The sequence below is a fragment of the Lycium barbarum genome, chromosome 5 (assembly GCF_019175385.1).
Source record: "Lycium barbarum isolate Lr01 chromosome 5, ASM1917538v2, whole genome shotgun sequence".
In the NCBI taxonomy this organism is placed as follows: Eukaryota; Viridiplantae; Streptophyta; class Magnoliopsida; order Solanales; family Solanaceae; genus Lycium; species Lycium barbarum.
In genome coordinates, this window is record NC_083341.1 from 142,153,648 (window position 1) to 142,297,826 (window position 144,179).

Sequence of the window (144,179 nt, forward strand, 5' to 3'; positions counted from 1 at the left end):
ATGTATATTCTTAAAACTTAAAAATCAATTAAACACTTCATGGCTTGGTTCGTTTAAATGTTTATTAAACATTACAATAAATTCGCATCTTCTTTATTTATATGTTCAATTATCCTATTTTATAAATCTCATTTTATTATTCTACTTCCTTTTAAAGTTGTCAACAATTATCATAAATTTTATTTCAAATAGTATTCTAAGATTTTCTTTTATATAAAGTATTGGTCTTATTTTAAATAGTCTTCTTATCCAGAGCATTAACAACATTTATAAGTATTACTTAATTAGCATTATTATATTTTTTTCAAAAAAAAAAAACCCTTAAGCAACATTTATAAGTTTACTTTCAAATAGCATTTTGAAATTTCCTTTTATGTAAATTACCGGTCTCATTTTAAAAGCATCCCCTTTGTGCAAATTACTCTATTTTTTGCAAGTTAGGTCAAATAAGCATTATTATATTTTCCTTTGAAACCTCAGTAATATATGTGAGCTATTTTTTCTTAAATTCAAACACAATGTTCAATCTGGATTAATTAACCTAAGTTTGGTCGGATAACCGTAAGTTAACGGATTCTAAAGGATGCCTAACCCCTTCCCTTTATGATAATATAGAGCTCTTACCTAGAATCACACTGGTTAAGCAGACTATTAATTGAGGTTTAGTTTTAACTCTGCCTTAGTTAAACTCTAGGTGTCCTAATTCACCGTTAAATTAATTAGGTGGCGATTCCTTAAAACAAAATAAACAGGAATCACCAATATGTTGTATCCGGTCAAAATGGGGTGTGACAGCTTGGCGACTCTGCTGGGGACTTTAGGTTCTAACCATAACAAACTTAGGTTAATAAATAATTTGTGGGATATTTTGTTTGTTTTATTTTATTTTGCCTATATTGTTGCTTTATGTGCTTTTAAATGTTTGTATTTCATTCCTTATGTGCATTTTTTCTATGTAACATGTATATTACTGCTTTTCTTAAATTTGGCATTCCGCTCATATCTCCTCCATTTCTGGAAATTCACACTATCACACGTACACGCGAGGTGTGTTTTGCGCACCCACAATTTTCTTCGTAGAATCCAAATTTTAGGAGAGTTGGCGTATGCGCGGGGTGCCCGAGTAACGGGGACCGCGTAGCCTTCTCACTCGAGTAGTCCGCTCGGGAACCTTGCGTCTAGTAAACCCACTCTTAGTCTACCTAAGGTAGAGCGAAAACCAAAACCTTGTAAGGACATGCATCATTTTAAACTTAGGAGGCTTAATACCCTTGGTGTATTAAGTTCATTAGTTAACCTTACCAAATGTTCAAATGAGTCTACGACTCTAAGTGACACTATTCACTATCTATGTGCATTATTTGAAGGACAAATATGTGGAATATGTGGACCTAGTACTCTATAGATAAATATTTCAAGGAAGTTGACATTTTGTTGCAGGTTGCCGTGGAGCATCCAAATTAATGCCGGAGGTTGAAGACAACCAAAGATAATTAGTGAAGATGAAGTGTTAGATATCTTAGGTCAATTTTGAGATGTATTATTGATTGGCATGTAATAATTTTTTATTATTCTTGTAAATTACTTTTAGGAGGAGTTATGGAATGATGCATAAAAACATGTTTGTCCTTCAAATATTCGTTAGGCCTACCTCTGGCATAAAGAGGTTCCTTGCATTAAAACGCGACTTATGTGTGCAATAATGTGTTTATATGCAATAATATGTTCTTACCATATACTGACTCATTTTCTTTTTCTTTTTCTTGTTTTATCTTTTTTTTTTCTTTTTAAACTCATTTTCAAAACCAAACGGTTGACTTGTGCTAAAAGGGAACTGGCGGAACATTCATATTTCACACAAATCTAAAACCAATAAATTAAACTCTGGCTCATCGCTAATCACCTGATTAACCAAAAGATTCGTTCTAAAAATGGAGCAAATTTTGATCAATGCAACCACTTCATCTGAGCCATCTCTTAGTTTACCGATCACAAGTAATCCCACATCCTCTAATAAACCAGAAACACATTTGGAGATAATTGCTCGTCTGAAGCGACGAGTTGCTGGATTAAGCCACATGATACTTCAAAACCGGTCATTTTCTCAAAATCCGCCACATATAACTCCATCTCATGGGGTTCGTTAGACTTTGCCTATGCCAGATTCTCAAACCAAGCAAGCTATTTTACCTCTTCTCGACCAGCTCATTCCGAATCAGGCACCCACCTCATAATGCGGGTATTTTAAAATTCAATTTAGGCAACCCACATCGGGATTTTGATCACGAACTACGTCTGGCCTGATTCCTTTGGGATACGTAGGCAACCCGAGGCGGGTTCGGCCCTTCTATATTAATTTTTTTTTATTTTCAGTTTGTCCAAACATTTTGGTTCCTATAAAATACATAAGGATTTTTATACAAGACTTGGTCTTCCCACCGATTAAATTCATGTATCTTAGTATCTTGAAACTGGGACAAATTTTTGAAATCGTCAAATCACTTTCAAAATTTTTTTCATTACAACTTTCTCACTTTTCGATTGTTTAGAACCAAGTGTTTCCAGGACTTGAAACTGGGACGAATTTCGAAGTCGGTCAAATCACTTTCGAAAACTTTCATTATAAGTTCTTATTTTTCAATTGTCTAGAATCTAGCATCTTTAAGACTGAAACTGGGACAAATTTTTAGAAGTAGCATAAAAGTGGTCTTAAATGCTTAACCACTTTTAAATAAAATTCCATCCATATTTTTTAAGTGCGAATAAATTCAAAAATCGAGTCTTCCTAATCATTTTACAGATTAGAGCCACTAAGTATTTCCTTTCAAAGTCATCCAAATCTCGTTACTTTTATTTTCAAAATACATTTTTGTATAACTGAAACTCCCCGGCAAATCAAGATATGTGGTGAGACATCGAAGAACGTGGACGCGACCGAGACAAAAATCAATTCAAGGGCCAAGTTCCCCGACATGCACAAGTCAATCAATTTTCTTTTAAACTCACAATTTTTCTTTGCTGAGACAGGTTCAATTAACATGAATATGGTGCATATTTGACTCTTCTTAAAATTTTAATTATGGACGTGATCAAAGAGTTAGCTTTCTTCAAAAGGGCAAATATTCTTCAACATGGATGCAAAGGTATCTCGCGTTAAACGGTGGCCGTCATGCCGCTCGTCACGAAATTTCGATTGCAACAGTGGACAGAAGTTCATCTTCTCAACCAAGGACTGTGAGCATAATTCTTTCGAACCCAGTTATTTACATATTCTTATCACTAACAGTTGTTTTAGCTCGTGGCATTTCTCGATGGATCAAGTACACATAATCGTGGATTTAACTTTCTCCAAAGTGGATACAGACATTGGTCACCTGTTATTGGTTAGAATTCCTCAATCTTGTCATCACTTTGTACCTATTTATTTATTTCAAGTCGCTAACAAGTTCTTTTAGAATGTGGTATTTTAATAAGATAACGAGATTGAAATCTTGCGTCGTATATTAAATTGTGGGGATAATTATGGATTTAACTTCCCTCACAAACGGGACACGGATGTGGATATAAATGTGGATACCTTTCTACAATACTTTTTTTTAAGTGGACATGGATTTACATTTACATTGTGGATGTGGACGTGGAAGTAGAAGTAGATTTATATCGTGGAAAGAAATGTGGATCCATATTGAACATTGTAGACGTGGAAGTGGATTTATTTTTAAAGTGTGTGAAAGTGGAGGTGGATTTATTCTCTTGCACCGTGGAAGTGGATGGGGATTCAAATTTCAATTCAGGCACCCACCTCCGAATGCGGGTATCTTATATTTCAGTTCAGGCACCCACCTCCGAATGCGGGTATTTTATATTTCAGTTCAGGCGCCCACCTCCGAATGGGGGTATCTATATTTCAGTCTAGGCACCCACCTCCGAATGCGGGTATTTTATATTTCAGTTCAGGCGCCCACCTCCGAATGCGGATATTTTATATTTCAGTTCAGGCGCCCACCTCCGAATGCGGGTATTTTATATTTCAGTTCAGGCGCCCACCTCCGAATGCGGGTATCTTATATTTCAGTTCAGGCGCCCACCTCCGAATGCGGGTATTTTATATTTCAATTCAGGCACCCACCCCCGAATGCGGGTATTTTATATTTCAGTTCAGGCACCCACCTCCGAATGCGGGTATCTTATATTTCAGTTCAGGCGCCCACCTCCGAATGCGGGTATTTTATATTTCAGTTTAGGCGCCCACCTCCGAATGCGGGTATCTTATATTTCAGTTCAGGCACCCACCTCCGAATGCGGGCATTTTATATTTCAGTTCAGGCACCCACCTCCGAATGCGGGTATCTTATATTTCAGTTCAGGCGCCCACCTCCGAATGCGGGTATTTTATATTTCAGTTCAGGCGCCCACCTCCGAATGCGGGTATCTTTTATTTCAGTTCAGGCGCCCACCTCCGAATGCGGGTATCTTATATTTCAGTTTAGGCGCCCACCTCCGAATGCGGGTATTTTATATTTCAGTTCAGGCACCCACCTCCGAATGCGGGTATCTTATATTTCAGTTCAGGCACCCACCTCCGAATGCGGGTATTTTATATTTCAGTTCAGGCACCCACCTCCGAATGCGGGCATCTTATATTTTAGTTCAGGCACCCACCTCCGAATGCGGGTATTTTATATTTCAGTTCAGGCACCCACCTCCGAATGCGGGTATGTTGTGGATTCAACTTTCGAAACAGGGGTTACAAGTGCTTCTCCAATCCTGTCTTATTTACACATATATTTCTTTGTTGCTAACGATTGTTTTTAGCTGGTGGATTTCGACAATATTGAAGTTGGCATCACACATCAACTCGTGGAACTATTTCTTCGGCAGCGAACTGGGGCAATTTGTCGGGAAGGATAATCAGACTTCCCGACACGGGTCAAAGATCTACCTCGAACACTCGTCTCTAATTACAAGTATTTTCTTGCATTCCAACAATTCAATTTTTTCAAGAATTCTCAAGTTTCTATCATAATACCCAGTGTTGTCACAATTCAACACTGGGACAATATTTTGCAAGCTTCGCGCCAATCGGGGTTCAAGTGTCGTAAGTATCCCAGAACTACACTCGACCTGATTCTCGTACAGCCCGAGATATGTAGGCAACTCAGAGACCGGATTTCGGTCATAATTTTCTCAAGCTTCCTTTAGCCGGGACAAAATAGGCTATCGAGTCAACGTCTTGGCCCGACAACTCTTTTCATCATTACCGGGCAAAGAGGGACAAGTTGTTGACACCCAATTTTGTCCCGGTTCTCCTCCAAAATACCTATTTACGCTTCTAATATTTTTAGAAAATTAAAAAATATATATTTATATTTTTACTATAATTATTAGCCTCTTATCAATACCAGTGTTTCATTATTATATTACAGTTACTTATTATTATTATTATTATTATTATTATTATTATTATTACAGTTCACAATTTTTATCATTTCAGTATTTTATCAGCTTACGCACACGCATCGCATTTATCTTTGCATAATTAAATAATAATATTTATCTTACTGTGGATTTTCAAAATATTATTGCACGGCTATTACAACGCCATTTTTTATCTGAGCATTAGTGTTTGCATATTTCATGTCGAGCAATATTTTAACACAAGTTATTTAAATAGGTCTCTTATTCAAATTTAGAAGCCAAACTATTTCTTGCACTCGGTCCGTATTTTGACTTACCGGACTCCAAATCAAAGTCCGATTAATTTTTAATATCTTTTGGACTAGCCCATATCTTTTATCTTAATTTTTAGAACAGTCCGTGTTTTAATTCGCTAGTCCATTCTTTTAATACCCGGTCTAAAATTGACCCAGTCCATAAATGGACCGGGTCTGACCCATTTATTGAAAAATAAGGGAAACCCTCATTTTCCCTTCATTTTCACTCCCTCCGCCTCTTTTCCTCAACTCTCGTCGTCTCTTCCCTTTCCCTTTACCCCTAACCCTAACGCCACACACACTCCCCCCCATTTGCTCTGACATCCCACTCCGGTTCCCTCCACTTCCCTTGTCCTCGGCTCCTCTCTCTCTTCCTCAAAAAAAGGAAACCCCAACCCACAATATAAAGGAGGGGATTTTGAATCGGTAAAGGGGTCTTTTTTTTTCGTCTGGTGAAACCCCCCTAGAACCCGAATTCTTTTGTGAAACCTTCCAAGAACTACGTCTTTTTTTAGTCATAGAGATCCTCGAAATATCGAATTTCTTCAGCATCTGTTTTGGATTCGAAGTATACACGAATTCGGAGTTCTTAGTATCTCGAAGAAAATCTAAAGTGTTCGAGGTTAAATCGAAACCTTCGCCTCACTTCGCTGCACCCGAAGAAGGTAAATTTCCTTCCTTTAAGTTATTTTAGCAATTGTTCGAGTGCTTTAACTGTTTATGTGATTTTTTTTGGCTTTGGTTGTATTTTAGTTTCGTTTACAGTTATGATGGTTGAATTAAGCATATTCAGTTCCTCTTAGTTTAAATTAGTGAGTATGTTAGTCTTGTATGAGTTTAGATTCGTATGGTGCCTCAACTTCATGTGTGTTGATTAGCATGTCATCATATTGGTCTTACATCATTTGGCAAACCTTCTTACAGGTCTAGTTCCCTGCATTTAGTTAAACTCAGATTAATCCCTGATTGAATCCTTTAGAGAGGTTGAGGCTCATTAAAATGATAGTGGCATAATGAAATGATCATTTCCTATTATGTATAAACCTGTTCGTATTCACTAATGTCATTTAAGAGTGTTATGAGGATCAATTGAGTATAAGTCTCGACGTATTATTTTGTTTGAAACTGAGAATTATGATATTGTCATATTTCATTGAGATCATGCTTTACTCAGTTTTTTTTAAGTAATCATGCCAGAACAAGAAAAGTATTCAAGCATGCTTTCCTTATTCCAGAGAGTCTGATATTTCGTCTGTCTATGCCCCTGTTCCATTTGCCTCCCTCCTCCTCTGCTTATTTAGTTATGACATCGCATATCTGCTTACCTTTTAGTGTGTTTAATTTGTAACATTAGTTTGAACCTGTACGGATAATGGGGTTGTTGTATCTAGTTAATATGTTAGAATGAGAATACCCACATATGCATGATTAAATGCCATGTCTGATCACTATACTTATGCTCGCGATGCTATGGCTATTAGTTATAACACTGCCTGCCACTGTCCTCTCTGCGTGTCTGTTACGTTGAGATTGGGATCATTATATTTGGTTGTGATCGTAGCCTTATGCTCTGTTTACTCAGTTTAATGAAATGCTTGAACTGGTTGTCCCTGTTTCTTCATCACAGATTGCCTTAAAAACTAAGTAACTTTCAAAGGAACCCTGCAAATATGTGGCACGTTTGATTAAGACCTTGCCTAATATCAGTTGGTTCATCTGAGATTCAGTAGGATATACCATGCCGCACCAAATTGAATGTCTTTGTTTAGTTTTGCCTCACCTCTGTTGACTACTTTACCAGAGTATTTGTTATGCAATTGTTTGTTTTGACTACGTTATGGTGACTTTGTTTTGGCAATGCTGTCCAAGAATGAGAAATATTGATGATGGATTATTATTTTGTGTTCTTCCAATGTGATGATAGTATTAGCTGCTCATTCTAGTTACATGTTTATCAGTTACACAGAGGTATTGAGATTTCTCTGTTTTGAAATCTCAAGTTTAAAGCATTTTGTTTTCTAGAAACCTGCCTTTGTTCCTTTCTGATCTGTTTGGAATTTATATGTCACGTGTCTAATCTTATACGTTGATTAGATACTAATCCTTTTTTTTTCATTTTTGTGCATGAACACCGCATACGAGTCCCTCGGGCTCATCTTCTTCCGTTTTTGGCGTTGGGTTAAAAGCCCAACATAATTCCTCTTGTGTCCAGCTCTGTCCGTAGCAGCAATATAAAGAAAATTCATTGGCCCTAAGCCCGATAACGTGAAAAGTTCCAGCAGTCAGGCCCTAAAAAATGGGTCAGATCCATTTTACCTATTCCATCTCCCTTTCCCTTATTTTATTGTTGTGTATTCTTATTTTGTATAACTAACCTCATCTTATTAATTTAGACAAATCCTAATGAATTAGTATATTTGATTATTAGTAATGGGTAGTTAATTTAAAAGGGACTAATAACTAATTCCATAAACTCCATGTTTCTCCTTTCTATATTAAAAGTTATTTACAATATCCCTAATAGTCATTTATAGAATAATTGATAGTATAAAATTTATATTTTTATTTAAAATAGTCGCCTTCGCATCGTCTTAGTTTTAAAGCGTCGTTAATATACAAACAAATTCGGACATATTCTTAAAACTTAAAAGCATGTATATTCTTAAAACTTAAAAATCAATTAAACACTTCATGGCTTGGTTCGTTTAAATGTTTATTAAACATTACAATAAATTCGCATCTTCTTTATTTATATGTTCAATTATCCTATTTTATAAATTTCATTTTATTATGCTACTTCCTTTTAAAGTTGTCAACAATTATCATAAATTTTATTTCAAATAGTATTCTAAGATTTTCTTTTATATAAAGTATTGGTCTTATTTTAAATAGTCTTCTTATCCAGAGCATTAACAACATTTATAAGTATTACTTAATTAGCATTATTATATTTTTTTCAAAAAAAAAAAAAACCCTTAAGCAACATTTATAAGTTTATTTTCAAATAGCATTTTGAAATTTCCTTTTATGTAAATTACCGGTCTCATTTTAAAAGCATCCCCTTTGTGCAAATTACTATATTTTTTGAAAGTTAGGTCAAATAAGCATTATTATATTTTCCTTTGAAACCTCAGTAATATATGTGAGCTATTTTTTCTTAAATTCAAACACAATGTTCAATCTGGATTAATTAACCTAAGTTTGGTCGGATAACCGTAAGTTAACGGATTCTAAAGGATGTCTAACCCCTTCCCTTTAGGATAATATAGAGCCCTTACCTAGAATCACACTGGTTAAGCATACTATTAATTGAGGTTTAGTTTTAACTCTGCCTTAGTTAAACTCTAGGTGTCCTAATTCACCGTTAAATTAATTAGGTGGCGATTCCTTAAAACAAAATAAACAGGAATCACCAATATGTTGTATCCGGTCAAAATGGGGTGTGACACACACCACACGTCATCTTTAATGGCTAATAATAATTAAATACGACTTGTAATTCTTAGGTACAAGATTAAATAGGGAAGTTAAATGCGCCCGTTTGGCTAAATTTGATTGAGTCAAAATGAACTGAGTTAATAGATGGACATGTGATTTCTTGAGTTGAAATAAGCTAAAAAACGAGTCATAATCTAACTCACCCAAATTCTTCTTAAGTTTTATTTATTTTGTTTCTTTTATAATTTGTTTTATTACCTAATAAAACTTTTTCATCTGTAATACGGCTATCATCTGTAATTAGGCCACCAAAACATTCAAATATACATTGAATTAAAGTCCCAAATTAAAGAGAATCTTAATCTATTATTTCTACCATAAAGTTGAGTGGCCTATTACTACCGAAATTTATTAATATAAGACGAATAAGTCTCTTTCTTTTGCGCACACCAAAATACTGGTCAAAATATTATCAGACAAAGTTCAATTCACTTTACTCTTGAAAAAAGCCTAAAGTATGCTTTATGCTTGAATGGATTCGAAAGCGTAGACTCTAATAGATAGCACTTAAATTCACTTTTGACTCTTTCTGTTTCACAATTCATTGTAAATTCAGGTATATTATACGATGTGATGTGAGAATACATGCTCGAATAGTCAATAATTCAACATAATAGTGACATGCTCAAATAGTTTTAACTTTCTTGAAAACTTTGTAGTATTTTCTGAATGGAGGAAAAAAAGGCAGCTGTTCAAAGTAATATGTTAAAATAGGAGATAAAAATTCATAAATTTTGGTTCAAATCTTGTACATTTGTTGAGAAATTCACTACATACATACATATAATAAATTTCATAACTCATAAACTTCAAATTCTGAATCTGTATTTGCCTCAAAACACTTCTCGACCCAAAGTTTTTTTTGTATAAATTACTAATCAATTTTTTGAGAAGTAAGTTTTATGATTACAAATTATTTCCCAAACTCCCACACACCCCAAAGTCACATTATAGTAACATGTAGAAATGTAATAGCATACGTGTAAGTTTCTGTAACACATAATATCTCTATTTGATTAGACTGTAGACTAAGGTAAAAAGCAATAATCCAAAAAACCTAAACATTGATAAGTCGTGATCAACAATTAGGTATGCCTAGTTATAGCTGTCATTATTTAATGCTAATCTGCTCAATATTGATGGTCATGAGTCACGACAAATCATAGACGGATAAAAAATTTACAATTTATAAATTATCGTAATGTATTCAAGCTAATATATAATAGTGAATGAATTTCACAATTAAATATTTAATAAATTTCTTAATATAAATACAACAATCTGGATAGCAACTATTGAATTTACGTCAAATCAAAATTTACATGGTAAGCCCGCCTCTTCTGGACAGAAGCAAGTTCAAATTTAGGAGAATTTAACTTATCTCAAATTTTCAGCTATACATAAACTCTATAACTACAAAGATCAAGTATTTGTACACTTGTTTAAACTTCAATGTGCATCATACCATCCTGAGTTGCCACATATGTGGCATGTAGAGTGTCTTATTCTGTCAATTAAGGATGCACAAAAAGTATTGAAAAAAAAACAAATCGATTTCATACTTTGCTCTTAAACTTGAAAAATGATGAACAAAATTGGATTTTTTTTCACAACCTACCAAAAATTGAAAACAATGTTTTTTTTGTTCTCTCTCCATCTTTTTTCATTTTCTTGACGTACATTTCATTCTCTAAGATTGAAAGTATAACACGTTTCAAAGTGTTTCTGACCCTTTCAAACTACTACTCTCCAACGTTTTCCACATGAACGTTCTTTCCTTGATTTTTCTGTATCTTTTTTTATTTTTATAGGTGCGTGCATAACACTCCAATGTGCTCATCTGATAATGTTATTATTAGAATGGTATTAGAGATACACTCAGAGGCGGATCCAACGTTTTCCACATGAACGTTCTTTCCTTGATTTTCTTGTATCTTTTTTTATTTTTATAGGTGCGTGCATAACACTCCAATGTGCTCATCTGATAATGTTATTATCAGAATGGTATTAGAGATACATACACTTTGCACAAATATAGGGAAGCTGGTACTATATCACGGATAAAGTCTAAACGTATGATTTGGAAAATTTTGAACAATTTCTGGAGAACTTATGTACTAACCCAATTTAGAACTTTATTGCAATAAGAGCTAACACGAGCAAACAAAACTGAAGTAGTCTTTTGTTTTTTCCTCGAAATGAAGCCAAATTTGTGGAACATTGGATTTCTACTTGTTTTATGAATTTGTAATCAATAATTTGACACAATTCTACCAGTAGAGTTCTATGTACATTTGTGTACGTAAATTTTGCAAATGATGTTTGTTTTATTACAACTCGATTTGTATGTGGGTGTAGATTTGGAGCTCTAGAAGTTCCAACACTTTACTTCTCATCCTGAATTGATATTTCGGCATTATTTTCAAGAATGTTAGTCTATTTATTATATATACATTTTTTTTTTGAGAAATGTACTTATATTTCCTAACTATACTCCTGATATATGATACTTATGACAATTTGAGTCTATCCACTGACCCAACAACTTACAATAGGGTTGTGAAGGGGCATATTTGGACTCGGTTGTCTAACAAGCTTTAGGCTAAGTTGCTATTGTTAGAATATACCTAAGGCTAATACAATCACACTAATCAAATTAATATTAAGTAACAACGTCGACAACAACCAGTGTGCACAAGTTGATATTAAGTAAGTGGATAATAATACCTCTCAACGATTAAAATGGTCCAATATATACTTCTATGTGGCTTCCACCATTAGTGAAAGGGCATATTTGCACCTTTATAATTTTCGAGGGTATATTTGAAACAAAAAATAATATTAGGAGCATTTATAAACCGATAGATTAACGAATGAAAAATATGAAATCATAAGGAATTGGAAATAGATGAAGTAAGATTTTTCTTAATTAATTTTTGTTACCTTACACCACTGAACCAACCACATAACTGAACAAAGAATTTGTACTCAGCAACTCCAATGAGGACTTTTTAGGTCCCGTTTGGATATGATTTTTTTTTTTCCTTTTTCAAAATAATGTTTGGTTATATCTTAGAACGATTTTTTTGGTTAACTTTTGGAGTTTGGTTTTTCACCCGTTTTTCAAGTGAATCTTTTCTCTCACTTATAAAATTTCAATTAGTTTTAAATAAATACACGTCCAAATACAACTTTAACTTACAAATATTATTTTTAACTTCAATTTCAAATAACAACAACATATTCACTGTTATGATTAAAAATGGATCTTGGGCATAACTCAACCCCAAAAAGCTAGCTCAAATGAAGAAGGGTTGCCTAAGCCATATAAAGAGTCTAAGGACACCTCATCCCCAATCGATGTGGGAACTCAACACCTTACCCCTACCTCATGGAGATAGAGAGGTTGTTTCTAGAAAACCCTTGACCGACCAAGTTCATCAAATCAAAGTAGTTATTATGAAAAAGGAAATACAACAGTGAAGAAAACATGACAACTAACAAAAAAAAAATCAAATTATTTATAAAAAGAACAGTAACAACAATAAAATAGTGCGATGATCGAAACACAATTATAAACAACATACGGTAACAAATATTCGTTTGCCTTCCTTTTTTTTTAACTTCTTTGTTGGAGCTTCAAAAGATTACTCTCTCCGTCTCAATTTAAGTGTCTTCCTTTCTTTTTTAGCTGTCCCAAAAGAATACCTCTTTTTATTTAGTAAGTTGATAATTCAAACATCCTACATGATAAGTTTAAATCCATAAAATTCAATGGACATTTTAACACATTACGCGCATCTTTAATATAGTACCACAAGAATAAAAAATCTCTTTTTATTATTTAAACTTTGTGCCTAGTTAAACTAAAACATTAAAATTGAAATGTAGGGAGCAATAAGGTAGCAACACATGACATTCAGAAAAAATACAGTAACAATTAGGAAATAGTGCGATAACCGAAACACAATATAACAATATGTGTTAATAGATGCTAGTTCCCTTTTATAAAAAATAACTTCTTAGTAATTGTTGGAGTTCCAAAAGATATTAATTTAATCGAAAAGGGCAAAACTGTAAAAGAGTGGAGCCAGAGGATCTAAAAGGGTTAGGTTTTTCCGTACGAAAGTCTTAATTGCGGCGAAAAATTCTTTGCAAATCTCAAAGTCTTCCTTCTCACTTTCCTTTTCAAATCCCGAGGAAGATTCCTGTCCACGAATCTTGGGCTTTCCCTTACTCAATTACTAAAATGTCCTTACAAATAAATATTCTGACTGAATTGTCACATGTGGTCCCCCACCTTATAATAATGCCACGTGGTAGAGAGTATTTCTCTCTCAAATCTCATCCTTTGTGTCACAATAACCAATGTTTGCTCAGAAGTGTTAGAATTACAAGGTTTGTCTCTTTGGGTGGAAAAAACAGTATTTAAGTAAATTTTGAGTTAAAGGAGGAAATATCCTAGCCAAATAAAAAATAAATACCAGCACCTCCTCCTTCCTTTTTTTTCTTCTTTTGGTGGAATTAATTCTCTTAAACAGCAATAATAATAACTATGTCTCAGTTTCAAATAAGTTAAAATTGGTTGTATGAGTCCTCACTTTTTCATTTAAACTCATTTATATTGTTATGGCTAAATACCTAGATAGACCCTTAAACTTAGCATGATTTGAAAGATAGACACTTCAACTTACGTAGAGATCATATAGACACTTAAACTTGGCAAATATGTGACCAGGTGTGTCTTGAAAAAGTGACAAATAAGTTAATTATACTCAACTAATAGATATCACCTATATGATTTTTTTTTTCCACTGTGTCTATCGTTAGTTTAGTTAATTCTGCATTGATATTAAGGATTTGTGGGTCCTTTGACAATTGGTCTCTTTCATGCCATTTTAGGTGTACCCGTCTCTTTTTAACACATTCACTTATCATAAGTTCACACTTACGGACATGTACATTTATAGTTCGACCCGAGGCATATCAAACCATCTCAGGTGACCTCATATTTTACCTCAATACGTGTTGCTTGCATTTTTGACAAATGTAGTTACTTTATCTTATCGAATGATCTTGTATGAGCATACATTCATCTGAGTATCCGCATCTCTATAACATTCAACTTGTGGATATGTTGGCCTTTAGCCGCCCAACATTCACTATCCTATATTAATAATTTAATTACATCCACTTTGACTTAAAATATTGGGTACACCCTGTGAAGCATTTTCGCTAGTTATATTGGTAACTTGATTGACGGCAAGTACTAGGGTTTCGTATAATAAGTTACAATTGGGATCTGATATTAATAAGAGGCCTTGTGTTCAAGTCCAACAATAATAAAATGCGTCCCGCTGAATTTTGTTATTTATTTGTTGGGAAATGGACACAAATGGCCGGTGGGGTGAAACTAATCCCACCCTCTAACCCAATTTTTTCCAAATCTAAATTATACCCACTAAATTAATCCCATCCATTAGCCAAAACTTAAATAAGACAATTTTCAAATAAAAACCCAAACACAAAAATGTTTGAGGCGATTTTTATATATAATATGTGTCATTTGTGTATAAAATATGTATCAGTACCTATTTGTAATGTATAGAAACTGTATAAAATATGAATCACTAAGTTATGTATCATTTTTGTATATAATATGTATCATTTGTGTATATAATGTGTATTAGCACAGTGCAACTGCCCTGTATATAATAGAAAATTTTATCATTTTTGTATATAATATGTATCATTTTTTGTATATAAAGTGTATATATAATTCCAGCATGTGTATATAAACTGTATCAGTCTTATATAGAAAGTGTACCATACGTATAAAAAATGTATAATAGAAACCGTATCATTGTGGTATATAATATGTATCACTATTGTATATGTAAAAAAAATATCATATCATTATTGTATAATATGTGTATAATAAATGTATAATTAACATATAATTTATGTAAAATAAATGTATGATTAATTCCAGCATATGTATATAAACTGTATAATTCTTGTATATAAAGTGTATATATAATTCCAACATATGTATATATGCTGTGGCAGCCCTTTAGTGGCAACTTAAGTCGCCGCAAAAAGTCTTTTTTTTTTAAGCGCCTGGGCTGTTGGGCCGGTCAGCCTTGGCATTATTTTGGGCAACCGGTCATTTTTTGGCATTATTTTGGGCCGACCGGCCATTTTTTGGCATTATTTTGGGTCGAACGAATACCTAGTGAAATTAAGCCCAAACAGTTATTAAATGTGAGATTAATTTAGCTGAGTGGACACACACTGTCCTTTTCCCTTATTTGTTTGCAGTACGTAAATTTGCATTTCAGCTATAATGGGGTAGTAGTAATCAAGAATCTTCAAATCGCGACCCATATTGAAAAAGATATGCATAATTTGCATATAATTTATGTAATGTTTTTGGAAAATAATAATATAAGATGGGACAAACAAAAAAAGTATAAAAGCGTTAAGCGTGGTAGCCATGTCCACTTGTTGCTAGTAGATTCTGTATTCTTAAAAAGGAAATTGACTTCCTACAAGAAAAGAGAGGAGACAATAATATTCTGCCTATTCTTTGACATAATGACACATAATGACTTTAGAGTTTACAGTATTTTAAAGTGTGAATAATCAATTAAGAAAAAATGGTGCCTATTTACTTTGGGTCATTTGCACTTTTGTCCCTATTTTGTGCCGGTCTTTAATTTTTGTCCCTCATAATAAATAACTTTTCCACCGTTATAAATTTAAATTTCCGCATCATAGTATCCCACAAGTTATGACTCACGCCCTTAAGAATTTAAAGATGGTGGTCGGCGTTGTGACAGCCATAGAAAGGAAAATTAATGTGAAGTTGGTCAGGTCTGAAACTCAGGTTCATAGTTATGGTCCTTATGCCATGCCTGGTTCTAATTGGGCCTGAGAAAAAAATTAGATTTACATTTCCAAGTCCAAATGTTGTCTTCTTGGGTCATTCACACTTTTGTTCCTCAAATGGGCTGGTCTTTAATTTTTGTCCTTCAAATGGGCTGATCATTAATTTTTGTCCTTCAGAGTCGAATTTATGCCAAGAGGGACATAAGTTACACATCATAATATCCATAAGTTATGTTGGCGGCCTTAATAAACTTATGCCCCGCTAGGCATAAGTTCGATTTTGAAGGCGATAAATTAAAGATCAGTCTTCATTTCAACTTAGGCCATCCAAGCGGATTATTTGGATCGTATGGCCTTTTTTTGAAGTCACTCTTTGATGACACTAGTCACTATTATGTTAAATCATTAACTCAAAATACTTAGACAATATTAGTATTATTTGGCTTATTCTTGTCTAGTTATTCCACAAATCGCAATATTGACTTCTACTATTTCCTTCTGGTTATTCTTAAATATGAAAATCTTATATGATCTATTGTGTCTATTAATAGAATACCACACAAGAGAGACTATTACTACGTGTAAGTTTTAAATAAGGTGTAGTCGACTATCTAAATTCTCACTGATCATTTTTCTTCATTTAAATTCATCTCAAACAACACTATATAAAATAAAATTAAGAATAAAAAGTATTGTTTCTCAATATTTGGTATTTATAGGTCTTTACCTACTCGGAAAATAGTTTCATGATTATAAAGAAGACAGTTAAGGGAAAAAAGAAAAAGAAGCATATTTTCTCTTCGGAGTTTAAACTGGGGTAAATAATCCGAAACGGAAATGATTTAAATAATTATGACTTATCTATACTCAAGTGCCATGAGATAATTCGGAAGATGAACATGCTATGAAGTAGAGAATAAAAAGAAGAAAAGAAACAATAATGTTCTTATCAGTTTGTAACTAACAAACATAGAGTTTCTTTTTTGGTTTCCTACCTGTTGTTCAGGACTCTCGACTAATCAATATTTTTGTCGTGTAAGGCTCATTCAAGGAAAAAACGCTTCTTAACATAATCTTTTTTGTTTTTGTTTTGAGGACTCGAATCTGAAACCTCTGATTAAATACGTATATTATATATCTCACCACAACCCATGTTAATAACTTGAGTTATTATAAACTTGAAATGAAGAACCTTTAAATAAAAAAAACAATATAGTGACGTTGACTTGACCAATTACAACAACAATAACATACCCAGTGTAATTCACAAGTGAAGTTTGGAGAAAATAAAGTGTAAGCAGACGTTACCCCTACCTTAGGAGATAGAGAGGTTATTTCCGATAAAACGTATAGTAAATTAACCAATTAGAAGGGGAAAAAAGAGGAAAGAATAAAGATGAAAATTGATGAATGGAAATATAAGCTATGAATTATTGAAAGATGCCAAAAGTATATTTGAGCGTGATGAGCGTTGGTGAGGATGAAGTTGCACCCAATTCATTTATTTTAAGTTTTATCAACACCTTGAAAGTGATATATCCAGGTTTTCTTCCACGTTTTCCTCCATTAATTTCTCTTCCACACTAGTAGGCAGTAGCCAAAAATATATGAAAAAAGGTCTCATTTTCTTTCTACGCACCTTGTAGTGCCAAGTGGATCGGACAAGTTAACCTATTCAAGGTTTGACTATATTTTTTTTCCCAGCTTAAGTTTTATGCACTTCGTGTAAGAATTTACATAACCTGGTCACTTAAAAAGTAATAATGAATAACTTCATTTATTAATATTCATCGAAATAATACATGACTACGACTTATTATCTTCTATGACAGATTAAATTACACAATAATATAAAAATTCTTTATAGTACGTATAGCTTAGTCCTTTCTTTTGACATGTGTGACAAAAGGGTTTAACCAAGAAAACAAGAAAAATATTAAACAAATGAAGGAACCCGATTCACTCTAATTTTGGCATATATTAGACAAAAGGGTTTTACGAAGAAAAAAGAAAAGCAAGGAACACGATTCACTAAATTAATCTTATAAATTCAAAAGGTGTAAAGCACAAGTTAGAAGAAACTTCTCACCTTGTCTCTCCTCTTCTTCAAAAAAATAAACCCCTCCATTTTTCTTCCTCTTGCTAAGCTAAGTATCTTTTTTCTTTTTCAAAACTGAAAGAGCTAATAATGATGAAGATTAATGTGGCGAAGAAAAAAGCTTCAAATCCAACAATGGCGTTGATGGGACTCACACTCTTCGTCTTGATGATTATAGTGTTGGGGCAAAATCAATATTTCTTCCTCGCAAGTCTTCAATCTTTTATTACCTCAACCCCTCATACAATCAGTCATCATAGTGACCATGGAGGTATATGCTTCTCTTTCTCATTTTTCAAAGAATTCTTTTACCTGAAATTTGACATATTACATGTGCAAACTTCCTCTCAAGACTTCACTATTCGTACACTGACAATGTCAATAATATTTATTTATACAATTAGATCACCTATAATATTAACCTACCATCACTAGAAACTGCATACTGATATATGGTATAAAAGAATTTACACTTCAGGTGTATATATAACAAGTTTAAATCCTTTTTGAAATCATTCATATTTGTTGGAAAATCTAAGAGGATTGTGCAGCTAATCCCAATTTACATTATTATTCATGAGTTCCTCAGGTTTAATGTTTATTTGCAGTTTTTACGCTCGAGGTATTTTCTTGAAATTTTTTTCTTTTTAAATTTGAACTTGCATGTTAAAGACTTAAAGTGGTGCATGGTTTGCTGGAAATAATATGTTTGAATATATAGTCTTACTTATATATAAAGAGAGTAAACGTGTCCAGTTGCTCACATCCCAACTAGTCTTACTTTCCGCGATTGCTGCAATTTCCCACCGACTTTCCTTCATGAGTCGTACATCCGTTATAGAAAATTAAAATAGTCTAGTCTTGTTATCTTTTTTGTGTTTATTTTCTAAAAGGTTTTTTTTGGGAGGACACTTGTTTCTAACGATTAAGAGGAAATATTGGAGGAAGTGTACATATAGCTGGTTTTGAGACCCAAATTTAAACATTATAATTTTTTGTAAATTTAGCTGGTTCAAAATCAACTTCCAACTAGGGGTGGACATAATACGGTATTTGAAACTTCGGTACGGTAATTTCGGTTTCTAAAAATACTATACCATTACCGTACTAAATTAATTCGGTATGGTTTGGAATTTTAAAGTTTGGTTTTGTTATTTTACTGTACGGTAAATCGGTACCATAGTTTGTTCGGTTTCGACATGTATATGCTCATATCGTGGAGAATTATGACTTCCGCTGCTTAAGAAACGTCTCAATTATTATGTACTAAACATCTCACACATGTAAAAATATTCAAAAGAAAATACAAGCAATCCCCTTCGTAAATCAGTTACACAAAAAAGACATTCAAGATAGAGTAGTCAAAGTTCTAAAAGTTCTAACGTTTAAACAATTAGTTTTCTAATAATACTAGTTTATATATTTGTTAATATTATAATACTAAGATATATGAATTGTATATGTAATTATATACTTCGGTATGGTATTCGGTATTTCAGTATTTTCTTTATGAATACCGAATACTGTACCGAATACCAAACTTTTTAAAAATACACACCAAATACCGTACCAAATACCATAATACTGAAACCGCGGTATAAAAAAAATTCGATTTCGATATGGTAATTGGTATTTATCATGCCATGCCCACCCCTACTTCTAACATACACGATCAAAGTTGCCAAAAAAGGTAAAGATGGGATCTCACTCATCTTAATATCCCACTACATGAAGTTACTTATGAGTAGATTAATGGAAAGAGCAAGTAGAAGTAGTACTTAATTTGGTACTGTTATACTAGTTTTTCTTGTCCTATTTTATTATGTGATGAACTTAAAAGCTGTTGATGAAATTAAACAAGATACACTTCTCAAAGTTTAAATAAATTTCTCTCTCTCTCTCTTTTCTTTTGTTAAAAAATGTCTAGCCAACATGTTAAAGTTTTTAACAGTGTTTCATTTCTTTTGTTTTTTCAAAGGCACTTCAAAACAAAAATCTTTGAGAGCACAGGATCAACCCCTTGAACCATTTTCTAGTGCACCCAAGTCAATAATCAGATGCGACAGGTCTCATTATTTCTATGATATTTGCTCAATCAACGGGCCAACAATTTTTGACCCATTTGAGTCAACATTCTATGACATGGATTCAATCAACAAAAATGAGACAAACATCATAGTTGAAAAGATCAAGCCCTACCCAAGAAAATGGGAGAATTTTACAATGGGCCAAATCAAAGAATTCACTCTTACTACAGGCCCATTAAGCCCACCATGCTTGATCCACCACAAAGCCCAAGCACTAGTGTTTAGTTTGGGTGGGTACACAGGAAATTTTTTCCATGATATCAATGATGGATTCATTCCCCTCTTCATCACTGTTAATTCTTTGTTTCCTAATCAAGATTTCATCTTGGTAATCTCCAAATTGGAAGATTGGTGGGTCCAAAAGTACAAGGATTTATTACAAAGCTTTAGCAACTACCCAATCATAAATATTGACAAGGAAAATGTCACACATTGTTTTCCTAGTGCAACCCTTGGCCTGATGTCACACGGTTTCATGAACATAGACCCAAAATTAACACCTAGCTCAAAAAACCTAATAGATTTTCATAAATTTCTAGCTACCACATATGGCACCGGTCAGTCTCAGCTTCAGCCTCAGTCTCGGCCTCGACTCGTCCTGGCAAGTCGCGGTGGCAGTGTCGGACGTCTGATCTTGAACCAGGACGAATTAAGAGTGGTCGCAGAACAAATTGGTTTTGAGGTGATTTTATTAAAGCCAAGAAAAAACACATCATTGCATGAATCATTTGGATTGATACACTCAAGCCATGCAATGATTGGAGTGCATGGAGCAGCACTAACACATGCATTATTCCTACGTCCTAGTTCAATATTTATACAAATTATTCCAATTGGAGCTGAAGGAGTATCAGATCTTTGTTTTGGGAGATTAGCAAGGGGCATGAAGTTGGTTTATGAGGAATACAAAATTGGAGTCGAAGAAAGCAGCTTAATGGAGAAATTTGGAAAAGAAAAGAGTTTAGTGCTAAAAAATCCAAAGGCTCTTCAAAAAAATGGTTGGTCTAAGGAAATTATGGATATTTACCTTAGAGAACAAAATATAAAGTTGGACTTAAATCGCTTCAGAATATATTTGGAGAAAGCATTTAAAAAAGCACAAGTATATATGGCTATCAAGGGTTAGTAAATAGAGGGCTGGTAAATTTTGTGTTATACCGTATATAATATTTTATGCTGGATTGTATTTGGTTATCATTTCTTCCCCTTTAATTTTTTTTAGTATGTAATGTTTTATCTCTTTCCACATTTAAAATGATATATTTACCACATATTTTGTCATAATTCACCATATAACATTTGTTTTAGTGCTTACAAAGATCTGAAATTGAGGTAATCTTAGGAGATTAAACAAATTTGAGAGGAACAAATTAATAAACATCAACTTCTAATAGTTTTCCCACATGTCACGCGTATGTGGATAAACAGACAGGTCCAAAAAGGCAAATTTGGCTATTTTCTGCTTAATATATACTCGTACAGATGAATTGAGATTGAAAATTAATTCTCGTTATAAGGAATGGTGATTCATTTTCAGAGGAGGGAGTTTTATTAAACAGATACCTTTAGATCGTTTGGCTTGTGAGATCGTATATTGGGGCTAAATAATGCTATAATTGACGTTGCTGTTTAACTAGGCGTCAGTCGTAGAACATGAATTTGGATCGTGACATTCAAATAATTTAACTAATATATATCTTTTTTAGTAATTTATGTTCTTAAATTTTTATAGGGGATCAAGTCATTAGTTTAGCTTGTCCAGAAATAGAAATTGATGAGCTATTCTTGCTGTATATACGTCCGATGTAGTTAACATTTTGGGGATCCACTTGCACCAATTTGCTTTGAAAAAACTGATAGAATACATATATAGTTGGAATTAATAAATCATAGCAAGCCTAATGTGTACTGATGAGCTAGTCATGCTCTGGATTCAAGTGTAATTCAACTCTTCTGCATCAACTCGAGGATGAAGACTTTGTTTAAGTTGGGGAATGGTGGGAGTTCGTTGATGTAGAAGAGTTGAATCCAGAGCAAGAGAGGAGATTTGAAAGATTTAAACTCGGAGATTTATGCGTAATAATACAGACCTTCTTCTCTATGATCGACGTGTGCTACTACCATTAATTACCGAATAGTTTCTTACAAGATCACTAGTAGAATCTTGTAAATTGTCCACAACTACACCCTAATCTTTAAAGGATTTTTTCCAGCTCAAACTGTTGTGTTTTGAATGACCTCAAAAACTCCCTTTTATAGTAGTAGTATGTGACTTATAACTCCCACTTTATTTATGAGTTCTATAACTCTTCTCTTAATTAGAGAGTTACAAAAGAGAAGTAACTTCTTCTCTTAATTGGAGAGTTACACAATATTACATTAAACTAAGAGTAAGTTATAGATCTCACTCATCATGGATGTACGTTCCATATTCTAACAAGATTTAAAGAAGTCAGAAAGAAGGATGACAGCGCTTTATTCGCAAGTCACTCATGAGACAATTTTCTCAAGATAATTGCAACAACAACTACCTCAAGAGACGCTTGGTTAATTTTAAAAATGAAGTTTTAAGGTTCTTCAAAGGCAATTACTATGAAACTACGATCTCTTCTTCGTGACAATGAAACGATGTTCATGAAAAAAAAAATATGATGAAATTATGCAAGACTTTTTATTAAGAGCAACTGGATTGCAAGTCAAATGAAATCATACAATGCAGAGGTAAGTGATGAAACTATAGTTGCAAAACGTTTAATTTTAAAGAAGTTTACCTCCAAAGTTTAATTGATCATGTGATTGCATCTATTGAGGAATCAAAATAATTAATGTGCTTTCATTTGATGAACTAATAGACTCTTTGTAATCTCATGAGTAACAGAGATCAACAAGCCGATAGAGATATGTTACAACTGTCATAAGTTTGGCCACATAGTTCGAATTTTGTGCTTAGACACTTAAAACTAGGGGTTCAACCTATTGGACATTTCATGTCTGTCAAAATTGTTGTATCTATTGAACAGTAAGTTGACACTTCTAAACCAAGTTTATAGTGTAAAAAAAATTACGATGTATACAACTTAATATGATTATTGTTACTCTCCTCTATATCCCCTTTTTCTTTTACACATTCTTGTAAGTACACAATAACTCCACCTAAGGATTGAAATTTTACCTTATAAAGCTTGGTTTTGATTTATGCATATATAGTGAAGAGAATGTCCAAATTTGTCCTTAGCCTATTCGAAATTGCTCAATTTTGTCCTCCGTTAATTTTTTGATCAATTTATACCCTTGTTATAAGCAAATCATATGGTATTTTCTCTTGCCACTATAACAAGCTCTAGCTCGAAATGGATGGACTCCATATATCTAAATTCTTTGAGGAAAACAAAGTCCAAAAAATTTTCCTTCAATTTTTTGCTATATATGATTTAAATAGCCTAAAATTGGAGACCAATTCGAGTCAAGGGCAAAAATGAGAAATTCTTTTTCATAAAACGATGGAGGGAGGGGGAAGGGAGTAACATTAGATCAAAGGTCTAACAGATGATAAAATTGCTTAATTTCGAATATTACGAACCAATTTTGAGCATCTTTTCTTTAATGAAAGGCAAAAAGTTTTCACGTTTAAATTTTGGGAATAATGGTTGTTTCCCGTGGTGCATTAATGTATGATTTTCTATGGAACCATATTTGTATTCATTATTCTTAAAATTATGTTATATGGTGTTATAAACCCGTTGTAATTCCGTGGTTAGGAAAAAGTTCAATTTTTGTAACCACGAATTTGGTGATTTTTGCGTGGTTACGTATTTCATTTCTCCATTATACCTCCACCATCCACCCGCACGCCCACCCTACCTCTACCCACACCCCAACTACCCCACCCCTCTACCACCCACCACCCCAACCACCACCCCACCCCATGCCACAACCACTCACCCCCACCCTACCACCCACTACCCCCACCCTCATCCCACAACCACCTACCTCACACCACCCCCATTCACTACTCCTTAACACCACCCAACCTCACCCCATAACCACTCACCCCCACCCCACCACCCACTACCCCAACCTCATCCCACAACCACCCACCTCACACCACCCACCCCTCCACCACCCCCACCCCCACCCACTATGACTCACCACCACCCAACCCCCACCTCCACAACCACTCACCCCCACCCTCATCCCACAACCACCCACCTCACACCACCCACCCCTCCACCACCTCCACCCGCCACCTACTTATTTTTTAAAGTTTCTATTTTATCAATGAGTTTTATTAATATATATATAAACTAATTTCTAATTAAGAGTTAAAGATATTTTTGTAAACTTACAAGTTATTATACAGTACCGTACAGTCAAATCAAACAATACAAATATTATTAAACCACAATAAATGATACAGTCTATCTAAACATTATGTTCATTAATATAATATAATATAATACAACACCATATAGCATACCATACTATACATTAATGAACCACGGAAACAACCATCCAAGCATAGTGTAAAACTTTTACTACACTTTTAACCGATATAAGTACTTTATATCAATATTCTATTCTTAGAACACAAGATTTGACTTTTGAACCATGTTGTCCGTTGATCTGCGTTTTCAATAGAGCAAAGGACAATTTGGGCCTTGTAGGTCAGTGTCTGTTTTAAAAAGTTGGAATTAATGTAGTAGATTGGGATACTTTTGTCTAAAAGTGAACAAAGTAATTGCATACTACCATTAAATATGAAGTTATATCAATAGCTGTTCCCATGTGCGTGAACAGACGAGGCAAAAAGCAAGAAGATTCAGCTGCTTTTCACTCCCGATAAAAAAAAGTGTTTACTTAACTTTTTTTTTGGGTAAAAAAAAATATCAATTTATTAAATTAAGAAATAATTAATCTTATCTTTTCAAATTTGTCCCCATTAAGTGTTATGTGGTCAAATCCCAATGCCTATTTAATTAGGGGTAGTTTAGTCAATTTACATATTTTTTTCTTGGAGTGAATAGTTTCTTAAGGGTGTACAAATGACTAAATAGACTCTTTTTTTGATCCGGAAGAAGTAGTTTTTTTTTTCTTTTTAATTAAAGTTCTATAAGCTGTTTGTCATTTAATATTACTCCCTCCGTTTCAAAAAAAATGTCTACTTAGCCATTTGCATACCTTTTAAGAACATTTAACTTTTAGGTAAAAATATGTAATTTGCCTAAACTTTCTAATTAAATAGGTATTGAGATTTGGTCACTTAACACTTAATAAGAACAAATCTAGAAAAATAAGGTTAATTCTTTGTTGATTTGGTATATGGACACTTTTTTTTAACCAAAAAATAAATGTCAAGTGGACACTCTTTTTGAACAGGAGAGAGTAGCAAATATATTCAAATTACTATGATTAATATTTTTTTTATTAATATAGAAAGAATTGCAACTCATAGTACTTTTCGATATAGAACATTGAGTTGATCTTATCTAATTCAACTTCGAAATTAGTTAATTGACTTTTCAAAAAGAGAAAAATGAAACTTATTCTGGGACGGTGGAAGTAGTATACGGGGATCTTTGATTCATTCATAGCATAAGCAGAAGCGATTCCATAATTTCAAACCTGTAACATTAATGCAGTAATTCATATTGTTCACCATGATTATGAACTCAAGCTAAACATATAATTTTTAATTATGCTATTATATAAATCTTTATACAATAAAATAAAAAGACAATGAATATGATTACATTCACTGTCACAACTTGCATTAGTTCATTTCTATATGTAAGAAAATTATTTGAAAGATGCCTGAAGCACAGATGCCTTTGTTAGTGCGTTGCACTTTTTTTGCGGTAACTACATAATATTCCAATGTGCATCTACTCTTCTCACAATAGAAATTGAAAAGCAAATTCTTTTTTCTCTTACGTTTTATCTTAAAGTTAACATCATTCTCGTTCTTTAGAGTTGGTTTTTTGGGATTTTGCTGCCTTCAAACCATAAAGATAAAGAAGAAGGAGAAAATAGAAAGAAAACAATTTTTATTATTGTCATACTTATAGTAGGTGAGTTCTTTTTATCGGTTCAAGTATCGGTTTCAAGTATCGGTGAATTAAGTTATTCAGTATTTATATCGATGGAATACCGCATATATTTCATGAAATTAATTAGTTGAGGTGAATATAAACTAGCCCGAACACTATAATTATATTTTTCACTGGCATTCTCAAACTTTCTTGATCTCTTCTTTATTTTATTGTTTTGCCCTTGTTTTATTTTTCATTTAGATGTGGAAATCTTATTCTAGAGCCGTCTCTTTATTAGAATACTCTCTCTGTCTCAAAATAAGTGTCATCTTAGCAAAAATCGCGACTATTAAGAAATCAATGAATACAATATGAAATTTACTAAATTACTCCTATTTATTAGATGTCTTTTGAGAATTGAACAATTTTTTAAAACACTTGTCAATTTTTATCTTGAATTTCTTTTAAGATAATTTTTTTTTTTTTACAAAAGTGACACTTATTTTGGAACAAAAAATAAATGAGCAGCGCAACATTCAATAATGTTTACACATCTTAAATTTTTAAAGGACCACACACACAATGACACAAGCACACATTACCTCCTCAAGATTGGACTATGAAGTAGAATAAGAAAGGGTTAAAGTGCTAAATATTCAAACTTCAAGGGGGTTAATATGCCAAATTTAATTTATATTTTGTGTACTTTATTGGTTAATGTGAAGAGCCATTTTTCAAGTACAGCTGCAACACACCAACATTGTATTTGTCTCATTGACACACACTCTTTACTAAGCTTAGCTAGCTCTGTTGGAGTGAGCAAAAAGAACCAAGAAGAGGGTTTTGTACACAAGAAATAACAATAATGGAGAAAGCATTAACTAAAGTTGGGAGCATTAAAGTTGGAAGCTTTTGGTTAACCAAGAAAGCTAAAGCAGAATTCAATAACATCTCTGAAGACATTAATGTATGTTATGTTACCCCAATTTCTCATTTTCTTGATCAAGATTTCTCTTTTTCTTCATTTGGGGTATTGTTAATTTAGTTTTTGGCTTTTAAAATTGTATCCAGTGAACCCCTTATGCTCATTTTTCTAATTGGATATCAATTCTTGCTCCAAGATGCATAAAGTGTATTTATTAGTTGAAGAAAAATGAGACTTTGCTTGTTATTTCTTCATTTGGGGTTATTGTTAATTTAGTTCTTGGATTTTTGTAGTGTATCCAGTGAACCCCTTATTCTCATTTTCTAGTTGGACATTTAATTCTTCATCTCCTGGTTTCTTTTTCATGATGGGTAGAAATTAAGATGCATAAACAGCATAAGCATTTATTTTCTTCTTTTCCAAATTCTTTTTGTATTGGACAGTCTAGGAATCTCTACTTAAAGTTGTTTTGTTAGCATTTGTTTGGTTCTTCAGTGCTGGTTTCCTACTTGCTAAATTGGAAATTTGAGTGCATTAAGTTAGGAGCTTTGATGAGTTATCTTCTTTCTAAGATGAGATGCTTTCATCTTAGTTCTAACTTCTAACTTCAGGTCCCTTTCTGTTCTTAGATGTAGGCATTGCTTTTGAAAGAAAAATCTATGCACTTGACATGTTAAAACCAGAATCAAATTTTCTTGATTATTCCCTGGATTTCAGCTTGACAATCGGCCCTCAATTATTTATTGCTTGTATCATCAATGGAGATTGTGCTATTATCTGATTTTCCAAACAGTGAACAATAAACTTTGATCTCATTTAACTTCAACAAAGTGCACTCACTCGATTTTCAATTTATTGTTGTAGAGCATCTCAAATACTGTTGAAGAGAAGGCGAAATGGATCTTTAGCAAGCTAAAAGGTGCATATTCATTTTACAGTCTAGTAACCACATATTTGTTTGGTCAAGTACATTGTAGGTATAGTTCATGTTTAACAGCACAATGAATTCTGAGAAAAAATCTTTTTCCCTTATCAGGAACGCCTATGAAGAGTTTGACAGATCTTCTTCGAGAACATAATCTCCCACCAGGCCTTTTCCCCCAGAACATAACGAGCTTTGAATTAGACGAGTCCAAAACAAAGCTGACCGTTTACCTTCCCTCCCCATGCGAGATAACCTTCAAGGACGGCTCTGTGATTAGGTATGCTACGAGGGTGAAATGCATTTTACTAAGAGACAAGCTTATTGGCATAGAAGGAATGAAGACCAAAGTCTTAGTATGGGTGAAGGTCACAAATGTTTCCGTTGAAGGATACAGGTCGGAGAAGGTTTGGTTTACTGCTGGTGTAAAGAAATCGAGGCCAATGGAAGCTTATGAAATTCCTCGCGATGCAGTTAGAGTAAAAGATTTTTGAGAGTTGGATTTGATTATTCATACAAGAATGAGTCCTCAACAATCAAAGATTTTTGAGTAGTTGTTTTGATGGCTTTCTTGGTCTGTCACTTCTCATCCTAGCAAAATTGTTGCAAGGCACACTTCAGGAAAGAAGTATATTTCATTTACAAGTCATTCAAAATGGTGTTTAGCAATTTAGCAAACTCAGCTAGATTGTAACTGCAGTTGTATGGCTAGTCATCTAATATATTTTCTGGAATTCTGAGATGCTATTTATTATGGCTTCTATTTGAAGAAAATTATTCAGTCGCATCATGTTAGGGAGTCTTGTTGAGTTGTTGAATGTATCAATCCTAAGATGTTCTCTAACTATTGTCTTTGGTCTAATGGAGAACTTCAAATAAGGTGCTGCTAAGACAGTTTGTACTGTAATTCTTTAGCATATTTTAGACTTCAAATATGAACATTTCAGGTTAAATATTTACATGCACTCAGACTCAGTGCTGATATTTACATTTCTAGTTGAGTTTTGCACTTTAATCATTTGATGGACTAACTCCCAGAAAGTATTGCACTTGACCTTCAACGGATCTAATTGCAACATCCATCTGAAATTCTACTTTGTGATAGAAATTTTTATCAGAAAATACAAGAAAAAAGAGGCGTTGAAGTACTTTAACAAGGTAATAGAGGTGTTAAACTGTTAACTTATATGTGACTGAAGTTATTATTGAGGTACTTCTTGCAACTATATCTTTTTATGTTTTTGGGTTGTACGGTAGTTACATTCACTTTATCATATGTTTTAGGATGGTAATATCATGCTTTGTTCAAAGTGTAGAACTAATGATCATTATTAGGCCATTGAGGAAATTCTTAAATACTTTAGGAAACAGTTAAAGACCAAAGCTTAGATGAAATGTCACACTTCCTTTTCAGGTGTTCTTAATCCTTTCATATCTGATATCCCCACGAGGGCTTTGGTTCAGTGCTGAAAGCACAAGCCTGATATGTTAAATCAAGTGGACATCACGTGTTCAAACCCTGTCGCGTTACCAAAAAAATTGACAATTAAGTGGAGAGATAAGGGGCAGTTTTATCAATTGAATTGATACTCGAAGATTTCTCAGTTATCAACCAAAAAAAATCTTATATAATGTGGTTAAATATAATTTTACAACAAAAAAGAATAGATCATCACTAATTCACAATGATGTATAAAAATTAAAACTGAAATATGAATGCCCAGAAATGTGGTTTCTTTCTTTGACAACCGCTATGTTGATCCTATCATATTTCATTGTCACTCTTTATTGACTACTGAGGAATTGAATATGGTTGTGTGGTTGTTCACATTGCACCTGACTCCCTAAGAATCTCATATAGGCATACCACATTCTCTACAGCTAACAAAACGATGATGCACCACTCTAGTAGATCTGATTTTCTGTTTTGCAGAACTTCCTGAAGAAAATGAATGTTATGCTGCAACACGGAAAATTTCGTTCAGAAATAGTAGTGAAAGTGAAAGTCGCTTAAAAGAGCTCGTATAAATGCAAGTGCATAATGTTATGAAATACATAGAGCTTGCTTATAATTACATTCACATCAGCATTCAGTGAATGAGAGTTGAAACGAATAGCCGTCACAACATAGTAATGAGACAGACAGACGGATCTACTAAGTTGTATATATATAAAACAAATATAGGTCAAACAGGAGATCAGTACCTCGACAAACTTTAGTTTGAAGTTGAGGTTCCCAAAACGTTGTGAGACCTCGTATTCCTCCCGAAGGTACTCGAGTATCTGAGCATATTTTGCATCTCTCCAAGCAATTTCAGATCTTAAAAATGAGTTGCAAAACAAGGTAAGATATCTAGAAAGATCATCAATGATAACAACCCTCACTACAACAACTCAATAAAAACAAAGAAAAGAAACTACAAAGACAATCAAATTTGAAGCAATAGTTGATTTTAGAAAGAAAACAAGTGAAACACAGTTACTCTTTCACATAAGTATGTATAGTCTATGAATTATTGTCCCTAATTAACTTTCTTCTTCATTTCCTTTGGCATAAAATATATAGTTGTCAATATATATAGGAAAAAGAAACATAACTTGATACCTTTTTGTCCAATGGATCAATGCTAATGGCCAATAATTTGAAAAAACAGCTAGTTGATTATTTCACTAGCACGAAGGATATGTCTGGCACTAAACCAAACGTTTCGGAGCCAAGATACAGTTATCCTAACTGTACCTCCATCTGACTGGAACTGGTGCACACTTTTTTGATAAGGTAATAATTTTATTAACAAGGTTGGGCATGAAAAACTCTAATACAAGAGGTATACCCAAAAAATAGGAAACTATAAAGTGAAAACTATATGTGTCTGGGAGACCAAATGAAGCCGAGAAAGTTAAGAGGTTTAAAGCATTACCTCTCAAAGATACCTACTTTCAAAATTACATCAGCTATATTTGAATTAGCCTTGCCCACAAGTTGAAACAATTTCTTCCTCTTCATTGTGAAAGTGCCAGTTTTCTCCATTTCACGATTTATTCCAGCAAACTCTTCAACCATACCATCAACCTGCAAGCAGGATGGTATCCAATTTCACTGAAGTTAGATTTACCAGCCAATATCTTTTTTTACTTATCATTACAATTTTGTGCTTTCTGTTTTATTGAAGCACGCTTGTCAGCTGGTTCGAGCATAAACAATTTCTGGAATATCTACCTGTGAGACAAAGTAATCAAGGGCAATACTTTGGCCAAGCACACTGCTAATTATACGAATACTATCTGTGTCCAAATTTTTTAGAACTATGTGATCTGCACCTCCCTGCATATCCTCAACCAGCAATGGCTTCTCTTTTACAGCATAATCTGATACAAAATGAAGAGGCCTTCATAATTAGATAAATATTGTCGTCGGTAGAAAGAATGTTCAAAAGAGCAGATTACAAGTGCGCAGTAAAGATGCAGCATTTGGCATGTATATCTGTATTAAGTGAAAGTAAATGACCAGACAATATTTAAACAGCATCTTGGCTTAGGCACTGCTCGAAATACCACAAAGAAATCATTTGGCTTTCATTCTCTTCAGTCCAAGCTAGCTCCCAGTATCACATAATTGACTTTAATTAGCTGGCCAAAATTGTTTGTTGCTAAACCAACCGTGTTTATTTTACACAGAGAACGAATTAAGTTCTTCCACATGCTTAATTAGTCAACTCAAACTTATTTTGCACTTTTCCCCCACTTTTTCCTCTATATGTATATGTATTTGATTTGGAAAGGAGCATCCCTTATATATACTTTTATGTGTATCTTCAATGTTACATTTTCAAAAAAAAAAAAAACTTTTATGTGTATACCTCTATATTATGATAGTTCATCAAAAATGATATCTACTTCTCTCCGATAACAATTGCAGGACAGAAAACAAAATGATGCCATTTCACAGAAAAAAACTAACCATCTTTTTTCATCTCACGAAGCAACCCAGATGAATATCTTCTCACAATTTGCAAGTAGTACTCAGATTCATCGTCCTCCACATTGAACAGGATAACTGCACCATACTGGAATACAACCATACAACTGCAAACATTTGTATTTTCTCCAAATCTAAGGGCCTGCAAATTAAAGGTCACACTATGATAAAAGGCCCAATGCATTGATAGTCCACTCAGGCACAAGAGTTTCATATATGATTAAATAAATGGTGCCATCATGCTAATGCCACATTAGACACACCTCCAAAGAACAGAAAAAAAGCTAGAAAACATATAATCCTCTGTCATTAATTATGTGCATAGAAATGGCTACAAGAGAGAACTTAAACAAGTATTGTGCCAAAGACTACTGATGGTTTAAACATAACAAAGATAGCAAACTGTTATACTTTTTCTAAAAAGGGAAAATAAACACTGCAAACTGTTCAGTAGAAGTTAAAAAGACACTAAGCTCAACCGACTAACCAAAAGCATAAAATGGGTTAACAAAGACTAAATAGGCAAATCATTAGTCTTCAATTTTATCAATTCAAATGAATGAACAAAAGATCAACCAAAATGGATATGAATGTCGACTCTGAAATCTCAGTGCAATTTAAGGGTAGTGAATCGTTGTTATTGGTTTGTTATTGTGTGAAAACATAACCCATATTTATCGCCAAGGAAACATTTTCGGAAGGTATAAATTAGCTGAAAGAAAAAACTTGTCATTAAATATGAATGTAATCTTTGGTTGTATTTGAAGTTTAAAGAATTCCAACTGTTTCTCGGTATGCACTTAGACTGAATGGTTCTCCTCTTAATAATCATTTAGTGACATTAGTATGACGTATGGAATTTGCTTCTCAAATTCAAGACTACACAGATCTTTTCTCCAATACGAGTTGGAAGCGAATGAGAGATTCATGAATAGGATTAATCTACTCTACTATCATGTTAATCAAAATGACAACGCTATTTATCATCCATAAAAGCAATAGGACCCTACCAAAATACCTGATGATAGTAATATTATTATTTCTTGAGACAACACATGTGCACGTATAATATATAGAGACATGGATTCATTACTTCTGGCCATAACAACAAAATTGCATGGTGTATAGAAGTTCTTCTTACAGTATTTGTTGGTAGAAGATTGAAAAATCTAAGGGCAATATGGTTGGGTGAACGGGAGGATGACGGAAGAACGTCACTTGTATTTTCAGCTTGCATGCGCTTCAAATCAATACTGCCAAAATGATGAATCTGAGAAAGCATAAAATAAAGAGGAAAATGCATTGATTGAAAATAGTGAAAGAAATAGTGAATCCCAAAACATAAAATATACAGGATCAGGCCATCTTTTAGTAACCAACAATTAGCAAGGCAGCAAATTTTCAGAAATTTTTTGTAAAGGAATTTTAGCATTCAACCCAAAAATGTAAGGCAAATTGGAGTGGAACTTTTTTGGATGCTTTTATACCCTGTGGGACACTATATAGTTCTACATCCTCGCGCACTAAAAGCTAACGCTGTTAAAGTAGGCACATTTTTATATATTTCTATTAGTCCTACAAACACCCCCCCCCCCCCCCCCCCCAACACACACATCCACCCTCACCACCACTTGCAGGCTTGATGCTGTTTTTTCTTTTGAATAACCATGGTGTTCGGGCCAACTTGCACACAACTCAACTAATTCCACGGGATACCTACTACCTCTCACTAGCAACAGGTAACTCTGCCCACCAAGGCTTAGATATATGGGAAGAATCACTTGGTGTTTTTTGCTCCGCTTGGGTTTGAACCTGAGACCTCATAGTTCTCCTCCCACTTTATTGACAACTAGGACACACCCTTGGGTGTGGCTTGATAAGTACATGGATTTTTATTTTATTTTTTTCGTTTTATAGGTGACGATGAGACCCTGACCCAAGACTCATCTGCATGTTTTGATACTGTGCAAAGGATCTGAACATCTAACTCAAAATCTTAATGAAACAGATGAAGCGGTCCAAGCTCTTCCTAACCTTTTTGGATGCCTTTTTATGCCTGCTGCGAGACAATATATAATTCAGCATCTAGAAATGGAACATATATATACTCATTGTTGCAAAAGCACCAAATGTACGAAGTGCAACATGAAACTTAGACGGATAGATCGTGAGTGAGATATGCCATTTAATTTGGAGATCTATTTATGGGAAACAAAAGCTTTTAACAATTATGTACGGATTTACCTGCCTTTGAATTTTGCCCCTTCTTTTACAAGGTGAGATAATCTTATTAAAAACAAAAAGGGAGAATTAGAGTGCCTCCACTATAGCCTTAGAGAGTCCAAAAGGTGTATCATACCATCTAACATATCGAAAGAAAATGCTCTGGCTTTTTATAAGAAAAAAGGCTCTGACTTCTACCTTATCAGAAGAAGAAACAAACAGACATGCTCTGGCTTCTATAGTGGACTGGCAATAATATTTGCTCAGAGGTGAACTGATAAACCAAATAAGATCTCAATTCTTTTGCCCAATGCACGGTATTACTTCCCCGACGTGAAAAATGGTCTATGCACCCTATCGATATATGGAAAAAGCATAACATATTAACATATGCTCAAGTCACCAAGGACACTAACTACCATCAAGTGGCCTCTTGCAGTCATTTGTAAAGCAGGAAAATCAATGCAATTAAGCCAGCAAGACTAAAGCTTGAATACCCCATTCCAAGCAAAGGGGGTTCCAATATTTAAACTTTTATGGGTTTAGATTCGGAATTATAACACAACCCATCTAATCTACAAGGTTCAAAACTTATTATTTGTACTTATTCTGTTGGTACAAATATACATAGTCTAAACCAAAGCTATTGTATGCACCTAGGGCTGGCAAAATGGTTAAAAAACAAGATGGATAACTGACCATTTAAAAATGGATCAAATATCCACTAAAAAATGGATATCCATGTTATCAATACCAATATCAAAACCCCACTTGTGGGATTTTTCATGAGTTCTTGCTTTTTGAAAGTCTTTGCTTATTTTGGCTTTTAGATTCTGTTCTCACCTGACTATTCATGAAATCATGGATAATATGGATATCCGCCGGTTAATCCATTTTTTATCCGCCTCTCTATATCTATGAGGTAGGGATAAGGTCTGAGTACACTCTACCCTCCTAAGACCCAACTTGTGGCATTATACTGGGTATGTTGTTGTTGCTGCTAACCCTTTTTTCATGTTAAATATGAGCGGGTAGGATATTTTATCCGTTTTTTGTTTAATCTGTAGTTGACCTGCTCGTTTGCACTCCTATATGCACCCATAGCTTTTTCACACAATTTACATACCACTACCTAAAATCTTTACTAAGCATACCAAAATAGCAAATCACTCAGAGGTACTAAACAAAAAACGGTTTCTTGATTCATTTGCCAATAACAGACATCTAAACAAGATGTACCCTCCTCTTAAAAACCCCTCTTTTTAAGCATAATATCCATCGAAACATTAAACAAGGCCATAATTCTAGAGCTCCAAACATACAATTTACCTACCACTACCTAAAATCTTTACTTAGCATACCAAAAAAGCAAATCCTATAGGGGTATTAAACAAAAAAACGGGTTCTTGATTCATTGGCCAATAACAACCACCTGAACAACAAACACCCACCTCTCAAAAACCCATCTTTTTAAGCACAGAATAACTATAAAACGAAACAAACAAATAAAAAAGGTTTCTTGATTCATTGGCCAATAACAAACACCTCAACAACAAATGCCCTCCTCTCAAAAACCTATCTTTTTAAGCATCATATAACAAATAAAAAAGGTTTCTTGACTCATTCACCAATAACAAACACCTAAACAACAAACACCTTCCTCTCAAAAACCCATCTTTTTAAGCATAACATAACTATAAAACGAAACAAACAAATTAAAATGGTTTATTGATTCATTCGCCAATAACAAACACCTAAACAACAAACACCCTCCTCGTAAAAAACCCTCTATTTAAGTATCATATTTCTTGAGCCGAGGGTCTATTGAAAACAACCTCTCTACCTCATAGAGGTAAGGTCTGCGTAGACTCTACCTTCCCAGACCCCTCTTTGTGGGAACATACTAGGTATGTTGTCGACTAAAAAACGAAACAAACAAATAAAAATGGTTTCTTGATTCATTGGCCAATAACAAACACCTAAACAACAAACACCCTACTCTCAAAAAACCCTCTTTTTAAACATGACATAACTAATAAAACAAAACAAACAAATAAAAAAGGTTTCTTGATTCATTCTCCAATAACACACACCTAGACAACAAACACCTTCCTCTTAAAACCCCTTTTTTTAAACATTACTATAAAAAGAAAGAAATAATATAAATCATAAATCAATTACCTTGTGCAAAGGAAATAAGCTTTGATGGGAATTTTTCCAATTTCCTCATCATCTTTAGACTCCAAAGAGTATGTATTATCAAGCTTATTATGTTGGTTGTTATATTCAAAATCATCCACATATTGTGGGGCTGCAGAAAATGACCTGAAATTCAAGAATTGAATCTTAGGTACTAAAGTTGATGAAAAATTACTAGTTTTGTGAAGTGGATTTTTGTGGGTAAGTGGTATTATTGATCTTGATTTTGTGATAATAATATGAGCTACAAAGTTAGCAGCTTTCCATCTCCCCATTAACTGGGAATAGGGTGTGTTTGCTTGCTTCTTCAATGTATGTGTTTTGTGTTTGTTTCAATATAAGTCTCATTGTCCTAAAACCAATACTGATGGGCCAAAATTAGCAGATAAAATGACAAAAAATAGTCCACATATTTGAGGTGTTTTCAAAGTAGTCCCCTCAAGTATGAACTACACCTTCTCTCCCAATTTATGTGATGTAGTTTATTTGAACGCTAAGGGTAAGAAATAACGAAGGACTTTTGAATCTTGAGGTCTAAAATAAGTCAAAGATATTTGTGTGATTATAAATCATCTCGTTAAGTGTAAAAAAATAAAATTTAAAGTTAAATTATTGTCAAATAAGGAAATGTGTTATTCGTTTTAGGACTGACTAAAAAGAAAAGTGTGTCGTACAAATTGGGACGGAGGGAGTAATCAGTTTTGGACTTTTAAGTTTGTGATAAGTTAATACTGTCTCAATCAAATATTTGTCGAGCTCTGCCAGTTAGATTCAACGGGAGCTCTGAAGAAAAAAAGAAATTAGCGGGAACTCACATTTGAAGGTATAATTATTAGAGTTTTTGCTATTTTTGATTTATTTTTATAGTTTGGTGCATCTTTTTAAGGGTTAATTTCTGCTAATTTTTTTTATGGTTTTGATGTCTAGTGAAGTTTTTTATGTTCCATTATTAAAGATTTGATGAGGCTTTATTGATATTTAAGATTAAATCTTCTTTTTAAATTTCGGTCAAACTTAACGAACATAAATTGTTAAATATTAGGAGGAACAAAAGTGTTAACTAAAACCCCCATGAACTGGGTGTGGGATTGACCTGAAAATTCTAATGTGTTTGTGTTTGTTTCAATGAAGTGCCATTGGGCTAAAACCAATACTGATGGACAGAAAGTGACAAAAAGACCAAAAAGATCCCTTATTTTGTTTACTTAAGAATCAAACTCATCCTTTGTTTTTAACATGGAACATTAATAGTCCTCTATATTTGAAAATATTAGAGCATTAATAGTCCCCTGCCTAGCTTTTGTTTAATTTTTAACGCTTAGCTAAATTTTAACTTCTTTCTGATCTTTTCACCTAACTTGTTGCTCAAGATTTATTTTTACTTTTACTGTGTTATAGTTTTTAATGATTTATCGGAAACACCCTCTCTACCCTCACAAGATAGGGGTAAGGCTACGTACACACCATCCTCTTCAGATCTCACTTGTGAAATTACACTGAGTAAGTTGTTGTAAATGAACTTTAAAAATGAAAAAAGAGGCCAACTAGTAGGGGTGTTCAAATGAGACCGAAAAACCGATCCGAACCGCTAAACAGAGTCAAACCGACTTAATAAACCGAAAACCGGCTTGGTTTGGCTTTATTTGGTTTTAAATTTTAAAAAACTGATAACATTTGGTTTGGTTTGGTGTTAAACCAAAAAAACCCGAACCAAAACCGAACCAAACCGATATATATATATATATATATATATATATATATATATATATATATATATCTTCTTCAAAGTTTTGGCTCAGACCAAGTCCAATATAAATTCAAATAATTAGAAAGAAAATTGTAGCCCATTTAAGTTTAAGGTAAAATAAAATAAAAATTTGCTAAAGGTAAAATAAAAAATTTGCCCCTTATCCAGTTCTATGGTTCCCTCTTTTACATGTCATCTGAATTATTACTAATAAACTAGCATTTTATCCGTAACAAATTAAAGGGAAGAAAATGGCAATTGGAATTTAAAAAGATTTGGTAGATGACTTTCTCTTTCTGTTTATCATTTTCCATTTTAACTTCGGAAAAGGGCCAAAATTACCCCTGAACTTTGAAAAATAGTTCATCCATACCCTTCGTTATACTTTAGGGTCAATTATACCCTTACAGTTATACTATGGGGTCAATTATACCCTTCTGTCTAACTGTTGCCACGTGACATCATCCCAGCCCTTCAAAATTATTTTACCCTCAAATAATTTTTTACTCACTAAAATAACTCAATCCGAAGAGTAGATGGGCATGAAAAGTTACATATGAATAAAATTTGGGGTGTTAATAGTGGTCGGGAGAAGACTCAAATATGTCACACCCATATATAGTTTTCTTACTCATCTACACCTCATTAGTGTACTCTCTTTTATACACGCCTTTCTTTTTTCTTAAACAGGTTTATGTGTGTTTTTAAATCTTTTTTAGAGAGTCATAAAGTACGTAAAAATTACTTGTGCAATGATGTAGAATAAGATTAGATTCATAATCCAATTAATTAAGAGAGTGTAATTTTTTCATGTAAAATAATAATGTTAATGTTATTAATATAAGGGACAAACTTGTCCTTATAAGCTTGTTACATAAAATTAGAAAAGATTGAGGTTTATATAGGAATTGGGAAAAGGCTTAAATATGCCATTGAATTACGAAATGACTCATATATGCCACTCGTAAATTTAAGGGTTTAGATAATGCCACGTGGCAAAATATGGTAGTAGTAGAATCCTGTTAGTGAGTAATGGCATATATGACCCAAAATGTTAACGGCGGGGCATTTTTGAACCCAACTATTAACGAGTGGCATGAATAAACCTTTTTTATAATTCGTTGGCATATTTAAGTCTTTTCCGTTGATAGTAATTAACCAGCTTACGATAACTATATGTCATATAAAAATCTTACTTCAATGAAAATCTACTCATAATATTCAGGTCATATGACCTTCAGGCTAAAAATAAAAAATAACAAAAAATTCATTGCAGTAACACATTTGAAGTTGTAGATCTTGAACTCAGATGAATAAAAACAACTCATAGACATCGAGATAATATAAAAAATTAGTCAATATATGTCTTAATTTTCTAAAGTGATTACGAAATTAAAAAATTTGATTAAGATGACATTTATTAAGACATATATTGATTAATTTTTTCCAATTCTATCCTTAGACAATAAAGTAACATCTAAATAATGATCAAAAAGCCATATAATAACTTGGTATTATTAGATTTTTAATGTCAAAAAAATTACTTCTTCTGCCTGCTTTAATCAAAAGGTGAAAATAATTTATTTTTATTATAAAGGTAATTTGATAAACTTGATATTATTAATTTCTTAATATGCGTAATTTTTAGTTAAGGTGAAGCTTGGACGGCGGAGTTGTTTTTAGGACCCACTCCAATGTAATTAAAAAGAATTCGATACCATTTTGATGAGATAAGAGCATAAAAAAGTAGGTTACAGAATCGTGTGCAGTAAATCTTCCTAAGAACAATAGGGTTCTTGAAAACCTCAAATCTTAGACTCATAAAACCATTGATTTTGTGCAGATCTTTAAGGTATCAAATCTAGCTTTGAAGAATTTTGTTAAGTATGGGGACAACAAGAATTGACATGTTGCCTGATTGTGTCACTCATATTGTTCTGTCTCACCTTGGCTTTAAAGAAGCAGCCCGGATGAGTATTCTCTCCAAAACATGGTTACGTGCCTGGTTAACACATCCAAATTTAGAATTCAGAATTTATGATTTCAAATGTATAAAAACAATAGACGAAATCTTGGAAAGATATAGGGAACAAAATATCCCTATAGAAAAGCTTAGTTTCTATGTTACTGGTGAAGTTTTTCCCCTGATTGATAAGTGGTTTCGAATTGCTCTTCAAAATGGTGTTAAGTATCTTGAATTTGGATATACTGATTATGGTTGTCATTTCCAACATATATTATTGTACCCCTTGCCTGTTTTCACTATCTTGGCAGCAAAATCTTTAAGAAAATTGGTTCTCAAGGACTGTGATCTCATGCAACTTCCGTTATTATCTAGTGGTGTGGCCAATTATTGTGATTCTTTGAGAGAGCTTTCTTTAATAGGTGTTCGTTTAGACGACAACATGCTTCAGACTCTGTTAACTACTTGTCCTATGATTGTCAGTTTCACCATTAAGCATTGTATTGGGTTGGAAAAGGTTGAGTTGCGGAATCTCCAGAAGATAAAGATGGTTTCTGTTTATATCGATAAAAAACAGCCTGTTGAAATTCAAGCACCAACTCTTGAACACTTGTTTTGTTGTGGTCTTGCGGAAAAGAGCCTTAAGTTGGATATTGTTGCATGTCTTAATCTGAAATCTTTAAAGCTATCATGTGTGAAGATATCTGATCGATTTCTCGAGAAAGTTACTTGTGAATGTCAATTCCTTGAGAGTTTGATGTTAGATAACGTCGTTAGTAAAGGGAGTAAAAAGCTTAAAGTTTGCGGGAGTCAATCTCTTAAGAAATTGGAGATTCGTGGTTGTGATGCCATAGCGGTGATTGATGAAGCTCCAAATTTGGAATCACTCGAGTATGTTGGATGCCATATTCCTGTGCTTAAAACTGGGAAAACATTTGGCCCATTGAAGCACTCGCGTATGGAATTATATCGCCACAGCAATTTAAATGCTCTATGGTTCTGTAAATTGAGGAAATTTCTGTTTAACTCGAACTCTTTGTTTCAAATTACCCTTCACTTCCCCAAATGCATTAAAATCGACATGGGACATTGGGATCCTTATCGTGGATTATTTACTATCCCCCAAGTGGACGTGTTAAATGTGCATTTAGCTTGGTCAATGAAGTGTCCAGTTTTTATGGATGCTTTATTATGGAGCTGTCATCCTAGGAGACTCAACTTATTCTCGACTATACGAATGATTACATGTTTCAACAATCATTTAATGCGTACGAAGAGTTCAAGTCTTTCTAGTTCTCGTGGAAGCAAGCCTTGGCAATGTCAATTAGTAGATGTGCGAGTCCATAGAGAAGACTTGAGCGGGCAGCCTGTGGAACATAACAAGAGGAAGAGAATTTGTTTTTCATTAGATTGGAGGTAGTTTCTCTCTAATGCAAATTGAATGCACATATTCTTTAATAAAGCTTACTACTTTATATATTTCCAGAATAAATTCTAGCTACTCAGATTTGAGTTCCATTTGAGTTCTAGTAAATATCAATACTTTGATTAATGGAAGTTGTTCAGCACATGACTTGATACACTGTGTTTGGTGCCTTTCTATTCAACATTTCAGCTTGTGGCCTCAATTATGTGTACTGCAGTAGAGGAAAATTTATGCTGCATCTGGTTCTATTTTAAACTTCTCATTCCTGTTCTTATAGCCTATAGGAATATAAAAACTATATAGCACTTCCTTTTCCCATACGGTAACTATTTGGTTTTCAAAATTTTGCAAGTAATATCTTCTGTGGTTCTGTTGAAATAGGGAGTAGTATTTTGAAAGAAGCAGGGCAGATCCTGCTAAAGCAAAGCAAGTTCTAACAGAGGGCTAACTTCTTATCTACTCTTGTAAATTTCTAGTAAATTTTCAAATCTTATCTATATTGTTTTAGAAAGTATTTGCTCATTTGCAAAAGGTGACTTGGATTTAGGTTCGTGTTTATCTCGCGCTCAGGGAAGCAAATCCATCTCTTTTTTGCCTTTAGGCTCAATTCTCGTGAGCGTGAGTCCAAGCCCTCTTACGAGCTCTTTATTAGCACACTAGACTTTTATAAAGTGGATGAAAAAGTTTGTCTTTAACCAATGATCGACTTTCCTTGAGATACTATTCACACTCTAATAATTAACCAAGGAACTTCAGTTTTCCTTCTTTTGAGATGCTCTCAAGTGTTCCGCGTTGTGGCTGTAAATGACTAGGCTTGATCATTCCCTTGTTTTGCCTGGAGACTCAACCTATTCTCGACTATACAAATGATTACATGTTTCAACAATCATTTAATGCGTACGAAGAGTTCAAGTCTTTCTAGTTCTCATGGAAGCAAGCCTTGGCAATGTCAATTAGTAGATGTGCGAGTCCATAGAGAAGACTTGAGCGGGCAGCCTGTGGAACATAACGAGAGGAAGAGAATTTGTTTTTCATTAGATTGGAGGTAGTTTCTCTCTAATGCAAATTGAATGCACATATTCTTTAATAAAGCTTACTACTTTATATATTTCCAGAATAAATTCTAGATACTCAGATTTGAGTCCCATTTGAGTTCTAGTAAATATCAATTCTTTGATTAATGGAAGTTGTTCAGCACATGACTTGATACACTGTGTTTGGTGCTTTTCTATTCAAAATTTCAGCTTGTGGCCTCAATTATGTGTACTGCAGTAGAGGAAAATTTATGCTGCATCTGGTTCTATTTTAAACTTCTCATTCCTGTTCTTATAGCCTATAGGAATATAAAAACTATATAGCACTTCCTTTTCCCATATGGTAACTATTTGGTTTTCAAAATTTTGCAAGTAATATCTTCTGTGGTTCTGTTGAAATAGGGAGTAGTATTTTGAAAGAAGCAGGGCAGATCCTGCTAAAGCAAAGCAAGTTCTAACAGAGGGCTAACTTCTTATCTACTCTTGTAAATTTCTAGTAAATTTTCAAATCTTATCTATATTGTTTTAGAAAGTATATTCTCATTTGCAAAAGGTGACTTGGATTTAGGTTCGTGTTTATCTCGCGCTCAGGGAGGCAAATCCATCTCTTTTTTGCCTTTAGGCTCAATTCTCGTGAGCGTGAGTCCAACCCCTCTTACGAGCTCTTTATTAGCACACTAGACTTTTATAAAGTGGTGATCGACTTTCCTTGAGATACTATTCACACTCTAATAATTAACCGAGGAACTTCAGTTTTCCTTCTTTTGAGATGCTCTCAAGTGTTCCGTGTTGTGGCTGTAAATGACTAGGCTTGATCATTCCCTTGTTTTTCCTGGAGACTCAACTTATTCTCGACTATACAAATGATTACATGTTTCAACAATCATTTAATGCGTATGAAGAGTTCAAGTCTTTCTAGTTCTCATGGAAGCAAGCCTTGGCAATGTCAATTAGTAGATGTGCGAGTCCATAGAGAAGACTTGAGCGGGCAGCCTGTGGAACATAACGAGAAGAGGAGAATTTGTTTTTCATTAGATTGGAGGTAGTTTCTCTCTATTGCAAATTGAATGCACATATTCTGTAACAAGCTTACTACTTTATATATTTCCAGAATAAATTCTAGATACTCAGATTTGAGTCCCATTTGAGTTCCAGTAAATATCAATTCTTTGATTAATGGAAGTTGTTCAGCACATGACTTGATACACTGTGTTTGGTGCTTTTCTATTCAAAATTTCAGCTTGTGGCCTCAATTATGTGTACTGCAGTAGAGGAAAATTTATGCTACATCTGGTTCTGTTTTACACTTCTCATTCCGGTTCTTATAGGAATATAAAACTATTTAGCACTTCCTTTTCCCACATGGTAACTATTTGTTTTACAAATTTTGGAAGTAATATCTTCTGTGGTTCTGCTGAAATAGGGAGTAGTATTTTGAAAGAAACAGGGCCGATCCTGCTAAAGCAAAGCAAGTTCTAACAGAGGGCTAACTTCTTATCTACTCTTGTAAACTTCTAGAAAATTTTCAAATCTTATCTGCATTGTTTTAGAAAGTATATGCTTATTTGCAAAAGGTGGCTTGGACTAAGGCTCATGTTTATCTCACGCTCAGGGAAGCAAATCCATCTCTTTTTTGCCTTTAGGCTCAATTCTCGTGAGCGTGAGTCCAGCCCCTCTTACGAGCTCTTTATTAGCACACTAGACTTTTATAAAGTGGATGAAAAAGTTTGTCTTTAACCAATGATCGACTTTCCTTGAGATACTATTCACACTCTAATAATTAACCAAGGAACTTCAGTTTTCCTTCTTTTGAGATGCTCTCAAGTGTTCCGCGTTGTGGCTGTAAATGACTAGGCTTGAGCATTCCCTTGTTTTGCCTGGACAGTCCTAGATCCAATCAGACTAGTAAACTCAGCAGTTTCCGTCCTTCCTTGAGGGCATTTCAGTCCTCAATTTTTGATAATCCCATTCACAGTAGAAGTAGAAGCAAGATCAGAGGGTACTGATGGTTTCATATGAATTTGTTAATCAATTTACAAGATCATAAGATAGTGTTCATGAACATGTAATGTTTTCTAGCTCAGACATCTATGTTCTCAATATACTGCTTAAAGATGACTTCTCTTTTGGCAGCTGACCAGTTTAATGCCTAATGCCTGCAATCTCAATCGCAGCAAAGGGTGGTATGGGAGTCAGTAACCTCAGAATCTAAAATCTTGTTCGCGTCATGGTGATGCAATCACGCCATATGGGTCGGCTGAGGCACTACTCTTAGCTTGTAAAATCGCGATCATGGGCCTGAGGGCTGAGATCATGGCCTCAAAAGAGGAAGAGAACGGCCAGAAAAGAGTTCGTAAAGGGTATCCACGAGCTGAATAGAAGGATGTAAGAAAGATATATCATCCAAAATTTCTGGCGAACAAAGTGAAAAAGAGTTCTATAAGTTTCTTTGTTCATGAAAGATGGGTATACGTGTAAGGATGTTGAGTTTTCCAGCTTGCATGAAGGGTCGCGATGGGAGGAAATTGCTGGTTTGTCAAGGCTATCGGATCTGCCAAATAGAGTACTTTGGCAAACCCAAAGTATAGGCTCTTACATTACTTCCAAATCGGTCTATCTAATGGTTTGATACCCTTATTTTCCCAGTAAACATATGTATGTTGTTGCAATTATCTAAATTTCGAGCCTGTGACATTTCTACATTACTTCAGTGTTCCTCTGGTGATAGCAGCTGTAGAATATACAAATATTGGACGTTATTCTGAACTATCGTCTGTATTTCTCCACTAATAATGGTTGGCTGCAGGGCTTCGCAATTTTAGGAGCTTCTCAATGTTGAATTGCTAGTAGAACTCAATGTTCCTTTTTGGCAATAAGGTTAGCCTAATTTTATGAAGTAGGGTGTTTCGTTGTACTCGTATGATAAATTTTCTTGATCTTCCATATTTAGTGTCTAAAATATTCTCAACCCGATTTCCTTCTATGCAAGTGTGATTTGCGTCAAGGCTGCCTAGTTGGAACAAGAGCAACCCGAAACCTGTTGCAGAGTCCGATTTTCAATAAGGGGATACAAAACATAAAAAGACAAATACATGTTGAAGCTAAGCGGATTCAACATTTAATTTATATACATAAAAAGTAAATTTTACTTTGTATATACAGTGAAACTTTCCAGCAATAGGGGATTCAGATGAACCCCTTGCGCCCCTAGCTCCGCTTCCTGCCTGCTGAAACCATCAATGAGGTGAATACTTTCTTCTATGATTATTACTATGATAACTACGTTATAGTCCATGGTGATATCTAATGAAGTTAAATTTCATAGTTTGGTTATAGGTGATCTCTGTTGAAGAGTTTTCAGTTTAGCATAAGTGTTGCAGCTAATTCAAAGGTTTTAAAGCTTAAGATACATTTGTCTTTATTACTTTTGAAGACGTCGCTTATTTTCTGTCTTGGGTTGTATATTCTCTTTCGTTAATTAGTGTGATATTACAGTAGCAAATGTGCTACTTATATATATGTTTCATTATTTCTTCCATTTTATGAACAATTATTTATTTATATAACTTCTTTGTTGTTTCTTGAGCTAAGATGGAACATTATTCAAAAGAATAAAACTGAAAACGCAAACGATAAACGTGAATCATAAGTTCGCATGATTTCAAAATTGGATAATGATATCTAACCGTTTAAAGTAGATACCATAAAGAGTTGTTTAGTTATTATACTAGTCATAGATGGATTGTAATGCGGGATTGTTTATATGGTTATTAATAATGAAGATTGTTATGCTGTGAATTATTGGATATGATGATAAGTGAGAAAGTGTAGCCTTCGAGGTTTCTGCCGGAGAGCGTAAAAGAGTAAAAGAGTGATGAGAGTCTGTGATACGAGATTGTTATAGGAGCGGAATGTGTGCTCGTGATCCGAGGTCATTTACCGTAGGGAGAGAGTGCTCGATGCCTGATGTGTCTTGTCGGGATGAGGTGCACATGGACTCGCCGGTCCCCCATGGGTCATGGCTATGAGATTTGATCCTGAGCATGTGTGTACGGTACATAACGGTTGGCCAGTGCATCACATATTCATACACTCATTTGCATTGATTGATTCTGTGTCTTGACTGATATTTGTATTTCGTTTGATTCTATATTTCGACTGATCTTACTCATGTCTGACTTTATACTGAGACTGATCTTGAAGTGTGCTCCATTGCTTATGTGCTTACTCGTGGATTATTGTCTTTTATATATGTGAACTAATTGTTGTCGGTCTATGATGCTTACAAGTATTGTGGTGTACTGAAACTACCTTGTTGTACTCTTTTCTGAGTGCAGAATTCGCTACAGCTTCCATGTCACGACCTCGCGAGTGATCCCGAGACCTTCGTACCGAAGACTTCAGGGTGAGCCATGCCACATCCGCAGCCCAAAGCCTCCTTCTCTTACATATCTGTCCTTTGCTTTCTTGAGACAATTATTTCATGTTGTTACGAGACTATTCTAGTTTTCACACATTGTTATTAGGATTAGTTGCTCTTGTACCGTTTCAGACTAGATCTCTTGGGTTGTAATGTTAATGTTGCATACTCCACACTTTTATTATTATGCTTCGATTGAGACTAGAATTATCATTGCTTAAATTTCGTATTTCTTAATTATGATTGAAGTTAAGGGAAGGGTTCGCCCACTAGGGGGGTTAGCGTGGGTGCTCGCTCAACCTATCGAGTTGGGTCGTGACAAGTGGGGAATCAAACCCTCAGGCTCAGCAACAAGGTGAAAATTCAGTTAGTCAATCAACTGAGCTTCTACAGACTACGATGATCGAAAGTAATTAAAAAGAAATTAGGTATATAATGAATGAAATTAATTGTATCAAAGGATCTACTGCCACGCCTTGAAATGAGTGAGCATGTGACCAAACAATCGATACTTTAAACTCCAATTGAATGAACCATTTATCATGTTGTACTCTAAAATTATTCATAAATGTTGTACTCGAAAATTATTCATACGTACAATCTATTATGCATTTCAAATTACATTTATAAAACGTTAATAATGACTTGAGGAGTAAAAAATATTCATACAATTTAATAGTCCAAAAGATAATATGTTAAATATATTAATGAATATTACCTTCATGATCAACCTCTTTCCTCACAATTCTTGTAGGTAAAATAAAACAGGAAAAAAACTAAGAAAAGAAAAAAAAATCACATACGGTCTATGGATAAATCACAGAAGGACCTATAAGTTAGCCAACTCAAGGGTTGAACTTTACACATATCCTCAAAAATATTTCCAAAAACTATATATAAAATTATTTTTATATAAAAATGATAAGCGATAGAAATAAAGTAAGAAATGATTAAAGATATGTTTCAAGACGAGTAGTCTGGAGATTATGAAAGATATTAAAATAAATTATAAAAGATTTGGTAAGACTAAAATAGCTAAAAAAAAAAAAAGTCATCATGTGTTGGGCTGACCAACTTATGAATTATGATAATTTTGATTTAAATAAGCACTTTTGATGTTTATCAAATGCGTAAATAAGTCAAGAAGTACTTGTAAGGTAGTTTGCAAAACTTATAAGCTTAGCCAAATACTCTCTGAGTTTGTATATCTCTCCATGATAATAATTTTAAGTGTTGGAATACTTGATGAAGTTTTAAAGATCGGTCCTTAGGCTAACACCAAAAATTTGAACTACTGAAGTTGAATTGTAATCTCTTGATCTATTAGTTCGTTCAAATAAAAATGTCAAGACATTTTTATTCGTGTAACAAAAATGTAGGTGTAAATTTGAGACAAAAGTTCAAAGTCTAGTGATTGTTTGCCCAGCCAAGACAATCATTCGTGTTCTACTTTTTATTCCATCTCAATACAAAAAAAAAAAGTAATTATATTAGTGTCAGAAATCCCGTAATAATTTTCCTAATCTTTGACCAAATCTTAGTCTTTTTGCAGTTTTAGATAAAACATTAATTTGCAAAATTGGATGATAAATACACATTCTATTATTTGTCTTTTTAGGAAACCGAATCTAATCTTACCTATCACAGAACCTCCCTTTCATTAGTTTACCTGAATCATCCTCCTTTGAAATATCTTTAAATTAGAAGTTGCTAGGCAGAAAACAAGATAATTCGGGCAAATCAATAGCTCACGTAAGAGTTGTTAACACAAAATTTTTAATGGCAACATTCATCAAAGTCCTAGGTTTAGTTCTCTGTCTTGCTCTGATGTGTGAAGGTACTACTTAACCTCAATCCTTTTTTCTTTTTCTTCTTTTCCTTTTATTCATTCTCCCTCCCTCTCTCTATTTCAATTACTAAAAGCAAAAAATTGATTTTGTCGTTTCTTTATACTATTTTTTGTGATACTTTAGATTATGTTTGGTTATATATGAATGAACATTTGAATCCAATTCACCTTAATTGCAATATTACAAGAAATGAATTATTAAATAATTTTGTATTCTTCCTGTTCAGGCATTGAGAGTTTGGGATGTGATTCTGACATTGTAATCAACCAAGCAAAATTAGGAGTCATTAAAGGACAACAAGTTTGGAATGCGACTCTCACAAATACATGTGTCTGTACTCTACTTGATGTGAAATTGAGCATTCCCAATTTCAATTCTGTCATTAAAATCAACACTACCATCATCTCCGAGTCTCATGATGATATCTACGATGTTAATGGAGGTCAACCAATTTATTCAAATTCTGGTGTCTTTTTCACTTATGCTGGAAAAAGCCTCAATGTTATAATAAATGACTACACAGAGGCTTGTTCATGAACATACATGAAGGAATACATTTTCTCTTGATTTCTACAGTTTTATACTGTAAAGGAAATATTATATTTAGTTGAAGGATTACAAAATTGGTTTATTTTTGTTTGTCTTTTTAAGTTTATATGGAGTAAACATGTTGAGTTAAATGTTTCCTATGATTTATTTAAAGTTGTTACGGTAACGTTGAGTATATTTTTTATAAAACTATACTTCTTATAACCCAAAAATAGGTATCAGTTGCATACAGATAAAATAAGAGAAGGTAGTTTAATATTATTTGATCATGTAGTACATATATTTAAACAAATCGGAATTCTCAACAAAAATATACATAATCACTGCCTCTGATTAATAATGAGGAGATTGTCATACATGAATTACATACTTTTAACGAGCATTTTTTGGCTTTGAATAATTAATCCAGCTCTGTTAATACACATTTCGTATTCTATTTTGTACTATAAAATAATAGATACATTCTCGCATAATTTAATGGAGTACAAGTATTATTTAATACCACCAACCAAACACTCTGTTACAACTATAATACAATTATTGTTTCCTTAATACAACCAACCAAACACTATATTTTCAGCGAAATCTTATGCGGAAATCAATTATTCTAATACATCAACTAAACGACCCCTAAGAACAAAACACTTTTTATCTCCTCAAAAGATTTTTCCAATTTCTCTACTCAATAAATATTCAAGAGCAAGAGGTCACGGGTTCGAGCCGTAGAAACACCTAGAAATTCAGGATAAGGCTGCGTACAACAAACCTTGTGGTTTGACCCTTCCTCGGACCCTACGCATAGCAGAGGCTTAGTGCACCGGGCTGCCCAGCCTTTTTTTTTAAAATATGCCAAGAAAAAAAAAAGGAAAAAGAAAATTCAGATGTAGCAACAACGACGTCATATGAGCTCTAGCTTAACTGTATGGTCCAAACACCTGAAATTGCCCATTTCCAAACCCTAATATTAGTAGAAAAGAGCCATAAAGAGAGAATAAGTAACAATCAATGGCAATATCAGGTGGTTTAACGGTCTCTGCAACATTGGTTACATACCCGAAAAACCCACTTCATAACTCTCTCTCTCTCTCTCTCTCTCTCTCTCTCTCTCTCTCTCTCTCCTTCTAAGGTTTGTATTTTTTAACCCCTTTTTTTGCCCTTATTTATAGGTTAAGAATTTCATATTTTTTCAAATTTTTAGTGAATTGTTTGGTGGGTATTCGTCAAATTAGCTTATTTGCCTAACTTTATACTCCCTAGTTCAGTTAGTCAATCAATTGAGCTTCTACAGACTACAAATCTCCCTTAAGTGTGAAATCATGATGATTGAAAGTAATTAAAAGGAAATTAGGTAAACCTATAATGAATGAAATTAATTATCTCAAAAGATCTACTGCCACGCCTTGAAGTGAGTGAGCGCTTGACCAAATAATCGATGCTTTAAACTCCCATTGAATGAACTATTTATCATGTTGTACTCGAAAATTATTCATACGTACAATGTATTATGCATTTCAAATTACATTTATAAAACGTTAATAATGACTTGAGGAGTAAAAAATATTCATACAATTTCATAGTCCAAAAGATAATATGTTAAATATATTAATGAACATTACCTTCATGATCAACCTCTTTCCTCACAATTCTTGTAGGTAAAATAAAACAGGAAAAAAACTAAGAAAAGAAAAAAAAATCACATACGGTCTATGGATAAATCACAGATGGACCTATAAGTTAGCCAACTCAAGGGTTGAATTTTACACATATCCTCAAAAATATTTCCAAAAACTATATATATAAAATTATTTTTATATAAAAATGATAAGTGATAGAAATAAAGTAAAGAAATGATTAAAGATATGTTTCAAGACGAGTAGTCTGGAGATTAGGAAAGATATTAAAATAAATTATAAAAGATTTGGTAAGACTAAAATAGCTAAAAAAAAAAAGCCATCATGTGTTGGGGCTGACCAACTTATGAATTATGATAATTTTGACTTAAATAAGCACTTTTGATGTTTACAAATGCCTAAATAAATCAAGAAGTATTTGTAAGGTAGTTTGCAAAACTTATAAGCTTAGCCAAGTACTCTCTGAGTTTGTATATCTCTCCATGATAATAATTTTAAGTGTTGGAATACTTGATAAAGTTTTAAAGATCAGTCCTTAGGCTAACACCAAAAATTTGAACTACTGAAGTTGAATTGTAATCTCTTGATCTATTAGTTTGTCCAAATACAAATGTGACATTTTTATTCGTGTAACAAAAATGTAGGTGTAAATTTGAGACAAAATTTCAAAGTCTAGTGACTGTTTGCCCCAGCCAAGACAATCACTCGTGTTCTACTTTTTATTCCATCTCAATACAAAAAAAGTAATTATATTAGTGTTAGAAATCCCGTAATAATTTTCCTAATCTTTGACCAAATCTTAGTCTTTTTGCAGTTTTTGATAAAACATTAATTTGCAAAATTGGATGATAAATACACATTCTATTATTTGTCTTTTTAAGAAACCGAATCTAATCTTACCTATCATAGAACCTCCCTTTCATTAGTTTACCTGAATCATCCTCCTTTGAAATATCTATAAATTAGAAGTTGCCGGGCAAAAAACAAGATAATTCGGGCAAATCAATAGCTCACGTAAGAGTTGCTAACACAAAAATTTTAATGGCAACATTCATCAAAGTCCTTGATTTAGTTCTCTGTCTTGCTCTGATGTGTGAAGGTACTACTTAACCTCAATCCTTTTTCTTTTCCTTTTATTCATTCTCCCGCACTCTCTCTATTTCAATTACTAAAAGCAAAAAATTGATTTTGTCGTTTCTTTATACTATTTTTTGTGATACTTTAGATTATGTTTGGTTATATATGAATGAACATTTGAATCCAATTCACCTGAATTGCAACATCACAAGAAATGAATTATTAAATAATTTTGTATTCTTCCTGTTCAGGCATTGAGAGTTTGGGATGTGATTCTGACATTGTAATCAACCAAGCAAAATTAGGAGTCATTAAAGGACAACAAGTTTGGAATGCGACTCTGACAAATACATGTGCTTGTACGCTACTTGATGTGAAATTGAGCATTCCCAATTTCAATTCTGTCATTAAAATCAATACTACCATCATCTCCAAGTCCCATGATGATATCTACGATGTTAATGGAGGTCAACCAATTTATTCACATTCTGATGTCTTTTTCACTTATGCTGGAAAAAGCCTCGATGTTATAATAAATGACTACACAGAGGCTTGTTCATGAACATACATGAAGAAATACAATTTCTCTTGATTTCTACAGTTTTATACTGTAAAGAAAATATTATATTTAGTTGAAGGACTACAAAATTGGTTTATTTTTGTTTGTGTTTATAAGTTTATATGGTGCAAGCATGTTGAGTTAAATGTTTCCTATGATTTATTTAAAGTTGTTACGGTAACGTTGAGTATATTTGTTTTATAAAACTATACTTCTTATATCCCAAAAATAGGTATAAGTTGCATACAGATAAAATAAGAGAAGGTAGTTTAATATTATTTGATCATGTAGTACATATATTGAAACAAATCGGAATTCTCAACACAAATATACATAATTACTGCCTGTGATTAATAATGAGGAGATTGTCCTACATGAATTACATACTTTTAACGGGCATTTTTTGTCTTTGAATAATTAATCCAGCTCTGTTAATACACATTTCATATTCTATTTTGTACTATAAAATAATCGATACATTCTCACGTAATTTAATGGAGTGCGAGTATTATCTAATACCACCAACCAAACACTCTGTTACAACTATAATACAATTATTTTTTCCTTAATATAACCAACCAAACACTATATTTTCAGCGAAATCTTATGCGGAAATCAATTATTCTAATACATCAATTAAACGACCCCTGAGAACAAAACACTTTTTATCTCCTCAAAAGATTTTTTCAATTTCTCTACTCAATAAATATTCAAGAGCAGGAGGTCACGGGTTCGAGCCGTAGAAATACCTAGAAATTCAGGATAAGGCTGCGTACAACAAACCTTGTGGTTTGACCCTTCCTCGGACCCTACGCATAGCAGAGGCTTAGTGCACCGGGCTGCATAGCCTTTTAAAAAATATATATATATGCCAAGAAAAAAAAAAGGAAAAAAAAAGGAAAAAAAAGGAAAAAAATATATATATATATGCAACAACGACGTCATATGAGCTTTAGCTTAACTGTATGGTCCAAACACCTGAAATTGCCCATTTCCAAACCCTAATATTAGTAGAAAAGAGCCATAAAGAGAGAATAAGTAACAATCAATGGCATTATCAGGTGATTTAAGGGTCTCTGCAACATTGGTTACATACCCTAAAAATCCACTTCATAACTCTCCCTCTCCTTCTAAGGTTTATATTTTTTAACCCCTTTTTTTGCCCTTATTTATAGGTTCGTCAATTTCATATTTTTTCAAATTTTTAGTGAATTGTTTGGTGGGTATTCGTCAAATTAGCTTGTTTGCCTAACTTTATACTCCCTAGTTCAGTTAGTCAATCAAGTGAAAGAGTTCTAACACCCGGACTTCTGAAAAATGCAGCTGATACCAATATTGATCTTGGCTTTCGACCTCATGCTCTCAAACGGAAAGGCAAGAAAGCTATAACCATTTACCAAATTCAGCATCACAGAAACATTATTGCAAGTGCCAGAAAAAAATTGAAAAATTTTGCTTCATCAAATGATATAGAGTGACCTAGTGAAGATGCAACTGTTTGAGAGCAACAGTGCTTTAGCACTTTAAGAATCACTTTAGGAGGACTTTTGTAATGCCACATGAATTGCAAAAGAAATCCCATACTTTATTGGCCATATCACTCTCACTGAACAGATGAAAAGCATTCTCCTCTTTCTTCATGATGAGGGTCCTCTTGGACAAAGTAACTACTGATATAGCTGTTAAGAAATGTGGAGTCAACCTTTCCTCTATTTGTAATTGCTGCATTATTCACAAAGAGGAGAATGCTTTTCATCTGTTCAGTGAGAGTGATATGGCCAATAAAGTATGGGATTTCTTTTGCAATTCATGTGGCATTAATTTTAGCAAAGGATTGGTTAGACATAGGGCAATGAAGTGGTGGCTTGTCAAAGCCAAGAATGATGTTCATAGAACTATCCTTCAGTGCATACCAACAGCGATCTGCTGGCATATTTGGAAAAGCAGATGTTCAGCAAGGTTTGACAATATTAAGATGTCGGGTTGGTTCATAATTCAGCAAGTGATCAAATTCATTAAGTTGGTCATTAATTTGCAATTTCCAGACCTTCGGATTCCTGTAGATTGGCATGATGTTTGTAAGGAAGTCGACCAACTGAAACCTATGATTGTGTCTGTGGCTGTATACTGGCTCAAACCTGACTTTGGTTGGGTTAAACTTAATGTGGATGGCTGTAGTAAAGGGAACCCGGGATCTTCAGGAGGGGGTGGCATTATTAGAGATCATAATGGATCCGTGATATGCGCTTTTGCTGAGTATTATGGGGATTGTAGTAACAATCTTGCAGAAGCTAAGGCAATGCTTAGAGGTATCATTCTATGTATCAATAGTGGTTTCACTAACGTGATAGTTGAATCAGACTCTATGATTATTCTAAATTTGATCAAGAGAATTAAAAAGCCACCTTGGCAGCTAAATCACATTATTGAACAAGTTATGGATTTGATCAAGAATGACAACTTTATCTTCTGTCACACTCTTAGAGAGGGTAACAACACTGCAGACATGTTGGCAAATCTAGGAGAGGAGGCCAAGAATACATTTATCTTCAGTGGGACTGTTTCCATTCCTTCTAATATTAGAGCCTCAATAAAGTTAGAAACTGATGGACTACCAAACTTCAGATTCAGCAAAAAGAAGAACAAATATGTCATTCATGACAGTGGATAATCTTTTCTTAATACTCTCCACTATGTACACAGCGTCACTTAGCGATGCTACAAATCCCGTAGGGGATTTCCAACACTTTTATGCACATGCTGGATATTTTTGCTTTCATATTTATCATAGGTTGGTGATAGCCAATTCTCATCCTGTTTTGGAGGCTAAGGTTTATGTCCTCCTCCGTGTAATTATAATTTTTGGTAAATATACAGGTTGGAGTCAATGCCTAAACTCCTCCGTCATATAGATGGAACCTTCGAAAAAAAAAAAAAAGTGCTTTAGCACAACTTGTTTTGCTTTTTGGGATTTTATATTAATTTCTTCAACACTAGTTGTTTTGTGGTCTGGAAGCAACTCTTTTGCAGCTCATATTTTGAGCTTTAATTGTAGTAATTATAGCACAAGGATAGCCGAAAGTTTCTTGATGGTATCTATTTCAATTTTCTAGTTTTATTAAAATTTTGTTGACAAAGTGGTGTTGGCAGTCCTTTCAACTACGCCAAATGTTTCAGTTCTGTTTATAACCAAATTTGGTGAGAAGTTGGATGCTCTATATTATACTTGTCCAAGTTGCATAGTTTACAATTTAGGCCTTCAAGTTTAGTATCAATGATTTTGATGATCATGTCATTGGTCGTTATTCACTTTTTTTTAGTCGAAGGTCTATCGTAAACAACTTGAACGAGTAATTCCGAATTCTTTCATGTATGTTTGACTGATATATTGATTTACAACACGGATGTACTAAATTGAGATTGCATACAAAATGCATAATTTCCATCCAAATTGCAGAATTGCATCAAAATGGCTTTATAACATTAGATTACATAGTCCTAATAATAGGAGTTACACTGTAAACTAAATTCAAACAGTAGAATTACATGATCAACCACCATAATAAAACAGGAGAGACACTTCTTTAGATTTTTTTATTTTTTTTTGCGCTCTTTCACTTCATATTCTTTTCCTCAATTTAGTAAAGCCCCATATAACCCTTCTAGCTTGACCAGGCATTTGCTCATCATACCACGTAAAATACTTGCATCCAGCCTAGTCACAAAGCCATAGAAGATTAGTGTCCAGAATAAGAGCAAAAAGAAAATCTGAAATTAAATTAAGGAAAACAAAGATCCATAAAACAGTACTTACTTGTCAATATTCGCGGCCATAAAATATTCGACCAGGGTTATTTGGAGACCAAGAAGCTTGTGATACTACTTTTTTCCACAATTACAGAAAACATCCCATTACCTAGTCTCATCGTCAACTTATTTGGATATCAAGAAAGAGAGTTAAATTAGAGTTTTTTACACTAATGTGAGAGAGAGGTTGAAGAAAGCACATGGGATGACCTCTGAAATTTTTTGGCTTTAATGGTGTGGTTAGCAGGAAGAAGATGGGTATAAGTTATATAAAGTTGTTTTTTTTATTGCCTTGTATTCTGACTCAGCAATTTTAAAAACCTTCACGCGCTTATGATAAAATTGAATCCACGCTAGTTGCCAGATGGAAAAATGTATTTAAAAATTACACTTTGAGCAAGTTTAAGTGTCTATCTGGTCATCTTGTAAGTTTATATGTCTATCTTACAAAACATGTCAAGTTTAAAGGTCCATCTAGGTATTAAGCCTACTTTAGTAGAACTTTTCTACAAGTTAAATGACCATTTGAGAAATTGACTCCTCAATTCTATATAAGGGACAAGTCCAAATTTCAGTGTCATTTTGGGCAGTGATTCACACAATGTTAAAAATAAAAATTCAAGTATATAGACGCTACACAAAATAAATGATATCAGCCGCATCAACTTTAGCTTCGATGTGAAATACTAAAGATAGCCACATCAACTTTAGCTTCGATGTGAAATACTAAAGCTAGTTATGTCTCAGACTATCACAGTTTAAGAAATTAAAGTTTGGTCTGACAATAGATCTCCAAATAGTAAATAGATCATTTTTTTTTAGCAAAAGAGGGTACAATCTTTTGCACTTTATTTCACGTATTCAAGTCCGGGGCAGAGCCACACCTATTCAAGGGTGGTCATATGAACACCCTTCATCGGAAAAAATTATCGGATGCCTATATTAAATATAGAACTTTGTGGATATATACTAGTAATGAACAACCTTGACATAGAAAAGAAGGATAGCCCAGCAGCTAAGGGTGTACAAACTCTAGCTGAGGACGTGAGTTCGAATTCCGGCTGTGTGTTTTCTTCATGCGCTATTTTTTTTTCCTCACACATCCCCTGTCCTAAAATATGAACACCCTTGATGAAAATCCTGGTTCCGCCGCTGATTCAAGTGGTATAAAATTTCTCCACGTGGAGGGGCGTATATAGCTTCTTAACTTAAACATTAAATTTTTATCTCATTAGCATTGTGAAAACCTTCTGTGGCATTCGGCAAGAATAAAATTGACATAAAATCAAGTCATTGTAGACGTTTTCTACAATTCCAATAGTAACATCAAATTCCATGTATTAAATTTATTTTAGACGGCGTTATTCTTTAGGCAAAGTCATAGAGATAGCCAAATTCTCAAGATTTATGTAAATAACATATAATAATGCCGCTATTAGCCGGCTGGCCTTCCTAATTTTGGACAGTTAACAACCTATAAATAGGTCTCTAGATAAACAAGACATTCAAATCATCTATATGCTATAGCTTTCACAAATATTCAACTAGCAAATTTCAAAAAAATTATCAATGGCATCGACAACTAATTTCTTGATTGCACTTCTTGTTGTTGTTATAATGGTTGCTGGTCCAGCAATGGCAAGTGAGCATTGGGTTGGAGATGATCAAGGTTGGAAGCTCGACTTTAACTACACAAATTGGGCTGCCACCAAAGAATTCCATGTTGGAGATAAGCTCAGTATGTTATTAATTATTTAGCCTCCTCTCATAATCTGTCCATTTTTACCTTTTCTTCATTCATAGTATTTGGTCATGGTCATTCGGAATGACTCATTCCTATGTGGTGGTAATAAAATCAACATTAAAATTGTGTGAACACCTCATCTAAAAGCCTAAAACTAAAAATATTTTCAATATGCCTCCTTCATAGCGGACCTGATTAATTTTTTCTTGTGCTAAGGACGTGACACTATTGATCAGTTGTGGTTAAATTCTAACACAAGATCTTTGTTTGCCTTGATACCATATTGAACTATGGGAGTAAATTCACAAATGGTTACATTAACTATATTGTCTTTTTTACTTTCACCAAAGGTACACAGCTTTGTTTGTCACTTAAAAGTCACAATATTATCATCTTGGTAAACAAATAGCCGCAACAACCGGAGAATATAACTTCCAGTGGGTATTTTTTTTCACCTTTAATTTTTGACCTTTTTAAACATGAATGATCAGAAAAAAGAATAGACGAATGAGGATTCACCAATAAGCTCTTGGTTGAGGATTATCCTTTTTGAAATCACTTCTTTTCACCTTTTGTTTACTTAGTTATGTCTTTCCGTATTTAGCTGGTTGTATTTAAACATCAGACATATGTGGTTGTGTTACAACATGAACTTTCATAAACAGTAGATAATACAGGAGTGTGAAGTATCACTAATGTGGAACAAGTATCTAAATGAAGATGCCGGGCTAGCTAGCTAGCTACTAAATACAGTTCCTAGTATGGTCAATTAATTATGTACGAAAAACTAAAAAGGCAAAGAGTTTGACTTTTGTACACTGATAATGTAAAGTTATTTTACGTCATCAGATTATAGTAACCTGTAACAACACTTCCATCTTTTGGGATATTGATTGAACCAAAATTACGTGAGTTGCAGTATTCAAGTACAAGAAAGATGTTCACAATGTGATTAGAGCAGATCAAGAAGCCTTCCAAAACTGCAAACCAAGTAGTGATGTTACACCCTTAACTTCTGGAAATGATGTGATTAACCTTACATCACCAGGGAAAAAATGGTACATTTGTGGAATAGGCCAACATTGTGTAAAGGGAGTGAAACTTGCTATCAATGTTTTGGAAGCTGAATCTGGATCCCCTGCTCCTTCACCAAGTGGCCCTGCTCCTTCATCTGCTTCTTGGATTTCTCCTAATGGAAAATTTGTTGCTTCGATTGTTGCTGCATTTGCAATGTTCGTCGTGATAATGTCTTGAGGATTAAATTAGTTTGCGCTTTTTTTCGGTCGAATGGAGGGTGATTTAACTATCATATGTCATTTTGTTGTGTAATTTGTATTCACATTGATTTCAATAAGATAATTGAGTGGTCAGCTAGTAGAGTCTGAAACTCCTGGATTGTAATAGTTTAGTAGGAACTGGTGTTTAAATGTTTCACATTTTGATTTATTCTACTTTGATTAATGTGTTTTCCGAGTTTTTGAATTTGTTATTTCCTATGTGATTGCTGTGATATCCTAAAACCTAATTTTAATATGTATATGTACATTACACTTATACCACTTAAACATCTAGGGGCCTGTTTGGAAAGTCACCCAGGTAATTGGAATTGGGTGTAATTGGGTGTAATTACACAGTTTGGCCTGTTTGTTTGACCAGGTAATTACACAGTTAGGTGGGAATTAAGTATAATTGACAGGGTGTAATTACACTCTCCAATTCTCAAGAGGGGGCTGAGAATTTGGTGTAATTACACCCTGTAATTACAGGGTTACTTTTTAGTCTGTTTATTTTTTTACTTTAATTCATTTTATTTTTAATTTATTTTATTTCTATTATTTTATTTTTTTTGATTTTAAATATTTTTTTATTTCTATTATTTTAATTTCTTTTTTATTTTTACTTTTTTATTATTTTTATTTTTTAAAATGTATTTTTCTTTTTATATTATTTATTTTTCATTTTCTTTCTTTTCATTCCCAACCTTTACTTCTTGTGATTCCGTGTAATTGCTCGTATTTTTTATTTTATTTTATTCATTTAGCATAACCGTGTTATTATTCTAATATTTGAAACTACACCTCTTAATATTGGAAAGAATGAGTTATTAACAAACTTGACATATAACAGGTGACGTTATTAAAGTATAATTTCATTGTGAATGAGGTTATAGACTTATATTTTTCCTTTCTTTTAAATTATTTACTTAAGCTACATTGGAACTTACTTATGTAATGTTGGAATTTGACATAAGAGTATTATGTTGAACTTTTTCTTTTGGATTTTGAATTTAGGTTATATTTTCAATTTTAAGTTATTTGCTTTCACATTGCATGTTGTTTATTTTTCACTTACATTTGATGGATTTTTTGTGTCAAACATCTGAATGATGTTATGGCATTATATTTATTAATATTATTTTTTTGTCAAACATCCAATCCATGACGTTCTCACAAAAAAAGTCTTCTTTTAAGTTTTATAATTAAATATTAATTTGAAAAATATATATCCATTATTTTTGTTACAATATTAGTTACAAATATATGATTATTAATTAATATATTTTCAAGAAACAATGTGTTATTAAATAACTAATTTAATATTATTTATAAAGGCAATATTTTTTAAATATTAATTTTAAATTTTTTATAATTAAATTTTATTTTTAAATTAAACTGACTGTGTAATTACACTTGTGCAACCAAACAGCACGTTTGTAATTACACTGTAATTACGTTATGACAAACAAACAGGTCATTGTAATTACACTACTATGTAATTACTAGGCTGTGTAATTACTAGGCTGTGTAATTACTACCCCAGTAATTACACCAATTCCAATTACCAGGTGGCTTTCCAAACAGGAGTGTGAAATCATGATGATTGAAAGTAATTAAAAGGAAATTAGGTATACCTATAATGAATGAAATTAATTATCTCAAAAGATCTACTGCCACGCCTTGAAGTGAGTGAGCGCTTGACCAAAAGATCGATGCTTTAAACTCCCATTGAATGAACCATTTATCATGTTGTACTCGAAAATTATTCATACGTACAATGTATTATGCATTTCAAATTACATTTATAAAACGTTAATAATGACTTGAGGAGTAAAAAATATGCATACAATTTAATAGTCCAAAAGATAATATGTTAAATAAATTAATGAACATTACCTTCATGATCAACCTCTTTCCTTACAATTCCTGCAGGTAAAATAAAACAGGAAAAAAAACTAAGAAAAGAAAAAAAAAATCGCATACGGTCTATGGACAAATCACAGAAGGACCTATAAGTTAGCCAACTCAAGGGTTAAATTTTACACATATCCTCAAAAATATTTCCTAAAACTATATATATATAATTATTTTTACATAAAAATGATAAGTGATAGAAATAAAGTAAAGAAATGATTAAAGATATGTTTCAAGACGAGGACTGGAGATTAGGAAAGATATTAAAATAAATTATAAAAGATTTGGTAAAACTAAAATAGCTACAAAAAAGCCATCATGTGTTGGGGCTGACCAACTTATGGATTATGATAATTTTGACTTAAATAAGTACTTTTGATGTTTACAAATGCGTAAATAAGTCAAGAAGTACTTGTAACAAAAATGTAGGTGTAAAATTGAGACAAAATTTGGAAGTAATAAAATTTATTTTATTTCCACGTGGCGCTGACGTGGATGCGCGTGTGGAACACCACACACTGCAAAAGTAGTATAATGCCTTGCAGGGTGCGAATAATTTCAGTTTTTAGATGTTCAGGTGTGTAATAGGTCGCCCGTATAGTTTAGGTGTGATATCGACATTTTGGGTATAGTTTAAGGGTGATTTGATGTATTTTGCCTAGTTTAATATTATTTGATCATGTAGTATATATATTGAAACAAACCGGAATTCTCAACACAAATATACATAATCACTGTCTGTGATTAATAATGAGGAGATTGTCATACATGAATTACATACTTTTAACCAGCATTTTTTGTCTTTGAATAATTAATCCAGCTCTGTTAATACACATTTCATATTCTATTTTGTACTATAAAATAATAGATACATTCTCGCGTAATTTAATGGAGTACGAGTATTATTTAACACCACCAACCAAAGACTCTTTTACAACTATAATACAGTTATTGTTTCCTTAATACAACCAACCAAACACTATATTTTCAGCGAATTCTTATGCGGAAATCAATTATTCTGATACATCAACTAAACGACCCCAAAGAACAAAACACTTTTTATCTCCTCAAAAGTTTTTTCCAATTTCTCTACTCAATAAATATTCAAGATCAGGAGGTCACGGGTTCGAGCCATAGAAACAAATTCAGGATAAGGCTGCGTACAACAAACCTTATGGTTTGACCCTTCCTCGGACCCTACGCATAGTAGAGGCTTAATGCGCCGGGCTGCCCAGCCTTTTTTTTTTTTAAATATGCCAAGAAAAAAAAAAGGAAAAAGAAAATTCAGATGTAGCAACAATGACGTCATATGAGCTGTAGCTTAACTGTATGGTCCAAACACCTGAAATTGCCCATTTCCAAACCCTAATATTAGTAGAAAAGAGCGATAAAGAGAGAATAAGTAACAATCAATGGCAATATCAGGTGATTTAAGGGTCTCTGCAACATTGGTTACATACCCCAAAAACCCACTTCATAACTCTCTCTCTCTCTCTCTCTCCTTCTAAGGTTTGTATTTTTTAACCCCTTTTTTTGCCCTTATTTATAGGTTAAGAATTTCATATTTTTTCAAATTTTTAGTGAATTGTTTGGTGGGTATTCGTCAAATTAGCTTATTTGCCTAACTTTATACTCCCTAGTTCAGTTAGACAACCAACTGAGCTTCTACAGACTACAAATCTCCCTGAAGTGTGAAATCATGATAATTGAAAGTAATTAAAAGGAAATTAGGTATACCTATAATGAATGAAATTAATTGTCTCAAAAGATCTACTGCCACGCCTTGAAGTGAGTGAGCACGTGACCAAACAATCGATGCTTTAAACTCCAATTAAATGAACCATTTATCATGTTGTGCTCGAAAATTAATCATACGTACAATGTATTATGCATTTCAAATTACATTTATAAAACGTTAATAATGACTTGATGAGTAAAAAATATCCATACAATTTAATAGTCCAAAAGATAATATGCTAAATAAATTAATGAACATTACCTTCATGATCAACCTCTTTCCTCACAATTCATGGCGGTAAAATAAAACAGGAAAAAAACTAAGAAAAGAAAAAATATCGCATACGGTCTATGGACAAATCACAGAAGGACCTATAAGTTAGCCAACTCAAGGGTTGAATTTTACACATATCCTCAAAAATATTTCCAAAAACTATATATATAAAATTATTTTTACATAAAAATGATAAGTGATAGAAATAAAGTAAAGAAATGATTAAAGATATGTTACAAAACGAGTAGTCTGTAGATTAGGAAAGAGAAATTATGATAATTTTGACTTAAATAAGCACTTTTGATTTTTACCAAATGCGTAAATAAGTCAAGAAGTACTTGGAAGGTAGTTTGCAAAACTTATAAGCTTAGCCAAGTACTCTCTGAGTTTGTATATCTCTCCATGATAATAATTTTAAGTGTTGGAATACTTGATAAAGTTTTAAAGATCAGTCCTTAGGCTAACACCAAAAATTTGAACTACTGAAGTTGAATTGTAATCTCTTGATCTATTAGTTTGTCCAAATACAAATGTGACATTTTTATTCGTGTAACAAAAATGTAGGTGTAAAATTGAGACAAAATTTGAAAGTCTAGTGACTGTTTGCCCCAGCCAAAACAATCATTCGTGTTCTACTTTTTATTCCATCTCAATACAAAAAAAGTAATTATATTAGTGTTGGAAATCCCGTAATAATTTTCCTAATCTTTGACCAAATCTTAGTCTTTTTGCAGTTTTAGATAAAACATTAATTTGCAAAATTTGATAATAAATACACATTCTATTATTTGTCCTTTTTAGGAAACCGAATCTAATCTTACCTATCACAGAACCTCCCTTTCATTAGTTTACCTGAATCATCCTGCTTTGAAATATCTATAAATTAGAAGTTGTCAGGCAAAAAACAAGATAATTCGGGCAAATCAATAGCTCACGTAAGAGTTGCTAACACAAAAATTTTAATGGCAACATTCATCAAAGTCCTTGGTTTAGTTCTCTGTCTTGCTCTGATGTGTGAAGGTACTACTTAACCTCAATCCTTTTTCTTTTCCTTTTATTCATTCTCCCGCACTCTCTCTATTTCAATTACTAAAAGCAAAAAATTGATTTTGTCGTTTCTTTATACTATTTTTTGTGATACTTTAGATTATGTTTGGTTATATATGAATGAACATTTGAATCCAATTCACCTTAATTGCAACATTACAAGAAATGAATTATTAAATAATTTTGTATTCTTCCTGTTCAGGCATTGAGAGTTTGGGATGTGATTCTGACATTGTAATCAACCAAGCAAAATTAGGAATCATTAAAGGACAACAAGTTTGGAATGCGACTCTGACAAATACATGTGCTTGTACTCTACTTGATATGAAATTGAGCATTCCCAATTTCAATTATGTCATTAAAATCAATACTACCATCATCTCCAAGTCCCATGATGATATCTACGATGTTAATGGAGGTCAACCAATTTATTCAAATTCTGGTATTTTTTTCACTTATGTTGGAAAAAGTCTCGATGTTATAATAAATGACTACACAGAGGCTTGTTCATGAACATACATGAAGGAATACAATTTCTCTTGATTTCTACAGTTTTATACTGTAAAGGAAATACTAGTATAGTATCCCTCGCGATGCGTGGAAAATGTTATAGTAAATAATCATATTAAATTATTAGTCTGACTTTGAGCATATTAGATCAGATTATTTTAAATAAAATTTGAACAATCATCTTATTTTTCAATGTCATATGCTCAATAGCAAAAATCTTTATTAAATCAAAGAAAACAAATCATATAATCGTTAGGATAACTTTTTTCTTGTTTTTCTTTATTACATTATCGATGTATTTTGTAATTACATTACTAAATATGACTTTCATTAGCTTGTCAGTTGGCTTAATATCCTTATCCACTACTCTTATTTCAATATAACATAGGTATATAATTTGCTTACTCTTGACTTTTTTTTTTATACTTTTATTATATTAATGTTCAATTAAATGAGTTATTTAATTTAACTACTTCTATCTTTCAATTTAAATTCGAATCAAAATTCAATCAGTTTTAACCTTTTAAATCAAATCCAATTTGAATTAAAGTGGGTGAATTGCATTATGAATAAATTTATTTTTTAATTTGGTAACTATGAAATCAAATTATTCCTCTTAAGATAACCATGTCGTTGTGTTGGCAAACTAAGTCTTTGAAGTAGTAATGAAACTCCAAAAAATTAATTAAGACTATATCTTTTTCTTTCAATTTAAATTCAAATTAAAGTTCAGATATTTTATCTTCAATTAATATGTTTCAGAAAATTCAAATATATTGTTTTTGTTTTTATTTTTATGAGAGAGCCTAAATTCCAGCACTACATCTTCTATAACTCCAAGCCAATCCACCACAACTATTAAAGTTATAATACTCTATCTTTTAATTCATATTCTAACTAATAAATCAAGTATTTGTCATGTCAAAACAAAATTCTACACTCATAATCACATAAAAGAGTGTTTTCTCTTATCTACATTGGAGAATCAATTAAGTTTGCAAAAAAATAAAATAAGAATAAAAAAAGATTAAAGTATTACACAAAATAATATTACCTGCTTGAGTTCGAGATTTCTATAATCCTGCAGATAAATTCTTCATTTTGGCTGCCATTAGAACTTTAGAAGTGATTTGAGACTCCTGGAGAAGTCCATCGAGCAAGTTGTTTCCTATGAGATCTTATGGTCAGTGTATTAAAATATGTAAACATTGCTGCACAAATCTATATCTATATATCTACAAAAGCAAGAACTTTTGCTTTGTCATTTAGTCAAGTGAAAATTAACTAAGAAGCCAAGAGAGATTTGACCTTTGTAAGCAAGAAAGCTCCTTCAATGGTCAGTTGAAGGAGCCAAGCCAAGCCAAGCCAAGCCAAGGATCGGACAACAACAATGGTCATTCCTGGCCAAACAGAATGATAAAACCATATATTGTTATTGCGATCTTTGTTTCATTTTAATTTTTGTGTATTGGACAAAATGATGTTGCACTTGACAATGATGCTCTCTTTGCGTTTTGGCCGTGGACAACTGAACGTTACCTGCAATTGTCGCAGAATTTCATTGGTTCATTGGCAACTTTTCTGGCCATGGCATTATTTTTTGCGTGTGTGTTTCTTTCTTCTCAAAAAATTTAAATAAACAGAAGCAGTTTATTAGGAAGAAGTTAAGCATTTTTGTGTGTTAGTGTTAGTGTGTGCAGAAAAATAGGGTAGTTAATGTGGATATTAGGGATTGTGGGGTTTGGGACGTGGGGAGTTAGTGAGCATATTAGGGATTTTTTCCCTCTATTTTGTATTTTATCTTTGTCTTTTTTTTACAAAAAATATAAATAAATACAATGATAAAATATCGTTATCCACATTCCACGTCTTTCTTTCTTGGAGTATTTCATTAGTGAACCACCTTCTATTCCGCGACCCCCCCCCCCCCCCCCCTCGCGGATTCTTTCCTCTTCTAAGTAGAATTACAATAAAATGAATTACAAATTTTTAGACCTTCCACTTGATCGGACAGTTTTTGTTTTTTAAATTCTATTTTGAATTAAACTGGTAACTTCTCAATTCAATTTTTTAAAATTCAAATTCAAAAAAATAACTAATAAGTAACTAATTATTAACTAATTAACTAATTGTTGTCCTAAAATTATCCTCTTTTTAACAATATATAGATATAGACTATATTTAGTTGAAGGATTACAAAATTGGTTTAATTTTGTTTGTCTTTTTAAGTTTATATGGTGTAAGCATGTTGAGTTAAATGTTTCCTATGATTTATTTAAAGTTGTTACGATAACGTTGAGTATATTTTTTTACTATACTTCTTATATCCCAAAAATAGGTATAAGTTGCATACAGATAAAATAAGAGAAGGTAGTTTAATATTATTTGATCATGTAGTACATATATTGAAAAAAATCAGAATTCTCAACACAAATATACATAATCACTGCCTGTGATTAATAATGAGGAGATTGTCATACATGAATTACATACTTTTAACGGGCATTTTTTGTCTTTGAATAATTAATCCAGCTCTGTTAATACACATTTCGTATTCTATTTTGTACTATAAAATAATAGATACATTCTCGCGTAATTTAATGGAGTATGAGTATTATTTAATACCACCAACCAAACACTATATTACAACTATAAAACAATTATTGTTTTCTTAATACAACCAACCAAACACTATATTTTCAGCGAAATCTTATGCGGAAATCAATTATTCTAATACATCAACTAAACGACCCCTAAGAACAAAACACTTTTTATCTCCTCAAAAGATTTTTCCAATTTCTCTACTCAATGAATATCTCAAGAAAGGGAGGTCAAGGGTTCGAGCCGTGGAAACACCCTAAAAATATGGAGTAAAATTACGTACAACAAACCTTTTGGTTTGGCCCTTCCCCCGTCCCTACGCATAGCGCGAGGTTAGTACACCAAGCTGCTCTTTCTTTTTTAATAAATATCCCAATATAACTGGTACGGGTTCGAGTCGTGGAAACAACCTCTTGCAGAAATGTACGGTAAAGCTGCGTACAACAAACCTTGTGGTTTGGCCCTTCCCCCGAACCTACACATAGCGAAAACTTAGTGTACCAGACTGTCCTTCGTGAGTGTAATGCACCAGATTGTCCTTTCTTTTTTAATAAAAATATCCCAAGAAACAAAAAAAGGAAAAAGAAAATTCACACACATGTAGCAAGAACGACGTCGTAATGAAGTGTAGCTCAACTTTATGGTCCAAACACCTGAAATTGCCCATTTCCAAACCCTAATATATCTGTAGAAAACAGCCATAAAGAGAGAAATATTAGTAACAATCAATGGCAATATCAGGAGATTTAAGGGTCTCCCCAACATTACTTCCATACCCTAAAAACCCACTTCGTACCTCTCTACCTCCTTCTAAGGTTTGTCTTTTTTTAACCCCTTCCCCCCCCCCCCCCCCCCCTCCCCCTCATTTATAGCTTAAATTTTCAAATTTTTTTTTTTTTTTTGCAATTTTTAGTGAATTTTTTGATGGGTATTTGTCAAATTGGGTTCTTGGCTAACTTCATGGGTTATCTTTATCCTATCATTTCCCAAATCTGTGTTTTTTTTAAGGGAATTGCTGTTGGTGTGTGCCTGGCTTAATTAGCAAGTAAAATGTACTAAGCAGAACTGGGAAGAGTAGCTAGAGCCCGTTTGGATTGACTTATAAGCTGTTTTCAGCTTTTTTGAGTGTTTGCCTGACCAGCTTAAAGTCATTTTGTGCTTAAAATAAGCTCAAAAAAATAATTGGGCTCATTTGACTTAGCTTATCTAAAGCAGCTTATAAGCTGAAAACAGCTTATAAGCAAAAAAAAAATAAGTTAGACTACCCCAACTTATTTTTTTTTAGCTTGTAAGCTGCAAACAGCTTATAGGCATAAGCTCATCCAAACAGGCTCCTAGGCTAGTTTTCTTGATGGAATTGGGGGGCTCTATTTTAGGATGCGTTTGGACGTGTTATTTAGAAGTTTTTCTTACTAATTCTCTTATGGCATGCATGGGCATGTGTGGATCTACAGTGAAGGCAGGGATCATGGGAGCACCCATTGCCTTCGCTCGAGGTCTAGATGTATATGCGCGTGTGCACACACACATAGTTGAAACTTTTTTAGAAGTATATAACTTGTACTCAATTGAACATTTTGTTACAAAAATAAGTAGTCAGCTTTAGAGCCCGTTTGAATTGGCTTATAAGTGGTCAAACCAGCTTATAAGCTGTTTTTTGGTTTTTCAGGTGTTTGGCAAAGCAGCTTATGAGCTAAAAAAGTGCTTAGAATAAGCCAAAAAAATAAGTTGGGGTGGCCCATAAGCTGTTTTTTGGTCAAACCAGCTTATAAGCCACTTTTTTTAAGCTAAGCCAAACGGGCTCTTAGAGGTAGTCCACATCACTGGCTAATAATCCTGGATCTTCTGGTCCCATGTTATTGGTGTGTGAGTATTAGGAAAGTAATAGTTCCAGTATGGTTATTGATGACTAAATTATTTTATTTTGTTTTTCCCATTTCAAAATAGAGTTGATAAACATTAGCTTTATCACCCATTTTCTTCTATTTTACTTCATACATCATGTTAAGAAAATGACCCTGAGTCTAAACGACCTCAAAAGCTAGCTCATGAGATGAGGATCGTCCCAGACCGTATACAGAGATAACAACCCATTCCCTCAACCAATATGGGACACAGTACACACACTCCGAGCCGGATATTTGGCGTGCGGACAACATAACATGGGGGTCTATTGGGTAAGCCAAGAATGGAGATGAGTTTGGCTCTGGAGACCATGTAAGAAAATGAACCTTGGGCTTAACCCAACATGAAAAGTTAATTCATGAGGCAGAGCGTGCTTTCCACTAAAATTTCCTGGACATCCGCTACGCTGAATTTCCTTCTTATTTTGTGTACTATCGTCATTCTTAGTACTTGGAAGAATAAAAAATGCTCCTTCAAAAAAATTTCTCGGCCGAGTTGCAAGAACACATCTGTTTGAGCTAACCTCCTATTGTTTATGTGTTCTCTTGCTTTGAATCTATCTCCTTGCACTAGTTGTTTAGTAGAGGTGAAATTGATACATATAGTCAGGCTGGTTTCTTGAGATGATGACTTTTCTATTAGGACGCAGGAAAGTTTCAAAATTACCTCAATGAATTGATTCATTTGAGCTTGCGCTATTAGCAATTTTGTTTAGTTGTTGCATCCCTTAAAAATTAACATGTTCCTATGTTTGTACCAATTGTGTCCACATGTGCGTTTACAAAGTACTTTGAACACCATCTCGTTATTGGATATGCTTATTCATTGATTTACCTGAATTTAATGTTTGCTTCGAAGGTAGAACTTTATTTTCTTGATAGATGAGAGAAGAAGATGGTTATGTTTACTTATTTCTCCAACTAAAATCTTGTGATATCCTTTTAAGTGCATTCTCTATATCTTTATATTTTGAATGGTACCTCTTTCAAAAATTGGCTTATAGGTAAACTATGCATGTTGTGTAATTTAACTTCTGCATCTCTACTTCTGTTTTTACTTCAATTTTGTCCAGAAAATTTGTAAGCATTGGGAAATAATGGTTCTTACAGGCCGTGAAGTGCAACATGTAGGAAAGCGTATTCGTCCTAAGCATCTTATAAACAATTTCATAAAATGTACCTAAATTTTTGTGGTGCGTTCTCCCATTATTTGTATCATGACCACAATTAGGGGTCGTTTGGTAGGGTGTATCAGAATAGTATTGAATAGGGTGTATCAGTAATGCTGGTTTGTTTTTACTCCATGGTACTAGTATAGCTTTAATGTAATGGAGACTAACATGTTTTTTGCTTCAAAAGCCCTCTGGCTTTTGCTTCTGTATTATGGCACCTTCCAGTTGCCCTATATCAATGACAACATCTTACTTCATCAGAAAAAAAAAGCCGGTTTGTTTTACTTCAAATCTTTTTGTTGATAAAAAAGTAACATGGATTGCATAATTTCTAAATAGCACTGAATAGGATGTTTTAGAATAGGATGATATTGTTAATGGCATGGTTTACTATGTATAAGAATAGTACTGAATAGGGAGTATAACTAATACAAGGGATTAAATAATACTAAAGATAATACCAATATTATTTTCTCTAATACCTCCTATCAAATGACCCCTTAAAGATAATTTCTTGCACATCGCAGGTAGATTTTAGTGCCTTCCTTAATGGTGGATCTAGTTCGACTGAGGTGTTGCCCAAATGGTCTCGTGTAGCATCTGATAGCCATAGCTTGCGATGCCATTCAAGAAAGCCTTTTGGGATCCTTGGAGATTATAAAGTATCAGCAAGTTCCATCAGCCAGGAATTTGATAATTTACTCCTCAATGCTATCAACATGAGTTTTTTCGAGCGCCTAAACTTAGCTTGGAAGATAATGTTTCCACCATCCCCTTCGGCAAGTAATTCTGCTGCTAATGTTGCTAAGCAACGCCTGAAGATGATTCTCTTCTCTGATAGATGTGCTGTCAGCGATGAGGCCAAACAGATGATCGTAAGCAACGTCGTGAGCGCTCTCTCTACTTTTGTGGAAATAGAATCACAGGATAAAGTACAGCTGAGCGTCTCAACTGATCCAGACCTAGGGACAATTTACTCTGTCACAGTGCCAGTCAGACGGGTGAAATCAGAATACCAGGAAGAGGATCCAACTGGAACAATAACTAATGTCGAGTACAGAGACACTGGAGATAGTTCAGTTGATGTCAAGTTCGACTTCTATATTCCAAACGAGAATCTCAATGACTATGGTTTGTGAAACCTGGTCATGCCTTTGCCTAACTGGAAGAGGGTGGAAATGTTGTCTGGCATTTAATAATTTTTTCCTTTTTTAAACATACTGGTAGGTGGCCCTCCAAATATCCTGTCGATCAACTTAAGAGTGTTGTAAATATCTGAAAATCCCATTTGGAAGTGTTTGATGAATTTGCTAGATATGGTTACCATCTAAGTGCTTTTGTAATCTATCCTTCCATGTATCATTGTTTTCAGGCAAGAGTGATTCCTCAATGCATTTTAGTAAAGGAGTCGTTCTGTTTGCAAGAAATGCATATTGGAGAAAGTAATAGAGATAAGAGAATGGCAGAAGTATTCAAGTTTTTTTCACCTGGTTACCATATAGGGAGAAAAAAAAAAAACTAGACAGTGATACTGTATTTAATTGAGAAACACTGTTAACACTCGTTTTTTGGCACTATTTTTCCACCCCTAAATTCTAGTACTTGCATATGTTATTCGTAGAGGCGGAGTTAGGATTTAAAGTCTGCGGGTTCGAATCATAAGATAGGACAACGACGTCAAGCTAATGTATAACAACCGTTAAAGTAACGATGAATAAGTATCAGTATTTAATATGTTCAAAAACCCTAGCTTTTTTGAATATTGATTTTTGATTTGACTTTGTGAAAGAGAAAGATGAAAAAGAATGGTAGATTACTGCATTGTTTTTACAAAATAAAGTGTTAAAAAGGGAGTATAATATTCTGTAGATAACTACAAGGGAAAACATAGCCCCAAATCCCAATGGAAAAAACTGCACGGTTCAGTTGTTTTAATTTCTTCTAATTTTAAAAAAGAATTATAAAAGGAAATCTTGCTTTATACCAAATAAAACAAAAAAGAAAGCACTGCGCTAGGCTCTGCCTAGCCACTAAATCGTCTGCTTATTTATGTATGAGAGTTCGCAAGTAAATATTATGTATATTTACTAATTTTTCTAGAATAAATACAGGGTTTATGAAAAAGTTATTGGGTTCGGCCGAACCCCCTATAACACTGTAGCTCCGCCCTTGGTTATTCGAGAAATTAATGTATTTCATGTGGGTCACTATATAGAATAAAATATATATAGTGGTAACTCATGGATTAAAACAACTAAAATGACAAAATAATACTCCTATTTGTTTAGCCTGTTATTTTGTTTCAAAAGTAAATGCTTATTTTCGATTAAACATTGTATACTAACTTTATTGAGAACTTAAGGAAGGAAGTTAAGGGTGTGGAAAAATCGGTTTAATCGATAAATCGAACCAATAGAAACGCTATTAGTTTATCGATATTTGGTTATTGTGTTAACAGTTTGTAAACGGTTTTGTAATTTTTTTAATTGGATTATCGGTTCGGTTTTCAGTTTTAAGGATTTAGTTAATAGTTAAACTGATAACTCAATACGCTGATATTAAAATTACATTTTTTCGCTAATTATATATTAGTGGTTTTAATTTTTAAATACAAACTTACTTCTAAAATACTTACTGCAGACACGATTATTCTTTCAATCATACGAAACTAGGGATTGCAATGCCTTTTATTCTCTGTTGCTACTTACTGCTTTCTTTTGCATTTCATAGTTTTTGTCTTGCTTCTAGTGTTTTCTTTATAGAGAAATTGGTTTTGTTTATGAACAAATGAACTGGTCTTGTTTTGTTGTTTAAAGATTGTTACAGTACATTTTATAGTTTTTATCTTGTAATTTGTGTAGATTTTATGCATCAAAGATAGTGTATATATAAACAAATGCAAACAAGACAAAGCGGAAAAAAATAAAAAATAGAGGAGCATTTTCTTATTGGTTAAATCGAAAACTGAACAGTTAAGGACCAAAAATCGATAACGAATATCTTATCAGTTGCATACTTACAAACCAAAAATTGGTAAACCGAATCGTAATTCACAAAATTGAACCGAACGGACCAATAAGGAAAGAGAAGAATAAGCATTTGTTGAAGGAAGAACTCGCCAATACAAAAACAAAAAATTTAAACAAGAAATAATTCCATCATTGCAATCATTCTATAGCAATTCACTTAGTACTGATCTCGAATAGCTTGCCTTTGATGAGTTTTGAACCACACGACCCCTAACCAAATAAATAGTATAATCTTCTGTCTTTCTCTTTGTACTTTGTAGCATAAAGTATATCAAGTGTACCATATTTGACACATTTCCCTTATCTTTACAATGAGGAGTGCATATAGAGTCGTATAAACCAAGTCAAAGACAACTGTCTATAGCTCAATTGCATCCAAAACAGTTCTAATTATCATTACGAGTTTAAGTTTTTGTGTAGTCACAGTGTGAAATGTATTACTAGTAATAATTATTAGCAAAAATTTAATCACAACTAAATTTTATTTAACGAATTGATCAGTACTCTCCGTCCCAAAATAGTTGTCAAGTTTCGTGTTTCAAAGTAAAATTACATAAATTTTGACCAATATTTTAAGAAGTAGTATATTTTTTACCATATTAATATGAGAAGAATTATAACTTATACTAATATTTTACGTATAGTTTTTGTATATTTAAATTTAATTTTAAAATATTACAGTAATCTAATTTAGGGCCTGTTTGGATTGAATTATTTTATGTGCTTTTAAGCTAAAATAGTTTTTAAGTACTTTTATACTGTTTGAGTGACATAAAAAAGTGCTTTTAAATATTTGTATTTAAGCCAAATAACAAAATAAAAAACCAAAAGTATAAATTAAAATTCCTAACTTATAAGCCATTTAACTCTTTAACTCTTGAAAAACGAAATGTGGCCACCATTTTGCAATGGGGGGAGTATATTAATGTCAGGTGGTCAATAATTTACGACGAAAATGCTAAGGACCAGTTTGAGTGGGCGGACCCACGTGTATCCAAGGGGTGTCATGGTCGGGAATTTTATATATGAATAATACTATGCAGAAGCAAGTATCAATAAGTACTATAGAGATGACACCGCTTAGCGTTACTACTTTGGTAGCTCGCTGGTGTGGCGCTTCAATAGTACCCTATACGTCATGTGTTCGATCCTGTTTTGTAGCCACATTTTTTGAAAGTTTTTTAGGCTTGCTCAAAAGAAGCCAAACAGATTTTAACTTAACTTCGACTCTTTACCTAAACAACATCTAAACCGAGGTTCCTTTTTAGGCTTGCTCAAAAGAAGCCAAACAGATTTTAACTTAACTTCGACTCTTTACCTAAACAACATCTAAACCGAGTTGGAACCTGCGACTCTTTACCTAAGAAGGAGTATAATGATCATAGCTGCCAATGAATAATTTAGTAATATTGTGAAATTGGATTACTCAAGCAACTTACTCATTATATATGAGGTTTTATCTAAATTGATGTTTCAATTTGTAATGCAACTTAATTTATTTTTTCTAAGATATGATGTCATTATGGTAATTTATTTTTTACTTCTTTAAATATCGACACTGATTATGAAAATCCTGCGTACGTCACTGCGTTTGGCCATGAGAATTTACTTTTTTCCGGAAAACTTTTTCACTTTATTTGGAAATCAACGTTTGACCATAAAAATTTCAAATGCAACTTGAAGCTGTATTTGGAATTTAAAAAACACCTAAAAACCCGTTTTCACTTTCAATACATTCAAACAACTAAATATTCTTTGCAAAAACTATAACCAAACACAACTCCAACTTCAAAATTCCAAATAAAGCGAAAAATACTCCCTCCATCCCAATTTATGTGTCACTTTTCGCTTTTTGAAAGTCAATTTGACTAAACCTTTGAAGCTAAATTGGATAAGATTTACTCAATATTTTAACATTAAAATTTATATAATTTCAAAACTACATGAGAAGTACTATAAGTTGCAACTTTTCTCCTATCAATTTGAAAAAAAAATACATCTTAAAATGTCAGTCAAAGCTCATACAGTTTGAATCTCGGAAGCGAAAAGCGCCACATCAATTGGGATAGAGAGAGTATAAAAAAAGGGAACAAAAAAACCAAACGAAATTTTGGTAGCAAGTAGGCGGGAAAAAAATTTCCTTCAAATCAAATTTGGTTCACATTTTACACCACACAAAAATAGTTTGCTGTTTCATTGTTTTCACTTCACAAATGAATACCCTTTCTCTTAATTTGGAGAACCCAATTCAGGACGCAATTTCAAGAATCCGTTTTGCTCCAAGTTCAAACAATCTACTTATTTCTTCTTGGGATTCTGTAAGTATAAAAAAAAAAAAACCCTTTCTTTATGCATTCTTTTTTTGTATGTTCATTTGGATATAGTAGTAAATTCACCTCAATTTTAAAACTAGTTGGTTTTTGGTTATATAATTCTCAACCCCATTTCCTATATTTGGATCTTTTCATTTTACTACTCAGTAATTTGTTATTAACATAAATTAGGAGTTAGGGTTGGGAAAATTTTAGGCTCTATGTCTACTGGGAGAAAATATTTACACCACGTAGCTCATATTTTGAGTTTGTTACCCGGTTTAGCCAGGGACGAATTTAAGTGGAGGTGAGGGGGTTAACCCGAACACCCTCGATAAAAAATTACAGTGTATATATAGGGTAGATTTTCTGTGTTTATATACATATATTAACTTTTGAACACCCTGAACATATGCAAAAAGTTAGCTCAAGCGGTCCAGGGTGTTCAAAATTGTCTCTAACATCTTAGTTTCGATCCCATCAACAACACTATTTTTTTTATTTAGCTTTTGTTGTTTTTTTCGAACCCCCTAAGTGAAAATCTTGGATTCGCCACTGGGTTTAACTCATATTTGTGTATAATAAGGTTGATAATGCTTTCCCCCAGGTGTAGTGTTGTATAATGTCGTATAATATTGAAAATTCGAGACGCAATTTCAAGAATTCGATTCGCCCCCAATTCGAACAATCTACTTATTTCTTCTTGGGCTTATGTAAGTATAAAAGAACCCCTTTCTTTGTGTACTCTTTGTTAAATGTTCATTTGTATACAGTAGTAAATTCACCTCATTTTAAACTAGTGTATGTATTATTATAGTTGGGGGTTCAATTGAAAGTAGAGCATAAATTTATGTGTAAAAATTTATTAAAATTGCAATAAATAGTGGACATGAACCCATAACTTTTAAATACAATAGGTTCAAACGCTAAGAATATTAAAATGTTGAACCTATAAAGTTTAAATCCTGAATCCGCCTCTGCTGAGTTCAATTTGGGCACCTTTCATTTTAATACTCAGTAATTTTTTTTTAAAGATAAATTAGGAGTTTAGGGGTTTCTACATTTTCTGGTATCTTTAAATTCTAGCTCATTTACATGTAATGCAAAAGTTTATTTTTTGTATGTATCGATTCAAGTTCGTTTGGATACTGTAGAAAATTCACCTCAATCATAAACTAGTTGGTGTTCGGCTATATAATCCTCAATTCCTGTTCCTCCAATTTGGACCTTTTCAGTTTACCACTCAGTAATTTGTTATTAAGATAAATTAGGAGTTTAGGAGTTGGGAAAATTATGCTCTATATCTTACGGGGAGAAAATATTTACGCCAAGATCATATTTTGAGTTTGTTACCTGTTTAGCCCATATTTGTATATAAACACCTTTTATACAAGGTTGATACATTATGTATAATGCTTTCCCCCAGGTATAGTGTTGTATAATATTGTGTTATGTTGTATAAATTGAAAATATGGCTACATGGCGTGATATTTTATGTTGGGCTATATATTTTTGAAAATTTACTGGGGTTGGAAAAATTACTAAATTAAAGTTCATTTGTATGTTATGCAAAATTTTCTCTGCAGAGTCTACGATTATATGATGTTGATAGCTCTAAGCTTCGAATGGAAGCTCCCGGGGAAGCTGCACTCCTTGATTGCTGTTTCGAGAATGAAAGAGTGTGCTTTAGTGCTGCTTCTGATGGTTCAGTTAACAGGTTTCTGGTCCTGGTTTCTATTTGGGTAGTTTTTTCTCTTGTCAAATGTTATTTTATCCACTGCCCCTGCACTAAGAGCTCATAGTGCACGGCTTAAGCCCTTGCATTGTGTACTGCATGAACTAAAACAGAAAACATTTCGTGTGAGAAAAGAAAGCGAAAAAGAGAAAGGAAAAGAAGAGGCTTATGTGCTGAGCTTAGAGTTACAAACATTTTTTCTCATGTTCCCTGGTACACTCTCTGGGGTTGCATTGAATCTCTTATCATCTCAACTTGAAGGTCTTTTTTTGGTTTGTTGTTCTTCCTAGGTATGACTTGGATTCAGGTATTAAAGTGTCTGTGGGAAATCATGACGATTTAGCAACCTGTGTTGAGTATTCTACCGAAACATGTAAGATATTGCTACCCCTTGACGTCTTAACTTATTCATTAAATATGCCTTGGAGAAAGAAATAACTCATATTATTCAGAGCAATGACTGCAACGGGATTTTCCATAAGCTAGTTGCTGTACTAAGCACAAGAATTCTGTTAATACGAGTTCCTAAACTAGAGGATCTATTAATCAGTTTCTTAGCTAGACAGTTTGATTTATTTGGATATATGTTCAACATAATGTGGCAAAATGGAGAGGACCAAAAATTCACTGATTTGCTCACAAATTTAATGCTCTAAAGGGATAGTTATTGGCTCAAGTTTCTCTCTTTAAATTTCTTTTCTTTGTTGTAGGTCAAATAATTACTGCTGGTTGGGATAAAAAGATAAATTTTTGGGATGCTCGTTCAGCACAACCTCATGGATGCTTGAACAGCTTAGTTTCAGAGGTGGAGTCAATGTCACTATCTGGATTAAATTTGATGGTTGCTGCCGGGTCCTCAGTTAATATATATGACCTACGAAGTTTTAAGACATCAGTTCACACGAAAGGCGTCAAAGTAAAATGTATACGACCAATTTTTAATCCTAAAGGTACTCTTACCAAAATTCTAATATCAATAATGTTGTGCTTCGAAGGCCCCCATCCACAACCCTTCATCCCATTGAAGAAAAAGAAAAAGAATACAAAATGCTAAGTGTCTTCTTGAAAGTTGAAAAAACAGTTCTATTATGCATGTAAATACTTCACTATGGATGGTGTAGTCAATGACTTACTTGAGGTGCAGTTAAGCGTTGAAACTAGGTATAAAATAGGTTGTTCGCTCTATCTAACTTAAGCGGCACTTCTGTGTACTATGTATGTTTATCTTCCCCTCCAATTGCAACTTTCTCCATTAAAGCCCATGCTTTAGTAGCGCTTTGAGCTTAAATCTCCAATAGACTTCTTCACTTCTTTTTTGCTTTTGGTAACATGGCTGCTGAAGGGACCCATCAACAAAACAAAAGATTGCAACAAAAACAACATACCCAGTGTAATCCCACAAGTGGGGTCTGGGGAGGGTAGGATGTTCACAGACCTTACCCCTACCTTTGTGGGGTAGAGAGGCTGTTTCCGAAAGGGTATTTATGTTGATTTTTCAGTCTTTTGTATTATCCATCTTATATTGGTTAGATAACAGGCTATCTCCTGCTTATATTTTATCTTACCATTATTTAATAATTCATAAACTCCTTTTGGATTACCTCTTTGTGCAGGATTTGTTGTTGGATCAATTGATGGGCGAGTTCTTCTGGAGTACATCTGCAGATCCAGCTCAAACGAGGGGTCAGTAAAAGCTTGTATACTGTTTTTTGTTTGGAAAGATGAAAATTTGTAGTATATCAGACTATTGTATGGTGATTCCGTTCAGATTAATCAAACCATGCTAGGCACAATTAAGGTTCAAATTTAAGCAGTCGAGTTCATATATCAGGTTAGTGTGAGCTGATACTTTTCAGAAGATGGTGTCTAGTTGGCTTTCAAATGCCACGACAACAGATTCCTTCACCTTGTTGTAAAAGAAAATGTGCAAAAGAGCAAAGAATTGCCTGGCATTTACCTAGCATCACAAATTTACTTCTGCTTATTTTGTTTGTATGATTCTAAGAAAACTGTCAAATTCTTCATCTCGTGGTTTCACTTGCTGTCAGAATAGTCTCTAGCTGGTATAATGCTGGTAAAAGACCTTTATTTTGGACATAATATTGGATCCGTCAAATATTTCAATTAGCAAACAGAACTACATACATGACAAGGCCTAGCTAGAAGATGCTGTTTCTTTTTGTGAGAAAGGTAACAGCTAGCTAGAAGATGCTGATGTAATCCATTTCAATCTGTCAACGGCTCAACACATTTCCACAAAAGTACAAAGCTTTAGTTTCATCAAATGCCATGGAAACACCTTTTCTCCTGTATATATGAATTGGTGCCTCTTGAAACTGTAAGGGACTTGCTCTGCTCCATCTCCCTGTCATAGCATCCGCTAGAGCAAATGTTGGTGAATTCTTGAGATTAGTATATCCTTTAAGCATGTAAAGACAACTTCTCCCTCCATCCCAATTAATGTGATGTTGTTTGATTGGGCAAGGAGGTTAAAGAATGAAAGGAAGACTTTTGAAACTTGTGGTTTAAAACAAACCATAGATATTTGTATGACTATAAAGATCTCATTAAGGGTAAATGTGATGTTTATAGTTAAATTGACTAAATATAGAAAGGTGTCATTCTTTTTGGGACCGACTAAAAAGGAAAGAGTGTCACATAAGTTGGGACAGAGGAAGTAATAGTTTCCTCGTAGCTTATGAATGATCTCATCCGAAGTGCAATTCACTATGTAAGAGATATAAGTAGAAGTTTGATGATGCTGGTTATACAGAGCAAATCATTATTGCTAAGCCCCTTTTTTAAGTTTGAGCGACTGTTTCTAATCTTCCAAGTTCCACCGTGGAAAATAGTTTAGAGAAAGAAGAAATGGAAAAATCTGAAAGGGCCTTGTATCAGTCAGCAGTAGGCCGACGGAAAATGATTTTGGCTTCTTATCTTTAATTTAGATCAAATGTTGAAAATCAAATCAGATAAAACAAAAAGAAAGACCAACAACCAATCAAGGCAAATTATAGAATCTAGTAAAAGCAGCAGGAATCGTCTTTCCTCGAGCCATATATCTTTTGGTTTAAATCTTCACAATTCCATAATTATTTTACACTCTTGTCCATTTTGGTTTATGGGTAGGGTTGGTGAAACCATTAACTTTTCTTTGAGTGACAAATTCAGACATTCTATGAAAGAATGAAAATGTTCAGCAACTGCAATTTCTCAGTATATGGTTATTATGGACTTCTCATTCTAAAACACTCCCTTTTATGGATATCTTAATTACTTTTGTTCTACTTTTGCAGGTATGCATTTAGATGTCATCCAAAGATTAAAGATGGGAGGCGTCATCTTGTAACAGTTAACGACATTGCGTTTAACCCGTCGTATGTGATTTTCCAGTTTCAGCCTTCTGTTATTGTTATAATAGAAGTTATATTCATAGTAAATTTTCCTTTGCCAGCATTATAGGTTCATTTGTTACTGGTGACAATGATGGCTACACCACCTTGTGGGATGCTCGAGGAAGGAAACGGATATTTGAGGTACTCTTGTTGGTTTGTCAATCAGATATTTCATAAGTTCCACAAAAAGTGATAATACAAGAATAAACTTAAAATTGCAGTTTTGATATCACTTCGTTGACGTCATAGTGTCGAAGAATCTTGTGCTTTTGAAGTTCATTGAACAAATATCTTGTCCTTACATGAGTAACATTGCAAAGTGAAACTTATTAGTTGATGTCTAAATCCATTTTTATCACACATTCCTCTTTAGCTGCTGCTTCTGTTGCTGTATCGCTGTTTGCTTGTTTCAACTTTTAACCAATTCATGGACCTCAGTCAATTTGTACGGTTTTTCTCTCTTTAGATGTCAAGATATCCCAACAGTGTCGTCTCTCTATCATATAGCCATGATGGATTACTTTTAGCAGTCGCATCCAGTTATGCATACCAAGAAGCTAACGAAATGTAAGGCAAATTTGCTTAACATTTTCTTGTTTTATGAAAATTGGGTATGTTCTTCGTCATCCTCCCTTGTATAACCCCTTTAAAATGTTTGATTGCCTTTAACAGAGAAGAGCCACCTCAGATATTTATACAAGAGATGGGGAACTGTGATCTCACATCCCCTTCTTCTGGAGCTTCAAACAAAAAATGACTGCTAATACACAACTCAGGTTATGGTTGTTGCTCGTCTTTCCTTATGTAAGTCATCTTGTTTACTAGAGTTATAGTTACCAACCCTTTATAATATTTGGTTGCTGATAAAAACAAGTCGCTTTCCCTCATTATTTTCTAGTTCAAGCTGACTCTTAACCAGCAAATTTCACTGGTACCTGTGCACAAGGAGGCTTTCTGCGCTCACCTTCACTGATGGCTAGGTGACCCTTACGGAGATAAGGGAAGGACTCAACAGAAAATTGGACGCGAGAATGTAGAATCTTCACACTTCTGTAATGTCAGCTGCAGCTGATGTATCGTTGTCTAGTATATTGTTTGCTTAGTGGAATGTATTTCTGAATTTAATTGTTGATCAGCCGAGAAAGTAAGTGCTCATGCCAAAATCTTCTGTCAAATTGATTGACTTGGGATGGATCTTTATAGGCTTTAGCTCATACAATTTTTGATCTTATAAATTAGCTAGGTAGAGTAACCCCTATTTTCCTTTCTTCAATAATCATATGTTGTGTTCCTTCTTTGAGGTATGCATCCAAAGGAAAACCTTGAAGAGATTGATTGACATATTTCTTAAATTAGAGGCCTTTTTTTTCCTTTTATTTTTCTTCAAAATTGTCAGTATTGTGATTTGATTATTTTTAAGGTTATATCACCTGCGTACCAATCAAAAGAAAAAAAAAAGTATATCACCTACGAAATAGGAGTGTTGGTTAATTGATCTCGCAAAATGCGACACATTTTGACTTTATAGTTTTTAATTTGGTGTTTTCTGCCTTTGTTATTTCACTTAGATATCGACGCTCCTAATACTATGGTATTTGCAGGTTTTTTTTTTAATCAACTAACCATAGTTAATTATGCACATTCTAGCCCCATTTTCATCACTAATCATGGTAAACTAATGTAGTTTGATGTAAACACTGGATGCCAGTATTTTTAGTCAGCACCCTTGCTGAGTAAATCGTGGGGCTTTTCTATTGAAATTTTCCTTTCGAGGCATAACTACTTGGTAGAAAATTAATAAGACCTAAAAATCACAGTTTTAGCTGGAGGTCAATGAAGTCAAGCAACATTGTAAAGACAAGAATAATCTTTTATTTGACATTTACTATGGTGGAAAAATGCAAAGCAAAAGAAAAATTAAGCAACCAGCATTGAGTATTCTTTGAAACATGTAAGAAGACATAGGTAATTCTGAAAATTCAGCATTGAGGATTGTAAACTTGTAACGATGTTTGGTATTTGTAGACATTCTACAGCTAATGGATTTTCGATAAGCTAATTGTTGTACTAAGTACAAGCCAACCACAACAACATTGTAAGGAATTCTGATTAATCACCAAAAACTTTTGAAGAAAAATCTGAGGAAGCAATCACACAAATAATACTACCAAGAAAGGTTGCCCCCAGGGCTTTGGTTTAGTGGTAAGAGCGCAACACGTGATGTGTGGGTTAGGCGCACGTTATGAGTTCTCGAACCCTACCCTAGACAAAAGTCTGGTGTTTAAGTGGAGAAGGGTAGAGGGGCGGGCCCATTATGCTTTTTTTTTTTGTAAAATAAACAATAATAAGAAATTGAGAAGCACTTTTTTACCAAGAAACGGGAAACAAGAACATCAATAATAAGAGAGTGAAAGAAACTTTTGGGACAATAGGGTACTAAAGCTAGCTCAAAAAGTGTAGTGAAAGACAACAAATAAATTACAATCTCTCACAGCACAATGGAGGAAATTGGAACACAAAATTAATGAATGATAGAAACCAAAAAATTAAGGGAAAATTACATAAGTTGCCACCTAAACTGTCCCAAAAATAGCTTTTGGGACAATATTTATTGTCAAGCATTACATGTGTTGACCTGAGTTGTAATCTTTGTTTTTCGTTTGTTCTCTATTTGTAGGCCCAAAGCTAAAGATTTTACACTTAAAAAAAAATCACAGCTGGCTCATAAAATAAGGATAACTACCTTGTCTAGTGACACTTCAACTATTGATTCCTACTTTGTCTACTGACACTCCAACTGATTGATTCCTCCTAACTTTTCTATTCACATTTCAACTATATAATGACTCCTCAACATTTTTTTTGTAGTTCATGAATAAACCACACATCTTTCAAAGTTACTCATCTTATGTCCTTTTAGAGTCAATCTTTTTTGCTATAGTAGAAGATGAGAAATTGGAACTTTCTTTGGTTTCTTTACTTTGCTTTCATTTTGAGAATTGAAGCCACAAAATTTTATAGTACTGATCAACACACTGAAAGAATTTCAGGAAGTGCTGGTGATGTGCTGGAGGATGACCCTATAGGAAGGTTAAAAGTTTTTGTATATGAGCTTCCCAGCAAATATAACAAAAAAACCGTGCAGAGAGACACGCGATGCCTCAATCACATGTTTGCTGCCGAGATATATATGCATCATTTTCTGTTATCCAGCCTTGTTCGAACCCTTAATCCAGAGGAGGCGGATTGGTTTTACACTCCAGTTTACACAACTTGTGAGTACTTGACACCACATGGTCATCCTTTACCTTTCAATTCACCGCGTATGATGAGAAGCGCGATTCATCTTATTGCTTCTAGCTGGCCATACTGGAACCGGACACAAGGCGCTGATCACTTCTTCATTGTACCACATGATTTTGGTGCATGTTTCCACTTTCAAGAAGAGAAAGCTATTAAAAGAGGAATTCTTCCGTTGCTCGAGCGTGCTACCTTGGTTCAAACTTTTGGCCAACGGAATCATGTTTGTTTGAAGGATGGCTCAATAACTATTCCTCCATATGCTCCTCCACAGAAAATGCAATCCCACTTGATCCCTCCTGATACTCCAAGATCCATCTTTGTTTATTTCCGAGGCTTGTTTTATGACAATAGAAATGATCCTGAAGGCGGGTACTATGCAAGAGGCGCTCGAGCAGCAGTTTGGGAGAACTTTAAGGACAATCCTCTCTTTGATATTTCGACCGATCATCCAACTACATACTACGAAGACATGCAGCGAGCTATCTTTTGTTTGTGCCCTCTTGGATGGGCTCCATGGAGTCCGAGATTGGTTGAAGCTGTTGTATTCGGATGCATCCCCGTAATAATAGCAGATGACATTGTCTTGCCATTTGCTGATGCGATTCCATGGGAAGATATTGGATTGTTCGTAGCGGAGAAGGATGTTCCGTATTTGGATAACATTCTGACTTCGGTTCCACCACAAGAAATATTGAGGAAGCAGAGATTACTTGCAAATCCTTCAATGAAACAGGCAATGTTATTTCTACAACCTGCTCAACAAGGTGATGCTTTCCACCAAATCTTGAATGGACTTGCTCGTAAATTACCCCATCGTTACAAGACCTTACACGGAGACAACAATGTCCTAAACTGGACTGCTGGTCCAGTTAGTGATCTAAAACCTTGGTAGGATCGAGCTGCACCTCAAGATTTACTCATTTTTCCCCTTGATTTGTTGACTTCCTTTTTTGCTTATAATGTTTATTTATTTATTCTATGTAAATTTATACAATGAAGATATAGTTTTGGGCATTAAATGATGTTATGACATACATGATAATTTGAAAAACAATGGCACAGAAATGTGAAAAAGAGATTTGAGGCAAGGCTCCTACCAGTTTTCATATCACAATTTGAGACCTAACCGTTTTACTCATCAAGGGTTAAGTTTTCATAGATTAATCCATCTATATTAGGGCCAGCTAAGAGCAATAAAGAAAGAATACTAATTTGCTATGGATTTGGTTTTACTAGATTCAGCCGAGGCTGAAGAAACTCAAAGCTAGCCACAACATGATAAAGAGGAAATAAAGCACGTAACAAGATTAATAATGGACGATAAATCAAAATCATGTCAAAGACCTTGATATTGACATATGGAAACACCATGCTTTTACAATATATCTATTAGCCATTTACACAATCTCAATCCATAAAAGTAAAGAAAGTTGTAAAAACAGTTGCAGAATACCATAACTGATAGCACTAGTAATTCAACTAATATATCATACATCTTATATAAGCTTCTTGGTCTTCCCAACTGCTTCAGCTGATAAATCCTTAGGATCTGTAAAGGAAAAAAATGAATTAGTTTTCCAAGTAATGGTTAAACAAAATGTAATAACTGAATAAAAGCTTAAATTTGCTTTGAAGCAATGTTGCTTATTCTTAATCTATCATGACATATATTCAGTTATCTCCAAGGAGTGGATTATGAGGATGGAAAATTAGAAGCTACCAAACATCAACGCTATGCCTTGGATTGACTATATGAAGCCACTGATTTGTGATGTAGTCATTAAAAATTATCTGTGATCTTTCCTGAGTAGAGAACAATTATCAGCAATGGGCTTCATAGTTTTTATATTTGATAATAAGACTTAGATTTAGTGCAGCTTTGATTGGTAAAGCAAGCTCTAGGCGGGGTGTCAAAACAAACACTCAATAAACTATTGTACAAAGAACCATGTTTAACTTCAATCACATTGAATCAGAAACATACCTGATAACCAATTTGATACGGAGTGTTGGAGCATCATTAATCTACTTGTGGATGAAGACCTCGAAACCAGTATATCCCATCTCTTCAACTTGCATTTCCTTGATGACCATGGCTGACTCAGCGAGTGATTCCTTGCATGACTTTACCTCAATAGACTTTAGAGACGGCATGTATCCGAAGCAAGAAGGGATCACCTTAAGATATCTGCATCTTTTCAATACTAAGTGTTCAAGGCATGGAAAGGCATCATCTGAGATGTCACATTCTGAAAAAGAAGGATTTTCTATTTTCAAGAATTTGAGTTTGCTGAACTGCTCATCGTTCACTTTCCATATATTGGAACTAATGGTAACTCCTACAAGTTTGAGTACCTCAAGATTTGAAAGGGCTGTAACTTCATTAAGATGTATATGAAAATTGGACAGTGTCAATTTCTTGAGGTCTGATGGGAGCTTCAACTGATTGGTCATGGTAAATGTAGGACCAGAAGTAATCTTGAGCATTTCTAGCTTGGTAAGATTGTTAAATGCCGGGAACGCTCCATCAAATTTCAAAACTTCACATCTCAGCTTTCGAAGATTTGGCATCTTTTCCAAGACCTTATCAGCAATGTCTACGCAAGAAAAATATGCCGAGGAAAGAGTTTGCAAATCATCCATTTTTGAGGGGCTTGCTAAAACTTCTTCTCCACCATCCAAAGTGAAAGATGCTTTATGGTATATGTGTAGATGTCGCAGCTTAACTATCTTCCAGATGGTATCAGGTACTGATACTTGTACTCTAATTCCTTGAACTATCAAAGTTTCAAGGTTCCTAAGATTGGCCGGGAGTGGTAATGTGTCTTTGGCTGTCCTAAAAGCAAGATATCTCAAAAGGGTTAATTCTTGAGGGAAGGAATCAATTAATGTGAATTCAACGTCTAACACCCTCAGAAACTTGAACCTTTTAAAGGTGTATGATGCACAATCTATTGAGGAGAAAGCCAATTTTCTAGCTTCCCTAAATTGGAAATATTTTAGATCTGAGAAAGACCAACACCATTTTTCAAGATAATCGCACCGAGAATAAAGGGATAAACGCTCTGGAGTCTTGCAATTTGAAGAGAAAACGTGCAAAGGATCCGTACCTCCGTCCCTGTAAGTGGAGAAGTTGATTTATTCAGAATAATTTCAAAAAACATGAGCTAATATAAGAAAAATATTAAAGGTTTTGATTACCCTTTTATCCTTTCTAAGAAGTTGTTCAACTTGGCTTTCTTCTTGCAAAATTCTAGCACCAGATCATGAATGCGACATGCCTTGATTCGTCCGTCAGAACTCCCTTTAGCAACCATCACAAGGTTTCTCCCAATGAGATTCTCCAAGTAATCTTCCGCTGTATCCTCCAAAAGCTTCTCTGTGTGAGATACTACGATACCTTCGGCTACCCACAGCCAAGTTAACTGTGAAACTTGAATCTCTCTGTCCTCTGGAAATACTCCCAAATACAGAAAGCAGGCTTTCAAATAATCTGGTAAATTCTGATAACTGAGATCCAGCGTGTCCTCTGATAGAACGTGAATACTTTCACCTAAATATGTTGCCACTTGTTCCCAATGACGTTTTTCCTTCTTCATTACTTTGAGGATACCTGCTACTAGAACAATTGAAAGAGGAAGTCCTCCACATCTCTTTGCTATTTCCTCTCCAACATCTTTTAAGACAAGAGGACAACATTCTTTATTGAACACCTTATTGCTTAATAAGGTCCAACTTTCATCACTACTAAAAAATCGAAGCTTATGGGGATCGCTAACGAGTTTAGCATGAGAGGCAACTTCATAATGCCGAGTTGTCAGAATAATTCTACTTCTATTGTTATCTTCAGGGAAGCACAACTTTAGATCATCCCAAGCACTGGTTTCCCAGATATCATCAATGAGGACAAGGTATCTCTTGCGCATTAAAAGTTTGCGCAGCTTATCTGCTAGTTCATTGTCAGCCTCTTTATCAAATTTAGCTGTCTCATCAGTAATATCACGTAGAATGGCTAGTAGCAAGTCCTTTCGTGTATATTCTTGAGAGACACAACATTTGGCATGGATATCAAAAGAAGAGACAACTAACTCATCAACATATATTCTGTTTGCCAGAGTTGTCTTGCCTAATCCAGCCATTCCAACAATTGAGATTACATCAAGTTCTGATGATCCATCGATTAGTTCGTGTATCAGTTCAACTGTTACATCCTCAAAGCCTACAATTTCTTCATTGATGCTTGGATTACTAGCAAAGTGTGAAGAAACACTTGCACTGGCAGAATCTGTAGTATTATGCAATACTGGGTCAGACACTTTATTTTCTTGCATCTCTTCCACCTCTATCATGAGTAGCTTAATATCCTCTACAATGTGCAAGATCCAGAGGGGAAGACACCAGTCAGGAACATCTATTTCTTTACAAAAATCAAGCATATATTTTACCTCATTTGCCAAACCAATCACCCGCGTTGTAAAAGGTTGAAATTTATCATGCAGTTCGACCACAGCTCGGAGGCCATCGATTTCCTTATGAATTGTCCGAAGCTGCATCTCAACGGAGACAGTTAAATCTGAAAAGTGGCATAGGCGCTCCATCAGGTTGTCTACAATGAAATCAACGGAGGCCAGTCCATTAATGGCAGGTAAGTTAAATCGAAGGAGCAATCTCTTTCGAGTGGTGAGGTAGATCATTGCTTTCATTCTCTGAATTTTGCCTGAGAAATCAAGAACTGGTACTTGGTCCTCCATTTCCTCAAAGCCTACAATTTCTTCTTTGATGCTTGGATTACTAGCAAAGTGTGAAGAAACACTTGCACAGGCAGAATCTGGAGTATTATGCAATACTGGGTCAGACACTTTGTTTTCTTGCATCTCTTCTACTTGCATCTCTTCTACCTCTATCATGCATAGCTTAATATCCTCTACAATGTGCAGGATCCAGAGGGGAATACACCAGTCAGGAACATCTATTTCTTTACAAAAATCAAGCATAGATTTTACCTCATTTGCCAAACCAATCACCCGCGTTGCAAAAGGTTGAAATTTATCATGCAGTTCGACAACAGCTCGGAGGACATCGATTTCCTTCTGAATTGTCCGAAGCTGCATCTCTACGGAGACAGTTAAATTTGAAAAGTGGCATAGGCGCTCCATCAGGTTGTCTACAATGAAATCAACAGAGGCCAGTCCATTAATGGCAGGTAAGTTAAATCGAAGGAGAAATCTCTTTCGAGTGGTGAGGTAGATCATTGCTTTCATTCTCTGACTTTTGCCTGGGAAATCAAGAACTGATATTTGGTCCTCCATTTCATTCAATGAGTAAACCAGAAGTCCTGCATCAACAAGCACCGAGTCCATATCTTGAAGATGAAGTTCAAGGGCCTCTATTGGTAAATTGTTGAGATTGGCTTTCCAGAAGTTGAGATTCTCCTCAAGGTTTGCCTTTTTTGCTGTGGAATTACTAGATAGAACTTCCAAACTGTGTAGGAGCATCTCCAGAAATCCAACCTGACAATGTACTACATAATCAATTCGGATAATGGGATACCACGGTGATTGTGCTAACTTTAAAGCTTGCAGGAGACTCGTATACATCTCGCAGACGCACGGCTCAATGGGCTGAATCCTCTTTTGCAGATCGGAAAGCAAAGCATCCATATTTTCTGGCAAGTCTTCATTTCTGTTGGCAGAGCATGGTAAAAGCAACCAGGTAACCATTGTTGTTTGCCCGGCCACAGCCAAAACGTCGAGGAAGAAAGTGTTCGGGATCCGAGTCATTATGCATCTCTTTTTATTTTTTCCACCAGCAATGATGTCCCATGTAGCCTGAAAGAACTTCCAAATACTAGTAGCCTTCAAGCCAAATACTGCATTCTTCTTCTTCTTCTTTTCTTTTTCTACACCAGCAATGATCTTTTCTTCTTCTGGCATTGCTGTAATCTCATTGTTTTGTTCACGTGTTATCAGTTGAGGAATATGATCAAGGAGATCAAAATTAGTAGCCTCAGAGTCAACAGTCACTATGCATCTGTCTGAAACAAAGCAGACAAAATTTCTAAGGAACTTCAACTCATTTGAAACCTTTTCAATCTGTCCCCGAAAACACGCTGGTAAACTTGGATCATCAAGTAAATCACTTAGATTCTTTGCAGCAGTATCAATGAATTCCAATACAGAGTATGGAATAACAGTAACGTCCCTATTGGCAGAAAGTAGGGATGACATTACAGGGAAGGAGTACTTTGATCGGATTCTCGACCTGGTACTCCAAATCTTTTTTTGCAACCTATGCAAAATGTAGTGAAAATGTTGAGCCAATCGCCTTGGTTGATTGTAGAACATCCTTGGTGGCACAAAGAGCTTCTTTATATCAGCTACAACATCTTTTAACACAGATCGGGCTTCCGCTGGTTCATTTGTGAAGATGCGAAAGTTGAGAGTACTATCCGAGAACTTGATATCCCTTTTAAGGAACTTGAAGTCCATTATAAGGAACTTGAAGACATCTTTTATATCCTGCCATTCGTATATAAATCTATGCAACAAACCCCATTCTTTTTCGATCTGCATCAGTGTCGTAAATTCAACTGAAAGACTTAAGATGATGTCAGTCCATGTTATCTTTTCTAACAGCTTCAGTGTTTGAAGGAGATCAGGTTCCTCTAGAACCATAAAGAATGAACCCCATATTTCTTCAATCAGCTGCAGAATTTTAAGAGGATCATGTTCCTCATTAAACCATTTCCAAGTTCCAAAATGACAACATACCATTGATTCCTCTTCAAATGCATGGATCGATGAACTCCATTCCTCTGCTAGCCGCTGCAGAGTTTCACGGAGACGATTAATCTCTTGGTCATCAGGACAGTGGAACATCTTTCTGCAGAAACTGTTGCACTGCAAAGGGAAGAAGTAGATCAGCTGAGCAGCTATAGAGTTTGTTTCTTCTTTTGTTTGTAGAAATTGAGATTTACTCACTGACTAGCCAACTGCATCCACATTATTACTAACTTCCATAAGTTTGAATTATCTAACAATGGTTCTGCCACTCAAATTTGACTTTGGCCCAAATGATAGAGACCCTCATTGAATTATTAGTTAACAGTTGGAGGGGAAGGTTGAATTGGTCAGCTCAGGGGCAGAATTCATTTCTTCCTCTTCTTACTATTGGCAAAATTTAAAGCTAGTATGGTACAGGATAACTAGAATTTCACCCACTTAAAATCACCAAAGCAAAAGATTACTCTTACTGTTCTTGAAATCTTGAGTTTTATCAGGGTGTTTGGCTAATCTTAATAAGCTCGTCGTATTGATTTATAAACATTTTTTGATGTATTTATGCGTTATAAGCCAAAAGTCGAGTCCATTACTCAAATATGGAGACTGAACTGTTCGCAATTATCTAATAAAGTAATATTTTCTCTTGTAATAGAAAAATCATTAACTATGCCTATAGCGGCTATTCACAAACTTCCGGTGGCCAAATACCTATCTTATCTCTAGGCAGAGGTGGAATCAGGATTTGAAGTTTATGAGTTTTGGACTTGCCACTGAACCCATTGCTCGTTTTAGTTACCATGTTCGCGATTAAAAATTTATATGTATTTAATGTATTTTCTAATACAAATACAAGGTCTAAGCAAAAGCTTAAAACAATGGTATCGAAAATGTGAAAAAGAAATTTGAAGGAAGGGTCCTCTCCAGTTGCTAATAATTGGAGATCCTCCATTTTTCATCACATTTTGAGGTCTAACTGTCTGATTCATTAAGGGTTAAGCTTTCATAGACTAATTATTTATATTAGGACTAGCTAATAGTCCGAGACAGATTCTTTTTCTTTCCAATTCCAGAGCTCATTCTAATACAAAATTTTATCCGTACTTTCCCATACTAATTTGGTATCTTTCTGATGAATATTTCAACGAACCTAATCTCTGGTCATATGGATTAACTAACCATTCACACAATCTCAATTCATAAAAGTAAAGAAAGCAGTAAAATCAGTAGCAGAATACCATAACTGATAGCACCAGTAATTCAACAAAAATATCATACAACTTATATAAGCTTCTTGGTCTTCCCAACTGCTTCAGCTGATGATAAACTCCTTAGAATATGTAAAGGACATAAATAAATTAGTCTTCAAAGTAATGGTTAAACAAAATGTAATTTAAAAAAAAAAAAAATTAATTTTGGTTTGAAGCAATGTTGCTTATTCTTAATCTGTCATAACATATAGTATTCAATTATCTCCAAGAAGTGGACTATGAGGATGGAAAATTAGCATTTCAGCTACCAACCATCAATGCTCTGCCTTGAATTGAATATATGAAGCTCACTGAGGAATGGGTGGAACCGTCATTCCAGGATTTGCAGTCCGATACATTTCCATTACACTTAACAAGCAACTACCCATGCCAAGTGAACCAATATTAATCTTATCAAATACCAAATATCAGTAAAATTTGGCAGAGTTTCCCCTATAACAGGAGCATCCCATAATCCTTGTAGTCAACCAAACAACAATCCATCCAATATGGAATATCCACATCCATCACTACTAATAAGAAAATTTCTCGAAGCCCCGAACACCCAAGTATCAAATAAAGCCATCACCCACAAACAAGTCAAGGAGCATCTAATACAAATTCGAATACAAGAGTCTAGGGACACAACCCAATACAACCAAAAGAAAGAAGAAAGATAAAATAAGGGTGCCACCACGATCAGAATGTGGTTGGCTCTCTTCAACTGAAAATAGTAAGTACCTCGAATGAGATCAGAGAGGAATCGCTGCAATACTAGAGCTAGAATCTGTACAAATAGAAACAACAACGTGAGTGAGCATAAAGCCCAACAAGATCATCGACCCGCCCCGCCATCATACCCCGCCATCATACCCCGTCGAGCAAGTCTTTAAAATACAATGCATGAAAGTAACAACAACAACAACAACATACCCAGTGTAACCCCACAAGTGGGGTCTGAGAATGGTAGAGTATACAATAACCTTAAATATTGTACTAAAGAAACGGGTAAGACAGGTAACGCACAAATACATGTCAATTGCACCATGTCAAATCATAGGCCCTCGGGAGTCAAGTTCCCTAGACCAATCATCCTGAATCATAGGTCATGGGGAGCCAAGTTCCCTACACCAAACAATCATGAACCATACGCCCTCGGGAGTCAAGTTCCCAAGACCAATCATCCTGAACCATAGGTCCTTGGGAGTCAAGTTCCCTAGACCAATCATCCTGAACCATAGGCCTCGGGAGTCAAGTTCTCTAAACCAAACAATCATGAATCATAGGCCCTCGAGAGTCAAGTTCCCTAGACCAAACAATATGAACCATAGGCCCTGGGGAGTCAAGTTCCCTAGTCCAAACAATCATAAAGCATAGGCCCTGGGGAGTCAAGTTCTCTAGTCCAAACAATCATAAAGCATAGGTCCTGGGGAGTCAAGTTCCCTAGACCAAACAATACAAACTAATATGTCCAATATACGGTACAAGTAATGCATATAAGAACGCCAAATATCCCTAGGATGATATAACAGTAAATCCCTTGGATGTCATGCTCAGTTTATAGGAAATCATTCAAAAGTCATTTTGGAATATCATAGAGTTCACAGTATTCAATGTTGAACACAATTGGAATGGTTTCATAGAAGAACAACTCAAGGTCACAAAATTCCTCATAAAATAATATACATACCCTAGTACGCGCTCGCCCCACGAGGTACAAGTTATTCGAAGATCAAGTAATGCAATTTCTAAATCATGATGTCGAAAAACAAGTAAGTTTAAGTCCCACTTGCCTTATAACCGGTATGGAACCTAGGGGTGTGCAAAAACCTATTTAACCGATAAACCCAACCAATAAAAACGCTACTGGTTTATCGGTATCGGGTTATTGGATTAACGGTTTATAAACGGTTTTGTAATTTTTTTTATTGGGTTATCTGTTTGGTTTTCGGTTTTAAGGATTTAGTCCATGGTTAAACCGATAACTCAATAAGCTTATACTAAAATTACTTTTTTATCCCTAATTATATGATAGTGGCTTTAAATTTTAATTTTTAAATACAAATTCGATTTCTAAGTTCTTAACGGAGGCACGCTTATTCGCTTACTCTCAATCCTCATACTAGTTCTCATACGAAACTAGTGCTTGCGATACTTCTCTGTCTCTCTCCCTCACTTTTATAGTTGTCTTGGTGCTACTATTTTCTTTCTGTAATCTGAAGTTGCTGGTTTTTTTTTTTTTTCTATTTCTTTTTGAGAGATGACTACAGTGATACAACATCCAAGTTTGCTACTTAATGTGAAAGAAAACAATTTTGTTTTAGAAAATAGTAATAACATATTTGAATTTGCTTCGGCTTGTAGTTTGTGTAGACTTTTAATATTTTATGTATAAAGGCGGTGTGGTTTATATATGAACAAATGAAAATAAGATAAAGCAAAAATTCCTTAGAGGAGCATTTTCTTATCGGTTAAACCGAAAACCGAACCGTTAAGTACCAAAAACAGATAAACGGAAATCGATAACTAATATCTTATTGGTTTGGTTATCGGTTTAGCATTTAAAAAAAAAAAAAAACAGATAAATCGAATCGATAATACACAAAACCGAACCGAACCGACCGATAAGCACTCCTAATGGAACCTCTCTTAAAATGTCAAAACACCTCCCAACATCCTTCAATAGCCTCAATCTATTCAACAACACAAATAATGGGTCCAAATTAGTCTAGGGAGGCTAATCCCATAATTTAGGACACCTCATGGTCAAAGTCAACTCTCGATCAACTCAAACCGCCCCTCGGATGTTCGAAATCCAAAATTCAATACATGCACGTGTTACCCAAAAGCTCTACATGCACTTGTTACCCAAAAGCTATGCAATCTAATTTTAAAAAAAAAAAATCCAATTTTGATATCAATTGCTTAGTTAAATAAATAAAAAAAAAATCCAGGTTTAGGTTTAAATTTCTCAATTTTAGCCTCTTAAATGAATAGATAGTTCCTCATATATCCCTTTCTAAAACCTTACACGTGAGCAGCTATAAATGGGCTTGGCCCACTCCCATTAGTAACTGATGAAGAAGAAAAAAAAAACTCCCATTAGTAATACATTTTTTTGTGCGGATTGCCCTTCAAAAGCACTGGTCCTTAATTTTTGCCCCTCAAATTGGTGGTCTTTAATTTTTGACCTTCGCCTAATACCTCAAGGTGTTGGGTTCAAACCTCAATTTAATAAAAAAACAAAAAGAAGAAATTTCGTAAGGCAGAAGTTTGGATTAGCAAGGCAGAGTTTTGCATGTCAAACTCTACCTCAGGCAAAATTTTGCATTAAGGTGTAAGGCAAAACTCCGTCTTAAAGTAGAATTTTGGCATGCCTGATCAAACTCTACCTTAAGGCAGAGTTTGAGTTTCAAACTCTGCCCGAAGGTAGCAAAATTCTGCCTAAGGCAGAGTTTTGCATGTAAATCTCTACCTTGCGATTTTTTTTTTTTAAATTTTTGACTGAGCGGGGTTTCGAACCCAAAACCAAGGGGTTCTAACGAAGGGTAAAAATTAAAGACCACCCCAAAATAAGGGCATTCCTGCGAATTGCCCTTAGTAATACATCATCCAATTGTCACTTGATTAACCAACAATTAAACTTAGCCCACTAATCTCTATGTCTATATCTATATATCTTCTATCTATCTACCTTCTATATATAAGATCGGAGAGGTGCAAGCAATATGATTAAGCCAAGTGACAAGCTAATAACAAGACACTTGGCAATTTTAAGACAATATCCATTACAATATGTTATAAAAACTTATTTGAATGAAAAGAAGCTTTTTGGTGCACGAATCGTGTAACTTTACATATTTGTTGTTGCAATTAATTAGTTGTTGTAATTCTTTACTTATTGGAAACATCTAAAGAAAGTTTTATATATGATTTTTGTTGGATTTTTGATATTGGTGAATGGGAAATGATGGGATGAAAAGTGAAGGGAATATAAAAGGTCCCTTTTGCTTTGGAAAATGTAAAAGGTCCCTTGTGCTTTGGTTAAAGCATCTGTCCCACATAGGAAAAAGAGAGGTGTACATATTACATTACACCTTCTCTAGTTGCTAAAAGGGTTGAGGGGAAAAAGGACCCCTCGCGCCGTCGTCGTCGCTCGCTCGGCTTCGGCTTCGGCTTCGGTTTCGGCTTCATTGATAATCTTTTTGGACCAAAATTCTTTTAAATTTTAATTTAATTATTAATTAGTTAATTAATTAATTATTTCCAGATCCTGACCCATTAGTGACCCGGATCCGCGTGTCTGACCCGCGACCCGTTTCTTCCCGGATTAATTTAAATTTCCCTCAGTTTTTTTTAAAACGTACATTTTTCTGAAAGGTTGCAAACCTTTCTGAAAAGGTGCAAACCTTTTCCCAACCAGTGCGTTAATGGCTATAAATTCCAGTTAATATTCAGATTATGACTTACGAATTTTCTGAAATCCTCTATTCTTCTACTCTTCTTAAAAGTTTTCTTTCTGTGTGATATACTGCCATTGAGTGGTTCGCTGCTACCATAATTTGGAGTACTACTATTTTGGTAAGATAATCGTTCTATCCTGGGAGGGGATATTCCATCAACCTCGAGTACTGTGAGGGGAATAATTTCCTTAAGGACACACTTTGAACTAAGTGGGCTCGATTATATTCTGAATATATTCTTCCAACACTGTTTCTGTTCATTTGTCCAGTTTCAGTAATTTACTGGTTTTTAAGTTTTTACAGATTGTGTAATTTGCTTTTACTAAGTGTATTATAGATTCAGAAACTTTATTTAGACTTATACAGATTATTTTTAGAACAATCTTAAGGAAATTACTATATAAGATTATAATCTGTATTCTGTTTAAGGAGATTAAAACTTCTGTAGTTTTCTACTCCATATGAATATTAGTATTCTGACTTGAAGATATAAAAACTTCGTTGGAATACCAAAGTTCATAAGTATACTGCGATTTGAAGAAATAAAATCTTCATCGTTTAAGTTTGTGATTTAATTGCTATTCTGGTTTTATTAACTAAAACAGTTTGTCGATTTGACAGTGACAAAGAAAGAATGGCAATTGAGACCGAAACTCCCTCTGCGACTGGAACTCCTTCTGTGAACATTGCACCAGCGGTCACGCCTACTGTTATACCCCATTTTAACCAGGTTGAAGCGGAGTACAACATATTGGTGATTCCTAAACTGCTTGTTTTGAGGAGTCGCCACCTAATTGATTTACGGTGAATTAGGACACCTAATTATTAACTAAGGTAAAAATAATTAAACCTCAGTTGAGTAGTCTGTGCTTAATCAGTGTGATTCTAGGTAAGGGTTCTATATTATCCTAAAGGGAAGGGGTTAGGCATCCTTTAGAATCCGTTAACTTACGGTTATCCGACCAAACTTAGGTTAATTAATCAATGTTGAATATCGTTTTTAAATTTTTTAAGAAAATAGCTTGTGCAAATAAGACTTTAAAAAAAAAGGTATAATAATTTGTGCAAAAGAAGAGTTTAAATGCCATTAAATTCATAAAATATTGTTAAGACTTTAAAAAAAAGTGCTATTTGGAATGCAATTTGTAGAACATATAATAATTCGTATAAAAAAGAAAACTGCAAATGCCATTTTAAATAAACTTATAAATGTTGCAAAGATTTTTAAATAATGGTGCTATAAAAAATAAAATTCGTATGAAATGTATAAGCGAAAGAAGACGCGAGTTTGCATAGTGCTTTAACAAATATTTGAAACAAACTAAATGATGATGTATTGATTGACTTTGCGTTTTAGAAGTATAAAATATTCTTTAGTTCCTATTTGCATGTTAATGACGTTTCAAAATTCCCAAGATAGTAAAATGTGAATCCTTTAACTCAAAAATATGAAATTATGCTATTTGCAAATCAGTTATTCTAAATAAGATAAATATTAGATGCTTATAAATAATTTTGACATGAAAGAGAAAAATGAGGCTAATGGAATTGACTGACTTTTCTTAAATTAGCTACCCATTATATTAAACTAACCCACCAATTTATTAGAATTCGCTGAGTTATGAAGACAAAAACAGAAGTAAAAGGGGTTAGTTACATCATACAAAAATAAAGGCACAAAATAAATAAAAGGGGAGCAAATAATATCAAATGGGCCAGCCTATTTCGAGACTGCTGGACCCATTTGTTGTTGGGCTTTGGCCCAGCGAATTCCTTTATATATTGCTGCGGATTGGGCTGCTGTTGGGCTTGGCCCAGAAATCTCTTCTTTTTTATATATATTTTCTGCGGATAAGGGCTAACACGAGAGAGGTCACGTTGGGCTTTTAGCCCAACATCGAATGCGGAAGAAGACGAATCCCTTGGACTCGTACGCGATGGTCATGCATAAAACGAAAGAAAAGGATTAGTATGTAATCAATAAATAAGGCTAAACATATATAATATAAATTCAAAATAGAAGGTTAATATCAGAAAGCTTTTGCCCCCGTCTTCCCGATGTTGCACAAGTTCCAAGGGATTTCATGAATCCCAGGCATGGCTAACACCGGGGAGGGTTCAAGCTTGATCCATATGACCAACTAGCCTCCCTATCAATGTGCTAACCACAATATACTTATAACATACATTCATATACATACTTCAAATGAAATATGTTTGCAACACACACAAAATTTAAACAAACCAATGCTGATAACGCAGACTATAGGCAAAACCTAGTAATAATATTTCACTCACACAAAAATGCACAGAATCTAGACATGGTATATTGGCAATATACTAATACCTACTGAACTCAGGGAGGACATTTGTAGCATTCGGGCATATTTTCAGTTTACACAAGGCAAAATACTAATGATTATAGCAAAACATCACCCCTGCCAGTAACTCGTGATTCTACTCGACTAAAACTACAAAGGTATCTTTTAACCTTACACCAAATCACAGATTCATACATGTTATAATATGCAGATTTCAGAAGTTTTGATTCATTTTTAAGATCCAAAAAACAGTGTCAAACTTCACGCTTAGGACCAGACTGCACTCGATTTAACTTTAGAAATGAAGAAGAATAATTGTCCTTTTCATCCTTAAGAAGCAGATTTCAAGCCCAGTGATATTCAGTTCTAATTTTAATCAACAGAATGCATCATTTGAGAATACAGGGTCTAACATATTATGGGGGTACTTCAACAGAAACACAAAACTATACAGGACATAAACAGAGGTGCTTAAAGAATTCTACCACATGCTTGGATCACATAGGATAAATGACCACAGTTAAAGTAAAGACAATCGTGAAAGATCGTGTAGAAAAACAGGCAGGCAGAATTACAATCAACTACGAATTATACAGATAGACCAATAAAAGACCAACGTTCGGAGGTTTAGGTCATGTTTAGAAACTGTAGACAGATTGGTAGGCATGCTAATTACATAAATAAGCTAGTTAGGCATCATTGATTCAAGCAACAATCAACATTAGACTGCAAACATGCTGGCATCTCCAGGAACAAACAGACACTAAACATAAATAGGATTTCAACATCACTTAACTAACGAGGAATCATGAAAAGAAAACTTATCTTGAATAGATCAATATAATAATCTCCAACTCTACGTGTTCTAAGCAAAGGCAGCCACAAGATGAGACAAAAGGGAGAGAGAAAATCAAACTAAGACCTACTTTGTTCAAGCTGCCTATTTAGTATTTCCTTTATGCCTTCAGAAGTCAAAGAAGATCCCAAGGTATTATAGTTATATAAGAAGAGAACCTAGCAGCCTGGAATGGGTAATGTTAAGCTGAATGAGAAACTCAAAACATTTTTTAGACCCTCCTAAGCCTAGGTATGTCATATTTCATATTACCTCAAACCAAGTGACAACCACTTTGATATCTTTTTTTTTTTAAAACTAATTTGGGAGCAAAGAATATTTAAACTAGATGGTTGTACCTTATTTAACAGTTTAGGCATGAACATGAGGGTCAAAGTAGACAGAATTCCTATATGAGGAATTAGTACCGACTTTCTTTCATTTCAGAAGCCTAGTAACCACTAACTCATACTTGAATCATTGATCAGGCTAAACATACTAATGGACCAACAGATGATGAACCATATAATCATTTTAATAAACCAGATATTAGATGAAGATAGATTCTTAAGCATGCTCAGGGTAAGGCTAAGCAAATAGCATTATCAGAAAACATTCCAAACACTCAAAGCTAAGCATGTTAAAATGAGACCCCTATATGTTCTAGCTAAACAACAATTATGTAGTCATGATGAACTGCTACCAGTATCAAATTAGCATAGATGAGCTAAACAACTTTGTATCTAGAAGACAAGTAATTAAGATAACCTAAGCATGCAATTATACTAACACAGACATTATTTAACAGTGAACCGAGATAAACAACATGCCAATCTGATAATGACTAGACTAAATGTTTATCAAAATTAATAACTAAGTGATGTATCAACTACTAAACCATAGGGAACTAAACTTAGCCTACATAATTTACAGAAACATACTGATAACACCTAATTATGCTAAAAAAGCAAACCACAGAACTATATGCTAACTAAATGAAATAACTAACTTAACAGGGGATAAAGCAAGCAAACACATAAGAAACACAACTATTGAAGCTTAAGTTAAAAGGATGAGTAATTACCTTTTCCGGGTGCAGCGAAATGAGTGCGAAGCCTTCGATACACACTCAAACACTTCGAAACTCAATTCATAGACATAAGAGAGATTGGTAAAATTGAAATTTTTGCTTGGGGGATTTCAGCGACAAAACGAAGGCTCTTTGTTTCTATGGAATTTTTTCAGGCTAAAAGACTCAAATTTTCAAAGGATTTTGTATGGTTCCGCCTCCTTAATTCGAATTTGTCTCCGTTTCTTGAGGGTAATTTCATGAACCTGAAAAATCCCCCTTAATTCGAATTTTTTTCCATCATTTATAGATCTACCATTTATTTTTGTGTTGAATAAAGGGAAAGGGAGCGGGGAACAACAGATGGTGGAGATGTAGTGGTGTCAGAGCAGGCGGAGGTGGAGAGGGAATAGACGCGTGGGGGACAGGCTATGGTGGAGATGTCAGACGCGAGTGGGGGTAACGTGGTGTCAGAGGATGGTGCGGGTAACGATGGTGAAAATGGAGGTATGGGTGTGGGTGATGAAGCAGTGGGGTGAGGGAGATAGTGGAGGTGCGGGTAGCGCGGGAAGAGTCGATGACGAAAGAGGGGAAATGGGGAGGCGCGGCGGTGGCGATGGGGAGGTGGAGAAGACGATGGGAAGGTGGAGAGGCGGAGAAGGGCGGTGACTGGAAATGAAGGGGAACCCTTTTAGGGTTTCCCTTATTTCGCGTACCAAATGGGTCGGACCCAGTCCATTTCTGGGTTGATTTTTTAGACCGGGTATTAAAAGAATGGACTAGTGAATTGAACCATGGACTAGTCTAAAAATTGAGATAAAAAATATGGGCTAGTCCAAAAAATATTAGGAGTTAATCGGACTTTGATTTGGGGTCCGGTAAGTCAAAATGCGGACCGAGTGCAAGAAATAGTTTGGCTTCTAAATTTGGATGAAAGACCCATCTTGATTAACGGTGTACTAAGGGTGTCAGAATATTATCTAATGCGAAAAACATGTAATTATAAGAAATCCGGATAATAAAAATATATGATGTTGCAATGGCCGTGCAATAATAAATAAACGCTATCATTTAAAGATGCACGAAAATAAAATGCGATGTGTATGCAGGGGTGGATAAAATGCCGAGAAACGCGAGTCTCAATAATACTAAATAACCGTAACGAATGACTAGCGGTAATAATACTGCTGATAATAACAATACTAATAATTAACAGCAATGATAATGATAAATGATGACGATAATACTGATGCCCATAATAATGATTGTGGTGGTAATAACAATAATAATAATAATAATAATAATAATAATAATAATAATAATAATAATAATACTAATAATAATGACGATAACGATAACAAATAACAATTGTTGATAAAATCAATAATAATTAATAATAAAAAATAACGATGGTAATGATGAATAATCATTAATAACAAAAATAACGCTGATAATAGTGATTAGTAATTAACAATAATAATAATAATAATAATAATAATAATGATAATGGAAATAACGAGAATAATAATTAATGACAATTAGTAATAATGGTAATTTAAGAATAATAACAATAGTCGTTAATAATAATAATGATGATGATGATAATAATAGTTGTAACAGAATAATGAAACGCCGTCATTGACAGGGACTAACAACTATAGTAAACATAATATATATTATTATTTATTTATTTTTATTATTATTATTATTATTTTTTTTTTTTTTTAATATTAGAAGCGCAAATATGTATTTCGGAGGAGAGGCGGGACAAAATTGGGTGTCAACAACTTGTCCCTCTTTGCCTGATAATGATGAAAGTGTTTTCGGGCAAAGACGTTGACTTAGTAGCCTATTTTGTCCCGGCTAGAGGATTATGAAGGACTAAGGGTAAAGAAAATTACGGCCGAACTCTGGTCTCTGAATCGCCTACATATCTCGGGCTGCACGAGAATCAGGCCGTGTGTAGTTCTGGGAAGACTACGACACCTATGACTGGCAACTCACGATTTGATGCGAATCTTCGCAAAAATATTGTCCCAGTGTCGAGTTATGATGACACTGGGTATTGTGATAGACCCCCTGAAAATTGATTGTGCTGGAATGTGAACGGGAAATTTGAATTTGGAGCCGAGTGTTCGAGGTAGATCTTTGACCCTTGTCGGAAGTTTGCTTATCCTTCCCGACGTATTGCCCCAGTTCGCTGCCGAAGAAATAGTTCCACGTTGTGCTAAAGCTCCTGCGAAACTTTAAACTAGATAAAATAGTCAGTAACAAATAAATATTGAAGTAAAGTGATGCAAGTGCGGTGAGATGCGGCTTCGAGCGCACGCAGGGCATGTGGAAATAATAATAAGACAGGGCAGGTGCGGTGCGATGTCTCATGCAGAAGTTTTTCAAAGGGCGATGCGCAGCCTTATGCGGAAAAAAGGGCCGTGCATGGCTCAGGCAGTATATGAAAGCGATGCAAAGGGCGGTGCGCAGCCTATGCATCATGAAAGGCGGCGCACAACCTTATGCAGAAATTTAAAAAGGGCGGTGCATGGCCCAGGCAATATATGAAAGCAATGCAAAGGGCGGCGCGCAGCCCATGCATCATGGAAGGCGGTGCACAGCCTTATGCAGAAAATTTAAATGGGGCGGTGCATGGCTCAGGCAGTATATGAAAGCGATGTAAAGGGCGGTGCGCAGCCTATGCATCATGAAAGGCGGCGCACAACCTTATGCAGAAATTTTCAAAGGGCGGTGCGCAACCCAAAATGTCCTATTAAAGGCGGATTAGCCTAAACTGCCCTATTAAAGGCGGACTAGCCTAAAATGTTCGATTAAAGGCGAACAAACCTAAAGTGTCCTATTAAAGGCGGACGAACCTAAACTGCCCTATTAAAGGCGGACTAGCCTAAAATGTTCGATTAAATGCGAACAAACCTAAAGTGTCTTATTAAAGGCGGACGAACCTAAACTCCTATTAAAGGCGGACTAGCCTAAAATGTTCAATTAAAGGTGAACAAACCTAAAGTGCCCTATTAAAGGCGGACGAGCCTAAAGTCCTATTAAAGGCGGACGAGCCTAAATGTTCAATTAAAGGTGAACAAACCTAAAGTGCCCTATTAAAGGCGGACGGGCCTAAATGTCCTATTAAAGGCGGACGGGCCTAAATGTCCTATTAAAGGCGGACGGGCCTAAATGAGGTGCTTTTGCGAACAATGATGATGTGCCTTGGCAGGGCATTTGAAAGTAATAATGTAATGCAGGTGCGGTTGCTTTTGCAGTGCGGGGCATTTTGAAGACAGTAGTGCAGTGCGGGGCATTTAAAGCAATAGTGCATGCGCATTGTATTTGAAAGCATTTATGCAAGGCATTTGAAAGCAATAGGAAATGTTTGTGCATCGACACGTTTGAAAAATCATTTGCAAGACTCAAGCATTAATTTGTTGCGAATCTCGCATATTATTGATACTCGAGAGGCATAATCGTTATAAGAAAGATCGAACCGTTCGACGTGCAATCCTTGCGAGGCTGCGAACATTATATATTTTGGCTTCCGCAACTTGGGAACCGTGAAACAAAGCGAGCATCCTTTCTCCCAAGTCTTCTTTTTGCCTGATGACTCTGTTGGCCATATTCTCCGTCATGTTTCTCGATGTCGCTTGCGATGATGCCCTTAAAAATTGTCCCAGTTTCTGGTATAGGAGGATGTTGCTTTTGCGAATGACGAGACCGAGCCTGACATAGGCTGCCTATGTATCCCACTAAGGGAATCAGGTCAAGCGTAGTTCAAATTACAAAGCAGAATAAAATTGAGATAGGAGACGGTGCTCGGTCTTATGCTAAAATTTCAAAGGGGCGGTGCACAGCCCAAAAATGTCCTTTTAAAGGCGGACGAACCTAAAATGTCCTATTAAAGGCGGACGAGCCTAAAATGTCCTATTAAAGGCGGACGAGCCTAAAATGTCCTATTAAAGGCGGACGAGCCTAAAAATGCAGTGCTTGATTTATGATTACTAAAATTAGTGCGGAGCGAGGAGCTTTTGCGATGCTTTATTTGTATGCGGTGAGACGAGTTTGACGCAGTGCGTAATTCGCAGCAGCCAATATTCATGACGTAATGCCGAAGGTTTGGGGACCTTCTACCCTTCCAAAATTTGCACCTAAAAAAGTTCCTGCACTCAAAGAAATTCGTAAGTTTCAAATTTTAATTAGTATTAAGTTGACTTTCCCCTTTGCTTTATCTGAATCTTGCAATTGCTGACTTGATACTGTGCGATATCCTTCAAAAAATAGCTAAAATATGCCCCTGCGTTACTCAAAGAAAATTTGTTAGTGTATAATAAAATGGTTGCCTTGCATTGAACACCAAAGTTTTGGCGTTGAATCTGCATTTCTCGAGGTGATGTCATTGCAACAATCTGGTGACGCTAATACATTGCTCGAGATTTCGATTCATGCTTTTGTCGAATAATGATAGGCCATTTGCAAAGCTGCCCCCAGTGTTGCTTTATGGGGAAGATGGAATTTTCACTATGTTAAGACCGTGTCCGAGAATGGACTGCCTACTTATCCCGAAGGAATCAGGTCGAAAGTAGTTCATATTAAGCTTTAGCAAAAATTACGAGAAGGAAAGTTGATCATGAGGCAAGTGGTGGAGAATGCTAGTGACAGTAGATCCTTTCAATCTTGTTTCTTAGTTCCACGCTTCCTTTTCAAATGTCTCGATGCCAATTTTGATGGATCACCAGCAACAATAATTGCATTTGTCACTGAAGGGTCATCATTGTCGCTCAATTTATTTTGTTGCACACTTATTTTATCCTTTTCGATCATGTTCTGGATCTTATGCTTAAGTGCCGGGCAATTTTCTGTGTCATGACCTGGAATATTAGAGTGGTAAGCACAACTCTTGGACCAATCAAAATCTGGCGGTAGGCTTTTAGGGATCCATCCTCTCTTTGGCTTCAGGAGTCCCTTGGCTTTCATTTTCTCAAATATGCTGGTTAATGACTCTTCAAGAGGAGTAAAAGTGCGGAATTTTGCGTGCTCTGACTGTCGTAAGCTAGACTGTACTTGATCGGTTTGATTTTGAAAGCCTCGTTGATGAAAGTATACATGATCACGCGAACATTGATAGTTCTGCCGTGATTGTGGCTGACGTGTAGACCTGACAGCTGAGTTGGTCTCTCTGTTTTTGCCTTGCAAGTTGTTGAATGTCTCGGCTTGAAAAGTTGTTTGTACTGATGGAGTGTCAACAATTCTTCCTGCTCGAATGCCCGCTTCTACTTGCTTTCCAACTTGAATTAGATCAGAAAAGTCACGTAACCGCGCACATAACAACTTTTCATAATATATGCCCTTTTGTATTTGGATGAAAGTTGAAATCAACTCATTCTCGAGCAATGAAGGGCGTATTTTTGAAGCTTCCAATCTCCATCGGATGGCATATTCCTGAAATGACTCATGTGGCATTCTTTCTATCTCAAGCATATCATAAAGATTTGGACTAACCCCGATGTTAAATTTGAAATGTTCTACAAAGTCGCGGGCCATGTCCTCCCATGTGTACCATTTGCGAAAGTCTTGTTCTGTGTACCAATCTAATGCTAACCCTGATAGGCTCTGAATGAACAATTTCATTCGTATGGCTTCATCTTGTCCAATTCCCATTAATCTGCTACAATAGTCCTTCAAGTGCGTAATAGGATTTCCTCTGCCATCGAAGGTGTTGAATTTTGGCACTTTGAATCCTGGCGGCAAATCAACATTCGGAAGCATGCACAAACTTTCATATCTTAAACTTTGGACATTTCTTGCCCGCATCTCTTCTTCGATAATTCTCCTTAAATTGTGAAGCTCTCTATTCGAGTTATTCTGATTGATTGCATTCATTTCATTTCTCAATCTCTTGTGTGGGTATACCGCTAGTTGATTTTGCTGGTTTTCTGTGAAGGGCGCTGCAAGTGCAGGCTTTTGGACATTAGGTATCAATGTGACTTGCAAAGTTTCTGGTTTAATAGAGTATCTTGGCGGTATGTTTGTAGGAGCTGGGTGAGGAGGGATAGTGAAGGAAATGTTTTTGGAAGAGCTGGAAGCTGAACTTGTGTTAGGAAGAAGGCTGAGGGTATTTCCCAAATTGACCAATACGCTTTTTTGTACTACATTCTTCTCGCTATCCTCATTTTGCGCTTGCACCATCCCCACACCGGTGTTGAATGACTCAAATCTTTTTGCCATTGTATCTCGTCCTTAATGCAGATTCGCAGCCAAAACAATGTTCAGTGCTAGATAACCCGTAAAAGAAGGAAACAAGAAACTCTAGAATTTGTAGTCTGACGGTATCGTGACAGGCTGAATTGATGGCACGTAATCCTGATTTGATTCGTCTTTAATCTCGTCAACCTTCAAAAACAAGTGTATAAAGTTATAGAATTATTTTGATAAGAAAAAATAAATAAATTAAAAGATAAGGCTGAAAGCAAAGCCGCATGGCTTTTTAAGGCGAGGCCACAATGGCGCCGATTGATAGACTTGATTGTTGATCTCGCGATTTTAAGTTCCTGCATCCAAAGAAAAATTCTCAGTTTGGGAGGGGGAAAGTTGATTCGTGTTGACTCGAAGCTTGACTTTGTTGGCGCCCCATTCATCCTGTTTGTTTGGATCTTGCGGCCTCCGTTTAAAGCCTCGGTAGATGAACAGTAGTGAAACAATTGAAGGAAAGTCTTCCATTTGGAAAATATATACGTAAGTGTATGTATGTAAGGAAAGATATATATGAAAATATATGTATACAAGTTGTAAGATATTCCTGCTAACTTTCGATTGCGACACTTCCGAGAACTTTGAAAGGTCATTTGTGTGTACTATTCTTGTCTAGTAGCCTTAATAGTGTCGATGTCCAACTTTTCTCGTGTCTAATCTTCCAAAATATGCCCAGTTTTGATTCTGGAGGGTATACTAAACCTAAGTTATGTTGTGACCGAACCTTGTATAGGTTGCCTACGTATCCACCAAGGAATCAGGTCCGAACGTAGTTCGTGACGCATAAGATATTTTGGATTTTTGTTATAAAGCAACCGAACCCTATGTGGGTTGCCTACGTATCCCACCTCGGGAATCAGGTCAGAACGTAGTTCGTACGCATAAGAATGGCAAAATTCTAACCTAGTATGACCGAGTCCCTATGTGGGCTGCCTACGTATCCACCGAGGAATCAGGCCAAGCGTAGTTCGCAACTAAAGGAAAGGTTACAAACTAGGTTGTCTAACCTAATGTCGTACTTTGATTTTTTCTTGAATTGCTAGCTTTTAGGCTTATGTTGTCACCTATCGGCTATTTCAATTTCTCGAGTGGAATCTTGTCTTGTCCCCTAGTTTCTTTGTTACTCCCTCAGGATTTGTCTATTCGTTCATGTCACAATCGTAGAGTTGGCAGATTTGATAAGTAAAGTAGAAAATAGATGATTAAGGAAAATCCGAAATGCATTCATAGTTTTGCAATTCAAGCTTCCACAAGGTGAAGCAAAACAAACAAAATTTTGGGTACGGTTCAAGCATCAATAAAAGAAAACAGGTTCACTACATGTTCATGCCACCAAGGCTCCTGGCGAATCAGGGACGGAGTACAAGTCCAGTTCTTTAGAGTCTCTCCTGGTTCTGTACCCTGGATGGTTAGTGTCTCAGTAGTTGTTGCAGCCATCTTCACTGGCACTTGTTTTCGGATCATCCCCACAGGCGCAACGAACGTTGATGACACGCCTCTCTCCATCTTTTCTAATTGGCGTAACAGCCTCCTTCCGATTCTTAACTTTTCGATAATTATCATGTTCACGTTGGCGTTTTCGTGAGTAAGAAAAGGGATGGCGATCCATATCGGGTTGAGCTCCAGTGAGCTGGATTGTTCCTTCCTTAATCAAGGCTTCGATTTTGCTTTTGAAGCCATAGCAATCCTCAGTGGCATGCCCAGGAACCCCAGAATGATATGCGCAATGCTTGGAACTATCAAACCATTTTGGGATAGGATTGAGAATTTTCCCTTCAATAGGTTGTACCACGCCTGCCGCTTTCAGTCTTTCAAATAGCTGAGACAAAGGTTCAGCGAACTGAGTGCAATTACGGGTGTTTTTTATGACAGGGTTTGGACGGGCTCTATGTGTGGTATGTGGTCGATTTCGGTGGGTGGAAATTTGGGCAAATTGGTATGGACGTAAGTTTTGATATTGAGGTGCTCGGGGTTGGTAGTAATTTGGTCGAGTACTATAGACAGGGTAAGGGAATAGTGGAGCTTGGTAGGGTTCCACGTAATGGTAAGGGTAGAAAGGTTGTTGCGGATGGCCAAAGTATGTAAGGACTTGGTTTGGTGGGTTTAGAGGAGTAATTGTAGGTGGTGGGTTAGTGTTGGTGGGTAAAGTAATGTAAGGAGTATTACCTAGTGATTGATTTGGTGGGTTGACGGGTGGTGGATCAGGAGCGGCATAGGTAGTGTAGGTGGGTGATTGATTCTGTGGAGGGGTGTAGATGGGCGATGGATTTGGTGGATTTGCGGAGGTGATTGGAGGTAAGTTGTTGTTGATAGGTGCATTGTTTTGTGGAGGAAAATGTTCTGGAACTAAAGGTTCAAGTGATGGAAAATGAGGCGGGTTTGGTGCGACGTCCCTAGGTTCAGGAGGTGGACTTTGGAGTGTAACAGATGAGTTGGTCATGCTTCTAACCCGATTCAGTTCTCTGCGTAGATCCTTAATCTCTTGAGTCAGGCGGGCAATATGTTCATCCCGTTGAATAGTAGTTCCATGTTCGGGAATCTCGGGTGGATTGCTAGAGATCACGATATTTTCCATACCAGTTGAAATAGCTGCGGCTGGATCGGACATAGTAATTTCATTTCCTTGAACAGCCCAACTACGTTCAGGTAACGACGACGTCTTTGACCTTGTGATGTAAGGATGGTCGGCCATCGAATGTCAACACGAATCAACTCTCTTTGGGGAATAAGATAAACGAAACATAAAGTATAAACGATGTTAGTCTCATGAGCATATCTAGGCAAAGTCATGATCACGTAAAGTCAAGTAAGGCATGTAGCAAATAATTCATCAAATAGAGTCAAACAAGTTGTCAAACAAGTATATCAAACAATAACGCGTCCTAATATGCATGTGACCTCTTTGTGCCAGAGGTAGGCCTATCGTCGTTTGAAGGGTAAAGTGTGACATAATATGTCATCCCGTTGCTTTGATTAATTAAACAGATTCTATTTCTCAAATAAAGTACAAGATAATGCAATATTTATTACATGTTAAATGAATACAACATAAAGTGTTTCCTAATTTAAGTAAAGTAAATACAGTTTCCTATGTCTAACTTCTAGCTCCATTTGTGCTGTCTTTGATCTTCATCATTCGTTGTACTCCAATGCAAATCCATACCTGTCATAGAAATATTAATCATGCCCTCCCTCCTAAAGTTTAATTAATTAGAGCAAATAGTCAATATTTAGGCACAATTATCCTTCAAACATGCACATAAAGTATGATTGGGGTCACTCGGGGTCGCGAACCCGCTTGGACGTTTGGGTAAAGTCATCTAATGAATTTAATACACCAAGGGTATTAAACCTCCTAGGTCATGAAATGTATGCTCCTAATAAAGGGTGTTGGTTTAGCTCTATCTTAGGCAGACTAAGAGTTGGTTTCCTATGACACAAGGCTCCCCCAAGCGGACAACTTGGGAGTGGAAAGTCCGTGGCCGTCGACTGCACCGCCGATCGACTAAATCCACAAGATCGATCCAACTAAAAGGGCAATTTGGTAGTGCACGGGCGCAAACTGCGAAGTCGCTTTAAGTGTGTGAATATGTGTGAGTTTTCCAGGAGTGGAAGAAATATGAGCGGAATGCCAATTTAAGGAAAGCAATAACATACATATTACATAGAAAATTTTCATAAGGAATAAAATAAAAACAACCAAAAGCATATAAGGAAAAAGCAGTAATAAAGGCAAAAAAGAAAAACCAACAAAATATCCAACAAATTAACTATTAACCTAAGTCTGTTATGATTAGAGCCTAAGAGTCCCCAGCGGAGTCGCCAAGCTGTTATACCCCATTTTAACCGGGTTGAAGCGGAGTACAACATATTGGTGATTCCTAAACTGCTTGTTTTGAGGAGTCGCCACCTAATTGATTTACGGTGAATTAGGACACCTAATTATTAACTAAGGTAAAAATAATTAAACCTCCGTTGAGTAGTCTGTGCTTAATCAGTGTGATTCTAGGTAAGGGTTCTATATTATCCTAAAGGGAAGGGGTTAGGCATCCTTTAGAATCCGTTAACTTACGGTTATCCGACCAAACTTAGGTTAATTAATCAATGTTGAATATCGTTTTTAAATTTTTTAAGAAAATAGCTTGTGCAAATAAGACTTTAAAAAAAAAGGTATAATAATTTGTGCAAAAGAAGAGTTTAAATGCCATTAAATTCATAAAATATTGTTAAGACTTTAAAAAAAAGTGCTATTTGGAATGCAATTTGTAGAACATATAATAATTCGTATAAAAAAGAAAACTGCAAATGCCATTTTAAATAAACTTATAAATGTTGCAAAGATTTTTAAATAATGGTGCTATAAAAAATAAAATTCGTATGAAATGTATAAGCGAAAGAAGACGCGAGTTTGCATAGTGCTTTAACAAATATTTGAAACAAACTAAATGATGATGTATTGATTGACTTTGCGTTTTAGAAGTATAAAATATTCTTTAGTTCCTATTTGCATGTTAATGACGTTTCAAAATTCCCAAGATAGTAAAATGTGAATCCTTTAACTCAAAAATATGAAATTATGCTATTTGCAAATCAGTTATTCTAAATAAGATAAATATTAGATGCTTATAAATAATTTTGACATGAAAGAGAAAAATGAGGCTAATGGAATTGACTGACTTTTCTTAAATTAGCTACCCATTATATTAAACTAACCCACCGATTTATTAGAATTCGCTGAGTTATGAAGACAAAAACAGAAGTAAAAGGGGTTAGTTGCATCATACAAAAATAAAGGCACAAAATAAATAAAAGGGGAGCAAATAATATCAAATGGGCCAGCCTATTTCGAGACTGCTGGACCCATTTGTTGTTGGGCTTTGGCCCAGCGAATTCCTTTATATATTGCTGCGGATTGGGCTGCTGTTGGGCTTGGCCCAGAAATCTCTTCTTTTTTATATATATTTTCTGCGGATAAGGGCTAACACGAGAGAGGTCACGTTGGGCTTTTAGCCCAACATCGAATGCGGAAGAAGACGAATCCCTTGGACTCGTACGCGATGGTCATGCATAAAACGAAAGAAAAGGATTAGTATGTAATCAATAAATAAGGCTAAACATATATAATGTAAATTCAAAATAGAAGGTTAATATCGGAAAGCTTTTGCCCCCGTCTTCCCAATGTTGCACAAGTTCCAAGGGATTTCATGAATCCCAGGCATGGCTAACACCGGGGAGGGTTCAAGCTTGATCCATATGACCAACTAGCCTCCCTATCAATGTGCTAACCACAATATACTTATAACATACATTTATATACATACTTCAAATGAAATATGTTTGCAACACACACAAAATTTAAACAAACCAATGCTGATAACGCAGACTATAGGCAAAACCTAGTAATAATATTTCACTCACACAAAAATGCACAGAATCTAGACATGGTAGATTGGCAATATACTAATACCTACTGAACTCAGGGAGGACATTTGTAGCATTCGGGCATATTTTCAGTTTACACAAGGCAAAATACTAATGATTATAGCAAAACATCACCCCTGCCAGTAACTCGTGATTCTACTCGACTAAAACTACAAAGGTATCTTTTAACCTTACACCAAATCACAGATTCATACATGTTATAATATGCAGATTTCAGAAGTTTTGATTCATTTTTAAGATCCAAAAAACAGTGTCAAACTTCACGCTTAGGACCAGACTGCACTCGATTTAACTTTAGAAATGAAGAAGAATAATTGTCCTTTTCATCCTTAAGAAGCAGATTTCAAGCCCAGTGATATTCAGTTCTAATTTTAATCAACAGAATGCATCATTTGAGAATACAGGGTCTAACATATTATGGGGGTACTTCAACAGAAACACAAAACTATACAGGACATAAACATAGGTGCTTAAAGAATTCTACCACATGCTTGGATCACATAGGATAAATGACCACAGTTAAAGTAAAGACAATCGTGAAAGATCGTGTAGAAAAACAGGCAGGCAGAATTACAATCAACTACGAATTATACAGATAGACCAATAAGAGACCAACGTTCGGAGGTTTAGGTCATGTTTAGAAACTGTAGACAGATTGGTAGGCATGCTAATTACATAAATAAGCTAGTTAGGCATCATTGATTCAAGCAACAATCAACATTAGACTGCAAACATGCTGGCATCTCCAGGAACAAACAGACACTAAACATAAATAGGATTTCAACATCACTTAACTAACGAGGAATCATGAAAAGAAAACTTATCTTGAATAGATCAATATAATAATCTCCAACTCTACGTGTTCTAAGCAAAGGCAGCCACAAGATGAGACAAAAGGGAGAGAGAAAATCAAACTAAGACCTTTGTTCAAGCTGCCTATTTAGTATTTCCTTTATGCCTTCAGAAGTCAAAGAAGATCCCAAGGTATTATAGTTATATAAGAAGAGAACCTAGCAGCCTGGAATGGGTAATGTTAAGCTGAATGAGAAACTCAAAACATTTTTTAGACCCTCCTAAGCCTAGGTATGTCATATTTCATATTACCTCAAACCAAGTGACAACCACTTTGATATCTTTTTTTTTAAAAACTAATTTGGGAGCAAAGAATATTTAAACTAGATGGTTGTACCTTATTTAACAGTTTAGGCATGAACATGAGGGTCAAAGTAGACAGAATTCCTATATGAGGAATTAGTACCGACTTTCTTTCATTTCAGAAGCCTAGTAACCACTAACTCATACTTGAATCATTGATCAGGCTAAACATACTAATGGACCAACAGATGATGAACCATATAATCATTTTAATAAACCAGATATTAGATGAAGATAGATTCTTAAGCATGCTCAGGGTAAGGCTAAGCAAATAGCATTATCAGAAAACATTCCAAACACTCAAAGCTAAGCATGTTAAAATGAGACCCCTATATGTTCTAGCTAAACAACAATTATGTAGTCATGATGAACTGCTACCAGTATCAAATTAGCATAGATGAGCTAAACAACTTTGTATCTAGAAGACAAGTAATTAAGATAACCTAAGCATGCAATTATACTAACACAGACATTATTTAACAGTGAACCGAGATAAACAACATGCCAATCTGATAATGACTACTAAACCATAGGGAACTAAACTTAGCCTACATAATTTACAGAAACATACTGATAACACCTAATTATGCTAAAAAAGCAAACCACAGAACTATATGCTAACTAAATTAAATAACTAACTTAACAGGGGATAAAGCAAGCAAACACATAAGAAACACAACTATTGAAGCTTAAGTTAAAAGGATGAGTAATTACCTTTTCCGGGTGCAGCGAAATGAGTGCGAAGCCTTCGATACACACTCAAACACTTTGAAACTCAATTCATAGACATAAGAGAGATTGGTAAAATTGAAATTTTTGCTTGGGGGATTTCAGCGACAAAACGAAGGCTCTTTGTTTCTATGGAATTTTTTCAGGCTAAAAGACTCAAATTTTCAAAGGATTTTGTATGGCTCCGCCTCCTTAATTCGAATTTGTCTCCGTTTCTTGAGGGTAATTTCATGAACCTGAAAAATCCCCCTTAATTCGAATTTTTTTCCATCATTTATAGATCTACCATTTATTTTTGTGTTGAATAAAGGGAAAGGGAGCGGGGAACAACAGATGGTGGAGATGTAGTGGTGTCAGAGCAGGCGGAGGTGGAGAGGGAATAGACGCGTGGGGGACAGGCTATGGTGGAGATGTCAGACGCGAGTGGGGGTAACGTGGTGTCAGAGGATGGTGCGGGTAACGATGGTGAAAATGGAGGTATGGGTGTGGGTGATGAAGCAGTGGGGTGAGGGAGATAGTGGAGGTGCGGGTAGCGCGGGAAGAGTCGACGACGAAAGAGGGGAAATGGGGAGGCGCGGCGGTGGCGATGGGGAGATGGAGAAGACGATGGGAAGGTGGAGAGGCGGAGAAGGGCGGTGACTGGAAATGAAGGGGAACCCTTTTAGGGTTTCCTTTATTTCGCGTACCAAATGGGTCGGACCCAGTCCATTTACGGACTGGGTTGATTTTTTAGACCGGGTATTAAAAGAATGGACTAGTGAATTGAACCATGGACTAGTCTAAAAATTGAGATAAAAAATATGGGCTAGTCCAAAAAATATTAGGAGTTAATCGGACTTTGATTTGGGGTCCGGTAAGTCAAAATGCGGACCGAGTGCAAGAAATAGTTTGGCTCTAAATTTGGATGAAAGACCCATCTTGATTAACGGTGTACTAAGGGTGTCAGAATATTATCTAATGCGAAAAACGTGTAATTATAAGAGATCCGGATAATAAAAATATATGATGTTGCAATGACCGTGCAATAATAAATAAACGCTATCATTTAAAGATGCACGAAAATAAAATGCGATGTGTATGCAGGGGTGGATAAAATGCCGAGAAACGCGAGTCTCAATAATACTAAATAACCGTAACGAATGACTAGCGGTAATAATACTGCTGATAATAACAATACTAATAATTAACAGCAATGGTAATGATAAATGATGACGATAATACTGATGCCCATAATAATGATTGTGGTGGTAATAACAATAATAATAATAATAATAATAATAATAATAATAATAATAATAATAATAATAATAATAATGACGATAACGATAACAAATAACAATTGTTGATAAAATCAATAATAATTAATAATAAAAAATAACGATGGTAATGATGAATAATCATTAATAACAAAAATAACGCTGATAATAGTGATTAGTAATTAACAATAATAATAATAATAATAATGATAATGGAAATAACGAGAATAATAATTAATGACAATTAGTAATAATGGTAATTTAAGAATAATAACAATAGTCGTTAATAATAATAATGATGATGATGATAATAATAGTTGTAACAGAATAATGAAACGCCGTCATTGACAGGGACTAACAACTATAGTAAACATAATATATATTATTATTTATTTATTTTTATTATTATTTTTTTTTTTTTTTTTTTTAATATTAGAAGCGCAAATATGTATTTCGGAGGAGAGGCGGGACAAAATTGGGTGTCAACACCTACAACCCGTGCCGCTGTGCCACCGGCTGAGAAACCTGCGAAGTTCACCGGTGCCAACTTTAAAGGATAGCAGCAGAGAATGTTCTTTTGGCTTACCACCCTTGGTATGCAAAAGTTCACCAGTGAGGACCCTCCCGTGCCTGCCGCCGACATGCTTGACAACCAGAAGTTCATGGTTACTGAGGCTTGGAAACAGGCTGATTTTTTGTGCAAAGGCTACATTTTGAGTGCCTTAGAAGATGATTTGTACAACGTCTACAGCACAGTAGAGACCTCCAAAGAACTGTGGAGTGCACTGGAAAAGAAGTACAAAACTGAAGATGCTTGCTTGAAGAAGTTTGTGGTTTCCAAATTCCTAGACTACAAAATGGTGGATGGAAAAACTGTTGGAACCCAAGTTCAAGAGCTTCAACTTATCTTCCATGACCTTATTGCTGAAGGTATGGTAGTGAATGAAGCATTCTAAGTGGCTGCACTGATTGAGAAGTTGCCACTCTCATGGAAAGATTTCAAGAATTATCTTAAGCACAAAAGAAAGGAAATGAAGTTGGAGGATCTTGTGATTCGTCTTAAGATCGAGGAAGATAACAAAACCGCTGAGAAAAGGTACCGTAAGAGTTCACCAATTGAAGGGGCAAGTGTCGTTGAAGATGCTGCTCCGAAAAAGAACAATAAAAGGAAGAGGCATTCTGGAAAGGAGAAGTATCCTAACAAGAAAAAGTTCAAGGGCAATTGTTACAATTGTGGTAAAGCAGGCCATAAAGCTCCCGACTGTCGTGCCCCCAAGAAGGACAAAGAGAAAAACAAGGGTCAGGCAAACATGGTGGAAGATGTTGATGACTTGTGTGCAATGCTGTCCGAGTGCAACCTGGTTGGCAACCCAAAGGAGTGGTGGCTTGATTCTGGCGCCACTCGACATGTGTGTGCCGTTAAGGAAGCATTTACAACCTACACTCCCGCTGGACCCGATGATGAGCTATATATGGGAAATACTGCAACAGCTAAAGTTGAAGGGTATGGAAAGGTTCTGTTGAAGATGACATCCGGCAAGGTGCTGACTCTCAACAACGTCATGCATGTTCCATCAATTAGGAAAAACCTAGTCTCAGCCGCACTACTCGTGAAAAATGGGTTTAAGTGCGTGCTGGTTAGTGATAAATTTGTACTTAGTAAGAATGATATGTTTGTAGGAAAGGGCTACCTCACCGAGGGGCCTTTTCAAACTTAATGTAATGGTTGTTGCCAGTATTAATGGAAAATCTGCTTCTTCTTACTTATTGGAGTCAAATAATTTATGGCATGTTCGTTTAGGACATGTCAATTACAAAACCTTGCGGAAAATGATTAATCTTGAAATATTGCCTAAATTTGAGTGTAATATATCTAAATGTCAAATATGTGTTGAATCAAAGTTTGTTAAGCATTCGTATAAGTCTGTTCAAAAGAATTCAAATCCTTTAGACTTAATCCACACTGACATTTGTGATATGAAGTCAATACCATCTCGCGGTGGGAAAAAGTATTTCATAACTTTTATTGACGATTGCACTCGATTTTGTTACGTTTATTTGCTAAACAATAAGGATGAAGCAATAGAAGCATTTAGGCAATATAAAAATGAAGTCGAAAATCAATTGAATAAAAAGATAAAAATGATTAGAAGTGATAGGGGTGGAGAATACGAATCTCCTTTTGCAGATATATGTTTAGAATATGAAATTATTCATCAAACCACTGCCCCCTACACACCACAATCCAATGGAGTTGCGGAAAGGAAAAATCGGACATTGAAAGAAATGATGAATGCTTTACTAATAAGTTCCGGTTTACCGCAGAGCTTGTGGGGGGAAGCTATCCTTACGGCTAACCGAATACTCAACAGGGTGCCCAACAGCAAAACACAATCCATTCCATATGAACTATGGAAAGGAAGAAAACCCAACTTGAAATATTTCAAAGTGTGGGGGTGTTTAGCAAAAGTACAAGTTCCTTTACCTAAAAGGGTAAAAATCGGACAAAAAACTGTAGATTGTGTTTTTATTGGATATGCTACAAACAGCAAAGCTTGTCGGTTTTTGGTTCACAAATCCGACAATCCCGAAATTCATGTTAATACGGTAATTGAATCAGATAATGCTGAATTCTTTGAAAATATTTATCCGTATAAAATTGAATGTGAGTCGTCAAGTGAAAGATCCAAATGACCGCGGGAAGAACCAAAGGAAAGTACACCAAGTGAAGAGGATCCAAGGCGTAGCAAACGTCAAAGAACATCTACTTCCTTTGGACCAGATTTTGTGACATTCTTGCTTGAAAATGACCCTCAAACATTTAAATCAGCAATGTCTTCTTCTGATTCAGCATTTTGGAAAGAGGCAGTCAATAGTGAGATTCAATCAATCTTAGATAACCACACATGGGAAGTGGTTGATCTTCCTCCTGGAAACAAGCCTTTAGGATCTAAATGGATTTTTAAAAGGAAAATGAAAGCTGATGGCACTATTGACAAATATAAGGCAAGACTTGTAGTCAAAGGTTATAGACAAAAAGAAGGCCTTGATTATTTTGACACATACTCGCCTGTAACAAGAATAACGTCCATTCGGGTGTTAGTGGCTCTGGCAGCCGTGTATGGTCTTGAAATTCACCAAATGGATGTTAAAACAGCTTTCTTAAATGGTGATTTGGAGGAAGAAATTTGCATGGAACAACCCGAGGGTTTTGTGGTTCCTGGTAAAGAAAAGAAAGTGTGCAAACTTGTAAAGTTGCTTTATGGACTTAAACAAGCACCCAAACAATGGCATGCTAAATTTGACCAAACCATGTTGGCAAATGGCTTTAAAATCAATGAGTGTGATAAATGTGTTTACATTAAAAACACTCCAGGCCACGAAGTCATTGCTTGTTTGTATGTTGATGACAAGCTGATAATGAGCAAAGATATGGCAGATATAAATGCTACAAAGCGCATGCTGACTAGCAAATTTGACATGAAAGACTTAGGAGTTGCTGATGTAATCCTAGGAATCAGAATTCATAGAACTCCACAAGGTATAGCATTATCACAGTCTCACTACATAGAGAAAATACTTGACAAGTTCAAGTACTTGGATTTCAAGATTGCCAGAACTCCAATTGATGTGAGTTACGCACTTCAAAAGAATGAAGGTGAAAGTAAATCACAAGGGGACTATGCGAGAGTGTTGGGAAGTCTGATGTATATCATGAATTGTACACGACCAGATATAGCATGTGCCATTAGCAAACTGAGTCGGTTTACAAGTAATCCAAATTACACACATTGGATGGCAATGAAACGAGTTTTGGGGTATCTGAAACATACTCAAGACTATGATTTGCATTATAATAAATATCCCAAAGTGATTGAGGGATATAGTGATGCAAATTGGATCACTGGATCGTCTAAAGTTAAATCCACGAGTGGGTATGTTTTCACAATTGGGAGTGGAGCAGTGTCTTGGAAATCATCCAAACAGACTTGCATCGCCCGTTCCACTATGGAATCTGAATTCATAGCTTTAGACAAGGCCGGTGAAGAAGCTTAATGGCTCCGGAATTTCTTAGAAGATATTCCATTCTGGCCCAAACCTTTGGCTCATATATGTATACATTGTGACAGTCAAGCAGCAATAGGAAGGGCAGGGAGCGTAATGTATAACGGAAAATCTCGTCACATACGACGAAGACACAATACCGTTAGACAACTCCTCTCTAGTGGCGTTATCACTATTGACTATGTAAAGTCAAGAGATAACGTAGCGGATCCGCCTACAAAAGGCTTATCTAGAGAGGGAGTTAGTAGATCATCAATGGGAATGGGGTTAAGGCCGAGGACAAGTCATCATGGCGGTAACTCTACCTAGCAGACTGGAGATCCCAAGAGCTAGGTTCAAGGAGATCAAAAAAGGTTGTGACTGACGGTTCAACATTGTCAAACAACTCAACCCATTCTCGGATGAAGACAATGTTCAGAAATAAGGATAAAACTTTATGGCTTGTTAATGAGTTAATAAAGCATTAAGATTTTTAATGATTATCTAAATCTGGCAGTGTATGACCAGATAATGTGGCTATAGGACCACATGTTTAGAAATCACCTATGTGAGTGTTAAGTGTAAGCCGCTTTAAAAGGGAATGACAGTGAAGGCCCATTCTCTATGCACTCATGAAACCAGGCGGTGTTCATGGCTGAAACGAACACAACCGTGAGAACCATAAATGGTTGAAGGTTGATTGTGTGATTTATGTTGTCTAGGTATATAACAAAGTTCGACGGTTCAAAGATATCAAATCTACCGATTGATCGAGTATATCCGATATAAGTTCACTACGGAAAGTTCAAAGGGAAACCTACTTATCCAGATGCAGTCAATCTTCGCTTGTATATCACACTTGGCCGCGCATTCTTTTATATTATGGCCATTCCCCATTCATGTGGGGGATTGTTGGGTTTTTGATATTGGTGAATGGGAAATGATGGGATGAAAAGTGAAGGGAATATAAAAGGTCTCTTTTGCTTTGGGAAATGTAAAAGGTCTCTTGTGCTTTGGTTAAAGCATCTGTCCCACATAGGAAAAAGAGAGAAAAAGAGAGGTGTACATATTACATTACACCTTCTCTAGTTGCTAAAAGGGTTGAGGGGAAAAAGGACCCCTCGCGCCGTCGTCGCTCGCTCGCTCGGCTCGGCTTCGGCTTCGGCTTCGGCTTCGGCTTCGGCTTCGGCTTCGGCTTCGGATTCGTGATCTGATTGATTGATAATCTTTTTGGACCAAAATTCTTTAATTATTTCCAGATCCTGACCCGTTAGTGACCCGGATCCGCGTGTCTGACCCGCGGCCCGTTTCTTCCCGAATTAATTTAAATTTCCCTCCATTTTTTTTAAAACGTACATTTTTCTGAAAGGTTGCAAACCTTTCTGAAAAGGTGCAAACCTTTTCCCAACCAGTGCGTTAATGACTATAAATTCCAGTTAATATTCAGATTATGACTTACGAATTTTCTGAAATCCTCTATTCTTCTACTCTTCTTAAAAGTTTTCTTTCTGTGTGATATACTGCCATTGAGTGGTTCGCTGCTACCATAATTTGGAGTACTACTATTTTGGTAAGATAATCGTTCTATCCTGGGAGGGGATATTCCATCAACCTCGAGTACTGTGAGGGGAATAATTTCCTTAAGGACACACTTTGAACTAAGTGGGCTCGATTATATTCTGAATATATTCTTCCAACACTGTTTCTGTTCATTTGTCCAGTTTCAGTAATTTACTGGTTTTTAAGTTTTTACAGATTGTGTAATTTGCTTTTACTAAGTGTATTATAGATTCAGAAACTTTATTTAGACTTATACAGATTATTTTTAGAACAATTACCTCTTAATGATGAAATATAATTGATTATATTGATTTTATTTGTACAAAAGTAATAGATGTAGCTATAAAATTAAGACTCTCGAAATTAGTTAAGTGAAAATATAATATCAATACATTTTTCAGACATCCAATTGAAAGCAATAAGATTTCGTCAAATAAGTAATACCTTTTAGATTGGTGTAAAATATATCGAAATGTAAAACAAATATAGCATATTAATGATATGTTATTATAAGGAACGAAAATGAGTTGTTTGTAAACGGATAAGTTTGATCTCCAATTTTCAATTGCTCCTTTTTATAATAATTTCTTTTGTAGGATTATCTAGATAGATATATCATTGTAGGATAAGGATAAATAGGATCTCCTATCTTTTAAATATGCAGTTTCTTTCAAAAAATGTTTATTCTTAACAATTTATTAGTAACTGATAAGATTTTCGTATTTAAATGTAAAAGAAATTTGAGTTGGAATAAAGTTCTAACTTCTTAACCTCTATATATATAGCCCTCCAATGACACTTAAATTAATATTAGATTTTTTTTTTCTCTGTGAGTTACTCCCGGGTATGACAATTTCTTTCTTCTCTAAAAGTGATACTCCTTCCACTGTCACCGTGCCTTCTTTCGTTATTTTGGGAAAGTAGTAGTAGTTTATTTTCTTGATGTTTCATTGTCTTTGCTTTTAACTTCTCTTATGAGGTTCTAACTTGTATGGTTATTTTATGATTGCATGTATTTCTTTTCTTTATTATTTTATTATTGTAATAAGATAAGCAATTTTCTAAACATTCATGGAATTATTTGTTTTGCTAGGCGTGAGCTTCTTTAATAAAGAACGCAGAAGAAGGTGGCATAGATGCAATTGAAACCTATCCATGCATTATTCTAGAAAGCATATAAGCCATTTCGTTATCAAATGTGCCTTGCACAAATATATGAATGTTTTTAGAATTCAAAATTCATTATCATTTACAGGACATCTTTTGTAGGAAATAAATTTATTAATTTGCCATAAAATTTATTCAGTACATTATTCATTTCTCGATCTTAGTAGTATTTTCTTTGTTTTTGACTTTTAATTTGTCTATTATACACTTCTAGACAAGGTTAAAACATTGTCAAACTGTAAGTGTATAGTGTTGTATAACATTGCATATCCTGTGTATAAATAGTGTTGCGAAAAACAATTTGGCTGTGAGATATAAACTAAAAATATGACTACGCACGTATAATATGTTTTATACCAACAAATCCCTAAATACATTGATTTGAGGCTACATTACCCCAAAAGATTGTCGAGCATTCATTTATTATGTTGAAATCTTTATCCTCAAAAGTATTGTACCTTTCCCTCGAACAGGTGTGCAGTGTTTTGTTGTAGTGAAGATTGTTCTTGTACTACTATAGTACTAGTATTAATTTCGAAAATTATAATTTCTTTTTTTCACGTGCTTGGAGGTGGAATAGGTTATAGGAGGGTTAATTTTTTTTTTTTTTAGTTTTTTTGCAACACTTTTCTAGTTTAATTTAATCCTACTAGGAGAGTTGAACTGAATTAAAGGCACGTGTCAAAGGTAAGAAATGGGGCTAGTTGGGCCAGAGGGCTTAATAGCCCGATTTCATTTTATGTGAGATAAAATTTCTTTTCTTCAACACCGTTTTTCTTCTCTTTGACAAATTGACTTCCATGAATAATTTACTCGTATAAAGGTATACCTTTTTAAAAATTCTAAATACTCCATTTTCTTTAAGGCAAGCAGAAACTGCTAAACCAGATGGACCTGCACATACTATAACAGGTCCATGAACCCACAACCATTTAGGTTGTTGATCACTTTTTTCTTTTTTACAAGAACCCATGTAGTAAAAAAGAATATGGAAAAAGGGGTTTTGAAGAAAAGGTAAAACGCAAATTATCATGGGCTGAAGAGGTTGAAGCAGATCCGGAGGTGGGAAGACGCCCATCCATATGGGATAAGTTTGACATAATAACTAAGGTATCCAATGCCGGGTTTAAACTTGATTTTGACTTCCATTCCGGTATGTGAAATTGAGCTAGAGGATATTGATGCGGAGTTGCTATACTGGAAGAATGTTGTTGTCTGTTACGTATTAGGGGCTCACCCTCCGCTTAGTGTGTTAAATGGTTTCATCCAGAGAATATGGGCAAAGCTTGGCATCAATAAGGTGTCGATGCTTAAGAATGGGATAGTTCTAGTTCGATTTGACAATGCTGATGGGAAAATGAAGTGATCCAAGGGGGAATCTTCCATTTCGATAACAAGACATTCATCGTTAAGGCTTGGAATGAGGACATGGAGTTTACTAGAGAGGAATTGTACACAGTTTCTATTTGGGTAAAACTTCCTGGTCTGGATTTTAAATATTGGAGTCCAAAAGGACATAGTAAGATTGGAAGCCTGATTGGACGACCTTTAATGGTGGACAAGAATACAGAGAAGAAGCAGGGACTAAGCTTTGCTCGACTACTGATTGAAGTAGATATTGATGGGACACTACTTGATAAAGTGTTCTTCAAGGATCTAAGAGGAGATCTGGTGGAACAGAAGGTCCAGTACGACTGGAAGCCTACCCTATGTCAACATTGCCAGAAATATAGTCATACAGATGAAAATTGTAGGAAGAAACATCCTTCACCATAGCAAGAACCTAAGAATCAGGAAGTGGTGGATGATACACATAGCATAGAGGAAGCTGTGGTTCAGGAAGGGATAAAGGAGCAAACTAACAAGCCGCCTAATCAGGGACTGAAGGGGGTCACTGGACCAAGGACACAACAACAAGAAGCTAAGACAGATGGGGGCAATATAAAAGGTCAAGTGAAGCCAGGAGGCCAACATAATGCAATAACAGAGCAGCAAAACAATGGCTCAACTGGAACACTAGGGGTCTAAATGAGGGTGGTTCTTCAAGCCATCCTTCAGCACATGGATAATCTACTTTGCTGGAACACTAGGGGTCTAAATGGCCCTAATAAGCAAAAGGAGGTACAAATCCTTTGCAATAAAGAATCGGCTGGTTTAGTAGGTCTAGTAGAAACTAAAATAAAGGAGAACAGAATAGAACAAATAGCAGGAAGATTGTTTGCAGGTTGGAATTATGTTACAAACTTAGATCACCATCATAATGGAAGGATTTGGGTGACATGAAGGCCTGATTTATTTAAGGTTCAATTAAAGACTAGTAATGCTCAAGCAGTGACCTGTGAAGTGCATAGCAATACTTATAATTTGAATTTTCTGTTGACAGTGGTTTATGCATATATACCAAGGAAGAAAGAAGGAGTTTATGGAGTTACTTGGAAACTGTTAGCCTAGGATGCACAGAACCTTGGTTAATAATGAGAGATTTCAACTCTGTCCTGAATATGGATGATAGAGTGGGAGGGAATCCAGTTACATTAACTGAGGTGTTAGATTTTCAGGAGTGTATAGACTCAGATAACTATTAGAACTGCCTCCAAAAGGAAGTAAGTGCACATGGAGTGATAGGCAAGGGGAGAATAGGATTTTTTCAAAAATAGATTGGGTTTTTTTTAATAATGCTTGGGTGATGCAAATGCCAACATGTAGTGTGAACTTTCTACCAGAGGGGATAAGTGATCATTTTCCCATGAAGATTGAACTTCTCAATGCAAGGAGGAATAGTAAAGGACCTTTTAAGTATTGTAATGTTTGGTCAGAGCATCCAAAATTTATAGATATTGTGAAAACAGTATGGCATAGCCAAGTGCAAGGGTGTGTTATGCTACAGGTGGTAAAAAAGTTGAAAATATTGAAAGGAAGGTTGAACGAACTCAATAAACATCATTTCAATAACATTTTGGTTGATGTGGAAGTTGAAAGGGAGGCATTGAGGCAGATATGGTAAGCATTGCACAGGTCCTGTGAGCAATGTTTTACAAAAAGAAGAACAAGAGAAGCACCAGCAATTTAGAAGAACATCTTATCTGGCTGAGATGTTTCTGAAACAAAGAAGTAAAGCAACTTGGATCCAACTTGGTAATGATAACACAAGGTATTTTATGCAGTCATAAAGCACAAGAAAATGCAACAGGCAGTGACTCAACCACAGGATAAGTATGGTGAACTAAAAACTGACCCGGATGACATTGCTCAGATATTTGTTGAGTATTATCAGGATATGTTGGGCAAAAGAAATGGGATCAGAAATAGGGTGTTTAGGAGATTTATTCAAAATGGGCATATGCTATCACTTGAGAAACAACTGGATATTGTGCAACCTTATAATAACAAAGAGGTGAGGGCAACTATGTTTAGCATTGATAGTAATAAAAGCCTTGGGCCAGATGGATATGGGAGTGGTTTTTTCAAGAAAGCTTGGGATATAGTTGGGAGGATGTAACAAAAGTTATACTGCAGTTCTGGGGGAATGGGCAACTGCTTAAACAGCTCAATTCTACAATGATTTCCCTGATTCCTAAGGTGAACAATCCTCTACTAGCTAGTCAATTCAAGCCAATCTCTTGTTGTAATGTGATTTACAAGTGCATATCAAAGGGGATTTGTGTGAGACTGAGAAAGGCCCTATCATCCTTGATTGCTGAAAACCAAACAACATTTGTGGCAGGTAGATCCTTAGTGCATAACATTCTAATTTGTCATGACTTGTTGAGACACTACAATAGGAAAACTACACCTAGGTGCTTAATGAAGATAGATTTGAGGAAAGCTTATGATATGGTGAGTTGGGAATTTATAGAAGATGCTCTATTTGGCTATAGATTCCCTGTGTCCTTTGTTCACTTAGTGATGGTATGTGTTACATCCACAAAATTCTCAGTAAAGGTGAATGGAGAAGGACATGGGTATTTTGAGGGGAAAAGAGGCTTAAGACAAGGGGATCCAATGTCTCCCTTGCTATTTTTATTGGTAATAGAGTACTTAACAAGAACTTTGAATGTGATAAGTGGACTGCCTGATTTTAAATTTCATCCTATGTGTAAAGGACTGAAATTAACTCATCTAATATTTGCGGATGATCTTATGATTTTCTGCAAAGGAGAAGTGAAATCAGTTCAAAGGGTTATGGAAGCACTAAAACACTTTAGTAGTGTAACTGGTCTTGAGGCAAATGAAGAAAAGTCAAACATATTTCTAGCTGTCATTGAAAAAAGTACTAAGGCTGAGATTCTGGAAATCACAGGTTTCTTAGTGGGATCACTTCCTATAAGGTACTTGGGATTGCCCTTGTCTTCTAAAAAAATGGGGGAAGATGGACTGCCATCAATTGGTTGACAAAATAATACACAGAATAACTGCAGCTTACTCAAAGAACATCTCCTATGCTGGAAGATTACAAATCATAAATGCTGTGTTTTTCTTGTCACGCCCCGAACCATGGCCTGGGCGTAACACGGCACTCGGGCCTTGCTTGCATGTGTCCGAGCCAACCTCATGGCTTGCTTGTCAACATGGGCATCAAAACAATATAATCTATATGATGCAATTTAAATAAATCATGAAAATGTAATTTGCGGAATAAAGTCTTGAAATTATCTCATAGCATGAAATACCATGGAAACACAATAGTTTGCAAACATAAAAGCATAACTGACTCTGTGAACTAACATATGTCTATGAAACCTCTAAAACATATCTGAATACTAACTACCAGGACATGGCCCTGGACTACCATAAACTGAATACTAATGCAGACTCCATGTTGAACCCCGAGATAAGTGGGGCTCACCAATAAGCTGATATCTGAAGTGATCCTACTGCGCAGATGTATGCTCCTGAAAACCGGTATCTGCACCGTGAAGTGCAGGCCCCGGGCAAAAGGGACGTTAGTACATGGTGAATAGTACTAGTATGTAAAACCTGCTGAAATGAAAAACATGGCACAACATAGATATAGGACATGAACTGAAACTGAATGTAACTTGAACATGAGCATGAAACGTGAGTGAAGTCTTAAAACAGTAATCAATAGAAATACTTGTATGTAAAACTGCTTGCAACGTGGGGAAACGCTATAGTATAACCGACAACATGATTCTGGTACTTGCGTCCTACCAGCAGAATACTCACACCTTGCCAGGGATATGAGATTTAAGTAATAATAAGCATGTAAGGATCCAAACTGCATAATGAAGGTGTTGCCTCCTTGCTGACAACCCTTATCCTACGGTGGCTACGTAGTTTCAGGCTATCTGAGCCTTCTCGGTTAACTAAGCAATTCCCAAAACATGAACATAATATAGTTGGCTAAGAAGCCTATGATTTTCGTGAAATAACTTGTAAATAACTTGTAATCATGATTTCACGAAATAACTTGTAAACGTGGTTTCATGAAATATCTTGTAATATGGTTTCATGAGATAACTTGTCATAGTCTTGCAAACATATTCTTGATTCATGAGTAATAACAATAGTTCATAATTATATATATATAATTGACTTGAAAACATGCTTGTAACTTGCTACATAAAATCATAAAGTTTCATATAAACATAATGAGAATACATGAGGAAGAATTCATGATTCATGGATTAAGCTAGGGTTCCTAATAACCGTAATGGAAGATTAGGAATACAATAACGAATATAGATACAAAATTCATGTACATAAATACATAAATACGGGCTACCAATATGTTGGGTTTAATGCCCTAGGGTTTGAACTTCATGGATATCAAGAAACTGAGCATGGGGAAGAACGTAGAGATTCCCTCATGTGGATGGAAGCTCTACATACCTTAATTGCTCCAAAACTTGAATTAAAGACTTGAGCTTTGAAGAAGATTTCCAAAATCTTGAATTCTTGAACCTTGAGATGGGTTTTCTTGAAAACCCTAGTTTTAGAATGATAATTTCTTGTTTAGATTACAAGGATAGGTGTTAGAATTGAGTTGGAATAATTTGAGTAGGCTTACCTTGGTGTTCTTGATGATGAAAGAGGGTAGGAAGTCGTTCTAGGGCTTGAAGGAATGAAAAATAATGATTTGAACTGGTATGGACGAATATATACTGTCCTGGGAAAATGCAATTTACGTCCAACACTGTGCTGGCCGTATTTTCAGTTTACGGGTCGTAAACTGCAATACGGGTCGTATTTTGCGATATGGACTGCACTGCGTCTCTTCAGTAAATTGGTCATAAATCTTTGCACAGATGTCCGTTTGAACCCCGTAAGATACCATTGGAAAGGTATTTCAATGATCTACAACTTTCATCAAGGATGTTTTCCCAAATTCCAAACACGTTTTGAAATACGGGCCGTAAAGTGAAATACGGTCCGTATTTAACCATATGACCTCAAAATGTCAAATTCCAGAATGTTCAGAAATTCTTGGTTTCAGTTTACGGGCACTGTTCATGGTCGTAAATTGAAATACGACCACTGTTCATGGGCGTAAACCACCATATCATAACTGAACGGAAAAATTTCAATTCCCACATTCTTTATCTGATGTTCTAAGTCTAGGATCGTGGTCAAAACTTTCGTTAAAGGTACGGGGTGTTACATTTCTCAATTTATAATTTTTGGGGTGCAGTGTTTATTTTGCCCCAAAGTGTTCTTAAAGAGATTGATAGGAAATGCAGAGAATATCTATGGGGGATATCTGATGAACATAGGAAGGTTTCTTTAGTGGCATGGGATAGAGTATGTGTTGACACCCAATTTTGTCCCTCCTCCATTTAATTTTATTTACTCGGGCTCCTAAATTTACTGCCAAGCTAAATACTCTATTTTTCACTATTCTATTTTACTTCACTACTATTATTTTCGTTACTTTTACTTTCAATATTACTATTATTACTTTATCACAAATTTTAAATGTTTGTCACCGTTTCATTTTAGGATTTGTACTCGTTAAATTAATTTTACTTTGTTAAATCCTTTACTTTCTGCTTACTAATTATTATTTGTCTTCACATAATATATATTGTACTAGTTACTAAATTAGAAGCTCAAAAATAACTAAATAGAGGAGGAAGGACCAGCAATTTTCAGTTACATTAATGACCCAAAATACAAATACAAAGTTATTCCCAAACCCAAATAATTAGCCCACATTTTAATACCCAGTCCACCTTTTAGGTCCATTACTCAGCAGCCCATTACTCTAAACTACCCGGATCAGCCCAACACTCACAACCAACCCGACCCGGTCCAGGCCCAATCCCCTTATCTCTCTTCTTACCCTAATCCCTCATTCTCCTCTCTTTCTCCTCTCCATCTCTCACCATCGCCGCCCCCCACTCCTCTGCCTCCTCCCACGTTCCCTTGTCCCCTCATCTCCACACCTCTGCACATCCACACTCCCTTGTCCCCCACGCCTCTCTGCTCCTCACCCTCCTTTCCTCACGTTCTCTCCACCATCGCCACCTCCACTCACCACTGTCCCATACCTGCTCCCTGCCGCCTCCACACACACCTGTCCCCCACGCCTTCATCTTCTCTCATACGCTCCTCTTTTTCTTAAACCCGAATCGGAACCCTATAAAGAGGACCTTCTTCAGACATTTGTGGGGGGATTATTGAGTGTTTAAGAAGAGAACACTGATTGGGGGGAATTTTTTTTGGTTCGTTGGCTTACCCCTGAAATTTTACACGATTACTTTATCTGTTTCCTTGAACATTTTCTATGTCTCCACTACCACTCTAAATCCGGGATTTGTTAAAAGTCCATTTTGTTCTGGAATTATTTTCAGTCGCCTAGACCTTTACCTACATTTAAACTTTTTGAGAAAAACAGAGTTTCTTTTCTTTCAATAAGAATATACTGTTTCGGCTGATACTAAAGTTTTCGATTCGAAAGACTCTTTTCGAGTTCGAGTTCGTCGTGTTTGAGTAGATTCGAGGCCGTCGGCACCCAGTTCACTGTACCCAAAACAGGTCAGCAATGTCCCTCTTTTGCTCTATTTGTTCGAAATAACGTATTCTGTTACGAATGTAATTTACCTGGGTTTAGATGTGACGAAATGATTATACGACATATCGATATTGGTTGTTGATTTTATTTGGTCTGCAAGATCATGGCTGCCTGTTTAAACTGATAAGATTAATGTTGAATGGTTAGTTGCGGTTTCCTCCAGTTTACATTGTCATGATTTTTTTTTTTATTTGTTAAAAGACAGAATTTGATCGATGTTAAGGGATAATGATGTGTTTTTATCTGTTCAAATGATTTAGTGAAGGTTGCCAGGTTATATAGTTTGGCTTTCAAATGCATAAGTGTTTAGTTTTAACTTAAAACTTGACTGTCGTATAAGTTATTTGGGTTGACATCTGACTAGTTCATAGTTTGCAAACCTGCACCAATGCCCTATTAAGTCCTGTAATGCTGTTTAAAGTCCTTTGTTGACAAAATTTCTAGTTGTATACTATATGATCATTTCTGTTAAATCTGTACTTGATCAGGCCCATTTAACTATGTTTGTTTTAAGCATTGAATTTGTAGTTTACTGGATATGTTCAGCATATAAATTGGTTGGCTGGTTTGGCTTTAATATATGTTAGCATATAAGTTAGTTCTATTCTTAGTTTATTTGTCTGTGTTAGCATTAGTATGCAGTAGTTGAGTCTAGTTGTCCAATATGTATATCCTCATATTGATGCGCATGTTCATTTGGTTGTTTAATCAAACAGTTTAAACACTCTATACCTAAATTACTGCTGGTACTACTAGTATGAAATTAGACATGATCATTTTGCCTTAGGTTGTAATTGACATGAAGGAATAGATTAGAAAGATTTATCTCCGGATGGTGAGTTTGGTAAAAACTGTGAGTAACTTAAAGCAGCATACCATATGACTTGTTTGTAAAAGACAAATGATACCCTTTTGTGTCTTGTATGACTTCTCGAACTGTTTACATGATCATGCCATTTACATTCTGATTTTTCAGTATATTCTATAGCTCGTTCTTTTAGGGCATAATTTGTATGGAATCATCTGTGGAAGCATTTGGCTGCTTTTCCCACTCAGTTGGTTAACTGAAGCATAGGAATTTGAAGAGTATGTTGTACTTTTGCATACTCTCTCGAATCATTTTGTTGGTGTTCGAGTGATTTTAGAACCTAACTGGGGGTTTCAAAATATACTCCTCTGTCTAGTATTGAAAATCTTCAGAGGATGTCACTTGGGTTGTAAGAAAAAAAATAACATTGTTAATGCATTGTTATTTCCATAGGAACCTAGGTGATTAGGTTATATTCTGGGCTTTGGCAATCTAAAACATCCTTGAAAATGTAACTAATATCTTGCAGTCCTGTTATGTACACATGTGATTCAAGTTTGTGAGATATAATTCTGTGTTTAAGTCTGGTTCTATTGTTAGAAGAAGTTGTTGTTATTGCTCATTGGGTAAATAAGATATCTGCTAATGTGCATATGAAGTATAGGTATTCGAACTCAACTGTTTCAGTTTCTGTTTCTGTCTGTGAAGAGATGCATGAGTACTTTGAATTACAGTTGATCTCGGAAATGTGCTAATGTTCTAAGTGGGATAATTCTGTCCCAAACTGCCCATAAGCATGTAACCTTGTTTATATCTGTGAGTCTTCTGAGATTTTCCTGCCTATAGTCAATGTCATTCGAATGCTACCACTAATGTGCTGCATAAAACCATAGTTGGTCTGAAGCAGATTATTTGTTCTGTCTTGTTTGGCTTTGGTCTTATCTGTTGAGTCTGTTAACAGTTTCTGGGGATTGATTGAAGTCAAACAGTGGCTGCCTTTATTGCTGCGTTTTCTGGCCATTCGCTGCCCCCTTAAGGGCAGATTGTTGCAGCAATTTTAGCCCCAAAATGTTGTTGAATGTTGGGCACTTTGAATTGATTTCAGTCATTGAGTCTAATGCCATATTCTTATCCGACTGAGCTGCACATTGAAATTAAAACCAATTGGTGTACCTTTATGTTTCTATGTTGTATTCCTCTTAAGTTTGTCATGTTGTTTCTTGTTCGTCTGCTAAATTAAGTGCCACTTCTTATAGACAAAAAATTAGACTTGAACAACTACCTCTCCTTATTGCAGTCATTGGCCGTGTAAAAGTAGGTTTAAAATGTCCTATGAAACATCAAGTTATGTATTTTTGTTATTGTTGATTGCAAGCGACAATGTTAATCTAATTATGTTTGATCCCATTTATTGAATGTGTACTAATCCTTTCCTTTCGTTTTATGCATGATTATCGCACGAGTCCAAGCGACTTGTCATCTCCCGCATTCGGTGTTGGGTCATAGCCCAACTTGATCTTCTCTTCTTTTGTCCAGCCTGCCCACAACAAAAACAACAACAAAAAAAAGGGGCCTTTCTGGGCCGAAGCCCAATAACAAAATAGGCTGCAGCTAGGGGTGTTCAAACGAGACCGAAAAACCGATCCGAACCGATAAACCAAGTCAAACCGATGTAATAAATCGAAAACCGGTTCGGTTTGGTTTGATTTGGTTTTAAATTTTTAAAAACCGATAACATTTGGTTTGGTTTGGTGTTACCCATAAAGAAAACCGAACTAAACTGAACCGATAAATATGTACATATTTAAAATATTATATATATTTATATATGTTAATATTTATATATGTTAATTAAACTTTATCTATTTTTTAACTTTTTCATAATTTAGGACCATTCCAAGAGAAAAGTCTAGCCCATGTTCCCCAAGCCCATTTACGTTTAAAGTAAAATAAAAATCTCTTACTGAATAGTTAACATAAATAAACTCTCCATGATTACATTTGTCTGTTAAGAGGTTTCTCTGCTGAATTTTCTTATTTTACTTTTTGGTAAAAAAATTTTTTTAATACAAACACATGCTAAATATTCTAAAAAGAAGTTATGTTTTGTGAGTGCACCATGCACTATCTTTTGTTCCCTTTTTCTCTTTTTCATCATGTCCATTCTTGTCTGTTGTGGCTAGGCTTGTTAAGTGGTACTTTGTGTTGTTGCGTGCCAGCTTCACCACAGATCCACATCAGAATCATCATCAAGGCAACAGAGCTTCGTCCTTTCAAGATTAACAGCAACCGCTCTTGCCGGTTGGCTTGCCATTCTGTTCTTGATTGAAGCAACCATAGTCATGAAAGCCTGTTCTACATTAGTGACACTTTTTGCACTTGTTTCCATGAAAGGTATGCCAATCTCATCAGCAAAAGCCTGAGCTGTCTCTGTGGAAACTACCTTCTGTGCTGTGAGATCACACTTATTTCCAACAAGAAGTTTGTTCACATTATCACTTGCATATCGGTCTATTTCACTCAACCATTGCTTGACATTGTTGAAACTCTCTTGGTTGGTTACTTCATAAACCACAATTATTCCGTGTGCACCGCGATAGTACAAGAAGCTTTAATCCCTGTAAGTCTGTAACTTTTTCTTCCCTTTTCTTTTTTGGTTACTTTTTGTATGTTCCCTACTCTTTGTTTGTGTAATTATTTTTGTGTCTTTGAAGTTTTACTTGAATGAATTGCTTCTCTAGTCTTTCATCTTGTATGTGTTTTTTATTTTATTTCTCTGTTATTTTAAATTTTCTCCACTGATTTAGGTTTTTTCTGTTGATTTAGTTTTTATCTAATGATTATGGATTTCTCTATTTATTTAGATTTTAGGATACTTTTTTTCAGATGGAAACTACAACTACTCAAAAGTGCAAGTTTGTAAATGAGTTTGTCAATTTGTTTGCATTATAAAATATATTATTACAACCCCGACCAAACCGATAAAACCGACAAAATCGATAAAAACCGAAACCGATAGAATTTATACTATAATGGTTTGGTTTGGTTTGAATATTAAAAAAAACCGCCTTAATTGGTTTGGTTTGGTTTGGTTTGGTTTTAACCAAAAACCGAGTCAAACCGGACCATGAACACCTCTAGCTGCAGCAGCAGCCCGAAGATGGACTGTTCCATTTGCTCTTCTTTCCTTCTATCTTATTTTATTATGTATTTCTTATTTATCTTGTATGACTAACATTTTATCTTTTAGGTAATTTAGATACATTCTAGACATTAAGAGTTTAGTTTAATAATGGGTAGTTAATTCCACAAAATTACATTCACTTCTATTTATGTTCTAAACTACTTATATAGTATCTATAACATTTATTTGAGTAATTGATTTTCAAAATAGCATGATCACATCTTTTGGCTTAGGGAATAATAATCTATGCTTACTATTTTAGAAACTTAAAACATCGCAAATCTACACTAATGTTAGCTTACTCTAAGGAACAAAAGGTAACTAATTCAACGAACAACCCTTTCGCTTTTAGTTCTTTTTCAACACTTAGAAATACATATTGAAATACATATTTATCTAGAATAAATTTTAAAACTTTATTAAATAACTCTTTTAAATTTTAGTCATTTCCTCCACATATAAACATTACATGTCCCGCTTTCTTTTAGTTTATTTTTAACTAAACTCTTTTATGCAATTGCTATTTTCTACAAGTATTATTTTAAACAACGCTATTATTACTTTCGTCTCAAAACCTTAACAACATTTATAAGTATTTCAAAATAACATTAAAAGTACCCTTTTATACAAATCATTATTTTCTACAAGTTTCTATTTTAAGTAGCATTCTTACATATCTATCTATAATTTTAGTCATACTTACAAAACTACTTTCTTTTTCTATAATACTATATTTACACTTGGCCTAATTAATTATAAGTCCGGTCGGTTAACCATTGTTAATGGGTCTTAAAGGGTGCCTAATACCTTCCCTTTAGACTAATTGAACCCTTACCTAGAATCTTAAGTTTCGCAGACCTTAAACAGAGTTAACTTTAAAATAACTTTAATAAATTTAGGTATCCTAATTCACCATAAATAATTAGGTGGCGACTCCTTAAAACAAAGCAAAAATAGGAATCACCAATATGTTGTACTCCGCTTCAACCCGGTTAAAATGGGGTATGACAGTATGTACCCCAAGGAAGTTTGGTAGTTTGAATATTAAAGGTTGTAGGACATGGAATGAGGCTTCTGTGGGGAAACTGGTATGGCAATTGTCAGAGAAACAAGATATCTTGTTGGTCAAGTGGGTACATGAGCTTTATATGAAACAGAAGACTAATATATGGGAGCATATTCCACCAAATTATTGTAGTTGGTAGTAGAAGAAGCTGAATACTTTAAAGGAGGATATGAGACAATTGTATCACAATGGTAGGTACATGTTGACACAATCTGGTACTTATTCTGTAACAAAGAGTTACAATGTTGCACTAGGGGTACAAAGAAGATTAGATATAGCTGAGTTGATTTGGTCAAGAATATTGCAGCCTAAACATAGATTTATACTATGGGTGGCAAGTCAACAGAGGCTACTTACAAAAGATAGATTACAGAGGTTGAACATCCAAGTACAGTGCACTGTGTGCTGTCTTTGTGATAGAGATCAAAGGGAGACACCAACCCACCTCCTTGTTGACTGCCCATGGGTAATCGAGGTGAGGCAGGGGCTGTCAACTTGGACAGGGTTTCAATTCAGACAGTTAGATGTGTAGCAAACGTTAAGGTGGTTGAGAAGAAGGCATTGGAGCAATCTGAAAAAGGAGTTACTAGCTGCACTTTTTTGGGCTATGATTTACCATACCTTGCAGGTTAGGAACTGGAAAATATTCAAAGATATCAATGTAAATAGTAGCTTTGTCATTAGTCAGATCAAGGAAGAGATGAGAAATAGACTGGGTACGCTACATAGATCAAGGAATGCAGAGAGGAATTAATACTAGATACATAAAATTTGTAATTAGATTTGTGTTTTTTTTTTTTTTTTTTTGCTTTAATTGAGGCCTAGGAGTCTATAACACCCTTCCTGGAAGATGGTTGTAGTCCTAGGTTCTCTTTAGGTTGTAAATATTTGTTTGTTAATGGTAATATTCACAGTTGTTACCAAAAAAAAAAAAAGGAAAACGAACTTTTTTTTTTGGTATTTTGCCTTCTGAAAAGAGTGTAAAAGTTTATCACACTGAGAGTTCCTCTGTTAGTACCTAGTAGCTGGCTTTGTTTTCTTCTTTTCCTATGAGAAAGTGAGAGTGAAACAAGTAGGAATTTAAAGAGGACTGAAGGTGGGGGTATTTAATTAAGGTACCGGAGGGGAGAGTGACATGCGATAACAAGTAGTAACTCTTACGTTAAGTTCAATCTAATAACTTAAAAAACAATTGTATATGTTCTTAAGTTCTTCACAACATTGGTATGAATAAGCTCAATTAAAAAAAAATCATTATATATAACTTAAGTCCTTGGGTTGTTTGGTTTATCAACAAAGTTATACCCGAATTATAATGGAGGAACTAAATAATAATAAGATTATTATTAATAGATCTACTTTTACGTGGATATTTTACTTATTGGATAAAAATGGGGTTAACAAATATTAGTACTATGAAATATGTCTTTGACACTTGATATATTCAAATAAACTTTTCCAATTTTAACTTTGACCTTTCTGAAGAATTTTAAGATATGAGAAATCTTAATTGAATTCTTTTTTTCTTTCTTAAAGATTCACACATAAAGAAATGTACAAATATAGTCATAATACAGAATAACTGAAACCCAATGTACTTGTACGTCAAGTCTTACAATATTGTGTCTATGCTGAATGACTAGACAAACCAGATGTTAAACTATTTTTCTTTCTCTTGAAGCTTCACACATAAAGAAATGCACAAATATAGTCATAATACAGAATCATTGACAATTCAGCTACATATTCCAAGTCAGAGATTAAGCTAGGAATAAAATTAAATCCTTGGTAGACAAAAGAACCAAAAAGAAAATTGGGTATGAAATTTATGCTTCTTTAGATGTTTTTTAATCGGGTTTAAATAGGTATGAGACATGGGTTAGGTTGGTAAAATGGGTTTGGGTTGGATTAAATGGGTTTGATGAGTTAAATAAATTTACTATTAAAAATTTTTTAATGTGACATGACATGTCAACTAGGAGAGAAGGAAGGTTTTGTGGTGTTAAGTATATTTTGAGAAAAATCTGAATAGTTGAGTGATATTCTCCCCAAAGAAACATAAGTGATATTTGTAGGTAATTGTCAAAACATGGGTTCAAGGAATTAACTCATTTTATTTGCTTCATTACCTCCTAACACCTACTTGCTTGCATTTAATTTCTCTCATCAATTTCATTGCAGGCTTCAATTTTTTTTCCATCCATAATTTGATCCTCAATCACTTGAATTCCATTTTTAGTAGTACTACATAAATTCCAGTGTTATTGCCTTCGTGAGCTCTTACTGTCTTAAATTTTGAAAGAGGTATATGTTTTGTTGAAACTGCACATGATTTGTAGTCCTTCAATGTAATAAATAGTCATTATTAACAAGCGCCATATTTGTAGTATCATCGTGCAATCGCCGAATTGCATCATCCTTTCAGTCCAACAAAAAATGGTTGTAAAACCGAAGAAACGATATAATGTTTGGAAAGAGGCAGAAAATAATCAGAGGCCTAGCAAAGTTCAGAATCAAGCCTTATGCCAAGGAATTCACTTTTGCCTAGGAACTGGAATTTGTATACGATGTCCTTTCTAGTTCTTTATATTAGCATTTCTGCTACTAACTTAGCTCTAGAGAATCTCTCCAATTTTAGCATAGGATTTGGCAATGTCTCTAAGACATTGGCAGGGATCTTCTTGTACATTGATGAAATATTCATCCTCCATGTAACTCGTAAGAGGATTGGGAATTTATCCCACCTCTTCACTCTTTCGCTAGATGAAATGAAAAGGACGGGGATAACCTAACCAACCCCCCCCCCCCCCCACCTATGGTGGTTGACACAAAAAAAAAAAATCTTGCTTATTGCATAAAATGAAAATCATTGGTACTGGTGGGTTTTCGAACCCACATCTCAAGAAAGAGAGAGCTTCACTAGCCTCTACTTTACCACTGAGCCCTCTGCTTATTTGAGTATGTGGGTTTATAAGTAAATAATAACTATCTTTACTGAATTTGTCTAGTACAAATACAAACTTTACGCAAAAGCTACTGGCGGAAATAAAAGCTTTTGACGAAGCTATAGCATATCATGGAAAAGGAAAGTGGAGTGAGATGCTTAGAGATCCAAAATTTGCAGCTACTTTCAGCAATCGTAAAAGTTCGGATCTCAAAGAGAGGTTTAAAAGAGAATAAAAGAAACAACGTCCTTTGGTGCTTGCACCAGCTGGTCTGGAGGAAACCACTATTGCTACTGATGTTGCACAGCTGGTGCACATGCAACCACTATTGCTACTGAGGATGCACCAACTGGTGCACAGGCGGCCATTATTGCTACTAAGGTTGCACCAGTTGGTGCAGAGGTAGCCATTGAGGTTGAAAAGATCGTAGATATTCAGAAAATGTTAGAGTTGTTGATGAATAATATTTACACTCGTCCAGCAAAACAGTGTATCAGATTTGTGCAGCTGTTTGTGGAAACACTGAAGAAATCTTGTCTATGGTGAAAGCTGTGGAAACATTTAGCAACCAAGGTTGAAGAAAAGGCGGATGTGGTCGTTAAATGTTTACGTGAGGTTTTGACTCTTCCCGATGGTGTCTTAGTTTTGAATAGTTTTAAGTCATTTTTTTGTTGTAAAACATTGGTACTTATTGTAGTCCTAGAACTTTTCCATTCGAATTTTTCTTTTCATGTTTGCCGGTAGTGCATGTGATAAGCTAACGTGTTGAAGTGTTAATTGAAGAAGGGATTGTTTTGCAAAAAAAAAAAAGTCATTATTAGCTAGACAAAAAAACTGTAAAAAGTTGGATAAGTATACTATAAGATTGTATTGGATTCTTCTCCACAAAGTTAGAGGAAACTAATGAGATATATTCAGGTAGGTTTGATAAATGATTACATAACGATGTTTTATAAATAGAAAAGTCACAAAACTTTCACCCTACTAACACAAAAGTCACAATTGTCGGAAAACCAACATTCTGATTAGTGATAATTTTTTACCCTATATTTTAATCTTTTTATTTTATTTATAATCTTATAAATACAGACTCAATCAAAATGGGACCAATCCGACCCCACCCAAGAATTTGTCATAGAGGTTCGATATACTACAGTTTAACCTCCAACATTTTATCACGAATCCAGGAAAAATTTCTAAAATTTTCCTATGTTTTAGCTAAGGATATATTTATCCAAATTTTATTTTCTCATTAAAATCAACAAAAGGTTGAATAGCTTAAACTGGTGATTTTAAAGCTTAACTAATGGTCCAAAAATGATTGTTTGCCTGTATCTTCCCAAATCCACAAACAATTAGTATGAATTGGCCGTTTATTGTTGGCAAAAAAACTTAAGTAGACAATAATATGATACTATATACATATTTTTAGCAGATAAATACAATTAACATTCTATGACATATTAATTAACAGTTCTATTATAAAACAAATTACCCTCAGCAAGAAGTTAAAGTGCTTAAAGATCCCAACAAATTTCCCTGATTTTATGCACAATGGAATTATCTTTCTTTCCCTTCTAAAGAATTTTGTAACACAAATGATTATTTTATTGACAGTGGTAATTTTAACTTTTTTCTCTTATTTCAACCTTCTCTCTCTCTCTCTCTCTCTCTCTCTCTCTCTCTCTCTCTATATATATATATATATATATATATATATATATATATATATATATATATATTGGTATAATTATAATTATATATATATATATATGTTTTTCATCTTTGTTTTATTATTATTGTTATTATACTCATAATATTACTGGTATAATTAGTAATATACATTATTATAATCATAATATTATTGGTATAATTATTAATATTTTTTATTATGATTATAATATTACTGGATAATCAGTAATACCCATTATTATAATATTACTGGTATAATTATTAGTATACATTATTATATTCATAATATTACTGGTATAATTAGAAATGTACATTATTATGACTATACTCATATTATTGGTATAATTATTAAAATACATTATTATACTCATAATATTACTAGTATATTACTAATATAAATTATATGTGTATATCACAAAATCCATAGCCAAATAGCATATGAAGACTGAAGTTAGGAATAAATGATGAGTATTCAGTATAAATCATGTACTCCGTCTGATTAATCAAGTATGTTATTTTCAACTCCAATGGCTTTTTGTATGAGAAAAATCAAGATCCCTTAAATCTCCTGATATGCTCAAGAAAGATCAATTAAAAGTCAAAACTTTTGTTAAAACAATAAAATCACAGATCAAATTTTACTGTTAGCCAACACAAGAACTAAAGTCTAATTGGAACCGAAATATAATCACCTTACAATTACACGTTTTCTTTATAAATTTTTGGCATGAGAATTGAAAATATCTGGCTTTATTCCTGTTCCATGCGTTTTTGGAGCCAGCTAATAAATGGGGTGTATTGGTTGAAAAGAGAGGGAAGAGAGGAAATTGTGGGTTTATCGTTTAAAGAAGATATCAATGATAAGAAAGAAAGAGAATAAAATTAAATCCCTATTTCAGTGGGATTATTAACGCATTTTTTTTTATGAATATGTCAACAAAATCTGTTATTTTTGAAGAGTTTTAAAAGTTGTGCTAATAATGTTCTTAAATTAAAACCGTGACCTATCGTGTAATTTTTCCTTTTGTTTAGGACAGCCCATGTTTTCTTATCTGGAGCCCAATCATTACTTGGACGCAATTACAACATAACATGTTCATTTTGTTTTGCACGGATTGACCTTCAATGGCGCTGGTCTTTAATTTTTGTCCCTCAAATTGTTGGTCTTTAATTTTTGTCATTCGCTTAAAAAAGTGGCTGAAAAATATCCCGAGATTCTGAGTTTGAACCTCAGTTCAGTCGAAAAAAAAAATCTCAAGGTAAAGCTTCGCGAGAATTCTGCCTTAAGGCAAAAGTTTGTCTTGAGAAATTTGCAAGCCAAATTTTTGTTTTTTACTCTGCTGGAATTCAACAAAAGTTAGGTCTAACTTTTGCCCCAATAGGCTTAATTTTGCTAGGAAATTCTGCCTCGCGATTTTTTATTTTTTTTATTGAGCTGGGGTTCGAACCTAGAACCTCGGGATATTTTAGAAGAAGGCCAAATTAAAAACCAACAATTTGAGGGACAAAAATTAAAGACCACCCCGGAATAAGGCCAATCGTGCAAATTGCCCCATGCACTTCCCCAAATTGAGAATTCTGCTTTTAGTTTTGAAATTTTTCTTAAGAGTCGGAAAAAACTAAAAAAAATTATAATAAAAATGTTGTCCATGTCTTTTTCACAGGGAAGAAGATAATTCTCTTGAAGTGCCCTGCACGTACTAAACTACTTGATTAGGCCATCAAATCATTGGAAATAAACAATTTTGGGAATAGATAAGCATATAGTGTGCATAAATTAAGAACTTTTTTATAAAATCCTCTGCATAACTTGTTTAACGGAACACAAAGATTGAAATGTGCACCTTTGGCAAATTTGGATTCTGATCGTGCGATATATGATTAAGCAAATCTAAATTTCAACAGATTGAAATATGACTTTTGATCTCTCTGCTCGTGAATCTTCACAAACTTATTGAATTGTTAATAAGTACACCATTTACTACCCTATGATATGTTAAGTTTGTAGTATTACTTCATTTGAGGGTAATTTAGTCTTAAAATAACTAAAATATAACATATTTAATATAAATAAGGACCAATAATACAAATTTAAATCAATTAAAGGTTAGATATGCTTAGTCACACATCATAAGCACCAAAGTCAAAATTGGCCAATATCCCTTAAATTCTATATCCATATCAACTTTTACTATTCCATCTACCTTTCTTTGTATTTTTATTTAAATTTAATAAATTAGGGAAAGCCGGTTAGACTATGATTATAATATATTCTAATATCATATTTGTTACTTATTGGAAAGCTCTATGTATAAAGTTGGAACACAAACAAAATGTGAGTAAATGCTTTTTAGCTTAAAAAAAAATCTTCCGGCACAAGCAATATGATTTTTCTACATTGTACTGAAAATCTAAAGAATTTTTTTCCCTATCATAAAGCATGAATGTATTTATAATATTTACATCAACTAGGGTTAATTGACACCTTCTAGCATACAACATTTAGGCTATATCTTTATAATGGATTGTAGATCCATTGTAACTCTGATCATGATATATTTTTTTGAGGTTTAAAATTGCTAGAAATTATACTTGTAACGGCAAAGTAAATTTACAAGTATTTTTATATTCAAAATCAGATAAACTTTTTACAAGAGTTATACAAAAGCAAAAAAGAAAAAAATGACTATATTGTGAAAGCAATAATTCACTGAGTATAAAGTGGCCCATAAAATTAATGAGTTTTGAAATGTTGAGAACGAGAAGGAAAAAAGAAAAACAAGAATGTCCACCTCTACAAGGCCCCCCTAATAAATAATAAATACAATTACTGTGTAGCTAATAGGAAAATTTGGTAAACATCCATTCGGTAGCAAATGCTTAAGAAAGTACTTACTACTCCCTCCGTTTCAATTTATATGAACTCATTTGACTGGACACGACATTTAAAAAAGAGGGAAAACTTTTAAAACTTGTGGTTCACAATAAGCCTTGAAAATTTGTGTGGCTGTAAATCATTCATAAAGTGAATTTGTTTCCAATTAGGAAAGAGGTCATTCATTTTGGCACGGACTAAAAAGGAAATAGATTCAAACAAATTGAAACAGAGGGAGTATAATATAGCATAGTTGGATTAATTAATTTTGGGGTTTTAACACATTTGGCCGTTTGATTGAAAATAATTACAGCTGCTATGCAAATATATACATTAAATAGGTATAAAATATGTATATTATAAGTATTAATAAACAAAAAATATACATTTATCGACTATTATGTTGATGAGCGGTTATTTATGTCAATTTTTCTTTCTCTTTTTGTGGTTACGGTAGTTGTTGCTGTTTTACTATACAGTTAAGCAATTTAAAGAAACGTTAAAGATTAAGGTGGGGTCATAAGTATCACTTCGTCCTTAGCTAGATGATTTGGGTTTGTCGGTTTTACCCCCTAATATGAGATCTATAAGCGTGAACTCGAATTAATCGGACCCAACTAGATACCAAATGAAAAACAAAAACAGAGAATTTAGAGAAGAAAACGAAAAAGAA

At 34.7% G+C, this 144,179-nt stretch overlaps 14 protein-coding genes across 27 annotated transcripts; 11 read left to right on the top strand and 3 right to left on the bottom strand.

Annotated features, from left to right (window-relative positions):
• The first annotated feature begins 18,170 nt into the window (after nt 1-18,170).
• LOC132642002 (xylan glycosyltransferase MUCI21) lies at nt 18,171-21,559 on the top strand. Its single transcript, XM_060359204.1, has 2 exons — nt 18,171-18,472; nt 20,180-21,559. The coding sequence occupies exons 1-2, from the start codon at nt 18,292-18,294 to the stop codon at nt 21,412-21,414; spliced, it is 1,416 nt and encodes a 471-aa protein (XP_060215187.1). The 5' UTR covers nt 18,171-18,291; the 3' UTR covers nt 21,415-21,559.
• Nucleotides 21,560-27,041: 5,482 nt separating this feature from the next.
• On the top strand, nt 27,042-29,160 carry LOC132642003 (uncharacterized protein At5g01610). The gene is made up of 3 exons (XM_060359205.1): nt 27,042-27,284; nt 28,107-28,161; nt 28,279-29,160. The coding sequence occupies exons 1-3, from the start codon at nt 27,183-27,185 to the stop codon at nt 28,656-28,658; spliced, it is 537 nt and encodes a 178-aa protein (XP_060215188.1). The 5' UTR covers nt 27,042-27,182; the 3' UTR covers nt 28,659-29,160.
• A 609-nt stretch (nt 29,161-29,769) lies between these two features.
• Nucleotides 29,770-36,937, bottom strand: LOC132642004 (protein RETARDED ROOT GROWTH, mitochondrial). 2 transcript variants are annotated; one of them, XM_060359206.1, is made up of 7 exons: nt 36,548-36,937; nt 33,285-33,396; nt 32,126-32,285; nt 31,385-31,533; nt 31,086-31,237; nt 30,370-30,484; nt 29,770-30,124 (listed from the first exon to the last, which is right to left on the bottom strand). In XM_060359206.1, the coding sequence occupies exons 1-7, from the start codon at nt 36,838-36,840 to the stop codon at nt 29,990-29,992; spliced, it is 1,116 nt and encodes a 371-aa protein (XP_060215189.1). In that variant the 5' UTR covers nt 36,841-36,937; the 3' UTR covers nt 29,770-29,989. The 2 variants fall into 2 exon arrangements, with proteins under 2 accessions (XP_060215189.1, XP_060215190.1); XM_060359207.1 differs by having other exon boundaries at nt 33,285-33,413; nt 36,548-36,685.
• A 3,100-nt stretch (nt 36,938-40,037) lies between these two features.
• LOC132642006 (F-box protein At5g03100-like) lies at nt 40,038-47,351 on the top strand. Of its 10 annotated transcripts, none has more exons than XM_060359212.1 (6): nt 40,038-41,691; nt 42,514-43,777; nt 44,869-45,358; nt 45,542-45,612; nt 45,725-45,979; nt 47,073-47,351. In XM_060359212.1, the coding sequence occupies exons 1-2, from the start codon at nt 40,199-40,201 to the stop codon at nt 42,569-42,571; spliced, it is 1,551 nt and encodes a 516-aa protein (XP_060215195.1). In that variant the 5' UTR covers nt 40,038-40,198; the 3' UTR covers nt 42,572-43,777; nt 44,869-45,358; nt 45,542-45,612; nt 45,725-45,979; nt 47,073-47,351. The 10 variants fall into 10 exon arrangements, with proteins under 10 accessions (XP_060215195.1, XP_060215197.1, XP_060215192.1 ...); XM_060359214.1 differs by having other exon boundaries at nt 44,869-45,317; XM_060359209.1 differs by having other exon boundaries at nt 44,869-45,612; nt 46,061-47,351.
• Nucleotides 47,352-48,788: 1,437 nt separating this feature from the next.
• Nucleotides 48,789-49,661, top strand: LOC132642862 (uncharacterized). Its single transcript, XM_060359886.1, has 2 exons — nt 48,789-48,992; nt 49,232-49,661. Exons 1-2 carry the CDS (start codon nt 48,935-48,937, stop codon nt 49,540-49,542), a joined length of 369 nt encoding a protein of 122 aa, XP_060215869.1. The 5' UTR covers nt 48,789-48,934; the 3' UTR covers nt 49,543-49,661.
• Nucleotides 49,662-52,157: 2,496 nt separating this feature from the next.
• On the top strand, nt 52,158-52,895 carry LOC132642864 (uncharacterized). The gene is made up of 2 exons (XM_060359887.1): nt 52,158-52,284; nt 52,514-52,895. Exons 1-2 carry the CDS (start codon nt 52,227-52,229, stop codon nt 52,822-52,824), a joined length of 369 nt encoding a protein of 122 aa, XP_060215870.1. The 5' UTR covers nt 52,158-52,226; the 3' UTR covers nt 52,825-52,895.
• A 1,568-nt stretch (nt 52,896-54,463) lies between these two features.
• Nucleotides 54,464-55,492, top strand: LOC132639948 (uncharacterized). Its single transcript, XM_060356325.1, has one exon. It carries the CDS (start codon nt 54,464-54,466, stop codon nt 55,490-55,492), a length of 1,029 nt encoding a protein of 342 aa, XP_060212308.1.
• Nucleotides 55,493-58,197: 2,705 nt separating this feature from the next.
• LOC132639949 (mavicyanin-like) lies at nt 58,198-59,775 on the top strand. Its single transcript, XM_060356326.1, has 2 exons — nt 58,198-58,366; nt 59,292-59,775. Exons 1-2 carry the CDS (start codon nt 58,198-58,200, stop codon nt 59,624-59,626), a joined length of 504 nt encoding a protein of 167 aa, XP_060212309.1. The 3' UTR covers nt 59,627-59,775.
• A 4,716-nt stretch (nt 59,776-64,491) lies between these two features.
• LOC132642865 (uncharacterized) lies at nt 64,492-65,211 on the top strand. The gene is made up of 2 exons (XM_060359888.1): nt 64,492-64,594; nt 64,824-65,211. The coding sequence occupies exons 1-2, from the start codon at nt 64,537-64,539 to the stop codon at nt 65,132-65,134; spliced, it is 369 nt and encodes a 122-aa protein (XP_060215871.1). The 5' UTR covers nt 64,492-64,536; the 3' UTR covers nt 65,135-65,211.
• A 3,178-nt stretch (nt 65,212-68,389) lies between these two features.
• LOC132642007 (cell division topological specificity factor homolog, chloroplastic) lies at nt 68,390-72,139 on the top strand. Its single transcript, XM_060359219.1, has 2 exons — nt 68,390-68,547; nt 71,336-72,139. The coding sequence occupies exons 1-2, from the start codon at nt 68,461-68,463 to the stop codon at nt 71,945-71,947; spliced, it is 699 nt and encodes a 232-aa protein (XP_060215202.1). The 5' UTR covers nt 68,390-68,460; the 3' UTR covers nt 71,948-72,139.
• A 3,819-nt stretch (nt 72,140-75,958) lies between these two features.
• On the top strand, nt 75,959-82,660 carry LOC132642009 (mitotic checkpoint protein BUB3.3). Of its 4 annotated transcripts, none has more exons than XM_060359224.1 (11): nt 76,033-76,155; nt 76,757-76,862; nt 77,736-77,891; nt 78,175-78,257; nt 78,595-78,834; nt 79,498-79,567; nt 81,181-81,261; nt 81,339-81,420; nt 81,746-81,846; nt 81,952-82,083; nt 82,178-82,660. In XM_060359224.1, exons 3-10 carry the CDS (start codon nt 77,749-77,751, stop codon nt 82,034-82,036), a joined length of 885 nt encoding a protein of 294 aa, XP_060215207.1. In that variant the 5' UTR covers nt 76,033-76,155; nt 76,757-76,862; nt 77,736-77,748; the 3' UTR covers nt 82,037-82,083; nt 82,178-82,660. The 4 variants fall into 4 exon arrangements, with proteins under 4 accessions (XP_060215204.1, XP_060215206.1, XP_060215207.1 ...); XM_060359225.1 differs by having other exon boundaries at nt 77,736-77,866; XM_060359221.1 differs by lacking the exon at nt 76,757-76,862 and having other exon boundaries at nt 75,959-76,155; nt 77,736-77,866.
• A 1,428-nt stretch (nt 82,661-84,088) lies between these two features.
• Nucleotides 84,089-85,670, top strand: LOC132642008 (probable beta-1,4-xylosyltransferase IRX10L). The gene has a single exon (XM_060359220.1). It carries the CDS (start codon nt 84,227-84,229, stop codon nt 85,472-85,474), a length of 1,248 nt encoding a protein of 415 aa, XP_060215203.1. The 5' UTR covers nt 84,089-84,226; the 3' UTR covers nt 85,475-85,670.
• Nucleotides 85,671-85,905: 235 nt separating this feature from the next.
• Nucleotides 85,906-91,870, bottom strand: LOC132642011 (putative late blight resistance protein homolog R1B-23). Its single transcript, XM_060359226.1, has 3 exons — nt 87,784-91,870; nt 86,567-87,700; nt 85,906-86,131 (listed from the first exon to the last, which is right to left on the bottom strand). Exons 1-2 carry the CDS (start codon nt 91,458-91,460, stop codon nt 86,608-86,610), a joined length of 4,770 nt encoding a protein of 1,589 aa, XP_060215209.1. The 5' UTR covers nt 91,461-91,870; the 3' UTR covers nt 85,906-86,131; nt 86,567-86,607.
• A 42,095-nt stretch (nt 91,871-133,965) lies between these two features.
• Nucleotides 133,966-136,458, bottom strand: LOC132639950 (GTP-binding protein YPTM2-like). The gene is made up of 2 exons (XM_060356327.1): nt 136,440-136,458; nt 133,966-134,306 (listed from the first exon to the last, which is right to left on the bottom strand). Exons 1-2 carry the CDS (start codon nt 136,456-136,458, stop codon nt 133,966-133,968), a joined length of 360 nt encoding a protein of 119 aa, XP_060212310.1.
• Nucleotides 136,459-144,179: the final 7,721 nt, after the last annotated feature.

Excerpts from the sequence above, each read along its gene's own strand:
- LOC132642003 (XM_060359205.1), top strand. The coding sequence starts at position 27,183 with ATGGAGAAAGCATTAACTAAAGTTGGGAGCATTAAAGTTGGAAGCTTT. Across the intron at positions 27,285-28,106 it reads ACATCTCTGAAGACATTAAT|AGCATCTCAAATACTGTTGA; the intron begins GTATGTTATGTT and ends TTATTGTTGTAG. Across the intron at positions 28,162-28,278 it reads GATCTTTAGCAAGCTAAAAG|GAACGCCTATGAAGAGTTTG; the intron begins GTGCATATTCAT and ends TTCCCTTATCAG.
- LOC132642864 (XM_060359887.1), top strand. The coding sequence starts at position 52,227 with ATGGCAACATTCATCAAAGTCCTTGATTTAGTTCTCTGTCTTGCTCTG. Across the intron at positions 52,285-52,513 it reads TCTTGCTCTGATGTGTGAAG|GCATTGAGAGTTTGGGATGT; the intron begins GTACTACTTAAC and ends CTTCCTGTTCAG.
- LOC132642011 (XM_060359226.1), bottom strand. The coding sequence starts at position 91,460 with ATGTTCCACTGTCCTGATGACCAAGAGATTAATCGTCTCCGTGAAACT. Across the intron at positions 87,701-87,783 it reads TTCTTAGAAAGGATAAAAGG|GGACGGAGGTACGGATCCTT; the intron begins GTAATCAAAACC and ends CTCCACTTACAG.
- LOC132642007 (XM_060359219.1), top strand. The coding sequence starts at position 68,461 with ATGGCAATATCAGGAGATTTAAGGGTCTCCCCAACATTACTTCCATAC. Across the intron at positions 68,548-71,335 it reads CCTCTCTACCTCCTTCTAAG|GTAGATTTTAGTGCCTTCCT; the intron begins GTTTGTCTTTTT and ends TGCACATCGCAG.
- LOC132639949 (XM_060356326.1), top strand. The coding sequence starts at position 58,198 with ATGGCATCGACAACTAATTTCTTGATTGCACTTCTTGTTGTTGTTATA. Across the intron at positions 58,367-59,291 it reads CCATGTTGGAGATAAGCTCA|TATTCAAGTACAAGAAAGAT; the intron begins GTATGTTATTAA and ends CGTGAGTTGCAG.
- LOC132642004 (XM_060359206.1), bottom strand. The coding sequence starts at position 36,840 with ATGGGGAGATGGAAAGCTGCTAACTTTGTAGCTCATATTATTATCACA. Across the intron at positions 31,534-32,125 it reads TCGTGAGATGAAAAAAGATG|ATTATGCTGTAAAAGAGAAG; the intron begins GTTAGTTTTTTT and ends ATTTTGTATCAG. Across the intron at positions 31,238-31,384 it reads TTGATTACTTTGTCTCACAG|GTTGATGGTATGGTTGAAGA; the intron begins GTAGATATTCCA and ends TCCTGCTTGCAG.
- LOC132642006 (XM_060359209.1), top strand. The coding sequence starts at position 40,199 with ATGGGGACAACAAGAATTGACATGTTGCCTGATTGTGTCACTCATATT. Across the intron at positions 41,692-42,513 it reads TGTTTTTCATTAGATTGGAG|GCTTGATCATTCCCTTGTTT; the intron begins GTAGTTTCTCTC and ends GTAAATGACTAG.
- LOC132642009 (XM_060359221.1), top strand. The coding sequence starts at position 76,051 with ATGAATACCCTTTCTCTTAATTTGGAGAACCCAATTCAGGACGCAATT. Across the intron at positions 76,156-77,735 it reads TTATTTCTTCTTGGGATTCT|AGTCTACGATTATATGATGT; the intron begins GTAAGTATAAAA and ends TTTTCTCTGCAG. Across the intron at positions 81,847-81,951 it reads TACCAAGAAGCTAACGAAAT|AGAAGAGCCACCTCAGATAT; the intron begins GTAAGGCAAATT and ends TGCCTTTAACAG.
- LOC132642002 (XM_060359204.1), top strand. The coding sequence starts at position 18,292 with ATGATGAAGATTAATGTGGCGAAGAAAAAAGCTTCAAATCCAACAATG. Across the intron at positions 18,473-20,179 it reads TCATCATAGTGACCATGGAG|GCACTTCAAAACAAAAATCT; the intron begins GTATATGCTTCT and ends GTTTTTTCAAAG.
- LOC132642862 (XM_060359886.1), top strand. The coding sequence starts at position 48,935 with ATGGCAACATTCATCAAAGTCCTAGGTTTAGTTCTCTGTCTTGCTCTG. Across the intron at positions 48,993-49,231 it reads TCTTGCTCTGATGTGTGAAG|GCATTGAGAGTTTGGGATGT; the intron begins GTACTACTTAAC and ends CTTCCTGTTCAG.
- LOC132639948 (XM_060356325.1), top strand. The coding sequence starts at position 54,464 with ATGAGGGTCCTCTTGGACAAAGTAACTACTGATATAGCTGTTAAGAAA.
- LOC132642865 (XM_060359888.1), top strand. The coding sequence starts at position 64,537 with ATGGCAACATTCATCAAAGTCCTTGGTTTAGTTCTCTGTCTTGCTCTG. Across the intron at positions 64,595-64,823 it reads TCTTGCTCTGATGTGTGAAG|GCATTGAGAGTTTGGGATGT; the intron begins GTACTACTTAAC and ends CTTCCTGTTCAG.
- LOC132642008 (XM_060359220.1), top strand. The coding sequence starts at position 84,227 with ATGAGAAATTGGAACTTTCTTTGGTTTCTTTACTTTGCTTTCATTTTG.